Source organism: Musa acuminata, chromosome BXJ1-11, assembly GCF_036884655.1.
Source record: "Musa acuminata AAA Group cultivar baxijiao chromosome BXJ1-11, Cavendish_Baxijiao_AAA, whole genome shotgun sequence".
Lineage (NCBI taxonomy): Eukaryota > Viridiplantae > Streptophyta > Magnoliopsida > Zingiberales > Musaceae > Musa > Musa acuminata.
The window spans coordinates 22,794,701-22,934,223 of NC_088337.1; the positions used below are offsets into that span (position 1 = coordinate 22,794,701).

Genomic DNA, 139,523 nt, shown 5'->3' on the forward strand with positions numbered 1-139,523 from the left:
TTATGAATTCTTAGTCAATAGAACAATAGTATTGAGATGTATTACAGATACATCCACAACTTGTAGCCTATTGTGACACAAATAACAAGCTGCAACTTGCTCCATTTCTTTCTTTGTCCCACTGGATCTTTGATTAATAAATAGTTTGTCAATGATCTATATTCATTTAGATGATACAAACATAACTATGCATTGTTACTTTTTTATTTTTTTTTGGAGGTTCATGTGCAAAAAAAAAAGAAAAATTCATTAAAATTGAATAAATTAAAATAATAAATATAATACTTATCAAACCTGATTTTTCCATGGTAACCCTCTTCTTACTCTAACTGACTCTTATGATGATACCACGTCTTGCCTTAAATGATAGATACATTTATATGTATATTGATCGTACTATCCATCGACTCGGTACGACATCATCGCACCTTATATGATAGATATATTTATATGTATATCTATGAATGACTTAACATAACATTAAAATGCTAATTGATGCATAATATCGAGTAGAGAAATACTTAATTCCCTATGAAAGGTTGTAGGCAAGTAGGTTTTCCCTAGATATTTTTGAGACGTCTAAGGATCAATCGAGCATCAGATATTATAGTGATTTTTGATGTTTTGCTCGAGATAGGAGTAAGGATATCAATGGAGCAAGACGGATGAGGAGTGCCCTCCCCGTCCTTACCTCCATTCCCATTTCACCTCTCATCCCTACTTCATTTCCCATTTAAATAGAACGAGTAAGAAACTCACGAATTTTTTTATATTTTCTTAATTAATTTATTTATTTAAAAAAATATATATATTATTAAGATTAATTAATAATATCAAAACTTACGAATAAAAATCCAATTAATTGAATAGAAATTCTAGCAATATCATATCTGTTATTACATCACGTCAATTGACGACCATTAAAACTCGAATTAATCAGACCCAAATTAATTGAGGAGAAATTCTAGCAATTCTGGTTCCGATGCTTCGTCCGATTTCCATGACCCCAGTCCTCTGGAGTATTATCACTTCCCTTCTTATGATTCCTCTCCCCTACGTCGTTGGGAGTTCTGGATCTACATGGTCAGGAGGTAGAGGCACCATGTCCTTCTCCACTGCCGGAGGAGCGCTGACCGCCAACCAAAGCAGGAACGAACGTTCTCGGAGAAAGAAGACGGTATCGGAGCACCCATCGCGTCCTATAGCCGGCATGGGCTTTTGCTCATCCCGTTCCTTCATGTGCGTCTGTCTTCGTGGGAGTCCAATGGTTTTCCCGCGGAAATCCGATGAAGCATCATGGCCGTCCGTCTGATCCGCCGTATGGTATCATCGTCATGAAGAACAACTGTTGGATAATACCGTCTGATCGGGAGCGCTTTGTTGGAAGACGGAAAGGCTACGCATCACAGGACCCGATCTTGATCGAACCCAACCTAGCTCGATCCATGTGTGGACGGCCAGACCTTACCTCCCACCGCAGGGAGCCCACCGCCGGGTCCCACGTGTGCGTCGTCGTCGCCGAGCTGCCGTAAGTGATTAGGAATAAAGACGAGAGAGAGAGAGAGAGAAGCATGTGATGGGTAGGAGGAGGAGGAGAAGAAGCAGATGCTGCTGCCGCCGTCGTCGATGGCGGGTGAGTGAAGCCAGGCTAGCATTGGCGGCCATGATTGAAGGCGCGACCCCGCCACCTCCCCTGGCAACCCACATGGGTCGCGCAGACCCATGCATAATCTCTCTACCCCACAGCCTCTCTCTCTCTCTCTCTCTCTCTCTCTCTGTAGTGTTAATCGGTGGCTTTTAGGATTGCATATATAACATTTTCCATGTTGAAAAGCACAGGAATTTCCCCGAAAACTTCATCCATCTCAATCTTCCCACAATCTACGATTGGTTCTTCTTATTTTCTCATCTTCCTATTTCTAATTCATCGCAGCGGACGATCATATATTCATATCTGTATACATTTGATATTATATTGACTGGATCTTGAAGCAAGAAAGGAAGAGTAGGTCCCTCGATCGAATACAAGCTGTCCTCGCCATGTATTGTCTCTTACACACACAATGTAGGTAGTAATGTGTGTCAGCTTGATCCTGGAGCTGTCACCTAAAGAAATGCCCACACTTGATGATTAGGAGGCAAATATTTATTAGAAGATTATTTTGCTTCTTGGCATGGTTTAATTTAAATGTCCTCTTCCTCTTTCTTTACTTCTTCCTCTTCTTCTTCAGACTAAATTGTCTGAGCATCCAAGGCAAGAAGTTGGAAGGCGATTTAAGGAGTCCAACCCAGAAGCCACCCTCTGCTCCTCGTTGGTTCTCGTCACCAGATGATCACATGTACTCTCGGGAGAAGCCGGCGGTGGGTCTGCATCTGGGTGATTAAAAAGATTAACTTGGTCATATACAGTAACTTAAAATAGTATTGTGTACTCCCGGCGTAAACAGGGGAGCTTGTGGTCTTTGTGCCCGCTTGGTTTCCTCTTCTTCTTCTTCTTCTGCTTCTTCTTCTTGCCTCTTCCTCCATCGTTTTTCTGCCCCGTCTTCCTCTTCCTGCTTCGTCTTCGCCTTCTCTGTCTCGTAGAGACATCCCCTGGCAACCCACATGGGTCTCATGAAGAGGCTCGTAAGTACGTTTTTCCCTTTTTCTTTTTTCCTTCCTTCCTTCCTCCTCCTTCTGTTTCCCTTTGTCTTTGTTGAAGGAACGCATTTGCTTGTCTGTAAGGAAGGTATGGTTATTGGACTTATGCGAAGATGTGATCTTTCTTGCTTGGTGTCGTTTGCTATGCGTTCCTCGGTTGTTCGATGGTGCGGTGATCCGGGTGTTTTTGGATCGAACACGATTCAAGTGTTTTCTTAAGATGCTTTTCTTTGAAGCGATCGCTTGAACTTTGATTTGGTTCCTCCACTTGTGCTTCTCTCCATTGTTTCAGTTAAGAAGAAGCCATTTTGATCATTTGGGCCTTTTACTTGGTTTTCTATTTGCTGGGCATCGCTAGTTTTGCATCATGTGATTCGGAAAAATGGGAATCGGAAGTGTGTTTGACGAACTGGACAAGTGTGACATGAACTATGGCCTGTGTCTTCGATACTTGCATCTACTGACATCAGTCAACGAGATTTTGCTTTTTATCTGCAGTAAATCCAGCGGCGGAGATTTTGTAATGCATACCCACCAATGTACCAATTGGATTGTCCTCGATTCATTGTCAGATGGGCTTCCCTTCATAGTAATCCATCTGATTGTCATGAGATAGCATAACTTCACCTGATTATGCTTTGGCCTCAGAATGATTGTTGAAATTACTTGATGGTTTAGGGGCTCAGGGAAGAACAAGTGCCACTTTCTGGTGCTAATTTTGTGGTTTTATAATACTGCTTGTCTTTCTGCAGGAAGTAGTGCTTTTACTTCTGGCAATTGCCGTTGTCGTCCAAGGCAATGGAAGGGGTGGTGATGGCTATTGCAATCACAAGCGCGGTCCAACGCCAAGACCACACAGTGTCACCATTACAGAGTTTGGGGCAGTGGGAGATGGAGTGACCTCCAACACTCTGGCCTTTCAGAATGCAGTTTTCTATTTGCGATCATTTGCCGACAAGGGTGGTGCTCAGCTGTATGTTCCTAAAGGGAGATGGCTGACAGGAAGTTTCAACCTAACCAGTCACCTCACCTTGTTCCTGGACAAAGATGCTGTTATAATTGGCAGTCAGGTCTTAGCCGTGCTGCATAAACATCTATATCTTCGTTCATGTGCATCCTTCATTTCTGATTGTGAACGATCAATCCCCCATCATAATTTGCTTCTTGTCAACATTGCTAACTTTATGCCTGTACTTTCTTAGCTTTCTAAGAAAAATTTCCAGCTATATCATGCAAAGTAGTGTACTATTTGCTACATTAAAATCAAAATTTCTGTGTCTTATGTTCATTTTAGGATGCATCTCACTGGCCTGTTGTTGAGCCTTTGCCGTCTTATGGACAAGGGATAGACCTTCCTGGTCCGAGGCATCGCAGCTTGATAAATGGATACAACTTGACGGACATAGTGATAACAGGCATGTTTCTTTCCGATTTTGGTAGACCGATGCTGTTGTTCCTTTTTTTATGAGTTGTGTAGCCTTGGCTTCTTTGCATGCTTTGCTCAATTTGATTTGTGGAACAGGTGATAATGGGACTATTGATGGACAGGGTTCTGTCTGGTGGGAGTGGTTCCACTCCCAGACCTTGAATTACAGTCGTCCTCATCTTCTTGAACTTGTGAGTTCCAGTGACATTGTGATCTCAAATTTAACTTTCTTGAATCCCCCTGCCTGGAGTATCCATCCAGTCTATTCTAGGTATGTTCTAAAACTAGTTGTTTATTATTCATTTGATTTTGTCAAGAAACTTTGAACACAACTACAAATAACTTTCTTCTGTCTGTGATGCATGCAGCAATGTGGAGATCCAGAACGTCAAAATCCATTGTTCATCTGCTTCTTCATATACTAATGGTATAGTACCAGGTAAGGAAACTCAAATTTCAGCATACATGAAGCTATATTTTGATGATTTTCTTCCTTTTTGTATCTATGCTTGTAATGTACAAAACATCTACAAGATTTATTTTCAAGTTCATATGTAATGATTTATATGTTACTATTTTTTTTATTCAAGTCATGCTATGGTGTTCTACATTTTTTATCTGTGCTGCTCTACAGCAAAAATTCATCATCTTGGTCTTGGTCCATTATAATGACACAAATATATGGGAAAGTAGACTTTGAATTGCATGTTTACTGATATGACAATGGCTGAAACAGTGCATGATTTGCTTTGGTGTATGATCTGTAAGACCCTTATAATTCTAAAGCTCAAGGCAATATCACCTTGGAAGTGAGCAGCTACTGTTATCAAATCGGAACGCGACTAATGTGACTTCATTCTACCTAATGTGACTCATCCAACATAGACTGCAAACTACCGTGCAGTAGATGCTCTGCTCAAATATTAATCTTTCTGAAAAAAGTTCATTTCCTAGAATCTGAGATTTCGCCTCTTCCTATATCTTTGTACATGTTGTCCAGTCAATTTTTTCCTGTATCATGAGTGAAGTTCTAAGATAAGATATTATACACTATACCGTTGTTTCATTTTGAAGAACATAGAATTTATAGAGCATTGTTGGTCGGTCGGTCGGTCGGTCGGTCTAAATTCCAGTATCTATGCCCACAATGCTATTTCATCTCTGACTATACTCTGAACTTGCTACATGCACATGCCCTTGAATCGTTCTTTTGGATTGTAAAGGTCTGCTACTATACTGCTACAAGCTGCAAACTGATCCTGCATCTATCTTACCTGCTTGCTTCAGATTCATGCTCGAATTGCTGCATCCTAGATTGCAGCATCAGTGTTGGACATGATGCCATTGCTCTGAAGAGTGGTTGGGACAACTATGGTATCTCTTTCAACAGACCTTCCTCAAACATTCACATCAACAATGTCCATCTGCAGACGTCCCTCGGTTCAGCACTTGCTTTCGGCAGTGAGATGTCGGGCGGGATCTCAGACATACAAGTCGAGCAACTCCATATCCATGATTCTTTCACTGGTATAAAATTCAAGACCACCCGTGGACGAGGTGGCTACATCGAAGATATTATCATATCAGATGTGGAAATGGAAAATGTTCACGAAGCATTTCAAATCACGGGCCATTGTGGTGCACATCCTGATGACCAATATGATCCAGATGCTCTCCCGATGATCAAGCAGATCACCATAAAAGATGTGGTCGGCACCAATATCTCGATCGCTGGATCTCTTTCAGGAATGGATCATGGTCCCTTCAGTGCCATCTGCCTTGCAAACATCAGTTTGTCTGTCACCTCAGGTGCTTCCAATTCTTGGATTTGTTCCAATGTTTCTGGATTCTCTGAATCAGTCGTTCCACAACCATGCTCTGATCTGAGTTCGAATTCTTCTCTCTCCTGCTTTTCCCTCGAAAACTTCAATGCTCTTGTGGATTTCCAATAAGATATTTTTGCATGCAATTATCATTTGTTTATTCTCTTTCAGCTCATCATTGTCTTTGCCAATTCTTTCCAATAAATCCCGAGAAATTCAAGTTTCGGTACCCCTCCCTCCATCACCCGTCCAATGTGCTTGTTTGTACAGCTAGATTTCTTCATTCAGTGTCTGTAAGAAAAAATTTTTGGTAGTAGTTGGAATTCAGATGTTTGATTGTGCTGTCATTGGCTGTTGCTTTGTTCAATCATCATCAGTAGTTTGTATATTCTATCCTGTGTACTGGAATTCAGGAAGGAGATTGTAGTGGCCATGGAATGAGATGGCTTATGTGTGCCACATGGCTTCTTGATATCAATATAAAATAAGGTGGTCTGCACAGGAGTTCATCTATGGCTGCGGTTGTCGCCTCTTTTTGGTTCTTTCTTGTGTTGCTCACATTATGCTGGCAACTCATGTAGCAGCTTTAGACAATGGATTCCAGCAAAGGAATTGACAGGGTGTGTGCTTCCGACATCATATTTACTGATGAAGGTGACCTAAAATTCTTAATAATGCAAGCTTCCTAATGATGCAGTATGATTACAATCAAGGACATTGCAGCAAGTTTATACATGAGAAAATGCAAGCTTCCTAAGTGTATCTTCTTGTTTGGTTAAACCTAAGATCTTGTCATGCAGCTAAGAATATTCATCTTATTAATGGCAGCTCAGTGCCTGGGTTTATGTGTATACAGTGACAGAAAAACCTCTTCTTTTCTTAAAGCTATGATTACCTATAATCATATTTCTTGAAGCTCCTCTTTTTTATGAAGAGGAAGAAATAGTACTTGTTCTTCCAACCTCTCAAAGCAAGTTCCATGAATGCATCCTTTTTTCTATGATGGTGCTCCCAGGTACTAGCAATCATAACATCATAATGATTGTTTCCAGCTTTTCTCTTACACCCACACAGCACCCAACCTTGGCATCATCCCCCCCTCTCTCTCTCTCTTAAGATAAATGTTGAAGATGAGATTCAGTGACAAACTATTTAGGTCACTGGTCTTCACCTTGGCATCATTCTCGATCACTACCACATGCATGTGTTTCTCGAAGAGCAAACACAGATCTGTTGTACACTATTGAAGTACATTCTAAAACTCAGATTTGCATCAACCATTTCTTAGAAGTTGAGTCATAACAATGACCTAATGATCTCTATACGATCCTCATGTATAAAATTCATCTTGTTCTTGTTGGATATTTTTTGCTCCATGGAAATGGAAGCTCATAATTCCACCTTATTCAGTGTTATTAGACCCAACTTCTAACTCGATTGATGGATTATTTGATGGTCTAGTGTTGATCTGGATGCTCCCATTTGACTCAATTACCTTAATAATTTTTTTTATATTTTTCTAGGACATTTATGCTACATTCGATATAGAAAATATATAAGAATCGTATAGTACAATTATAGGAAAAAATATATTTATAATCATATAAGATAATTCATGTTCCATTAGATAGAAAGTTGGTCGGTTGTCATTATAACGAGCTGTTAATGAAATAGCCAATTCATTGCTTTTGTTTGGAATGATTTCAAGTCGAGCGAATAAGAGACGTGACACAACCAACCATTTTGCTCTCTCATGAATGGGCTCTCACGCAATCACATAACACAGCGCGCCGCTCGGAAGTAGAGTTAGGCCGCGGCCTGGTTGCTGCCACCGGAGGACTCCTGACGCTGAAGCCTCATCTGCTCGTAGAACCGGGCGATGAACTCCTCGGCCTTCATGTCGATCGCGTTCGGAGCCCCGGCGTCCGCCTCGGTGCTGTCGTCGGCATCGTCCAGCAACTGGAGATCCTCCGCGGACGCGTAGCGGCTCATGCCGTCGCTGGAGGAGCACGAGGGCGAGGGCGAGGGCGAGGGCAGAAGGTACGCATCGTGAAAGGACTCGTGCCCGGCGGGCGGCGGCGGCGGTAGCAGAGGAAGCGGAGGGCGGTACTCGAGCGGGAGACCGAGAGGGCGCATGCTGCCCACGAGGGTCTTCAGCATCCCGTCGGCGCCCGTCGGGGAACCCAGGGTAGCATCCTTCTTGCTGGCGGAGCAGCCGCTGAGCGCGACGATAGCGGCACGGAAGATGCTCAGGGTGCTCCGCTTCTTCGCCGGCAGCGTGTGGCGGGGAGTTTGGGCCATGATGGTGACATCTTTCACCGGTTCCCCCTCCTCCATGAAGGAAGAACCAACAAGGGAGAGGAGGGGGGCTTGTGTTCTTTTAGCTCTAAAGGCTACGGCGAGAGCAGACGCAAGTTTATATCTGCCATGGCGGTTGGGTTGGAGGAACGTATTTGTGGTTTCAAGTTGTTTATCTTGTCAAAATGACAGAAATGGGCTCTTCTTGATGTCTATTTCTCATGGAGTGATTGCAGGTGGAGGTGGTAAATATGCGTGGGGAAGGGGGTCAAACTTGGAATGCTGACGTCAACGCGTCCTATTTTATTGGTTGTGGACGGTGGAGGCGATGGCAACTGTCGCTGTAGGTGGCAGAGGAATAGGTGGGACGTGTGGTCACGGTTGAGAGTTTAATTCTGGGAATGCTGCCTCAGTTTTAATGGGTCTCCTCCATCTCTCTCTCTCTCTCTTATATATATATATATATATATATATATAAAAGAGGGGAAGCTCAACAGCACTGTCAAAGAACACTTTTACGCTTTGACAGAGATGTATATCTCATGTTGGTTTGCTAAAGTTATTCTTTAATATTTATTAACCATAGATTTTTTTATAAAAAAATAAAAAAAAATATTTTTTAAAAATTTTATTAATCAAATGATATACATGATGTTTACAACGTAGATTCAAACATCATTTATATAGTAACACACTGACCAATGATGGAGTCGTTTGAGATTGATCATTTACGTTGCATGTGATATAAATAATGATAGCCATGGAGTTCTTCCAAGACCCCATTGAACCTAGTGGATGCCAACCAATCAATTACCAAGCACACTCGCGTAACTAACACACAGCTCATTTTAATGTCCTTATGCTACGAGGCCAAAACAGTCCACGCCACCCCATGTGAAGCACAACCGCGTTCCTTGCGGTAAACCGTGGAGGCTCCCGCCGCCCCCACATAGTCCACGGCCTCTACAAGAACCAGCTCATCATTCCAACAACTTGCTGCCTATATACTCCTTCCCTTCCCTGATCACTTCTCGTCCATCTCTTGCTTCTGCCATGGGGAAGAAGAAAGCCTGCTTGGCTCGGCGTGCGTGGAACCTGCTGCGGATGGCCCTGATGTGGACCGCCGAGGGCGGTGCCTTGACGCGGAGGCTGACGGCCGACCTCGTCAGCCGTCTTAAGAGGCTTGGAGAAGCCGAGACGCCCTACAAGATGCAGCTCCGCCATGGGGAGCGGGAGCTGTCGTTCGACGAGACTCCCACCTTCAAGTTCAGGATGCGCCGGCCTCGCTTCCTGTGCATCACTCCGCAGGCCGACGACGGCGACGACGAGGATAGCAACATGGCGAGCTACTTCGCGCGGCAGGAGACGAGAGGCAATGGCGACGAGGAAGAAGAGGCTGCGTGCGGTCGAGAGCAGGAAGGCATCGACACCAAGGCGGAGGAGTTCATAAAGAGGTTCCATCAGCAGATGCAGCTGCAACGGCAGATGTCGTTGCTGCAGTACCATGAGATGCTTCTTCGAGGCATCAGCTAAAGGGAGCAATTAAAGATGACGGAACCAAAAAAAGTTTTCGCTCTCATCATATAGTTGAATCAGAGAACATTTAAGATTGTGCCGATGTGAATAAATAGCCTCTCAGGCTTCCAAACCGTTGTGGGCATAACTGGATATCGAACTCTATTTGTTTTTGTTTTTTCCCATGAGCTGGATATATATAGAACAATCAAATCATGCTTTACAAACTGATATCAGGCTGTGCCTTGAATTAAGGAATCCGAAGACAAAGTTCCAGCTATGCGAGCTACCAAGGCAACAGAAGCATTGCTTCCCAACTTTTTTTTTTTTGTTGTTCTAAAAACAGGTCATTTGAGTAACAGTTCAACCATGACAAACAAGATCAGTTGAATTGTAATGATATCAATAACAAGATCGGATGCTAAGTCAAAAAGATAAGTTCATTAACAAGTGGAGTCTGTAACATGAAGAACCCTATTCCCCATAGTAAAAGTATCCCCTCTCGTTGACACAGAAAAATCTTAGATGCCTCCATCAGCTTAAGCTGCAAAAGTGGACAGGATGTTCTTCTTAATGATGAACTCGTCCGCCTTGGAAGCACTAATTGACTGTTGCAGTAAATAAATCATATCCATGTTAGTATTTTCAAAGGACTAGATGCAAGAGATTCACTTTCGATCACAAAAAACACAAATTTCTTTTTTTTTTTCACCTTTTCCAACATGCGTTGCAGCCTCTCGATTTCCTTCTTAGCATAGTCAGAACCTTTTTCGATACAGCTTTTTGCAGCCTTCAAGTAAGTCTTGCCATACCTGAATTTTACAACCAGAATATAACCGGAGGACCTTAAATCCCAGCACAATTCTTGAAGCCAAAGTATTGTATTGGTAATAGCATACGATAATAATTGTTGTCATTTGATATGTTTTAAGTACATGTGTATTAGCCTTTTCATCTTTTATGGTGTCCTAGGTGGGTTGGCTGGGCTCGTTTGGTTGTCCACTGTTACTTCTCTCTCTCTCTCTCTCTCTCTCTCTCTCTTCCTTTTGGGAGCTGATGGAGGGTGAATAATGGACTGTAAAAGATGCAAATACAGTAATCATAAAAGGAGACATTGCTGATAAGTGCAGCATCACAGAAAGTCAACAAAAGCATATGCATGAAAAGAGGCTTAAGGGAGAATGTTTGGGTATGTGACAAGCAGATACTGTTAAAAGAGTAGAAATATTGGAGCAAGTTGGTAATGCATTTCAGTGGCTACCATACAAAGGACGAAATCTTGTTTTGACATACGGTTACCATAGCAGCGATCAAGTAGTCCGAAAGAGCTATGAGATGCAGCAAATGGCTGTAAAAAAGGTCAGATTTGTAAAGTTGATGGTTTATAATCTTCAGATGTGCATCGTAAGTTTCTTGAAAGAACCATATTATGGAACAAAGTTAATACAAGAAATCTTACCACTTCAATCACAAACAACAGATGGAATACTATATTGACAGACAAAGTTAACAGTCATTTCTTATTAATCAAAATAATAGAACATAAGTATATTAGTAATAGAAATAGAGAAGATAGATAGTAAATGAAGTACAACACTAGCATTACCGTAGAACAAAAGAAAAACAGCTGACAACACATTTTCTAAGTCACAATCAACAGTACTGCTATAGTTATTACTAGAAAAAATGCATTACCTTGCAGAAGAACCTGTTAGTTTTCCAACCTCCTCTTCCATCTGAGATAGAATCGCTTTTCGTGCATCATTTGAAGCAGTCGCAAATTCCTTCACCAAAGCATCTAAGCTTGCTACAATGCCAGCCTACATTAGTTAAACTGCACTTGTTAAAACAGATTGTAACAAGATTTGTAAATTCCATCCTATGTAATGTATGACCCACACCTGTGAAGTAAGTTGGCCATTCGCATCACGACTGGTGCCACACTTCTCATTCAGAAATTTAACAAAGTCATCTAAATCGCGGCCACCCTCATAGTCTTCACCACCTTTGTTGCTTTTAGGGAAAAACTTCAATGTAGGATAACCACTTACTCCGTATCTGAAAGACAGCAGGTTACCAATTACAATTTAGCCTTAACATGGTAAAGATTAAAATTATTGTCCTACTGCATATAAGATCTGAGATGCTTAAATAATTTCTATTACATGGTGAAATTTCATTTAGAATCAGTCAGGAAACTATTAATTATACTAAATCTAAAAATCCAACATTATGTCATAGTCATTGAAGGATCATACAGCAAAAAATCCACATCTTATTTTGATAATGATCACACAAAAATTCATAAAAACCTTAAACATGACAGTTAGCAAAGGCATCACAAACATTTTTTCACAAAAAAACATTAATCATAGTTGAGACTGCACAGAATTTCATTTCAATAATCAGAAGCTTAAAACTTATTGTAGTCCACTGGCATTGACGGAACTTGGTGTAAGATTTCCACAAGATAAATATGGAGGTTAAAAAAGAGAGGATATCCACGTAAATATGGATGTTAAAAAGAGAGGTTACAATAAGCAGCATGAAGGAAAAGACACAGGAAAAGACACACCAGGAGAACCAAACCAAGCCCATGTTGTCAACAGAACTGATCACAATGAGTACCATCACATAATGTATGAATAATTTTTCATAATGAGTACCATCAACATCAACTATGTGCTAAAAGCGACCAAAACAACATGGTGAATGCAGAATTCAGTAACAAATTTATTGCTCACTTTTAAGTAGAAATTGCTGGTTCTCGTATAAAGATAACATTATGGGCGAAATTCAAAACAACTACACTAAAAATTTAAAACTATGATCCAAATACTAGAGATAGGGAAGTCTTAACCAGCTAGCATTTTCACACATGAATTGATACACCCGATACAACCCAAGGCTCCTCAAAATAGAATCCAATCTCTAGGTATATTTTCAGAATATAACCACTGTTATTGCTGAAACATGTCTAAAACACCTGAAACCCCATAAGAATCAGTCCACCCTATGTTTCCCCTTTGATCCCCTAGAATCAGTTCCAGGAAGCCATCAGATTAAAAACAATCGAATGAAGCACACAATATGGCACTATATTCTTGCTCTCAAATAACTTATTCAAGAATAAGGTCGAAATGATAATTATATAGCTAGGGCAGATGATAAACATTGAAAGCTCCAACCTAACTGTCTTGAACTATGAACAGACTAAACGGTTTCTGGCAACTTCCTGCTAATTCTAAGCAGATGACATAGATTGAAATGTCATATTGGATTGGATTAACTGAATTAATTGCATACTTCAAACTTACTTTTCTGCTAAATCCTTGTATTTGTCAGCATCCAAGTTAGCTATGATAACTTCCTCTTCCAATTTATATGCATTGGCTACCTTCTCATAAGTCTGCATTGAATAAAACATACCAGGTTTAATAAGCTACATATATGACGGATGTGATTTAAGCAATCTGCTCTAGCATAAGCAATTTTGTTCAATTTAATATACTCACAGGAGCAAGATGCTTGCAGTGACCACACCTGTTGACATATTAAAATTTTGACTTCAATTGATAATGTATAAGAAAAGCTACTTCATGCAATTTATCATCCACAAAAGAGGAGCACTGAAATTTAAACTAACCATGGTGCATAGAATTCCACAAGAACATCTTTCGTTTCATCAAGGACGATTTGGTCAAATGTCTCCGAAGTTAAAACAACTACATTGGAGGGAACAGTCGCCAACTTCACATTTGTTCCTGAAGTAAAATAATTTAAAAAATCAATCCAAGTTATCGAAGACTAGTGATGATCTTTGAAAGTGATGATCTATGCAAAGGTTGGCATGTATTTGAAACAAACCAGAACTAGAGCAATCTCTAAGAGTTATAATTTATACTAACAGCATATCAGATCTAAGTTGTACCTCCTTCAGTATTCACAAACTCAACAAGTGCTTCTGCAGTTCGTGGGCCTTCATATCTACATAATTTCAAGTAATTAGGGTAATTAGTATCATATCCCAGAAAAGCATATGCAGAAGTGTCATGCTGGATGACTAAGAAAGCAATACAAACACTCACTTTTTTGGTTCAAGGGAACCTTTGGGAAACCACTGAATTGTTGGGTATCCTGAAACCCCATACTTGCTGCATAAACTCTTGTGTTCATCGCAGTCGACCTAAATAGAACAAATGGAAGCTAAATTAAGATCAGAGGCATGGTAACAAGTTCTAGAACAGTTTAATCATGAAACGTCCTGCCTGTATGGCCAAGGGGATGTTTTTTCTTATTATCATTTAACAGGCCACATCATAGACAAAAAATAATTAGCAAGGTCAGGGATAAAGAAACATGGAACCATGAGCATGAATTATCTAACAAATATCCTAAATTCATTAACAAGACAATTAACATAAGACTAACCTTTCCAATCACAACAGATTTAGCCTTCTTAAAGCTTGAGCCAAGCTTTTCATATTCAGGGGCAAGCTTCTTACAGTGCCCACACCTGCAAACAAGAGAATACTTAATAAGCAGAGACTACAGTTATATAATTGAAAAAGTAAAAAACTGAAACTTTTAAGTTATACAAAAAAAAGATGTCTTTGCCTACGATGTTTTAGTTCCCAAACAGAACCTCATCTCGGTTATCTTCTTGGCTACTTTTCATCATCTTAGTGAATTTTATCACCATAATGGGACACTTAAAGAAACTCCAAAGATCAAATAAGAAACCAATTAATCTTGGCCAAGGTTTGACATACCGAAACGTATCACTTGGTATGAGCTGTATATATCGGTCTGACAGAAGATTAGTATGAGCAGTACGTCAGTATATGTACCATATGTCAGTAAACTCGGTACATACACAACTGATGAATACATCAGACCGGACAGTAAATGCAAACTATGATCTTGGCAACGTAGTGTATCCGAAAATAGCAATTTCACACCAAATAAGTCAATAATTAACCCATATTCTGTCATTTTTTTGGTCAAACCTGAACATTTCCGTTTATAATACTAAAGCGCCCAATTAAGCAGTGTTTTCCAAGGCGTAAGGGCCACAAATCGGATAGTGATGAAAGATCACTTCTTCCTAAAATTAAATTATAGAAGGAAAACTGAAGAAAACAATTCAATGGATAGAACGCTGAAAAAAAGAGAAAAGAAAGACTAATCATGCGCTTTGTCAAAATCAAGTCAACGCCCGATCTAACATGAAACCGACGAGATCCACCCATTAGAAGTGCTAAAAAAACGCACGAAAAATAGAATTATTGTAAATTTCACGATCCGATCAAATACTCTTCAGAAAGAATTGAATGGCTGCGAAAACTCAAGCAGATTCACCGATCAAGGAGAAACAAGAAGAAAAACAGCACTCATCGAGAAGTGAAGGCTTCGGAGGTACCAAGGCGCGTAGAACTCGACGAGGGCGCCGCGATCCTGGCCAACCTCCTTCTCGAAGTTGGCCTCAGTGAGGACGACGACGTCGCCGTCGGCGAGGGCGGAGGCAAAGAGCAGACCTATGGTTAGGGTTCCGACAGCAAACCAGATCTGAGATCTCTCCATCTCTCTCTCCTCTGTTCTCTGTTCCAAGAACGCAGTGTCCTCTTCTTCCTCCGATTGCTCGTCGTGGTTATAAGAAAGCAAGAGGCGGCGAGGGCTTTGCCGAGATCCAAGTACTAACTGCGAGATGCGACGGACTGGTAGATCCAACGGCCATAATATTTGAGGCTCGTCACTGGATGCCGATATGACCGTCCGATCTGATTTGTGGTGAAAAATGATCGTTAATAATAAAGAAACATTTTTTACGCAAAAAATGAACCAAAAAATTAGAGAGAAATCATCAAAATTTGGATAATACCAACACCAATGGTTTGGATTTCCCGTCATGAGCTCGTCAGATTCGATTTCGGATCCTTTCTTGTGTCGGCTCCGATATGACCCGATAACGCCCATAAAAGCTGTGCGGTAGTGTGGAATACTTAAATCCCGTAGTACCTACCGAACACGAAACACGCTTTCGATTGAATGAATAGTGACCACCTCTCGCCTACCTTGCCCCGCGGAGAACGTAACGGAAGGTTGAATAATAACACGTGTTCCTTTTCTATTCGTTCGAACACCAAATCCCTCCCATCGCATTGGCCCGCTTCGGTCGAACCACGTTTCCGAAGACCGTCACGTTGACACTCCCACTTAAAATGTGGAGGAAAAGGAGCGGAAAAGAAAGCCGTTCCCACGCAGAGGTAGACGATCCGGTCCCACCGGCAGACTCGATTCCACCTCCGAACCCTAAATTTCACCCCTCATCTGTCGATTCACAATCCAAAATCCTCGATTCGGTCCTGCTTCTGAGGACTCCAGATGCTAATCCCAGGTGCCTCAGATCCCATGGCGCCTTCTGTGAGGCGGGGGCTCCTCCTTTTCGTCTTCCTTCTGTCCCACGTTCTCTGCGTTCTCGGAGGGTACGATTTGGTCCTTGTAGAGTGGGCTTCCTCGAATGATTGGCACTTTAAGCTTTCTAAATGATTTTACTGAGTTTTCTTGGTTTTTCGGATGGGTGGCTTCGTTTAGGAAGAGCTATTACGATGTATTGCAAGTTTCAAAGGGTGCTTCCGATGAGCAGATCAAGAGGGCTTACCGGAAGCTGGCTCTGAAGTACCATCCGGATAAGAACCAGGGAAATGAGGAGGCCAACAAGAGATTTGCAGAGATCAACAATGGTAGCGATTTCGATCAGTTTTCTTTACTGAAACTGGACATGATTAACTCTTTTCTTTACGCTAGAGCACGAATTATACTCTATTATACTCAAATTTTTGTTTTGCGTTCGTTTCTTTCTTTTTTGATACGTCGTTATCAGCATATGAAGTGCTCTCGGATTCGGAGAAGAGGAATATATATGATCGGTATGGAGAAGAGGGCCTTAAGCAGCATGCTGCTGGCGGTGGAAGAGGCCCAGGGATGAACATCCAAGACGTATTTAATGAGTAAGAGATTTTTCTTGTCCTTTTTTTCTGCAATAGATCCTTTTTCTCATTCTATATAATTTCTGTAGTCATTCTATGCAAACACAAATGACTATGACCTTTAAAGTCATATTTGGGCTTCAGATGTCTGTTACTTCTTTGGTTGCTCATCTGCTAGATAATATGAACTCCCCTTTTCAACTTGATCAAATCGACCAATCTTGTCCATGGCATTAAGAGCTTTCTGAATGGACCAGCAGGACCTTTTGATCAAATCAAGAATTTATCTGTTCTTGCTCCAGCCTTCTGTAGCAACATGATCAAGAATACTTAAGTTGCAAACTCCATTGGAGTTATGATAAAAAATTGGTTATGTTATGAATTCTAAATAAGCAATAAAGTGCAATAATTTGAAATGTCTTAATCAGCCTTGTGAAAACAAGAGTGAGCACTTTGATACATATCATCTATCCATATAGTGTGCACAATTTGCCTATGAAGTAACAAGCTAACGGCATAATTATGTAACATTTTTCCCGTATCATTCTTCATAGTGCATATTTAAGAACTATTAGAAGGATGAATAAGGAGCTCCGATATGAATCTACTATATATAATGTTTTTAAGTTCTCTGCTAGTATTAATTTTGTGCGTGTTTGGAGGGTAAGCATTATGAGCCACAGATCTGATGGGATGAATGACAAGTATGTTAGATTCTTGATCATTCATAGTTTCAGGTGTCTTCAACTTCACTGTGGATATTTTATGTTTTCTCATGTTAATTGGCATTGTTTCTTGCTCAAGCAAGACAAAAAACTGTCGCTGCATTTTCAATTCCACAAACTTTTACTTGAAATGACTTAACAACAAGGTGTTGTATCTTGGTTTCAAGGTACAAATTATTGCTACTGGTCCTCGTGACTTTGGTTTTCTGTTTGGCAAATGACTGTGTCTGTCAAATTTGCTTTTTATAGTTTACACTACCAAATGATAACTTGTAGGTTGGTTTACATCTGGAACTATTGAAATTGGCAAAACTGACTGCAACGTGCAGAAAGCTAAAAGATTTTCAGTTCACTACTGGCAATATCAATTGGCAACTTAAAAGCATATGATCCATGTTTGTTTCTTCTGTTAGTTTCTACTTGCTTTCTTACCAATTGTTGGTTTGCAGCTGTTCCTGTGCTGATTTTAGCCTGCTATTTTTCTGTTTTGTGCTTTGAGCCATCTCGTTTACTGTATGCAGTGTCCTGGGAAACAAGTTAATGTTTTTCTCTGTTGGTTTATTTGGGTGCATTTTTCTTCTTGAAGCTTTTGTATTGGACTAAAATTCGAGTCTCAAGTTCCGCTCACATCTTTGTCTTGCTAGATTCTTTGGAACTGGTCACCAAGAAGACCAGGAGGAATCAATACCGAAAGGTGATGATGTAATCATTGAATTGGACGCAACACTAGAAGATTTATACATGGGAGGTTCATTGAAGGTAATGGGATTGGGTTTTCCTTTGGGTTTCTACTTTGCCAACTCTATGAACCATTGATAACTTTCTGGTTGACTAAATACTTCAAACACTATTTAATAGGTAACAACCTGTAGTAACTAGTTTTGCATGATGTTCTTTGGTTTTTTAGCTTTCCTTCCCTGTTTCCTTGTATTGGAGATCTGCAATGAACTATTTCAGCTTATTGACTTTGGATCATCTAGGATAGCTTGTAGGAGAATAGATTCTTGAGGCAATCTTGTGGTGCAACTTTCCTGATTTTATGTTATTTTTCTCCTTTGGTGTGATATTAATCAGGTTTGGAGGGAAAAAAATGTCATAAAGCCAGCCCCAGGAAAAAGACGCTGTAACTGCAGAAACGAAGTATATCACAGGCAAATTGCTCCAGGAATGTTTCAGCAGATGACAGAGCAAGTAATTGTTCCATGTCAATAAGAATACCCTGAAATATTTACTATCTTTAGATTTCTCAACATGGGGATGAGTATTTCTTACTTGCATTACTGAGAACTTGCTGATTGAGCATTCCTGTCTTTGTGTAAGAAATTACAGAAATTTTGGTATCTTGTATTAAGATTATATCTTCTTGTCTCAGGTTTGTGAGCAATGCCCAAATGTGAAGTACGAGCGAGAAGGTTATTTCATTACAGTCGATATCGAGAAGGGGATGCAAGATGGGCAAGTAAGCTGCCAAATTTGATATTGGCTTTGGTATTATGGATACTATTAGCTGAGCAATTCTTAGTAGCTGCACTATTTTGGGCTTGCTATTCTTGTTACTGTAAGACTTCCTAAAGCTGGCCTTTCTCTGATTTAACTGTAGTATTTATTATAGTTAGAATACATCAAGTGCAGAGTTTTTCGTGCTTATCTTTGTTTAGAACTCTACTTGTTTCTGGATTGAATTGTATTAAAATTCAATACAAAATGTTCAGCATTTGCTAGATTTTTCTGGAGTCTTCGAGTTTGTTTCCCTATTTTGGTTATGGTTGATAGAACTTTTCTGTTCAACCACCTTTGTGTTGAATCTCTAAAATTCATGTAGCTTCCTAACTCATTCCTAAATTCTGGATCCTACGACAGGATGTGCTATTTTATGAGGATGGGGAACCTAAGATCGATGGAGAAGCTGGAGATTTGAAGGTTTTTCATATATTTCATTGAAAATTATGTCAATAGTTTTAGTTAACTTCTTTCTGAACCCAGTCATTGTTCTGAGCAGTTTAGAATTCGAACAGCACCCCATGAGCGCTTTAGAAGGGAAGGCAATGATTTGCATACTACTGTGACCATTTCACTGGTAATTCCTCTCGTTTAGTTTCTTCATATCAGTGTCGCATGAGTTTACCACCATGACCACTGTGGTTTATGGCTGTACTTCAAAGTTCCTACTTTCTGATTCGGCATAAGTTGTCGCCATTTAGATTATTGCATAAGCTGTTGCCATTTAGATTTCTGCCACAGGCAAGAGGCTTAATCTGGCTTGTCGTCCTTCATCTGATGATGACTAAGAGCACTCTTCTTTTCCTGCATACTATTGAGAACCTTCAGCACAATAAATTGCAAAGCCTTAACTCATTTTCGAGTCTTCCATATTTTTATTCATCTTGAAGCTCCTTTTATTGATCAAATCCATCTCTGGCAGTTAGCATTCTTGTATCTTGTAATAGTTAAGGCTTCTGTTGAGCCTTGTCAGTGTTTTAAATTTGTTTGTTACTAGAAATTTTAATGCTGTCATCAATTTTATCCTTTAAAGCTTTCCTGGAGCAGTACACGACCCACAAATTGTTAGTAGCCGCCATCATCGTTGCCTTTAATATTCTCAAACAACATGCCTTTAGCTGTTATGTTGCGACTAGACACTGAGGACATGTAGAGTTGCCATTCAAAATTATTCAATATATCAAAAAAGAAACATTAAGTTGATACTCCCTAAATTTACTTGTTCATACAAGTTGCAATCCTGGGTGCTGTCGTGCGTGTTAAATCAGAATTTATTTTTGTTCTCTTTTTTTAATGTTTAAATTCACTAACAACTCCAGCTTCTCTTTCAGCTTCAAGCACTTGTGGGTTTTGAGAAAACTATCGAACATCTTGATGAGCATCCATTGGAAATAGGCACCAAGGTGAGTTAAACAGTCATGTCATCATCGTCAATTTGAAAGTTTGTTCATTCCCAAGTACTTTTCGTCATTTCAAATGGATTTGGTGATTCCTTTTTCAGGGAATTACTAAGCCTAAAGAGGTGAGGAAGTTTAAAGGCGAAGGAATGCCACTGCACCTAAGTACAAAGAGGGGGGATTTGTTAGTCACTTTCGAAGTTTTGTTCCCCAAGTCTCTGACTGAAGACCAGAAGAACAAGATAAAGTCTGTTCTTTCTTAAAGTCAACATTCTTGGCATGATAGAAACATTACAATACCCTTGTATCACGAAGAACCCATCCAAATGGTTCTTGGAAGGGCTATCATTTGTAATTTTGTTCGGTTCCCTGCTTCTCCTCGACTATTTTTTCGACAGTGAGATGTAAGCTTAGAGAGGAAGACGATCATTTGAAATGCTATTTAATCTCTCTGGTTCCTTGGCAACAAGGAAAACTATCAATCGGATGAAGTGATAGTTGATGTAATCTTCTATTACTTGCAGGAAATGAGATTGGCTTTTATTTTGCAGCTTTAGTCAAAGAATCAATTCTTTCATTTGCCCTCGATGCCATTCTAATTGTATAATAATGTTGAATTCTTTCATTTGCTAGTTATCCTTTGCATCAAACCAATATTTAAAATTTAATTTGAAAGTTCATCTAACATATGTGAGTCAGGTTTGAACTCCTCGAGATAGTATTTGACAAAAGCTCTTCTGTTCTACTTCCCTTAAAAAGGTATTAACTTGAGCAATTTACGGCTCATTTTTTTTAGATAGGAGAAGATCCTAAGGTCTTTAATATGATCTCTTAGAAGATTATATGCTATCTATCCTAAGGAGGAAGGAGTATCATTGCTTCTAAGGACTTTGTACGAATCGAGTGAATTTTTTATTGATATTTGTGCAGACATTTTATACGGTCCCTTTATATGCATGCTTATTAAGTGAATCTTGAAATTTAAAAGTAATCTCTTTCAAGTGCTTGCTGTTTTTATATGGTTAGACCTTTAGCACCTTAAAGAAATTCTACACCTTTCTCTTGTAGAAGATATTTTCTTTGAATTTAGGTCATGTCTGATGGCTAGTGTTTATGAAATTCAATATAATAAGCAATTTCACTCGTCCTTTTTGAGTGGCATCGGTTGGTATTGTTGAAAATTATTGTTTTTAGAAATATGCTATGCGTAGGTTAGTATGGTTCAAAAATATATTTTTTTTAGTTCAAAAATATTAAATATTTTTGCTTTATATATATTATATATGAGTAAATTCTAAAAACAACCTTTTATTTTCATAAATTTTTAATACCGTATCTTTGGAAAAGATACATTGCTTTTTGCCTCCACGTTACTTACTATGAGGTCCTTGCCTCTTCTCTTTTGTTTCTTCCACCTCTTCTCTATCATCATTTTCATCTTTCCTCCCTCATTTCTTCTATTGCCATTAGTAAGATCCTATCTTTTATTAATAACATCGGTATCACCCAGCAATGAATCAATGTCATTGTCATTGATACATCCAGACCTTTGTTGTTGGGCCTTCGTCGAGGTTAACAATGAAAACAATCGTCGATGTTAACCATGAAAATGATAGGGATGATAAGGCGAAGGAGGCCTTAACGACCTCCCTTCACTCATCTTTGTATGTTGCACTCTCGTCTCTTATCCGTTTATAGTGAGAAAGAAAATATTTTTGAGATATGTCTTTTTGAGAGATCGTTTGTCTTGATCGGAAAAGACGAGGCAATGGTGGATAGGAATTTATTAAAGAAAAGATTTTTTTTATTTATATAAAGTAAAATAATATTTTAAAGATAAATAAAAAAAATAAATTTAAAATTTAAAATATAAACTATCACGTCTTTGCCAGCAACACGTTCCAAATAGCTGTGACGCAGGTTGAAAGAGGAATGAGCTGCTTGCTTAACCGCAAGTGATGACCCGTAGAGAGACCCGTGCGGCGAAGCGGCGCGTGCTCCGCCTCCTGCATTCTACACGCCCTCACCCTGTCCTCGGGATTCGCTTCTCACCCTCCCGTCGCTGTCGGGGTCATTGAACTTGACGCTGCCTCTGGTCACAGGTTCGACGCCCAAAAGTTTTTCGACGAAATGCCACGCAGAGATATTATCGCGTGGAATCTAATGTTCAATGGCTTCTGCCGAAGAGGCGACGTGGAAAGCGCGATTGGCCTCTTTAGATGGATGAGCGAGAGGAGCGTGGTCACTTGGAATTCCATGATTGCCGGCTTCGCCCGTCGTGGCAGAGACGCCGACGCATTGCAGTTTTTCCAGGAGATGTGGGACTACTCCGGGTTTGAACCCGACGACGCCACATTGGCCGCAGTGTTGCCGGTCTGCGCTCGGTCGGGTAACTGCGATGTCGGGAGTAAAATACATCGCTATGCCGAAAGAAAAGGATTGTTGAAGGACGCCGTCCACGTCGGGAACTCAATCATCGACATGTACTGCAAATGCGGGGATTTAGCCAGCGCTAAATCGGTTTTCGACCAGATGCCCAGGAAGAGTTCGGTCAATCGGCCTTGATTTGTTCGATGAAGTGATGAGGAGAGTCGAGAAGCCCAACGCCGGAACGTTCATGGGAGCTCTCGGCTGCTGCACTCATGGTGGCTGGGTAGACAAGGGTCGAGAGTTGTTCCGCTCGATGCTTGCTGAGCGTGGAATCCAGCCGTGGCACGAGCATTACGGCAGCATGGTGGACCTCTTGGGGAGGTGCGGCCATGTCGAAGAGGCTCATGACTTGATCAGGAGTATGTCTATGAGGCCGAACGCCGCCATTTAGGGCGCGTTGCTTTAGTGCGTGCAGAAACCACCTGGAGGTTCGCGTTGCAGAGGTGGCCGCGAAGGAGCTTATTGAGCTTGAGCCATGGAATTCGGGGAACTACGTGCTGTTGGTCAATCTTTATGCGGAGATGGGACGATGGGAGGCTGCGGAGGAAGTGAGGAGGTTGATGAAGGGGAATAGCGTGCAGAAGGCGCCAGGGCGGAATCTTGTAGGCTCAGAATGCGGCTGAGGAAGAACTCAAACTGGAGAAGACGAAGTTCTTCGTTCAATTGGTGGAGCTTGCGATTGCCCCACTGCCTATCTTGTGGACAAAACCAGGCGGCAAACGAGTTACAATCAATCAGAAGCAGCGGAAGAAGAGGATTTTTCGGTCCGAACTCTTCTGGTAAACATATATTTATTGAGATTAATCGACTTACAACAAGAAACCTTTCGTCGAACACCACTAGCACGTTATCTTGTGCGAACTCTTATTCTTCAATCCGCATGAATAATCAGAACATCCGTCATCTGATCTTTGCCCTCCATCTTTGAGAGCATTGGTCAGTACAGAGATCCCACAAATTCAAAGGGCGCTACTACTGTCTATACGAGCTTTGTTGACGAAGCAATCCTACGTCTTATTCTTACTTTTTTATTGCAGCTCCTATCGACTCAGAGATTCGGCCTGCAACGAGATGGTGTGCGTCAGATCGCCTACATGGAGGCTGTGCTCGCCCAGTGGAATCCGCCGGATGCCGTCACCGTCAGCCACGGTGAGATCCCTGCACACGTCCACGCCCAGGAGGACCCTCACCTGCTCCCCGGCGGCGAGGTGTACCTTCTCGAAGGCCACCAGTTGCTTACTGGGGGCACCGTCCGCGGCCGGCGGCCTCCAGTACACGAGCACCGTGTGGGACCCGTCGCGATCGCCAGCGTTCGTCACGTCTACGTGAACGGGGACGGAGAGGCCGTCGCACCGTGCGTGGGTGACCGGGACCGTTCGGCCTGGCTCGCTCGCGTTGAATAATGGTTCCGCTCGTAGCCCATCAAGCTGGACCGAGACTTGGGCCGGTGTGTCGGCCAGGGCGTGGGTGAATTTGGTGTAGCTCAGGCCGTGGCCGAAGGAGTACACGACCGGTCCATCGTAGAACCGATACGTCCTGCCCGGGTAGCCTGTCGACGGGTCGGCTCGCATGGCCATGTTGGTCATCGTCACTTTCTCCACGTACTCCTGGGGGTACCACGTCACCGGCAATTTACCACCTAGTAAAACAGTGCCACAAAAAATTACACGCCGAAAATAAGAGATTAGCACATAAAGATGGAATATTTAAGTGTAGTGTTGGTGGTTAGTACCTGGATTGTGTGCGCCAAAAATCACTTCGGCGATGGCCGTTCCGCCGGCTTGGCCAGGGTACCCCGCCCATAGAATGACTGCGATGTTTGGGTCGTCCTTGGCGAACGACACGTCGACCGGCCCGCCGCACATGAGCACCAGCACCGTCGGCCCCCGGCAGGCTTTCGCCACCTCCGACACCAGCTCCTGTTGCCGGCCAGGGAGGAGGAGCCCCACCCTGTCCCGCCCCTCGGACTCGATGGATTGATCCAGACCCACCACCACAATTGCGGCGTCCGCCCGGCGGGCGGCTTCCACTGCTGCTCCGATGGGCTGCTCTCCGCTGCAAGCCACGTTATTGCAGCCGACCTGGTGTACGGTGTCCACGTACCCACCGATCCCTTGAAGAGGGCTCGTGTAGGCACAAGGAACACCGGCATAGTTTCCGATCATGGTGACCGTGGCATCCGAGTTGGGACCGACGACGGCAACGGTTCGAAGGTGAGACGGCGACAGCGGCAAGGTGCCGGCATCGTTCTTGAGCAACACCATGGCTTGCCGGGCTGCCTCGAGGGCGAGGTTCCGATGGGCCTGGGTGCACACGTGTTGTGGACCGAGGTTGCCGAACGGCTGCTGCGACGGCTCGCCGTCGAACATCCCCAGCCGCATCTGCACGGCGACCGTGTGGGTCAACGCGGCGTCGACGTCGGCTTCACTTACCTTGCCTTGCTTCAAGGCACTTTCAGTATGCTGTGCCAAGAATTGCCCACAATCCAGATCCAATCCTGAAACATAAGAACATCAGGTAATTAACATAACATAGCTGACAATAAAATGGGCTAATCTAACTCTAGTAGCATATCTACCTGCTTTGAGTGCATATGCAACTGCATCCTCAGGGGTGGAGGTGTAATGCTGTGCGCTATAGAAGACACCAACGGAGTCACAGTCGGAGACGATGTACCTATACAACCAGATGAAGAAGAGTGTTCCCATTAGCTTTCTATGTAACAGGCAGTTGATTTGATTTGCTTCTGCTGCTGCTGCTGCTGCTGATGATGATAGATGATGATGATGATGATGATGATGATGCTGACTGACCCATTGAGCCTCCATTGGCCACGAACCGTGTGGCGAAGAAGGTTCGAATCAGCACAACTGGGGACTCCGTTGACTTGGTTGTAGGAGCACATCACACTCGCCACCTTCCCTTCCACCACACAAGCCTTGAAGGGAACATCGTACGTGTCCTCCAAGTCTTGCTTGCTCACCTGTCAAACCCACACGGTCGGTCAGATGAAGAAGAAAGCAGTGGAGGAAGGTACGACACAGCAACAGCAATATTAGCAACAAGAGCGTGCCTTGGCATTGAAGTGGAAGCGGTCGACCCCCTTCCAGTTGTCGAGGTCGTAGGCGGTGTAGTGCTTGCAGCAGGCGGCGACCTTGAGGCGGGCATGGCTGCCGCCGCCGTTTGCTTGTTGGAGGCCGCGGACGTAGGCGGCAGCGTAGCGGGCGGACACGGCGGGGTCTTCGCCGGGGGTCTCCTGGCCGCGGCCCCACCGTGGGTCCCTGTATATGTTCACGTTGGGGCTCCAAAACGTCAGCCCGGCTTGGCCTCCGTTGTACATGGCCCGAGCCTCGTCCGACACAACCTGCCTCAGATTAGTAGTAGTAGTAGCAGTCATCACATTAGATTGCTGTGGGCAACGTATACAGCGACCAAAGAGAGTGAAGAGGAGAATGGAGAGCAACACATCAGCCACCGACAACAAAGGATAGGGACAGTTAAAAGGCAGTTAATGGACTTGGATCGAGAGTTGAAGCGTGAGTTAAATTTGCTGTGGTGGTTACTAAATCCACCGCAAAAGTCAGGAAGGAAAACTGGAGCTCCACCTAACGCTCATCCCTCTCCAATCATGTCTTTACAACACCCAACTCACATGGCCTTCTCCTCAGTGGCCAACCCTACAATGGGACAGTGGTTTGTGAGGAAGAATTGGAAGATAGCTGCGACTTGAATGCATCACATCACCACGTCCGATCTGTATCTGTGACATATCAAGTTTGCAGTAGGAAACACATATAGGCCTGCCCATGAACCGATGCTTCCTCCAGCTTTCATCCTATTATTGTCTTCGTCCACGGGGGTAACTTGGATGGCCAGATTCCACAAACAATAATTGAGCTTTGGACAAATAGAGGAAGAGGAAGCTGACAGCGTAAGTTGGCAGCTCAGCTTCTCAAGTTTAACTCGGGTGTTCCTCCTATTCATAAAGGAAACTATGGAGTGACATAGACTTGCATGTTAAGCTACAATATTCTTGAGAAAAGCCTTTGGGGTAAAGACAATGTTCACTGGCTTTACCAAGGCAAAGAGAAAGAAGAAAAGGTTGGAATGACAAGTCGGTGGTTAATGGCATTGTTGCCATTGCACGGGTGTCGGTGCCGTTACCGGCCAGGTGAGAGAGTATGGAAGTAGAAGAACGAGGGGAGGGGGAGGGAGTACGGACCTGACCCATGAGCTCCCAGAGAGTGGCATTGAAGGAGGCGGCGGAGGAGATGACCTGGGGAAAGCTGGTGGCGCCAGGGAAGGCGCCGCCGAAGCGGACGCCGGGCCCGGCGTTGGACACCCCGTGCAGCGCCTCCGACCACCACTGGTACCCGGGGATGCCCAGCCGCGGCACCCCCGCCGCGGTGTTCACCAGCAGCGCCACCTTCTCCGCCACCGTCAACCGGCCGACCAGGTCCCGCGCCCTGGCCCGGATCGGCTGACCCCGCTGGCAGAACGGCAGCCCCGCCGCAGGGCTCCCCGCCCCGCAGGCGAACGCTGCATTGGTAGCGGCACCTCCGGCCCGTACGAGGGCGGCGGCGACGACAATGGCGAGGTGGAGGAGGATGTAAGAGGAGCTACGAGGTTCGCCCATAAGTGACATTAGTCGAGCGTGAAGGCGATCGGAGAGGATTGGAGGTATAAATAGAGTGCGAGACGCTCTAATAATAGCGGGCCACAATATGTTTTGGAAGAGATGGGATCCAATAACAAAAGAGGAGAAAAAAAAAAAAAGAGTAAATAATAATAAAAAAATAGTAAAATACTTCCATCTTGGGTCCTCTCACAAATTAATTACATACATCATCCATATGCTATTTAGGCACATCATATGGAGGTTATTGCTACTATAAACTAAACTCCAATAAATTATCGATGGGTTAATATTTGGATCATCTACTAAATGTTTGATGGATAAAACTTTCTAGATACTTTTTCTTAAATGAAACACCTAACTCTTGACTTACTCTTTATTTCAAGATGCATAGATATTTGGTATTTCTTAGATGAATCGTCAATGTAGAGACGTCGATATCTATCTTTCAGACTGAAATATAGAATCTTAGGAAGGAACATGAGAATCATACGTCAACATTCTGACTGATATGGAATATTATCCCTCATTAATTATTATATTCTACCATCCAATATCGTTGTGGAGATATGGATATCCCACCAAACTAAGAACTTTTGATGTTAATTTATAGCAACGTTATCTTCATAGAGCGTGTCCAAACAGAAAGTGTATGTAGCATGAGAAGAGTGTCCAAGTAGAACATGTATGTGGCATGAGAACGAACAGCAATCATGACATGGTTCCTTGGTGGCTGTAGCATGCAAGAAAAGAAAAGAAAGAGCTTGGGAATCCATGACACGCCCACCACAGTAAAGGAATCAAGCTCACCTCTGTCGTCCTAACGCTTACTTTGCCACTATAAGCAAGGGTGATGAGATCTAGTTGTATATTCTGCAACAGGAGGAGAAGCAACCAAACAAGTGTGTGAGTTCAGATTCATCTTCTTCCTTTTTTTTCTTCAGACTAAGCTGGGTGTCATAGGTCTGATAACGATTCGAATCGAATCGGACCGAAATCGACTTAGTTTGATGATTCGTCCGTTTTAAACTGAATTCCATAATTTTAAAAATAATTTTTTTATATATATATTTTAAATTTTAATTTCAAAATTGGCACTTGCCAATTCGATTCTGATTTTTAATTTTAAAAAATCGAAATTATCAATATGCTGTCGAACCCCCGTAGCTGTCACATTAACCTCCAATTATTTGGAGTACTGCTCATTTATTCTTCCTTCTACCGAGAGAGAGAGAGAGAGAGAGAGAGAGAGAGAGAGGAAAAGCAGAACAAGTTTGAGTAAGAAGCATTTAAGAAAAAGGACGATAGCACAGAAAGTACACGAGTCCTTTTCATCCTCTCTGTTATCTCGACATATAATGACAGGGCAGCAGCTGTCGGCAGACAGAAATATATTATCATGTATCTCCTTTTAGGTCCAAGAAATCGAGAGGCGGATGGTTCATCGTTTAGAGTGCCTTCCACTGGTTTCCCAGGAATAATTGAGCACGAAGACAGATCTCTCTCTTGGGTTCATCTTTCGACCTTGTGACATCAAACATCCAGTAGCAAGTATTCTCGGACAACTTCTAGGAGGTGAAGTTTGAGAGGCAATGAGTGGTGAAAGAAAGAATACTTTTACATCGCTAATAATCTAAAGAATGGGATGATTTATTTGATCTAATAGTAACATGACTTGGAGGCAAAGTTTTGAATCAGAAAACGATCGGATGACATACATTAGATTTAACATGCAACGTAATGTTCAATTTCATATATGTTAATCTTAATCCAAACGTTTGCTTTGCTCGAAAGGCTCCTTTATCTCCACTCCCATCCATCGCTATTCTTCAAAGTAATACATTGGCTTTCCAGGCATGGATGGGCTCTCTTTGTTCTTTTGCCACTCTCACACAGATTATTTATACTCAAAGGTAAGAATGGGAGTTTGAGTAAACTAATAAGAATATATTATTTATATATATATATATGTATGTATAGTTTGGAAGGGCTTTTGGACCCATCCTAACCACTTAATATAGGTAGAACTAACTTAACCCCACATCTGTTGTCCAAAAAGTAAGCTCTTACAGTCTTTTAGGCCCCCTACGCACATCACCAATCCCTTTCTTCTCCTTTGCCATGAACATGATTGACCCACATTGCTTCTCAACATGACCTACATTTTGCAGCACTCTTATAGTAGAGGATCACAAGCTAGTTTTACCAATGCCATTTTCCTAACATGCATGTGATGCTGCTCTTCCTCCAACTTTTAACTTCCCAGCTTTTATGGGATATAATGTGTTATTCCTGATATGATCCAAGACAAAAGAGAAGCCAGAGAGCACAAGGGTCAAGATGTTTAATGAATCCACCAAACTTTCCTTGCTTATGTGAGAGCAAACAGCTTGGCAATCACAATCACATTTAATTTCTATGAAGAAAAGCCTCTGACAAGAAGTAAAAGGTGTAATAGAAAAAGAAAAGAAAATTCTTATGAGCTTCCACTAGCTTGGTTGTTCTGACAAGAATCTTTGTTGGGGTCTATCAAGCATATTATTACTGACCCTTCGGCTGTGACATGCAAATCCCCGGGTTACCTAACAATGAAGACTCATAAATTTTGAGTGGTCTCATCATGGTTGTTAGTGTGGCTGCATGGAGCTGTCGCATATTGGTAAAATATCACATCACACCCTCAGACTAGTATTACACCATTGGAATGATGATTTCTTCATGACAAACAGTGACATGAAAATAATAAATGTGTTTGATTGCAAGTATGAGGAACAGTTGTTGATGAGACACACGTTATCTTGTGATAATCCAACCCCACACTCTATCGTATGTGTTTGTCTATGCCTTGTGCATCTATGGGCATGCAATATTAGTTACATAGTATTCAGTATTCGATGTGGGTCATTCCTTCCTTTGATGCTATTATATGGGTAAGAAGGGTTTTGATTCCATGTATTAAAAAAATTGATCTGATATCATAAAGAATAATCAAGAGAGTCAACAAAAAAAAATTTGAAAAATAAATTCAATAGTAGTGCATATCAGATTTACATAGTTCAACATTCATATTTTGCCTATCCCAAGTGATATTTGAAAAAAAAAAAAAAAAAAAAGAAATTACCAGCCTCCGATTAGCCATCTGTCCCATCCTAAGTGATATTAAAAAAAAAATACATTACCAACCTCCAATTAGCTACTTATGCATTATTTCTATTTATGGTAAAATTGCTTTTGATCAGGGGAGACATCCCATAAATAATCCAACCATGACAGTCTGGTTGTGCACCCTATCCTCCCTGTCAAAGGTCTCTTTTGCAGGAGATGATATTTCTGGGTGGATCAACACACACACACAAGAGAGAGAGAGAGAGAGAGAGAGAGGATATTCTGCAGAAGAAATATCAGAAATTAGGATCATTGCATTGCTAACCATTTATCAGGTTTCATTCTTTCATGACTTGTTGTCACTTGGTCGCCTCACTTCAAGTTTTTTTTTTCCCCCTCAAGCAATGTGATTGAGACAAATGAATCAGACTTGATGAAGGATTTCCATAAACCTTTCTATTCCTTTTAATTTAATTTTTTTTTTTTTTGGGTCAAAACAATCTTAATATGACTAGCTTGTCTCAACTCCACAGTTTACCAAAATTACATCTATTGAAAATGAGAAAAAGATAATTCTGCCTAATTAACATCCTATCATTTCAGTTTCATACATAAAACTCAGTTTGATAAAAAAATATTTATAACGTTCATGTAAAATTAGATTAAAAATTTAAAATTTTCTATACCTCCACACATTGGTTGGTAATGTCGATCACCCCCTCTCTTCCATTGGCCGCATGTACTTTCGAATGAGGATCGTGATAATTCACGATAAGACCTGATGGGTCGAACAAAGACGCATAATTAGAACTAAGACTATAACATACTTTTTTTTTTTTTAATTATGAGAGTAAAATAATTGTTTTATATAGCTAAGGTTGCCCTATGGGAAGAAAAAAAAAACTTAAAACTTTCCATAATCTTCTTTATTTTTTTCTGCTAATTTTGTACTATGTGATACTATATCAATCTTGCTATGCTTGCGCCTACAATAGAATCGTTCCTTAAGATAGTCTAAAGCTTAATTTTTTATTTTTATTAATCGAATCTAATTTAATTTTATTATTGAGTTTTTAGCCAACAAAATATACATCCTTAATACATTGTCACACACAAACTGCATTATCATTACAGGATAAAGAAGATACAAACAAAGGTTAGACATCTACGTTTCAACATATGTATTAGGCCAACCAAGAAGTAGTTGGCATGGCTTGAGAATCAGATCCGGTGTCACAGTTTGAATGTCCATCGTCGTGCGGCTGAACACCTCCACGAAGCGGAGCAAAGAGTTCATAGATTTCAACTTCTTTGTCGACTCCCTCACTAGTTCTTGAGGTTGGTATTCTAGGCATCCAGCCATAGATACTATTGTTGCTATAGTGTATGGAGCTAGATCTGTTAGAAATTTTGATATCAAAATGTGTTTCTAAAGCATTATAATAGAAACACAAGAAAACTAATGCAGAAGCGAAATAGTGTACCTCCAGCCATTATTGTCAAGAATTTCATCAACGGTTTTTTCTTGAACTTTGACACTTCTCGACTCAGAACCGTCGCTTTAGATGATGTAGGAAATCCTTTAGACTTCAAAGAGATGTTGAGCCCAGAGATCAAAATCCTCGTTTATATAGATGTTCTCTCATCAAAAATATTTATTATTACCAAATCATAATGTTCAAGAATTAATTCAAATTTATAACATTTGGACCATAATGAAGAATTTTAATGATATTAAATAAATTATTTAATAATAATAGTTTTATTTATAATGAATAAAAAATTAAAATATTTAAACCATAATAAATGAAGAAATTCATGATAATGAATTATGAATCTTAATAAGAACGATTACATTCTCCCATTTTGATCCATATGTTTAGCTTAATAATTTAAATTAATCTTTATTGAATAACTTTCTTAAGAAACAAATACATAAATCATAGCGATAAGTCCTTTAAAAGCGAGTATTATCATGTATCATGATGTATTTAATTTCTTAATCTTAATATGGTAATATTACTTAATGAATAAACCTTATGTTTATTCTTGATCCAGTAACAATATATTTTCTCAAAATAATGTGCACATGAATGGAAAAAATAGCATAATATATATAAGAGTTTCAATATCATTACAAAGTGGAACCAAGTCTCATTTTCTCTACATGATCCTTGAATTTCAGAGGTGGTATGCCTTTAGTCAAAGGATTAGCAATAATCAATTTAGTGCTAATATGCTCAATGACCACTTTCTTTTTTTTACATGTTCTCTTATGGCTAAATACTTAATGTCGATATATTTAACTTCTACTTTTATTGTTTTTAGCCATAAAGACAATAGCTAAATTATCACAAAAAATTCTTAATGACCTAGAAATAGAATCTATGGTTTTAAGCCTAGAAATAAAACTATTAAACCATATGCCATGTGAAGTAGCCTCAAAACAAAAGACAAACTCAACTTCTATGGTAGAAGTAGCAGTCAAGGTCTGCTTAGAACTTTTTCAAGAAATAGCTCCACCAGCCATTATAAAAATATATACTGATATTGATTTACGAGAATCAACACAACCGACGAAGTCTGAATCTGAGTAACCAATCACATCTAGATTGTCTGTATGTCTATATATAGGCATGTAATCTTTTGTTTCTTGTAGATACCTCATCACTTTCTTTGCACCTCTCAAATGGTCCATACCTGGATTACTCTAATATCGACTTAGCATCCCCACAACAAATACAATATCATATCTAGCACAGACCTAAACATACATAAGGCTTTCTACGATAGAAGCATATGAGATGTTCTTCATTGATTCCCTTTCAAGGTTGTTCTTTAGGCATTGGTTCAAATTAAACCTATCACCTTTCACAATGGGAGCAACACTTGGTGAACAATCCTTTATCTGAAATCTTTCTAAAAGTTTATCAATATAGGTTTCTTATGATAGACCTAAAATGCCTCGATGCCTATTTCTATAGATCTTAATGCTAATGACATAAGATGCTTCACCCATATGCTTCATGTCAAAATTTTTAGAAAGGAATTGTTTCACCTCATGTAGTAAACCCTTATCATTAGTTGCAAGCAAAATATTATCTACGTATAAAATAAGAAAACATATTTTACTCCCACTGACCTTCTAGTATTTGCATTGATCCATGAGATTTTTAACAAATCCGAATGAAGAAATCACTTCGTAGAATTTAAAATATCATTAGCGGGAGGCTTGTTTTAAACCTGTATGTAAAATTCTTAAGCTTACAAACCATGATATGAATGAGCAAGTTGATTATAATTCTGCAAAAGACCCTTTAACTATTCATTGAGGACCAATAACAAGAGCGAAAACTAAAAGGATGAAAGAAGTCTTAACTTGTTTATTAGAAGACATTTGAAAGGAGCAAGCTAGTCAAAACTTGGTCAAGGTTCTATGGATACAAGAAGAGCCTAAAATAATCAACCTGATTCAAATAAGTCAACATCATGAAGAGAAAGTCCAACATTGAGAGAATGATGAATTTTAGTCATCTTTGAAGAATAAAGGTAATTCAACCATATTGGACCATATTAGGAATTGTGGGCTTATTCATAAATAATTATTCAAAACAATTTAATGTAGATTCATGAGTAATCTACGTTCATGCATTAGGAATATGAATGTCATTTAATATATTCATTCCCTTTGTACTTGGCCTTTGTACTATATAAACAAGGCTGACTCTCTTTGTAAGAGCACATTGAGAAGTATATTCAACTTACAAACATCGGTGAGTGTTTTGTTTTTAAGTTCTTGCATGAACTTTGGACTTATCAAGCATTTCTGTTTGTGGCGTTCAAAACCCAAGAAAAATCTTTGTTTTTTCCTTTCTAACTTATCAAGCTTCTTAGTTTGTGGCATTTTAAGAGAATCAAAGTACTATTCTAATTACTTCATCAAATTTTCATTGATTATGTGATTAGAATAGTTTTCCTAACTTCAATCTTGAACGATCCATCTTGTTTTAAATCGTTGGAGGGGGTCAATTTGCATTTCATATGTATCATAGCTCTTTAGCTATCAGGGTATATGGTTGCTAAGTTGAAGATTTCCATCATTTGGTATCAGAGCTCGGCTCAAGTTTGAGGTTTGCGTATCTATTTATTTGCTATCTTTTAGATTTTTTTCTTTTCTCTTCTTCTTCTTTTTGGCCAATATCTATAATTATTGTTCTTCTTTCATCTTCATTGTTGTGCTTCTTGTGTTATTACTATTCTTATTTGTAATTCCGCACTTTATGGTATAAAAAAAAGATCAAAAATTCAAAAAAAAAGAGAGAAAATAAAAGGCTAAAAAAAGAGAGAGGGAAAATCAAAGGTCAAAAAAAAAAAAAAAAGAGAGATCAGAATTAGAAAAAAAAATTACGAATTCAAAGAATACTTGCAAGTTACATAATTTGATCTTTGTTCATTTGAATTTCTATTTTGATTTGAAAATCTTTCTTCATTCCTAAAAAAAAAAAAAATCTAGTCTTTGCTTATGATTAAAGTACATTACACACACATTTAAATTGGTCTATCTTTTGTTTGCTTTTAAAGCTGTCCAATTTCACTATTTTTTTTTAATTACCATAATCTGAATTGTTTGTTTAGGTACCTTAGTTAATCTAAGAACTCAAATAACAAAACAAGAGAGGTAAAAGACAAGAGTGGTAAGATCAGTATAGAGAAAAGCCAAAAAAATTGTGTGAAACACGAGTGGAGTGAATCAAATCTAGAGTGAAAAAAAAAAAAGAAAAATGTGAGGGAGTGTTGGTGAGGTTGTTCTAACTTTGGTTTTCATATTGTATACATGTCTAAAGATAAAGAAGCGAGTTCTTCATCCAATGATCTTTTAGTTCAAGCAATGCAGCAACAATTTGAGCGTATGTTCAAAGTGATGGGAGTTGTAAGAGATCATCTAGAAAGGCATAATGATGTAATTAATAGATTGCAAGGTGAAACACGACGTGGGAGACAACCAACCTTTGTTAATGATGAATATGATGGTGGCGATGACGTGGATGATGACCAAGTTACTCTAATTGGTCAAGATATTAATCCTAGGAGACAAACTAGGAGAGGATGTTTTGATGGTGTGGACAGAAACATAGGCAGCATCAAAATGAAAATTCCTTCTTTTCAAGGGAAGAATAATCCAGATGCCTATTTGGAGTGGGAACGAAAAGTGAAGATGATCTTTGAATGTCACAACTACTCTGAAGAGAAAAAGGTAAAATTAGCCGCTGTTGAATTTTTTGATTATGCTATTGTTTGGTGGGATCAATTGTGTAAAGACAGGCGTAAAAATGGTGAAAGGCCCGTGGAGACTTGGTTGGAGATGAAACAAATCATGAGGAGGAGATTTGTCCCTAGCTATTACTATAGGGATTTGCATCAATGGCTGCAAACCTTGACACAAGGTTCTATGAGTGTTGATGAGTATCACAAGGAGATGGAGATAATCATGATAAGGGCTAATGTGGATAAAGATCGTGAGGCCACCATGGCTCGATTCCTGAGTGGATTAAATAAGAACCTTACTGATCTTGTAGAATTGCAACATTATGTGGAGATTGAAGACATGGTGAATGTGGCCATGAAGATTGAGAGGCAACTCAAAAGAAAAGGCACAAGGTATGATTCAAAACCTTATTCGGGTTCTTCTTCTTCTTGGAAACCGAATTGGAGTAAAAAGGATGATAAACCCATTGTTAAGCCTAAAATTGATGAGACTAAAGGTAGAAATGAATTAGGCAACAAGGGTAAAGGTGAGAATCTACCTAATCAAACTAGAGGTATTAAGTGTTTTAAGTGCCTTAGGCATGGACATGTGGCACGCGAATGTCCTAATAAAAGAGTTATGATCATGAGGGATGGAATTATAGAATTTGAAAGTGAGAAAGAGGATGATGAAGACATTCTAGAGGATACTAGTGATGTAGAGTATGCTAAAGGTGAAAATCTAGTTGTTCAACGCATACTTAGTTTGCAAAATGAAAATGATGAACATGGTGAACAACGTGAAAATCTGTTTCATACTTATTGTCTGATTGCTAACAAGTTGTGTAATGTGATTGTTGATAGTGGAAGTTGCACAAATGTGGCAAGCACCTTGCTTGTGGAGAAACTGAAATTACCTACTATCAAGCATTCAAAACCTTACAAGTTACAATGGTTGAATGATAGTGGTGTAGTAAAGGTAAATCGATAAGTGTTAATTTCCTTTTCAATTGGTAGATATAAGGATGAAGTTTGGTGTGATGTGGTACCTATGTATGCTAGTCATATGTTATTGGGGAGACCATGGCAATACGATCGAAGGGTAATACATAATGGATTCAAGAACCGTTATTCTTTGATCATAGATGGACAGAAATATCAGCTTGGACCTTTGCCTCCAAAGATAATTTTTGAGGACCAAATGCGCATAAAACAACAATATGAGGAGCTTGAGTCTTCATTAACCAAAACTTTGGGGAGGGAAAAAGAAAGAGAGAAAAAAGAAAATGGTGAGTTGAGTGATAAAAATGAGAGTATTGGGAAATACAAGGGGAGAGAAAACAAAGAAAGTTTGAGTGAAAGAAAAATGAGTGTTTATGCCAAAATGAGTGATGTGAAGAAAGCCTTAACCATGAGGCAGCCCTTACTTGTACTTATGTATAAGGATGTTCTAATTGTTTCTAACAAAATTGACAAGAGTTTGCCTAGTGTTATTGTTGATCTTTTGCAGGAAAATGAGGATCTCTTTCCCGAAGAAGTTCCTAATGGTTTGCCACCAATTAGAGGAATTGAGCATCAAATTAATTTCATTCCAGGTGCAAGCATACCAAATAAGCCAGCATATAGATGCAACCCCGAAGAGACCAAGGAAACCCAAAAACAAGTAAGTGAGCTTATGAAAAAGGGGTATGTGCGAGAAAGCATGAGTCCATGTGCAGTTTTTGTTATGTTGGTGCCTAAAACGGATGGATCATGGAGAATGTGTGTTGATTGCCGAGCCATCAACAAAATTACGGTAAAGTATAAACATCCTATTCCTAGGCTAGATGATATGTTGGATGAATTGCATGGTTCTTGTGTGTTTTCAAAAATTGATTTAAAATCTGGATATCATTAAATAAGAATGCATGAAGGTGATGAATGGAAAATCACTTTCAAAACTAAACATGGTTTATATGAATGGTTGGTTATGCCTTTTGGCCTAACTAATGCACCTAGTACTTTCATGAGATTGATGAATCATATTTTACGTGCTTACATTGGAAAATGTGTAGTGGTTTATTTTGATGATATACTTATGTATAGCAAAAGTTTAGATAAGCATGTAACACATTTAAAAGCTATTTTTGACGTGCTTAGAAAAGAAAAGTTATATGCTAATATAAAGAAATACATTTTTTGCACTAATAAAATTACTTTTCTTGGATATGTTGTTAATGATAAAGGAATACATGTTGATCAAGAAAAAGTGAAAGTAATTACGGAGTGGCCAAAAACTACTAGTGTTAGTGATGTTAGAAGTTTTCATGGTCTTGCTAACTTCTATAGAAGATTCATTAAGGATTTTTCTACAATTGCTGCACCATTAACTGAATGCATCAAAAAGAATATGGGATTTAGATGGGGTGAAAAACAAGATAATGCTTTTAACTTGCTTAAAGATAAACTCAATTCGGCACCTTTGCTTGCTTTACCGAACTTTGCTAAAACATTTGAGATTGAGTGTGATGTGAGTGGAATAGGAATTGGCGGAGTCTTAATGCAAGAAGGCAAACCCATTGCATTCTTTAGTGAGAAGCTAAGTGGAGCAAGTCTTAACTACCCAACATATGACAAGGAGTTTTACACTTTGGTAAGAGTGTTAGAGACATGGCAGCACTATCTTTGGTATAAGGAATTCATTATACACACTGATAGTCCTTGAAATATCTCAAAGGACAAGGAAAACTAAACCATAGGCATGCAAAATGGGTGGAGTTTATTAAATCCTTTCCATACATCATCAAGTATAAACAAGGTAAGGAAATTGTGGTTGCCGACGCTCTTTCTAGGTATGCTCTAATTTCTCAACTTGATGCAAAATTATTGGGTTTTGAGTATATTAAAAATTTATATAATTCTGATCATGATTTTGCTAATGTTTATGGGGTATGTGAGAAAGGGGGTTTTGATAAGTTCTTCAGGCATGATGATTTTCTTTTCAAAGAAAATAAGTTGTGTATTCCTCAATGTTCAATGAGAGAATTACTTGTGAGAGAGGCACATAGTGGAGGTTTAATGGGGCATTTCGGGATTAGAAAAACTTTAGATGTGTTAAGTGATCATTTCTTTTGGCCGCACATGAAACGAGATGTTGAGAGATTATGTGAGAAATGCATTACTTGTAAACAAGCTAAATCTAAAGTAATGCCTCATGGATTATATACTCCTCTTCTTATAACTAGTGAGCCTTGGGTTGATATATCCATGGACTTTGTCTTGGGTTTACCAAGGTCAAAAGGAGGGAGAGATTCTATTTTTGTTGTTGTTGACAGGTTTAGCAAGATGACACATTTCATTCCTTGCCACAAAACAGATGATGCAACACATGTTGCGAGGCTGTTCTTCAAAGAAATTGTAAGATTACATGGCATTCCAAAGACAATTGTGAGTGATAGAGATGTGAAGTTCCTTAGCCACTTTTGGAAAACACTTTGGAGCAAGTTGGGTACAAGGCTATTGTATTCAACCACTTGTCACCCACAAACAGATGGACAAACGGAGGTGGTAAATCGAACTTTATCAATACTTTTGAGGGCCATAATTCAAAAGAATTTAAAAAATTAGGAGGAATGTTTGCCACATGTGGAGTTTGCTTATAACAGAAGTGTGCATGCTACAACAAACCATTCCCCATTTGAAGTTGTGTACGGGTTCAATCCATTAACTCCTATGGATTTGCTACCTTTACCTCTGGAAAAGGCCAATTTGGATGGTAAGCAAAAAGCTGATTTTGTCAAAGCATTGCATGAAAGTGTCCAGACACAAATTGAAAATAAAACTCTACAATATGAGAAACAACACAACAAAGGCAGAAAGCAAGTAGTATTTGAACCTAGTGATTGGGTTTGGGTACACTTGAGGAAGGAAAGATTTCCTAACCAAAGGAAGTATAAACTAATGCCAAGAGGAGATGGTCCATTTTGAGTCTCTCAAAAAATCAATGACAATGCATACAAGTTGGAACTACCGGGTGAGTATTGTAATGTTAGTGCAACCTTCAATGTTTCTGATTTATCTTTGTTTGATGCAGGTGATGAAGATACTAATTCGAGGACGAATCCTTTCAAGGAAAGGGGGAATGATATGAATGAGCAAGTTGATTATAATTCTACCAAAGACCCTTTAACTATTCATCGAGGACCAATGACAAGAGCGAAAACTAAAAGGATGAAAGAAGCCTTAACTTGTTTATTAGAAGACATTTGGAAGGAGCAAGCTAGTCAAAACTTGGTCAAGGTTCTATGGATACAAGAAGAGCCTAAAATAATCAACCTGATTCAAATAAGTCTACATTATGAAGAGAAAGTCCAACCTTGAGAGAAGGATGAATTTTAGCCATCTTTGAAGAATAAAGGTCATTCAGCCATATTGGACCATATTAAGAATTGTGGACTTATTCATGAATAATTATTCAAAACAATTTAATGTAGATTCATGAGTAATCTACATTTATGCATTAGGAATATGAATGTCATTTAATATATTTATTCTCTTTGTACTTGACCTTTGTACTATATAAACAATGTTGACTCTCTTTGTAAGGGCACATTGAGAAGTATATTCAACTTACAACATCGGTGAGTGTTTTGTTTTTAAGTTCTTGCATGAACTTTGGACTTACCAAGCATTTCTGTTTGTGGCGTTCAAAACCCAAGAAAAATCTTTGTTTTTTCCTTTCAACTTATCAAGCTTCTTAGTTGTGGCGTTTTAAGGGAATCAAAGTACTATTCTAATTACTTCATCAAATTTTCATTGATTATGTGATTAGAACAGTTTTCCTAACTTCAATCTTGAACGATCCATCTTATTTCAAATCGTTGGAGGGGGTCAATTTGCATTCCATATGTATCATAGCTCTTTAGCTATCGGGGTATATGATTGCTAAGTTGAAGATTTTCATCAAACCAAGTGTTCACCAACACTAGAGGAGAAACCTTCAGGTTGTTTCATATAAACTTCTTCCTCTAGATCTCAATTAAAAAATGTTGTTTTCACATCTATTTATTGCAACTCAAGATCAAAATGAGCAACCAATGCCAAAATGATATGAAGAGAATCTTTCTTAGATACAGAAGAAAACGTCTCTGTATAATCGATTCCCTCTTTTTGAGTAAATCCCTTTGTAACAAGTCTTGCCTTGTATCCCTCAATGTTGCCTAACGAATCTTTCTTAGTTTTAAAGACTCATTTGCAGCTAATAGCCTTTGCTTCATTAGGCAACTCTACAAGATCCCAAACTCCGTTGCTCTTCATGGAATTCATCTCTTTTTTCATGGCATCGTGCCATAAATTTGATTCTTTGCAACTCATGGCTTGTGAAAAAGGTTTCAGAATCATTTTTTGCTCCAATATTATAGTCAGATTTTTATAGATATATAACATAATCACTAGGAATTGCTGACCTTTTATTTCTAGTAGATCTTCTTAATGTTGTACTAATGTTTCCCTAAGGAACTTGTGGTTCAACTAGTTGTTCAGGAGCTTGTTGTAATTCTTGAATTACTTGATCTATTATAATAATATCAACAACTTATGGAATTTCAATGATTGGTTGTTCAACACTAGTTTGTACTTGAGGAGTGCTATGAACTATAACCAATCTATCATTTGATGTGGAAGCTTGAGATTCTATATGATCATGTGCAAAAACTATGTTCATGAAATGATCGCTCCTACTAATCATGTCATCATCAAGAAATTTAGCGTTTCTTGATTCTACAATCATAGTAGTGTGAGATGGATAATAGAACTTGTAACCTTTGAACTTTTCGATATATGCAATGAAATACCCACTAATAGTCCTCGGGTCTAGTTTCTTTTCTTGTGGATTATATATCTGACCTCAGACGGACATCCCCAAATGCGCATATGTCGTAAACTTGGTTTCCAATCTTTCTATAATTCAAATGGTGTCTTTTGGATAGCCTTGGTTGGAACTCGGTTTAATATATACATAGTCGTCTTTAGTGCTTCAGTCCACAAGAACTTAGGAAGATTGTAGTTGCTAAGCATACTCCGCACCATGTATAATAATGTTTGGTTTCTTCTTTCTGCAACACCATTCTGGTCTGGAGAACCAGGCATGGTATATTGGATAACAATCTCATGTTCTTGAAGAAACTTAGCAAAAGGACCAGGTGCTTGTCCATTTTTAGTATACCTACCATAATATTCTCCACCTCTATCTGATTTCACAATTTTAATTTACTTACTACATTGGTTCTCAACTTCAGCCTTAAAGACTTTGAAGACATCCAATGCTTTATTTTTATTATGAAGCAAATAGATATATATATATCGTGAGTAATCATCTATAAAGGAGATAAAGTATTTCTGACCATGTGTATCCATGTCTGGACAATATATATCAGTATAAATGATCTCTAATATGTTTGAACTTCTATTAGTACCTTTTTGGACTTATTGGTCTGCTTTCCCTTAATATAGTCTACATAAGTCTTAAAATTAGTAAAATCAAGAGTACTAAGTACCCCAGCATTAACTAATCTGTTAATTCTCTCTATAGAGATATGTCTTAATCTCCAATGCCATAACATAGAGTCCTCATTAATATTACACCTTTTAGTGCTAGTATGAACATGCATTGAACTTTGAGTATCATTATTTTGTAATAAAATACGATAAAGACCATCAAACAAAATACCTTTCCCAACATAATCAGATTTATATAATAAATGAAATGATGTGTCTTTAAAATTAAAGGAACACCTAACTAGTACGAGTCTGGAAACAGAAATTAAGTTTCGTAAGAAACTTGATATATAAAAGGTCCTTTCCAATTTTAAAACAAAACTACTACTTAAAGTTAAAATGCATGTTTCAATTGCCTCCATATGTGAGCCCATCTTATTTCCTGATAAGATGCTTTGCTCACTTCTCACTGACTTTCTTAGGTTTTATATACCCTGCAAAAAGTTTACAATATGGATTGTTGATCGAGAGTCAATCCACCAGGTGTTAATATTAACATTAACCATATTAGATTTATAACACACAAACAAGGTTGGCTTACCTTTCTTTTTACGTCATTGTTGAAATTTCGTACATTCTTTCTTCATATGTCCATTTCTTTTACAAAAGAAACACTTTGGTTTTTTCTTGATATCAGCTTGGGGTGATATTTTACATTTTCCCTACTGATGAGCTTTCTGATTGGCTTGATTTTTGTCAGTTTTATTCTTCCCGCGAGTGGTTACCTCCAATGCACTCTCATCCAATTCCATCATTAGCCTCTCTTCTTCTTGAACACATATGGTGATTAATTCATTAATTGACCATTTGTCCTTATGTGTATTGTATGAAATCTTAAAAGGCTCGTATTGATGTGGAAGGGTGTTCAGAATATAGTGCACTAGAAAAGATTCTGACATATTAACCTTGAGTTTCTTAAGTTAAACCGTAATATCTCACATTTGCATTATATGCTCACACACACCCTTTATGTTGGTGAGTCTAAGGGATGAGAATTTCATTATTAAGGTACTTGCTAGTGCATTTTCCGAAGTAACGAATTGCTCATCAAAAGCTTATAGCAAGTCTCGGACTTTTTCATGCTAGTCAATAGAACCACGTATACCGGCAGTTATCTTAGTTTTGATAAACATCACGTTGAGCCGATTGGATCGCTCCCATCGCTCATATAATGTAATCTCAGTTAGAGTGCTGGTATTAGTGATTATAGATAATTCGTCTTTCCTAACAGCATAATCAATATCCATCCACCCTAAATGGAAGAGAACCCTCTCCTTCCATATTTTATAGTTATCACCCCTCGGGAATGTCATATCGAATATCAGAAATTTGAGAAACTACATAAAATCAAACATGTTCATGTCAAAACTTGAAACTTAATAGTTTAAATTGTATATTTTACCAATGTGAAACATACCAAAAATATGAATCTCATGATATAAAAATTACATGTGGACTAAAATTTTAATTCAAATATATTCAAATAAACTATCAAATTATATTCCAATTCATAATTCGATAAATTATAAAAATAATTTGATATTTTATCTTGATTAATTATATTAAATATAATAAACAATTCTTAGGATAATAATTATTATATTGAATATAATCAGTCACAATACGATGTTTAATTACTTATGTGATCTTTCTTTTAATTTTATATATAATTTTAATTAATTAAGAATACTGTGGCTAATCCCTAATTAATTAAGATTATTGAATCACTAGACTTTTTGAACATATAAAATGAATCATAAGCATGAATTAATATAACCAAATATTCATACATGAGTATTTTACTAACTAAAAATATTGAAAATGTTATATCGTCATAATTTTTAATATGGCATATATCAAGAAGTTTCAAAAAGAAACCAAAATAAAGTCATATTCATGGTATAAAAATGAAAATTCTTTCATATAAAGACAACAGAGGTCAGAGGGCTTTGATACCATATGTTAGAAATTTTGATACTAAAATATATTTCTAAATCATTATAATAGAAACACAAGAAAACTAATGCGAAAACGAAATAGTGTACCTCTAACCATTGTTTTCAAGAATTTTAGCAATGGTTTCTTTTTGAACTTCGGCACTTCTCAACTCATAACTCTCGTTTTAGATTGTGTAGGAAATCTTTTAGACTTCAAAGAGATATTGAGCTCAGAGACCAAAATCCTCGTTTATATAGATGTTCTCCCATCAAGAACGTTTATTATTACTAACTTATAACATCAAGAATTAATTCAAATTTATAACGTTTGAACCATAATGAAGAATTTTGATGATATTAAATAAAATATTTAATAATAATAATTTCATTTATAATGAATGAAAAACTAAAATATTTAAACCATAATAAATGAAGAAATTCATGATAATAAATTATGAATCTTAACGTGAATGGTTATAAGATCAACCATCTGGTTCCTCTCGTTTGCAGCAGAACTGCTTGGGTTGTCAAGTCTTCCAAGTGCTACTGTTTCTTCCTCTGTGACCTCCGCGCCGACTCCTTTTTGGAGTGCATCCTCTTTTTTGCTTCCTCTCATCCATTATCAGCTGTGGATTCTCTTCAAGTATTTGATGTGTTGGTGATTGGTTTGATGGAAAGATATCATTAATTCTAATCAGATGGATACAGATGAGGGGTTTATCTGATGAGAACACGTAAAACAAGTAAAGGAACACCACAGATAAGGAATAGAGGAAGCAGATGTGGCCCAGATGAGCGGCTAAGTTCATGAAGACTGGAGAGAGGCTTCTGATGGACTTCAAAGGAAGACCATGGACAAGCTCTTACAGTGCAATCATAGGGGTAGCTTTTTCCTATAGAAACTAGAGGGAAATGCTCTACTCAAAGTCAAATCAAGCAACAAACATAGGACCTCAAACTTGGATCTCTGAAACTGGATTGTGTACTTAGAATCTACCTAAGAAAGATAGGATTTTTCCAAAGAAAGAAGGACAAGTGTGAGTGTTGAAATGAGGATGGAACATGGCTGAAGAAATGTACTATTTATAGATATGTAGGAAGTCATGGGATAAAGAGGAGGCAGCTTCAAGTATTCAATTTATACGGTTTCACACCCCTCATACATAAAGAAAATTGACAGCAGTCGCTCCTCACCGAGCTCTACCACCTCTCGAGGAAGAACCTTAGTTGCTTTGCAATGCCTCTGCTCCAATTGCTCATCCGTCCCTAGTAACCCCATCGTCATTCCTGCAAAAGCACGACAGCTCCTCACCGTGGTCGATTTCTCGCTTGAAGACGCAGCAGTTCATATCTATTCCAGATGGCTGAGTACAGCGGTAGAAGCGCTTAGTGAGTCATGCACGCATCTCTCTGGGCTTCCTCTTCATTGGTGAGAAACCCTTCTTGGTAGATCTACACCTTCTTCCTTCAGCAGCTATGATCTATTGATCGTGGGCAGTGATAAGACCCTAAAGTCTTATTGTTGCTCTGATACCAAATGATAAGACCCTAAAGATCTTATCGTCACTCTGATACCAAATGATAAGATCCTAAAGTCTTATCGTAGAAGAAAAGGGAGAAATGGGGATGATAATGATCACTTCGAGGGGATCGGCCTCCTAGGGTTTATCCAAAGATAGAATAATATTTTTCATAGATTACTGAAAACAAGCAATTACATCCTTATTTATAGAGTTCTACCCAGAGTCCATCAGGACTTGAACTCTAATAATAAATAAATATTAGATAAACCTCTACTTGACTCTAACTGAACCAAACCGACTCAATAAACAAATGGACTAAACAGACTCAATAAACATTATTCAAAAGCTCAGAAAAAGGGTCCTAACAGTTCCTCCCTCTTCAAATTAGCCTTGAACTCAAGGCTGAGCAGCATTAATCTCGGGGAGCTTATCTTTTAGCACTTCAGCCATAGGCTATCTGCAACGCATTATAACCCGTTGATCAATTAAGTATGGTCTCCACTTTTTGACAGTGTAAGCAATAGGTTGATCTTTTAGTGTAGTAATCGTTGCAAGAAATTCCTGGCCTTTGCTATCATAAGTTAAAATCCATCCATTAGCTTCGAATATATCATAGCCTTTAATGTGGTGGGCTAATTGGGCTGCAACTTTCCTATCCATAAAATTATTAGTGCTATCTGTATCAATCAAAATAGTGACAGGTTGATGCTTCAAAGTTCCTCCGATTTTCATAGTTTGTGGGTTAGCATAACTAGCCAATGCATGCACTGTATGTGTGATGTCTTTAATATCTTCATCAGTTTTCATACCTTTATGATCGGAGTCCAACTCTTTTACTTTCGGTTCCTCTCTAATTAGCTCAATCATCAGAAGCTGCCCTTGTTTACATCGATGCTCCATACTCCACTTTTCATCATAGTACAAACCCTTTGCTGATCTTTCCTTAAGTTCTTCTTGGGTTAGTCTTCGGGTGTCAAGGCTTTGATTAGGAATAGATAGGGCTGGTGGCTTACTGATCATTTGGTTATTGTCACTTCTGTTTCCATAATTTTCCCTGTTGATTTTTTTCTCATGTAGATGTGTGAATGAGATCGCAGCTGACGAGTCTTAACTTCACACCGGATCTCTGGAATAAGACCTTCAATAAATGTATTCAGAAGTTATCGTTCCGACCAATCTCTAGCTTGATTTAATAATCTTTCAAACCTACTCTGATATTCCAACACTGTAGAAGTTTGACAAATTTTTGAGAGTTGTCTATCCACCTTCATGTACGAGTAGATTATGTCACAATCTTGGGGCCCTTTTCTAGTATTTCTAGATCTGTGAAATGTAGAACTTGAGCTCCCACCTTGTTGAAATTTACTAAAGCTCCCCAGTAAGTCCTTTTTGAAATCATTAAGTAATTCTTGTAACCGGTTCTCAATTCTAATTTCCAATGCTTCTATTTGTGCTTTCACTGAGTTATCGATGGCCATTTCGTAAGACTGCAAATTTGTAATCTCAACTCCTATTTTTGGTGTTGGTCAAGGGCATCAATCACTGCCCTATTCGGTGTTGCTGTTGTGATGCAGTCGGTGGCAACACTATGAGAATGAAGGGTTGCTGCGAGGATGTAGGGATGTAGCTGTGATCGCCGCGTGGGAAGCAGCGATGCTTGTTGCGGTCGCTGCGTAGAGGGATCGCTGTTGCTGAGGGCTTGGAGGCAGCGATGGTGGTGCGGCTAGGGCAGCACCGCAAGGGCTCACTGCTGCGATGGCTGCGACGACACGGATGGAAGGCAGCGTTACTCTGTTTCTGTCACACTGCGGAAGGAGGCGCTGGTGAGAGGCAACGTTGCTTGTTGCAGTCGCTGCGTGGAGGGATCGCTACTGCTGAGGGCTGGGAGGTAGCGATGGTGATGTGGTTGGGGGCAGCACCGGCAAGGACTCGCCGCTGCGGTAGCTGCGAGGGAGGAAGAGTTGCTGCCCTGTGTTTTTGTCACTGTGTGAGATAAGAGCGCCGAGGCTGAAAGGCGATGGTTGTGACTACTGTGACCCAAGGAAGCAATCGCCGAGCAGCCAGGTTGAGGCTGTGGTGATGCCAACCAACAACTACAGCAGCGGAGGCAGAACAAGAGGGAGGTGGCGTTGAAGCAGCCGGGGTTGAGGCTGCAGTGGTGGCAACCGACGGCTGCGACAAAGATGCAGAGCAAGGGGGCTACAGCAACGGTGCAGATCGAGGGGGTTGAGGTGAAGGCTGCGGTGGCTGGCAGCAGCAGTCGTGGCAGGCTGGGCAGCGAGCGGCGTCGTCGCTGGCTGGGCAGCAGTGGCGACGGTGGTGGCAACCGGCGTTCGCCGCAGCAAGAGGATTGCCCTGTTTCTCGGTCACAAGGGGGCAGAGCAAGGGGGAGTGGCGGCGGTCGTTCTCGCCCGAGCCAAGGGGAGCGGCGGCTGGGAGGCGAGCAGCGGTCGCCGCACGGTGGTTGGCAGTGGTGGTAGGTCGGCTGGAAGGCGACGGCGCTCGAGGCGTGGCTGCGATCGACGAGGGGCTGTGGCAACCGGCGGCTACGGCTACGGTGCTGGCGGTCCTTCTCGCTCGAGCGAGATGGGGACGCAAGGAGAAGAGGTCGCTGGCCGAGTGATCTAGTGGCGGCGATGTGGCTGGGAAAAGTGGTGGTGACGCGGCTGGGAACAAGGGCAATCCGTGAGTTGCCCTATTTCGGTCGCCGCGAGGAGGGCAACAATCGGCGGCTGCGGCTGCGACCCAAGGGCAGGCGGGCGGCGGTGGAGAGGCAGCGGTGGTGGCGCGGCTGGGAGCAGCGTCACCAACGATCGCCGAGGAGGAGAGGTCGAGCGGCTGCGCTGCGACGCAAGGGGATAGAATAATATTTTTCATAGATTACTGAAAAGAAGCAGTTACATCCCTATTTATAGAGTTCCATCCAGAGTCCATCAACTCTAATAATAAATAAATATTAGATAAATCTCTACTTGACTCTAACTGAACCAAACCGACTCAATAAACAAATGGACTAAACAGACTCAATAAACATTATTCAAAAGCTCAGAAAAATGGTCCTAACAGGCAGCTCTCTGCTTCTTGCTCGTCACTACTGATTCCCGATCACTATCATGCTTCCAAGAGGTAGCCATCCTTACCAAACGTTTGTTAGGCTCTGCACTGCAATAGCGCCCTAGGCATGGCCTTTGGCGAAGTTGCACCGAGGCAAGTGTAGCTTCGTCGCGTCCTGCTCCATCTCGCACAATACCCTTTGGAAGAGCTTGACACCGCAGGGGAGCTTGAGCAGCCCAACGACGGTGTACTTGAACTCCTTCTCTGCCTCGTCGAGCAGCATCCTGAACAGCGAGTGGTTGACGCACTTGGTGTGGACCATGAACCGCTCTTAGACCTATAAATCTTTCACAGATCTACGACAAGAACTACAAATCTCTCACAGATCTATGGCAAGTATTGTAGATCTCTCATAGATCTATGACAAGAACTATAAATCTCTCACAGATCTACGACAAGAACTACAGCATCTCTCTTTCCTCTCTCTCTTCCTAGCGGACGATACTCCTAAGGGAAGCACAGGTGTTGCAAGCACTGCATCATCTTCCTTGCCATGGCAGAATCAAATGGAACTTCTGGTCCCGCCTAGATTCGTCATCTCCAGTAACGTTGATCAGATCAACACTTTCCTCCTTGGCAAACGATGACTATCTTCTTCTACTACTACTCTACATTGCTATGGCGCCTCTAGTGTTGCATCCACAAGTGCTATTTCTCCTCCTCCGACATATGTGATTCTCTGATCGTAGGCCACACCTTCAACCCATTAACAACTGCTCGCCCGAACCCCTTCTTCAACAAAGATCATTCACTGCAAAATTTGCAAGAAAGAGAGTTACAACTTTGCTCCATACCCCTTCTATTGCACAATCAAATCAAGCTAGTACAGGAGCCAATTCCTTACTGTTATGTCACAAACTCCCATCTTGAGCCCTTAGATCAATATACATCCTCGGAATGTCTTCATCATCTACTTCTGACGTTCTAGTTACTGTTTCTACAGGAAATCATAGTACTTCTCCATATACAGAACTTATCTTCATCAATGCGCCATGCTAATATTTTTTAAGTTATCAAAAGGCAGCAACTATACATCTTGGTGAGCCCAACTTTCTAAACCTATTTGGATACGACTTACTAGGCTACGTAAACGGCTCTCTCATTGTCCACCAGTAATGATCAACATCCCTAGAGTGTAGGAAAATCTAGAGGTGACATCACAAGTGCAGCAGAAGAATATAAAATAAAAATTCTAAATTTCCCAAAAGGTGTTCATCATCGTGCGAAGATTGGTGTACAAAACTCGTGACACAGAAAATCACGTGTGAGATAGTTGTGTTACCTAGGGGGATCTTATATCATTGAATCCCTATAAATCTGTTGGAGATAATGAAAGAGATCAAGCGTCCTCCTCTCTAGTGTTGATCCACACAGCAAGGCTGTAACGATACTCCTCAAATCTCCACACCTGTTATCTAAGGAGGAAAAGAGGAGAGGAGAATAGAAGGTGACAACCAAGGAGCTATAGTCAATGAGCCTTTAGTTCCCTCCTATTTATAGAGACTCCAGTTAACCATAATGGATCCTGTCTTATTGGGTACTAGATCTCCATCTAATTACCCACCATAGTAGAAAAGAGTGAGAAGGAGAAAGATCTAAGCTATCGAAGAAGACTGTCGAAGGTAAATGCACCGAGAAAAGAGACTATATATTGTCAAAAAGAGTGCCTTTATCTAGGAAAAACATCAGCACAAACACCTGAGAAATACTTGTTATAACTGGATTAATTTGAACTTGTGTAAGGCCTTCATGATCTCTAGATCACAGTAGATACAGGAAGAATTCTTCTTAGGTTCAAAGCTTATTGTGCCTTTAAAACTTTTACCGAACATCTCAGGGTGTTTGTTCTGGAACAGAAACTAATTGAATGAACATCTGAGGGTGTTGATCCAATGAAAAAAACAAGCCAATATCTTGAAAGATAATGTTTCTGGAAGCAGTGGTATAGTGATCAACTGAATCAAGGTTGAATTGATGATATATTCCCAGAATTCAACATGTTATTAGGTAAGGCCTCAATGGAAGACCGAGAAAAGGAGACCTACGTGGGGATGTATCTGCAATTCCACCTGTCTCCTTTGGAGTGAATGCTCCAGTAGTCCTGCCGACAAGCCCAGGGATTCCAGGAGTCTCGGTGGACTGTCAAACCCACCTTAGCTACTCCAACAAGAAGAAAGAAGATGAATCGTCGAGAGCCCTCGTCATTCTGGCACTCAACTACAGTGGCTACCATACGTAGGATCCTTATCCAGACCCGTCTAAGATATTTCAGATATTTCAGATATTTCATGTAATCCATCTGTCTTCCTGCGACCGCTTTTGAAGAACTTGCTCATGTCTCGCACGTTGGTGCAGTATTTGATGACACATCACCAGCTCTCTCTTTCGCTTTCTCTCTGTCGTTATTCAAAGAGTGGATATGTCGATACCTGAAGAGCCGTTCATCTTCCCTGCACAGAGGAAAAGGAGTGCTTCCCGTGGACGTTAAGCATTATTTAGATATCATGTCAGTCCATGGTCGGTTAACTGGATCTTTCTTTGGTCGATTTCACGTTAGTTAGATCATGGTCGGTTAACTGACAGTCTCCCCGGGATTCCAGGTGGTGAAATCTGGTTGGCCAGATATATTTTGACCTTTCAAACCAAACACTTCATCCTTCTTCCCATAGTAAGAGCAACTTGACCATCAGCTCACGGGTCAATGGGTCCAAGGAGTTGTTTTTCTTGATCACCTTGCCTCCTATATATACTGATAGAAGATCATAATATCCTCAATATGATCAACGATAGATTTGTATATACTGATAAAAGATCATAATATCGTCCATCAATCTATGATCTGATTCGAGAATCAATCATAAATTTTTTAGAATTGATCTGATTGAGGATACTACGATCTTCTATCATATAAACCAGCCATGGCCCTTGATGGCTATCCTGTTCTCCAGTTACCTTCTCTGAAGCCCAAGTTGTCTGCTTCTTGTTCTGCCTCTTGGCTCTGAAGCAACTTTACGTGTCACTTTGGAGGGTCTGACCTTGAAGCACAGCTTTGATTTCTGCAACTCTCCAATATTACGGCTCCAATTCTCATCTGAAGAAGGTCCCCATCTCATCTCCTGTTTTGCCTCTTGACTGTAAGCACTCTTCTTTGTTGTTTGTGGAGGATTTGAATTCTTAGATATAGCTTTGCTTACAGTTCTCTGCATCTCCACTTCCACCAGTGAATTGAATCATCCCTCTTCTCCACTTGTTTCAGCTTTGATTTCCATCATAGTTCACACCATCACTTCCTCCCCTGTTTTCTCTTTCCCCTGCTTATGGCTCCTCCTGATGTTGTGTGCAACAACAGTGAAGCTATTGGCTTCACTAATCTCTTCTCACTTTGTGATGGAACGTTCGCCATCAATGGCGTCACATTACTCTCGAAAGTTCCGGGAAATGTTACCTTCAGTAGCTTTTCCACCATATGTCCCGCTTCCGATGCTCCCCCATCGCTCATCAAGCAAGTCAAGTCTCGATCCTATAGAGGCGGCTTCCTCGGATTCTCGCAACCGGCGGTGGCCGATCGGCTGGTGAACTCGCTAGGCAAGTTCAGCAGCAGAAACTTCCTCAGCATCTTTAGGTTCAAGACATGGTGGTCGACCATGTGGGTGGGAAGCTGCGGCTCAGACTTGCAGATGGAGACGCAGTGGGTGCTCTTCCAAGTCCCCGAGCTGAGCTCCTACGTTCTCCTCCTTCCCTTGATCGAAGGGAGATTTCGGTCCGCCATCCACCCAGGCAATGACGACCACGTCCTCATCTGTGCGGAGAGTGGATCCTCTCAAGTGCAGGCTGATTCCTTCAAAGCCATAGCTTACATCCATGTCTGTGACAACCCCTACACCTTGATGAAAGAAGCTTACAGTGCCGCAAGGGTCCATCTCAACACGTTTAGGCTGAGAGAAGAGAAGGCAGTCCCTCCCATAGTAGACAAGTTTGGTTGGTGCACTTGGGATGCTTTCTACTTGACCGTCGACCCTGTCGGAGTGTGGCATGGCGTGAAGGACTTCGTCGACGGCGGTCTTCCACCGAGGTTTCTTATAATCGACGATGGCTGGCAAAGCGTCAACTTGGATGGAGACAACCCCGTGGAGGACGCAAAGAACCTCGTGTTTGGAGGAGAACAGATGACTGCTAGGCTCTACAGGTTCGAGGAGTGCGAAAGATTCAGGAGGTACAGGGAAGGCACTCTCCTGAGTCCTGAAGCTTGTTCTTACGACAAGAACAGGCCTAAGATGATTCTATGCAAAGCTAAAGAACTAGAGAATGCTAAGAAGGCCAGGGATAAGGCAATCCGTGGCGGGACAACTGAATTATCTGGTTTCGATCGCAGAATCGTCGAGCTCAAGAAAGAGATCGACCAAATGCTTGCAGACAGGGAAGAGCTGCCGGTGGATCGCAGTGGGAGTTCCAGCAGTACTGGCTTGAGAGCTTTCATCGAGGATCTGAAGACAAAGTTCAAAGGACTGGATGATGTCTACGTGTGGCAAGCTCTCTGTGGAGCGTGGGGTGGAGTGAGACCTGGCAGCACCCATCTTGACTCCAAGCTGGTGCCCGTCAACCTCTCTCCAGGATTAGCTGGGACGATGGACGATCTCGCGGTCGACAAGATCATCGAAGGCGGCATTGGCCTGGTTCGGCCGGACCAGGCGGCCGATCTGTATGATTCCATGCACTCCTATCTCGCCAGCACCGGAGTGACCGGCGTCAAAGTGGATGTCATTCATGTGAGTTTCTACATGTTTGATGTAATGTTTCTGTGTTTTGATAGCAGAATAGAGGATTTCCCTCAACAGAGTAGAGAGATTTCCTCAACTATCATGTTTATATTGCTAATAGATTCGTGTTACTGATTCAGACACTGGAATACGTGTGTGAAGAACATGGAGGCAGAGTCGAGCTCGCAAAGGCTTACTACGATGGCCTGTCGAGGTCCCTCGTCAAGAACTTCAATGGAACAGGGATCATATCCAGCATGCAGCAGAGCAACGACTTCTTCTTCCTCGGAACTCGGCAAGTGGCCATGGGCAGAACAGGTGAGAACCCAAACTGATTCAACCTGATGGGGATTCCAAGGACGAAGGGTCATCGGTTTGATCGTTGATCTTCTTGATAGGTGACGATTTCTGGTTTGAGGATCCTCATGGAGATCCCATGGGGATCTACTGGCTGCAAGGAGCGCACATGATCAATAACTCTTACAACAGCCTGTGGATGGGCGAGTTCATGCAGCCGGATTGGGACATGTTCCAGACCGACCACGCCTGCGCCGAATTCCACGCGGCTTCGAGGGCCATCTGCGGCGGACCCGTCTACGTGAGCGACTCGCTCGGCTGCCATGACTTCAATCTCCTCAAGAAGCTCGTCTTCCCCGACGGCACCATTCCCAGGTGCCAGCATCATGCTCTGCCAACCAGAGACTGCTTGTTTAAGAACCCCCTCTTTGACGAGAAGACCATCCTCAAGATCTGGAACTTAAACAAGGTAAGCAACACTCACCACATCCAATCTCTTTTCATCGAACAACCAGCTTTGCCAGCTCCCTGAATACACACTATCTGTAGTTTGGAGGTGTCGTTGGAGCTTTCAATTGTCAAGGTGCAGGGTGGGATCCGAAGGAGAAGCGAGTGAAAGGTTACCCGCACTGCTACAAGCCGATGGCAGGAGCTGTTCATGTGACCGACGTCGAATGGGCTCAGAAGAAGGAATGCGGTGGGATGGGCGACGCTGACGAGTACGCTGTCTACCTGCACCAGGCGAAGGAGTTGTTGCTGATGACTCCGAGCTCCGACGCCATCCACTTCGGGTTGCAGCCATCTTCCTTGGAGCTCTTCAGCTTCGTGCCGGCGAGAATGATCGGTGGCGACTGCAAGTTCGCGGCGATCGGGCTGGTGAACATGTTCAACAGCGTGGGAACGTTACTGGAAGTCGAAGCAGGTGAGGGTGAGGGTGGGATTGCTGTGAGGATGAAGGTGAAGGGTGGAGGTGAGCTGATGGCTTACTCCGACAGGAAGCCGGAGAGAAGCTATGTGAATGGAGTTGAGGTTGGATTTGAGTGGGGAGAAGATGGAAAGCTGAGAGTGGATCTCGCTTGGGAGGAAAACAATGGTGGTGTCTCTGAGGTCACATTTGCCTACCGATTCATTGGGGAGAGCTAGTAGGAGCTTCCATGTCTGCTCTATCTTCTTCTCTCTTTGGCTTGTGTGCGGTTTCATCCATTGTAAATTTATGGTAATAACTCCTTCAAGGTTTTGCAATAAATTATATATTTGTTAGGGTCTTGATAATTAGTTGCCATAATTAGTTGGTTTTCACCATACTAATAATATTAAGGACATGGAACTGTAAACATTTATATGATCAGATCTGTTGTCATCTCAATCGTCTGTCTGTCCCTCCCATAACAAAATAAATATAGAAAAATTACGATGAAAATAAACATTCGGTAGAAAGAAGAGATGAAATGAAATTAACATTTTTTGGTGAAAGAATAAAATTAAGACATTTGACCAATAACATCATGCAAGAACGTAAAGATGAGCCATAGCATATTACCACATAACATGAAATAACAGTCAACTGCACCAGCTAAAAGTACCAAGTCGGTGCTCTCGGTCAAGCATGTGGGTCCCGCCTGTCCATTGCTCTCTTCCATCACGTCCCGGGTTCTGGGTTGGCTACGTCGGTGTCGGAAGGGCGGCCCTAAAACCACGGGCCACGGTCCATGATTAGACCGACTAGGATTGACGTGGCGTATTGTTCTTCTACCCAAGAAAGCCCGCTCTTGGAGGCAGACCAAACCCCGAATCTGATCTCGCGCTGGGGCCCGCCATCATCAGCAAGCACCACACACCAATCCGGGCACCCAGGCCATGTTGCGGGTTAGGTCCTCGTTGGTATAAATTATTATATCATCGTCCGCACAAGACTCATGCTGTAATATCGCACATCGTCGCGCTTGCCGGACACTCACCCAATAACTTCTGCCACTGATCCTTCGGACATGATGTGGGTTCCATGGATAAAGGCAAACATGGCGTCTGATAAGTTGTGGGTGCCTTCGCGAGTCGTGTTTTGCGATGTGGGGAACAAGCGACGAAAGGTCCTCACAGCGGACCATATTCCCCTCTCAAAGGCCGCTCTGTCGCCTCCGCCGCCGGCCGCTCTAGACTGCGCGCTTCCCCCGCCATCCTGCGCACCTCTCCCTCTTCTTCTTATTTCCTTTCTCCTCTCTTCTCTTCTCGCCGTATCTTCATATCTTTTCATCTCTATCGCCGGAGGGGAGGAGATCCCCTCTGGGGTTGTCGCGGTAGGGGGGTGAGGTAGAGCTAGGGTTTTGGCGAGAGATGTGGGATGCTGCGACAGTTGATGAGGCTGCTGACGTCGCTGTGGAGGCCGTTTGGCGGGAGAGGAGGAGACGCCGCAGGCGGGGGCGGTGGTGGTGACGGGGCCACGGGACGGGAGGGGCGGGATGGGCTCCTCTGGTACCGCGACCTCGGCCGCTGCGCGGGTGGCGAGTTTTCCATGGCCGTGGTCCAGGCCAACCAGGTTCTCGAGGACCAGAGCCAGATCGAGTCCGGCCCCTTCGGCACCTTTATCGGCGTCTACGATGGCCACGGTGGCCCCGACGCCGCGCGATACGTCTGCGACCATCTCTTCTCCCGCTTCAGAGGTGGCCTCCCGACTCCTCCTCTTGTGAACTCTACGCTTCTTTTGGTATTTGACCATCTGACGCCTGTCGCCCAATTTCAATGATTTACCTCCAAAAAAAGTTGCTTTTTTTTTTTCCTAGCAGAGCATCTTAGAAACATTAATTTCATTGTAGTAGAATCTCTGTTCTTAGTGCATTCATTTATAATTCCTTTCTGAAATTTGTTGTTTGTTTGCATACGATTTTCTATTTTCATGATTATTTTATATTGACCATGGTTCAGATTCAAGGTTGAATTGGAATGCTTGGATCCATCCCCAGGCGATGATCCATCTGCTGCTTCCTTCATGCATGCACCTGTCTCTTGATGTCAAGTCGGTGTACATTGCATTTGACTACTTTGTTGTCGCTTGCCAAACCTTGATGTATTCTTGGTCTCTGTGCTTTCCATTATCATTTTAGGGCCTCCAGCCTGATGGTAAGAGTGGAGTGAGCAAAATTAGTGTCATGACACTACTCAATAGGGTAACTGACTCATTAACTTGATAGATGTTAAATCATATGGTCTGGAATGCTTAAGCTTTAGTTAATGAGTTACCCATGTAACTTTAGACCTCCATTTCTGATACGCGAACTAGGGTGCTACAATTTTTTCCACTTATGGGTTCGGCCTGGTGATTTCGTCGATGACCAACATCATCCAGAATCATGGTTTTTCTATATCATGACATGTTTTCAGTCACATTTATTGATAGTTATTTCTTACTCAGGGACTCTCATCATGTTCTGATCTGATTTCATTTTGTTATGGACCATAATTGACCCATGTTATCAAACTACTTAAGCCTAAATTGATAGTACACTCATTTAACCCTTGTAGATCAACTTAAATCTTGTCCCACTTACAATGTGAGACTAAAGTGGAGTGTTACAATTAGGCTGACATTTTCACTTTAATTAGGACATGTTACATTCTCATAAATTCATTGGTTGATGAATCTGTGAAACTTCATAATTTTAGGGTCACATCTTCCACAAACTCTCATCTAGGAATGTCAAGTCGCAGGTATGTCTCAGCATTCACAAATTCGATTTTTTCTTGATAATTTTTCTGAACAATTGATCTCATTTTAAACTGCAGTTTAGGTGTTATCATTAGTTGTGATACAAGATTTTCATTACATAAATGAGTTTCCTTTTCTCTTAAGCTAGAATTACTTACATAGTATAAAAGTTTGGTTTTAAATGAACTTTTATTGTACCACACCATATGGGTTTTCAGCTTCCATGGATGGGAACTTTCCTAAATCACAATTGGTAGACAAATTCTTACCTATTTAGCTCCTTTTGTTGCTTGCAATGCTTATCATATAGTATAAAAATTTCCTTTCCTATGTTTTCATACTTGTAAATATTAATAAGCTTTCAAACTTCTACTATATTACTTCCTTTTTATATTTTTCCAAGTCATTAGGTGCCGTCTTTATGCAGAAATTTCATCTGGACCACAGGGCGTGACATCTGATGGCATCCGAAGAGCTTTCTTAGCAACAGAAGAAAGTTTTATTACACTGGTTTCTCAACTATGGAACACTCAACCAGATATAGCAACTACAGGTTGCTGCTGCCTTGTCGGTGTTATCTGCCAGAGGACCCTCTACGTAGCGAATCTTGGTGATTCTCGTGCTGTTCTCGGAAAGAAGGTTGGCAACACCGGTGAGATTGCAGCAATATCATTGTCAAGTGATCACAATGCTAATGTGGAGGCTGTAAGGCAGGAGCTTAAGGCACAGCACCCAAATGATCCAGAAATTGTTGTTCTTAAACATGGAGTTTGGAGAATCAAAGGCATCATACAGGTCAATGTGTTGGAACATTTCCAAACATGTTATTAGTCATTTTATCTATCTTGCTAGTGGTTATTCTTTGGTTTGGTTACTTGAATGTTCTCTGTGTTTTGGGAAAGTTATTCTGAAATTTTTCTTCATCCAGCTACTTCTATCATATGGTAATTAGTAAATAAATGTTTAGATAAAATTGCTCATTGCACATGATAGATACTGGTTTTCACCTAACCCATCTAGGACTTGATTTACGACATTTTGTCTGCCTGACATATCTCCATTTGCCCACATTATATGTTCCCTTGCCACCCTGAGGTCTATTGACGAGGAAAAAATAAGCCTATCTTTTATAGTGAGAAAATGTCTTATAATGGGTAATTCTTCCATCATCCTCCAATTCTCCCAGCTACTAACATCAGCATTGTGATTCAGAGAGGCAATGATATGGTGGTGCTGGTCGATGTTAGGGAGAGTGTCTTGTAGAGGATGGCGATGGAGTGGGGAGAGGCATTGATGAGTGGTAAGGTACAAGGAAAGAAGAAGAAAACTTGCATTTATGTTTTATCAATACTCAAGAAATGCCTATGATATAGTTCTTAAAGAGATCATATGAGATTGATAGAAAAAGTGGTACTTACTGATAAATAATTTATATGATAGAGATGCCACTAAAGTTAGGATTTTCAAAAAAGTATCCCATAAGATTCCTTTTTATATAAAGGATCAATTTGGAGTTCTTATATTTTTGTACAATTGGTGGATTTCTTTTGTTACATATTCAGAACAATCTTCCATAACACATGTTATTTCCTGATGATATTGTTTTGGCTGATAAGAGTGTAGTTGGAATAAGTTTTATAAATGAGTTATGCAAACAAACATTAGAAAGTAAAGGTTTTAAACTACGTAGAAACAAGATCAAATTTATGTATATTTACGTCAGCACTACCAAGAGAACCTAGAGAAGAGTCATTGCTCTAATCAAGATAGATGGACATTAAGTAAAATTGTCTAGATGCCTTCTATCTATAATTTATTAAGAGCAATAGAATAATAAAAATAGTGTTCATAGAGTTGAAGGTGAAATAATAAAATGGAGAAAGCCATTAAAAGTTTTGTGTGATCAATGAATGTATATCCTTTAGATTAGAGGAAAGATCTTGTTAGACAATTGTAAGGCCAATTATATATTATCGATTAGAAACTGACACTCTTAGACCCTGTGTTATGGATTATATTATAATTTCCTATGAGTTTATTAAGTTGGTATTGTTACACAGTGTATAAATATGATGTGTGTTAGACCTTGCCTTATCATAGGGTATATCTTATAGGGGTTACGACTGTGGTATTATGTCTGGTTTCTCGATAAGGTGTAGGTGTTACAAACTTATTTACCAGTTTTCATGTTAATCCTATATCTTCCATAAATCATATTCAGTTAGTGTCATCAGATTACATACTTTTGCTGTACCTCTTTTTCTGTTGTGTATGTTCTCTCTGCTGGTCTCAAAAAGATTTTATAACTCATAGCTTTATTTGAGATGTTCATGAGTTATAATCCCAGAGGTGTTTTGATAATTAATATAGCCATGTCAAACTATCAAGTAGTACCGAGCAGTTAATTTATGATTTGTATCCATGGGATATGTATTCTTGTTAATTTATGGTGCATGAAATTTAACTAATTTACATGAAAAACAATCACAGACTTTTCCCATTGACTATTGTTTTATTTCAAACTACAAAATTGCCTTTTTGATCTTGCAATGTTCTCTAAGCTTTAATTTGTATGATCAATTGCAGGTTTCTAGATCTATAGGTGATGCATACATGAAATATGCTCAGTATAACCGAGAACCAATCAATTCAAAGTTCAGAATACCCGAACCCATGAACATGCCTATCTTGACTGCCAATCCATCTATCACGACTCATCATCTTCAACCAAGTGACTCTTTCCTCATATTTGCTTCAGATGGTCTGTGGGAACACCTAAGTGACCAAAAGGCAGTTGAAATTGTTCACAGTCATCCACGTGCAGTAAGCATTTTTAATTTATTCTTGTTGCTTGTATTGTCTTATGCTATTTACTTCTGCATCTTCTTTTTAATTTCTTATAAACAGTAATGCATCTCTTAAAGCTACTACTTGTGCTTGGCACATGCGTAACTCTTTTTGGAGCCTCATCGATGTCCTTATCGAAGTGCTTATATACTTCTAGAAGTTGCTTACACATGAAACTAATCTTCATGATGGCCATCCTAAAAATAACTGAAATGCAACATGTTTAAAGTAATTTTGCTGATTCAGAAAGCAACGATGAACCCAGTGAAGATGGTCAATTGTAACTGCCTATTTGTTTGATGTGATTGATGAATTCAAATTCATTGCTTCTGTTTGTATACAATGCATTAACAGGGAGGGTTTAAAGTTAAAGACTCTTGTTGAAAAAAATAATTGTTTATCTTTGTTTTTTCCCTATTGAAGTGATATATTATTATCATTCTGTTGAAATTTTGTTATAGAATTTAAAAATAATGGAAAAGGGAGATTTGATGGAGCAAGAGTATGGCAACCGATTATTTTGGAATATAAGATTGACTAGGAGGAAGAAACAATAGCGGTTGGAAAAACTAAACAAAACTTATTTCTCCATCGAAATCGTACCCTTTAAAAGCTATTTGATGGAGGCATGATTTTCAGTGCTTTATTTTCTTAGTATTATTAACTTTTAAGTACTTCTATTATCAAGGCTATTCTAATTTTTCATTTTGTAAATAATATTTGTTATCTTCTACTAACTTTAATGCACATGATACACCAATCTGACCAATGACCCAATAACCCAATAACTCGATATTGGACCAGCTTATGGCCCAGTTCAGTTTCGGTAACCATGCTCTTTATTTGGCATCTCAACTTTTTTGGATAAACCTATAGAATAATACTAACATTAGTTTGGCAGATACAATTCATTTGGTGAAATGTAAGATTATACAATTTGAGACATATTGCAAATGTGATGATGTTTATTTTATAACATGTTGCAATGTGACGATGCTTAATTGTAATTCTCACATTTTTAAAGTAAGAACAAGGTCTAATTTGTATATGACAGTCATGTACTTTGATTCTCAAAAAATATTTTTCATCCTATTATGTTTCACTAGAGCTAAAATAAATCCATTTCAATGTATTGCAACATAACACTTAGAACCCCTTTCAGAAATACCAAATGACTGCTAAGCTATACTGTATTATGCTAACTCCACTATAGTTTGATGCCAAAAACTCTCTCGGCTTTCTATTTATAGTAAGAATTTAGAATAAAGTTAAGTATACTGCTCCCCTTGGAGGAGATATAATATTTGCCCAAATAAAATAGCATACTAATTTTTAGCATGAATAGCCTAAGAATAACCTTGGTAATCAAGTCAATGATCCATTTACTTCAAGTAAAATAAAATATTTGCAACATGTTATAAAATAAGCATCGTCACCGAAACTGTGATGATGCTTATTTTATAACATGTTCCAAATGTTTTATTTTGCTTGAAATAAATGGATTGTTGACTTTTTCTCATGATGATGATCGTCTTTGTCTTAAAAAAAGGGAAAAATTTGTCTTTTCCAGGGCTTGATTGCCAAGGTTGTTCTTGGGTTATTCATGCTAAAAGTTAGCATGCTATTTTGTTTGGGTAGATATTATATCTTCTCTAAGGGGAGATGCATCCTTATCTTTATTCTAAATTCTTGCTATAAATAGAGAGCCTGGAGAATTTTTGGCATCAAACTAGCAGCGGAATTAGCATAATACGGTATTGCTTAATGGTCATTTGGTATTTCTAAGAGGGGTTCTAGGTGTTATGTTGCTATACATTGAAATGGATTCATTTTAGCTCTAGTGAAACCCAATAGGGTGGAAAATATTTTTTGAAAATCGAAGTCCATGACTGTCATATACAAATTAGACCTTGTTCTTACTTTAAAAATGTGAGAATTACAATTAGGCCTTTCACGTTGACCTTAACCAAATTCATTCTACTTGCTAAATCCCAGGAATGGTTTAAAATATGGACTATCTGAGTTTAACTCACACATTCTGTAATTGTGCTGTGTCCTTATCGGTCTAAACTATCATCTGTCTTTTTGTGCCGTAGGGAAGTGCAAAACGACTCATCAAAGCTGCTCTCCATGAAGCGGCTAGAAAACGAGAAATGCGATACTCAGATCTCAAAAGGATTGACAAGAAGGTCCGTCGACATTTTCATGATGATATAACTGTCATTGTTATATTCCTAAATCATGATCTTATGGTCAAAGGTTCCACACAAGGGCCTCAGTTATCAGTTAGAAGTGCTTTGGACCATTGAAGCATATGAAGAGTTCTTTGAGAATTGTTGGACTCTCTCTAGCCGACAATTAACACAACATGTGTTGAAGGTTGTGTTGTTTGAAATATTGACTACTTAGTGGAAAGCCTTTAAACTTATTAACAAGGCCCAGACTGATACAATCACATAGGTCATCAGTCTGGACCAACTGTTTGTGGGGTTTCAATGACTACAGAAAGATTATCATTTTTCTTCCATTTTAAAGTCGATGTTTATCTTGTATCCTAAATTATTGTGCCACCGGGTGTTGTAATTTGACAACTATGGATAGCAATTACGAATAAATCTGTCCTCGATGTTCTTTAGTTCTATGCACTGTGCTGTATCATAATATCTCATTCTCTCTCTTTTTTTCTGTTTTGTTGGTAATGGAAAAAATGGAACCTGGTGATGCTTGACAGTTGAGATTATTGGATCTGTTTGCAAGGGTAAGGCTAATCTCTCTTTAGTTTTACAGTTGTCTTGAGTTATATCCAGCATCCTATAAGAATGGCAATGTGATACTTGGTTGAGGCAGGGATTAACGTGTTGTGTGAAAGGATATTTGCAGTCAATCCACCTGGTGTATTGTTTGCTGAAGAAAATTCCCTATGATTGCATTACTTCTCTCATCAGTTCAAGTGGTCAGTGGAGTATGGGAAGTAGAAAAACTGTTGTTTCCAGCACCAAGGCAACCATGCAAAGCTTTGAAAACTGAGCTTGCTACCGTTATGAATCAAATTCTGATGAACAAAACATGTGGAACATTCATTGTCTTGTTCTGTTAAATATGAGGATGCAGTGAACATGGAAGCTAACCAGACTAAAGATTGTTTATGGGATACCCACCAAACCACAATGAAAAAAGAAGAGTGTGCGCCAAGCTAGCTGGGTTTTGTGACTCTTATCTCCGCCACACAAGCTTAAGCATCCATTTTGGTGGACAATCAAGCAGTTCGAAAGGAGCTTTTAGTGTTTAGTTATATGCAGAGTTCATTGCACTCCCATGATTCTTTTGCAGCAGCAGCAACAACAACAAGATCAATAATTCATCAGATGGATGAACATGGTCTCTTCTAGCTGTGATAGTGGCCAAAATTGCTGCAGTTTGTCATGGTGATCAGAAGCTGCACATGGTTGCTGTCCCAAGCAAATAATAATGTGATGGGTGGTTCAGCCATGCCCATAAGGGAAAGCCAAGTGCCAACTACTTGTAAGCTGATTGGTACTGCACAAACTTCTGCCTCTGCTTGTGGAAGCATTTGTGGTTGGTGTTCTCTTGATGGGATGTTTGCTTGTTCTACTTACTAATAGTTTTTGTTGTATTTGACTTGTCATTGTTCCCCACAAAAAAGGGGAAGAGATCCTCAAGTAAATTGTTCAAATTTAGATACTCAAGGAAATAAATCAAATTGATTCTTGGCATTCATCCTATGTCAACAATATGCAGATAATAAATACTAGGAAATCTGATTATACACAATTAAGTGTAATCGATGTTTTGTATTTATATATTTTTCTTTAGTCTTTTAAAATGATATTATAATCATCAGGGTGTGTTCAAGAGTTTGGATGATAAAATATTATTAGATGCTGGGTGAAGCTTATGGAATTGCATGGGGATGGGTGTTTCACCCTCTTTTCCTTCAAAGATGAGGAAAAAGATCATCAGATGTTGACTTAGCAGGACAATCATCAAAGAAAGACAAATTCCTGGGGTGTTTCATTCTTTTAATTGCTTCTCAACCACACATTTCTGGGATTGCTGTTTGATTTTGTGTTCAAGCTTGCAAATAAATGTCTTCTCATTTCCACAATGCACTCACCAATCAACTTTGTTGACTGTGTATCAGAGTTCTCAGTTTCACTGACCTACCTACTTGTGAAAGGCCAAAATCATTACTTATATGTTGAAAACTTGAAGCTTTAAGGCATTAAAGTTTTCGGCCATGTGGTTTAACATGGTGAGATAAAGTTTGGCAAATCCATATCCATATTCAGTGAATTGGGTTTCTCGTGATGAGGTTCGATGACAAATGTGAATTCAGTGACCTTTAGCAGCATAATACCTTTCGGTGCTCCATGATGATGCTCAGTGATTGAGAAGAAGCAAGCTCAATCTCAGGAGCATGCATAGTAATCAAGTTTAGTCTTCGCACATGTATACCCCTTGTTGCCACATGCAATGACAAGCATGCGTCCCAAAGAATCTTACGTCTGCATTAAAGATTATGCGGGTTCCCCGGAGAGGAAACACAAGGCTAAGTTTGTAGCCACCATGCAATCTACCTTTGGCAACACCGAGCATAAAAGAATCCTTTGTAACATCTAATTGAGCTGGACAGTCGGTGTGGTAGCTGAAGCCGCCTACATCAGAATTCAGTGAACCATAAAAGGGGTAGAAGAATCATCCAGGGTGTTCTCATGAGGAGATCATAGAAGAAACCGTGGAGGATGATGTGAGGATCACAGAGAGAGAGAGAGCGCGAGAGAGAGAGAGAGAGAGAGAGAGGTTTCGTGCCAAGGAATCATTTGGGTGCATGTTCATTGATATGGGAAAACGTGGCCTTTGCCACAAGCAAATCCCATCTCACTTCTTCTTCTCCCCTCTCTATGTATCATCTCCTGTTACCTAATATATTGCGTATATATATATATACACACACACACACAAAACCCTATGTGCAATTGGCTCCTCTCTCTCTCTCTCTCTCTCTCTCTCTCTCTCTCTGTACATTCCTTTCCTTGCCCGAGTTCATGCCCAAGGCCTTACAAGTTCATCTTCTAAACAAGGAAGAAGTGGCCTTGAAAGGAAAATAAATCCCTAGCCATGGAAGCAGCTACTACTCCACAGGCCCTTAACCTCATCGCCACAACCCGAAGACCAGCGGAAGCACATCGACCTCGAGCCAGGCAAAGGCATGCACCGAGAAGAAGGCAGCAAGCGGGCATGAGCAAGAGGGTTGGAGGTAGCATCGGTGCATGGAATAGGAGGAGGCCAAGAACCACCGCGAGCTACGTGGCGAAGAAGATGAGAACGTTGCGACTGCTCGTCCCCCACGGCGAGTCGATGGAGCTCGACGGACTCCTCCGCGGAGCAGCCGACCACATCCTGCACCTGCAACTACAGGTGAAGGTGATGCAGACGATGGCTACTGCACTCTCACCAACCGAAGCTGATGAACGATCTATGGCCTGGTGAAGCACTTGATCCTCTCGGCAGCAAGCAGCCATCAAGTCTTTCTTGTACTCGTTTTCTTCTTCTTCTTCTTATCTTCTCTCTTGTGTTCTTTGGGACTGTTGATATGGACGTATCCCACGAGGACACGCGTGCATGCAGTAAGCGAGATACGAGTAATATCTTACAATGCCTCGTTTACCCGTCGTCACAGTCGAGCATTCATGTGGATTTGATGTAATCGGCAATTGCGAGCCTTTCGATCCTCTTATGAAACTTAAGCAATTCCTCCATCCAAATTGTAGCCATATCCAAACTTAAGAAATCAAATAAAACATAGATCAAACGAAAGTTTTAATTTTAAGAAAAATTAAAATGACCGCAAATGCATATCAATCGAAAAGGTTTAGACAGCAGCAATTCCTAATTCTTGTTGTTATTTACGGAGCAGTTGTATTCGTTCAATTCTAATTACCGCAAATGCATGTTCCGAAGGTTCTCTTCCCTTCGCTTCTTGCTGGTGTTGAGCTCTACGTTGAATTGAAAGAAGATAATGGACAGGTTATCAAGATTGTCTAACCCTTGATCGAGTTGAGCTCCTTACGAGCTATCATCTGCCTCCGCACTCGAGCAATGGTTTGAGGGGCTGTTATACGATGGGAGGATTGTGTGAAGCTCGTCGTCGTGGCTTCAGGGAAGGGATGATGTTTATGTTCTTCGTGAGGACACCATCTTCTCGGGTTTGAACGGTTCGACAGCCGCCATCTTCCGCTTCTGTCTTATCTCTCTCTCGCTCTCTGACACCACCCGCTGATCAACCGTAATCCAATACGCGTTGCCGCTGGCCCTCCGTCTTATTATGCATCCAGACCCTACATTCTCCATCGGACGGCCGATGACTTTTCTAAAAATGTCCCACATCCGTTTATCCAACGGTCCTGCTTCTCCCTCAGTCCCAAATCTCTTCCCGTTATATACATGTGTGTGTGTGTGTGTGTTAAAAATATAATTTATGGAATAGATAGTATGCACTGACTCTTTGCCCTATTTCTGCTGTCTCCAACTGCCTGCGCGAGAAGAAGAGGAAGAAAGAGGAAGAGGAGAAGGCGGCGGCGATGGCGGCGATGGCGAGCTTGGCGAGGCGGAGGGCTGGAGATGTTTTCCGGCCGGAGGCGGTGCGGCGAGCTGCCGTGTTCTGCCGGGGATTCGCGGCGGCGGCGGACGAGAACGACGTGGTAGTGATCGGCGGCGGGCCCGGTGGGTACGTGGCGGCTATCAAGGCCGCGCAGTTGGGGCTCAAGACGACCTGCATCGAGAAGCGGGGGACGCTCGGTGGCACCTGCCTTAACGTCGGATGCATCCCCTCCAAGGTGAAAGATCGCCTCATCCCTCCTTTTCCCTTTCCGATCCCTTTAGCGTGTAGCATCTGTCTTCTTGGTCTTTGTTTCCGATTCATGTTTCTGATGCTTGATTGTGGTGATCGGTGTGAATCTCTGTGTTCGGTGAACCAGATAGATCTGATCTGTTGTTTATGGGCTAGATAATTGAATTCATGTTTTCTGTTTGTTTAGTGGTTTTCATAGATTGTGGTGTTCCTCAGTTCTGATTTTTGACTAAGTATTTCTAACAAGTAGATCGAAAGATGCCTCGACTCTGCTCCCCAACTCCATCCGTGTTCTTGTGGTCTTCTTATGGTAAACTGGAATCCTTTGATTGATTTGGGTTTCTTGAGGTAACGGTAATTAGTTGGAAAGGTGGTGGAAACGGTGAGGCTTGAAAGCGGCATAGCATTGTTTTGTTTCGTCCTTTTTGTTCACTATTTGAAGCACTGCATTACATGTATAGTATTTGCATATCCATTCTACAAATCTACTCTGGACACATGCTGATTTTATCTTCTTCAGATAGAAATTGAGTCTAAGCTACCCTATTTTATCATTTTTGGAGGCTTTAGGTATCATTTACTAGTCAGATGAGATGCATTTGCAATTGATTGCAAAATGTGGATTATTCATATATATGAGAGTTGGTCTTTATCAAAATTTAGTGCTTTGACAGAAGGGTCTCAGACTCACTGACAATGCAAGGGAGGGATCAAATTTTCTAGGGTTTTGTTTAGGTTTATTCAGTGCACTTTGGTTCAAGGGTGAGCTTGGAACTGAACAGATGGGTTGAAGTCAAACTTGAAGGCAAGGAGGAACCAGACTTGAACCAGATTGGAATTTTTGGTTTTGCTCAGTTCTATTATGGTTTTCAATTAGAGAAAAGAAGACTTTTTATCTCCTTGTAAGCATTTTTTCTGGCAGCATTCCGCCTATTCTAGCATCACACGACCCCTGGCCCCTCCAATCGCTTATGACCTTCCCTTTTTGAGTGATCCTTTGTTTCATCAGGCGACACTCCACCAGTGGTGCTAAGATAATAATGGCCTTTTCGAGATCATGAAGAGCAAAACCACTCCTTGATTCATCTTTGTCGGAGCAGAAGTGGAGTTTAACCAATGGATGCAGATGGGAGTCCAAGGAGATCGAGTAATAGTACGTGACTGCATTGTTTGCTGAATCGTCTGATTTTGGTTGGCAACAATTCTGCCTGATGTTTGACCTGCAGTAAGGAAATGCCAAGTCTGGAAGGAGTTTAGCTGATTCAGCGAGTTGAACTGTCAGTTTTGATTGGACTTGGTGGATAAAACTATTCAATTAGGAATATAAGAAGTCGTGAACAAAGTATTGAACAATTCATGGTGATTAATTATCTTGGCATTAAAGGAGAACCACTTCAATAATGTGTTTTAAGTTGTTTCTTTTCCTACTTGTAATTGGGATAACTATATAATTTGATGGTCATAGACTTGGGAATTACGAATGAAGATAATTATTTTTTCTTGTTCAACCAATGTATTAGTGATTCTGTTATATTTATCCATTTGGTGTGACTCATGATAATCTGCAGTGAGTTCATATCTCTCTCAAGGATTTTAATTTCGAATGATACCGTCCGTATCGGGCGGTATGTACCGGTCCGCTAGTAGACCGATACGCGAACAGCCCGTTACCGGACGATATTAGCTTGGCTGCGGCCTAGCTGCAACGAGGGAAGAAGAAGCGTCAAGGGAGAAGGCGCTCGAAGAAGAGGCAGAAGAAGAGGAAGAATCGGGAGAACCTCAACGCTTTCTGATCCGACGCCGCCCTCCCTTGACGATCTTGATCCAGAAGGTAACGCCTGTACCGTACCGTACCATACCGAGCAAAGCTCAAAACACCGGTACGATACGAAATTACGAACCTTGATCTCTCTTGCTCTCTTTCTCCCACCTTTTGTCCACCCTTTCCTATCCTTTAGAAGCCTCCCTTTGTAAAGCAGTTTCGTGTCTCAGTTCACCATATATCCTTATGCAATTCCAATTCTCAATGCTTATCATATGATGTTACCAAGCATGACCTTCATGCGAAAGGCATGGGTCCTCTAGCTGCCTGTGGCTGCAATCCCCATGTGATTTTCACCATTCAGATCACAGCAATCCTCCCACATGGGTTCCCTATCTTGGAACAATTGAGGAGTTAGTGGTTGGTTCCTATAGCTATGGCAAGCAGCAAATACCCTAGTTTACGTGTATTTTATATTCTAAAAATAACTAGCCCTAGTCTTGTACTAGGATTTAAGGGCATTGGTAAACCCATATATACGACTAATTATGGGGATTGATGCCATTCTTGTTTCACTGTCATGTTTGCTCTAAAGTTAATCTATCTAGTATATTGTACTAAGTTGCCATTCTTGTTTCACTTTCTTTTTCATGTCAAAGTTAACCTATCTAGTATATTGTACTAAGTTTTAGTTCCTGCTTGGGAGGATTTTTCATTACCTTGAATCAAGGAAGCGCTTGTTAGTCATGTTACTTCTAACATATAAAGGGAACTATAATGCTGAAAGCATTTTTGTGGACATGTTTTGACAGAAATAGGATCCTTAGAGCTGGAAGACCTCTTTAATGTATGGAGATAAGCATAAAATAAGGTTTCCGATTCAATTTCCCTTTTTTTGTTTAGGGTCTTTGATTCTTTCATATACTGTGTTCTGGTGTATTTCCAATGGCATTCCTTTCTCTTTCTCATGTGTATCTTTTGGTTGCCAACTTCTTCAAGGAACCTATGAACGGAATTGAAGCTGTAATTTCTGGTTTGGTTTAATATCTGCATTCCTTTTAGCATGGTTCAATTTTAATTTAGTAGCCAAAGGGATTCAGTTGGTTTAAAATTCTTGAGGAGCCAGAGTAAAAAAAAACAAACACACCTCTGAATAAGGTGCTGAACAGTCACTGTCAAGAGATTGCATCAATTTCTTTATGTTCCCTGCTTGCAGGCTCTCCTTCACTCCTCTCACATGTACCATGAAGCCAAACATGCATTCCCAAGTCATGGTGTAAAGTTTTCTCAGCTTGAAATTGACCTACCAGCCATGATGGCACAGAAAGACAAAGCTGTATCTGGTCTGACACGAGGTATCGAAGGTTTGTTCAAGAAGAACAAGGTAACCTATGTCAAAGGCTTTGGCAAATTTGTGTCACCCTCTGAAGTATCTGTCGACACCCTTGAAGGAGGGAACACTGTTGTTAAAGGAAAAAATATCATAATTGCGACTGGTTCTGATGTTAAATCCCTCCCTGGAGTTACTATTGATGAGAAAAAGATTGTTTCATCTACTGGAGCTCTGGCTTTACCTGAAGTCCCAAAGAAATTGGTGGTGATTGGTGCAGGCTACATCGGCTTGGAAATGGGATCAGTTTGGGGAAGGCTTGGTTCTGAAGTGACTGTTGTTGAGTTTGCACCAGATATTGTGCCCTCGATGGATGGCGAAGTGAGGAAGCAATTTCAGCGGATGCTTGAGAAGCAGAAAATGAAGTTCATGCTCAAGACAAAGGTTGTCGGGGTTGACACATCAGGGGATGGTGTGAAACTGACACTAGAACCTGCAGCTGGTGGTGAACAGAGCATACTTGAAGCTGATGTTGTTCTTGTGTCGGCTGGCAGAGTTCCATACACAGCAGGGCTCGGGCTGGAGACCATTGGTGTACAGACCGATAAGGCAGGAAGGATTGAAGTTGATAAACATTTCATGACCAATGTGTCAGGAGTATATGCTATAGGTGATGCGATACCAGGACCCATGCTTGCTCACAAGGCAGAGGAAGATGGAGTTGCATGCGTTGAGTTCATTGCGGGCAAGGAAGGCCATGTGGACTATGATATGGTTCCCGGAGTGGTGTACACACATCCTGAGGTGGCTTCAGTTGGCAAGACAGAGGAGCAGGTGAAGGCCTTGGGAGTGTCATACCGGGTTGGCAAGTTCCCCTTCATGGCTAACAGCCGTGCAAAGGCTATCGATGATGCTGATGGGCTGGTGAAGATTCTGGCTGAGAAGGAGACGGACAAGATTCTTGGGGTCCATATAATGGCACCAAATGCAGGGGAACTCATCCATGAAGCTGTGTTAGCCCTCCAGTACGGAGCCTCAAGCGAAGACATAGCTCGCACATGCCATGCCCACCCTACAATGAGTGAGGCCGTGAAGGAAGCCGCTATGGCTACATACGACAAACCCATTCACATATAAGGGGAACTTGCTAGATCATAACCCTGGCAAGTTTCCGAAAAATAATTTTGGAGCAGGTAATGAAAAAACTCTTTGATCTTTACCTCGTCTATTATCGCTCGGGGCACTTGACCGTGATTTGTTCATGCTTCGTAGCTTGTATTATCCGATTTTGCATGTTCTCTTTCTGAATTTGGAATAACATGTTCCTGAAGATTTTATCTTGAATGAAATCTTTTTCCTGCATCGCTTGTCCATGCAACTAGCACAATACGGAAGCACTTACAGACTCATGTGGCCCAACCTCTTCCCACTTGCAGTTGAGCTTAGATTTGTGGGTCTGTCTCTTGCTTTGCCATTGGACTAGAGAGCAGAAAGAAGTCAATGTTTTATTCATGTGTACCATAGAATCGTGTCTAAATTTCTTTTGCAGGCATAGTTTGTATGCACATCAGTTTCCTATTTAGAGTTCAACTGATATATTGCACCTTTTCATCATCTACATTAATTGATTTCTTCAGCATTCATGTCTTTGTAGTTTTAGTAACATCTAAGACTGATGAAGTTGTCAAGTGTCTTAGTACGACAACGACTTTTTTGAGAAAGCATCAGAAGAGTGAACACGATAAGCTTCCTCATCTCTTCTTCAAAGTGACATACAAGAATGACCAGTTTGTGAAAACCATGGTTAGTCCTTTTGTCTAAATCTTGATGCTATGTCCTTTTTCTGAAATTAATAACTATTTCTGGATTCTTGTTGAATAAGTTGTAGTAATCAGATTTTGATTTATTGGTTGCTAAAGTTAAAATGCAGAAAAAAGTGATTTAGATGCTTGACAAAGAGCTTCGCACAATCGGTCCTCTCTTGACCGTGCACATTGTGATATCTCTGTAGCTATGGAGATAATCACAAGCTTTGTTTGATACCTAAAGAGACCAATAATTGTGATTGTGCAGGGCGAATATGATGTGATGATATCAATAAATATATAACGATATATCTAACGTAGCTATGGAGATAATCACAAGCTTTGCTTGATACCTAAAGAGAGCAATAATTGTGATTGTGCAGGGCGAATATGATGTGATGATATCAATAAATGTATAACGATATCTAACGGATGATTAAGTGAAAAGTATAATAAATAAATAAATAAAAACAAGATTTTCATGTAGTTTTAATCAATAATGGCATCCTAAAATACAATGAAGATCGTTCATTTGTGATGCATGCGATGGTGGAGGAGGAAGATGATAATATATAATATTGCGGTTGGGTTCGAGTATTGGTCAATCAACTTGAGGTTGCCAAGAAGAAGTTGGGTGATACACTCAGATTGGGGCCAGTGTGGCGGTACTGACCGATGACCAGGATTGAATAATCTTAGCATTTAGTAGTGTGGCATCTTCTACTTTGGAATCCCAGCAGCTCTCACCTATTCCTTGAGCATGGAAAGGTGCAGAACATGACACCAGCAAGAGGTGGAGTTATGGATCTGTCTTTATGCATCATGATCATGGAAAGCCACCAAAGACAACATTTTGTTTTGATTGATTGGCCAACTCTTTGTTATGTTTCTTTCTAATAATTATGTTAGAAAATATTCATGCGCGCCTTATATTACTAAAAATATTCCGACATTATATGTTAAAAAAATTTATGCATGATCTTAATAGTTTAAACTTTTGGATCATATTTAGTGTATGTTCAATTTTGTTCATGACTTTGGAAACATTGTGATAGAACTATATGTTTAAACTATATGCATGAACTTTCGAATCCCTAAAGATTATTCCGAATTTGAATAATTGATGCTAAAAGAATCACTAATATGTGATGAATTTTCTTGCTAAAAATTCACAAGGGAAGACATAGACCAAACAAAACAGGAGAAGCTGCAAAGAAAAATCCTGGTGCAGCGTTTACCTACACCACCAGTTTTGCTGTGGACTTTTTCTCACAAGCTGACAATTCTGTGACCGGTCAGCTAAGTGGATTTTTTCTGCTGCTCTCTCTCTCTCTCTCTCTCTCTCTCTCTTATATTTCTATCTGATCATCCCCTGTCTCACCTTGAATCGCATTAAATGAAACAAGCCTTCCTTTTGCTCAATAAGAACAACAATATCAAAATCTGGAAGAAACACAGATTTTAATGTTACTGTGAAGAACTTGCAGCGATTTAATCTTCTTTGTTTCACTTTTAACTCAACTTGCAGCTCTTCAGGTTTATTTTGTCAGCAAATTCTTTACAAACTTTAATCTGTGCAGGAATTTTGTCCAACAAACAGATCTCAGCTCAGATGATGAGTTGATGGGATGGAAGAAGCTCAAAATTGGTCCTTTTTACCACACAATCAATCAATCATCCATGCATGTAAAAGAAGAAGCTCATGGTTTATGGTCAAGATGGACTGTCATTGTAAGCGACAGCAACTCGTGCGTCGAATTCCTTCCTCGGTCGTCATTGCAATGGAAAGCACGTGGTGGTGTGCACAGCAAAATGAGCCAACCATCCTCAGCAATTGTTTCCGAGGCCAACCACACAGTCCAAACTACCAGGCTTCCCACAAGAAGCCGCGGCCTTATCCCAAGCTCTTTAAGCTTGACTCGGAACGCGCAGGGATGAGCTGAGAAGACAGAGAGAGCGAGCGAGCGAGCGAGAGAGGAAGGGAGAGGGAGCGCCACCGTATCCTCTCCATCCAAGGCCGTCCATGGCCTTCTTCACCCACTGGTACGACCTCCTCTGCCTCACCATGCTAGCCGGCGCTGTCCTTGTCTCCCTGTGGGGGATCCTCCGCGGGGAAGACCGCAGCAAAAGCGGGGACGACGAGGAGGCCGACCGAGCCAAGTACGGCGGCCTGTTGGCCAACGGCGACGGCGACGAAAGGGCATCAAGCACGGTGCGTAGCGAGCAGCTATGGATGAGTCGGTGGCGCGCGCTGCATCCCGCCTGCCTCCTCGCGCTCAGGCTGGTCGCTGCCCTCACCATGGCCGGCGTCCTCCTGTGGGACCTGCGGACGTATGATTGGAGCATCATGCTGTATTATACCGAGTAGGTAACTGTAAGCCTCCAATTCTTCTGTCGATCCATCGTCATGCTTTCCAAGATTACCTGCTCGGTCTGCTATCATGCAGATCTATAAGAAGAACAAACTTGAGCGCAGTAACTAATAGAAATAGAGAGTATTGGATCAGCTCAGCTTTCTTGGCTGAGGATACAATCCAAGCCTTCAGGTTACAATGGTCAGTAGGAGTACTTCATCGAAGAAACATCAGTGATCAGTTGCAGAACGCATCTCGTCGATCCCTGTGGCCTTGTGATGAGTGTTCAGCCGCCTACGAATCCTTCGCCTTCATTCAATGCTGATGAAGACTGATGTAGCTGATAGATGATGATGAGGATGATTGACGAGAGAGGAGGACGCGGGGGAGGAGGTAGATGCGAAACATTAATTAGACTTGATGATATTGATGCTGAGTCACGCGTCTTCTCTCGACCAATAGGCAATAGCTTTGTTGTTCGTTTTCATTGTTATTTCTCCAATTGCCCGCCTCACTGGTAATTTTAGGTATAACATACAGAAAAAAGAAGAAGAAGACGAAGAAAATGATAGTTGCAAGTAATCATATCGAACTCGACGAATAGATTTTTTGACTGTCGAGCGCTGTGTATCCCATGGCGATTGCCTGAGCCTTTCGCCCGCGGGTACCTGAACGGGGTTGATAGATGATTGGCAAGAAGTGATGGGGCCCGCAGTAAAGCCCGGACTGTGGGAGGGTTTCGTGGCGGGTTCGCTTGCCTGTTCGCTTGCTTCCAGTAGAAACATTAGCGCAAGAGGGGGACCACCTTTTTGTGCCGACTCGGACCGCCCCTGTCATCGCTTGTGGCGGTGGGGTTCGGCTGCTGGCTGGCGGTGGCAATGGGCCCACCTTTTTGTGCCGACTCGGACCGCCCCTGTCATCGCTTGTGGCGGTGGGGTTCGGTTGCTGGCTGGCGGTGGCAATGCCACCGCCAGCCTGTGGCATGACCGTCGCCGTCCCCGCCGGGGCGTCAGCGGCCTTGATCTCGAGCCTTGGATCCCCTCTGATCCGCGGATCCGTGAGACTAGCGCTGGAAGAAGGACAACCCGTTCTGGCTCCTCGGCCTCCGAGCTCTCGCCCTCTCGATCTAATGCTGGGTTGTTCTTCTCGACGGCGCCTTCGCGTTCTAGTCCTACACTCGGTTAGCGCTTCAAAACGGATTCTTGGCATCGAAATGTTCGGATCGCTCCTGGTATACTTCCTTGTAATCTCGTGTGCTCGATTAAAATTTCCGAAGATTAGTTTTTACTTGCTGAATCTAGAGTGGATTGGACATAGGAGGTTTTAGTTCTTAGCGAATCTGTGGCTTCAGACACATGTTCGGATTAATTAGAAAGGTAAAGGTTCTATCATCCTGGAGCAGCAGATGGAATTCCTTGGTGGAGGTTCTTAGTCATACGGCAGCTTAGGGGAAAATATCTCTGATAGAAGATCACCATGATTGCTTGTGTTGGAAATGCCTCTTCTTAGTTAGTCTGCTCTATATGTCCAATGGTATTTCAAGAACACTGTAATCAAGATGGTGATATATTAATGGGTCAAGTTCGGTTTTCAACTAGCCATAGATGAGGCTTTTCTTATTGCCGAGTTATTACTTTCTTGATATAAACATTAATTATTTCACATGCAATTAGATGATCAGGGTCCATAATCCGACTCCCCATCAAGTAAAAGGTATTTTCTTCAAGTTCCATAGACAGAGAACAGAAGACACAGCAAACCTATTGATTCGTCTGTTAGTTCTTGAGTGCATCCATCGAAGGAGTCTTGTATGTGCATTCAGCAAACACTTGTTCTTGAACAACTATGACCTGAGATAAATTTATTCCACCATGTATTCGATACATGAACTTGTTTGGTTACCTCTGGTTTATTTTAGGTTCAGCTTGTTAGTCATGAGCTAATCAGGTGTATAGATAGATCTAATGGTTCTATTGTTTTCTCTGTTCTATGAACCTATAGATATATCTTTTTAATATTACCTGTTCTTATTTTTATACCTAATAAATGCTGCAGTTAAGCTAAAATAACCTGTTTTACTTATGTATTAATTACATTATAAGGAGTGAGAAAGTGAAATATGAAGAGGGGCCATTCAGTTTCTCGTTGAATTTACATTTAAATGGTCAATAAATCTATGTGTTGTCAGAGAACCAGAAAAACACTATCTTATATGCTTGTCCTCTAAATCAGTCACTGACTGTATGTAGTTTCTGTGATTGATCTGCAGGTGGACCTTTTCATTAGTGATCATTTATTTTCTGGTATGTTCCAATGCTCTACTTTTGTGATCTTTGTAGCATTTGTTTTTCCTTTTCTTTTTTTTTTTCTCTAGAAGTTTGGTGAAAACCCCCCTATTTGTTAGTCTCTTTCTTGGAATACCCAGATACTTACAACTCATCATGATCAGATATCTCTGACAATTTATTTAATCTCGTGACTTACTCATTTATTATAAAACTTGCCTCCATACAGATTGCTACCTGTATGTCTGCTCATGGTTGCTGGATTTATGCAAAGCACGCCAAGGAAAATGATGAGGCAAATGCATTCTTTAAAAGAGATTTTGGAGAAGATTTACATGCAACTTTGACTGGAACTAACAGAAACAGAAAAGCTAGCAAATCACACAGCTTCTGTGAGCATGATGACAAGGAACAAAAGTTTGGATTTTGGGGTTACCTTATGCAAATTGCTTATCAGGTGAGCTTCTCCAGCTTCAAGCTATCACTTTGTATCATAAGGAACCAGAGCACTGTCTTCTCTTGTTTTGATGATTTTCCTATTTTCTTACAAATTATATTCTTGTGTTCATTTTGAAGGAACTTGTTTGCTTCTTTCTCTTAAGCCTTGCCAATATACAAAAACATTTGATAACTTTTAATCTTGTTGAATTTTATTAGTGAAGCTCTTCCATTCACTTGAACAGACTAGTGCAGGTGCTGTTGCATTGACGGACATTGTCTTTTGGGGCCTTCTAGTACCATTTCTTTCGGTTGAGCATTTCAAACTAGACTTGGTGCGTGCTCTCTACTTGTATAATATTTCCAAGGAAAATCTTCTTCCAGGTCTTGTTTCTTTTTAAAATGTATTAGTTTTGTGTAGCTTTTGAAATATGTAGAAATAAGTTTTCACTGAAAGTTACATGCTTTTTATTTATGTGTAGCTATAGCAATTTCTTTAGTTATCAGTCTTTTTGTACTCGGAGATAATAATGTGATGGATAATAAATTTTGTGTCATCATATACAGACGAGTGCCACGATCTTTATGTTCACAATCATTGCCTGTTCGAAGGGATATATCACTCGCAAATCTCTTATTTATGTTTACATTAATCTCTTCGTAGATAGTAAACCGGTGACATGTGGGTAGTACTAAGGGAAAAGCCTTTTAGTGAATATAGGTGTTAGAATCAGGTTCTAGCTTTCGGTGTTAGCTACAAAATGTGGGATAAGACTTGAATAAATAAGTGAAAGAGAAGAAAAGAACTTGAGAAAAATATTTTTTGATAATTATGCAGAATCAAGACCATTTATCTGTATGTTATCAACAAATATCAATACCCCAAAGTATGGCATGTTTGAATATAGGAGTTGATTGTAGCTACTAGCTAGAGCAAAGAGGAGTTAAATCGGAGGTCAGTTTATGAAGCCTCAAGGTATTGTGTTTCTTCCTAAAAAAAACGATGTTGTAAGCTGTGCCAAGTCTAATATCATTGGATTGCACAAAATGAAAATAAAGCAAGAGTTTCGTGAAGGACAGGCAGTTGAAATACCACGATAATTACTTTTATTATATTGGTGGATGCAATGATACTTTTTCTTCCATTATTTGGTTTCTTTAGTTTCTAGAAAGATTTCATTGATTCCCAGACTTTTTTATAAGCTATTCAATGCTAACCTTTTCTCTGTTTATCTTGCTTCGGCAGCTCATGGGGTGCATGCACTCCCTTAACTTTGTATTTCTTCTCCTCGATACTGCTCTAAACAGTCTGGTATGTTGCATACTCATAAGATGCTGATCACGTAAATCCAACTTTCTGTATTCAGAGTTAAAACAAAATGATTTATGCTTCTTCCAGCCTTTCCCGTGGTTCCGGATGGCATATTTTGTCCTTTGGAGCTGTATCTATGTAATTTTTCAGTGGATCCTGCATGCACGTGGTTTTTCATGGTGAGCTTGTTATTTTGTGAATGTGTTTTATTACATAAGAGTATAAAGCCAACAAATAATCAATAATGATGGTATTTCTAATGTATCTGTAGTCATTGTATAATTTCATAATGGTGAATGTTTCTTCAGGTGGCCCTACCGTTTTCTCGAGCTCTCAACTCCTTGGGCTCCACTTTGGTTAGTGTTATATTTTCTCAGTTTTCTTCCATCTATTAGTACTATTGTGATGACTAAACCAACTTGCAGGTACTTCTGCCTGGCATTGCTCCATGTCCCATGCTATGGTGTGTATAGTCTACTTGTGACAGCCAAAAACACATTGTTTCCAAAAATTTTTCATACGAGGCCCTGAGACTCACAGTTATACATGTAAATTCTGATTCTTCTTGAAGTAATCGATTGAAGAAGATGTTAATAATGATGCCATTAGTTATTTGATCACTCAGCTTCTATGTTGTTGAGACTTGAGAAGCAGCACTAGGGCAGGTTTTAACAGCGCCGTATATATAAGCTATCTTGTTGTGGCTGAACTTTCATACTGTGATATGACGAGCATGTGGAAATTCTCATGTGACATCAAAGGCTCCTCATTCATAACTAGTTCATTGACTTTTTGTAAAGCTTTCACCTGATGCTTTTATTGGTTGAGCTGGATGCTTAATGCTACTATGGATTATCATGTGATCAGCTCATCTTGACCAGTATGATAGGAAAAGAGCAAGAAAAATGTTTATCCAATCATGCAGGATTGTTTTCTGATTGTGTTCATGAGAAGCATGTTTTATGTTTTTGAGTCTGGAATTGAGCTCCTCAGTTGCTTGCTGACCTTAGTTTTCTGTGTTTTTCTTCTTTTTCACGTTGGTTGGCCTTTAAAAGAGCTGAAAAACTAAGTCAACCTAAATATCTCAAGTGTTGGAGATTGCCTGAACCACACATGTATGAGCTTGTAAATTTTGCATTGTGTGTTTGTGTTTTTTCCGTATAAACACACATTAAGGAGCCAATTATCTGTTTAACAACAAAAATTATCAGATTTATCATCTTGTGTTGATCATTAGGACACTTGAAGCAGGGGGGCATTGGTGACGATACAGACAGTTCATCCTCCCCTTGCATGATTTAGATTATTACGATTCTGATATAATGAGCAAATTTTTTCTTTTGGCTGATACAAATAAGTTTGCATATATGAGTCATCCTCAGATCTTATATTAAGGAGACATTATGAATTAAATCTTTTTTTCATACATCTTGGAATCTTGAAAAAAAAGAATTGCCATTCACCGGATATTAAACACCAATTTGGGAAGGGAAGTTGGAAAATTATAATGCTTTTACTATTTGTAAGTTCATTCTGATAGTGAAATAATATATTTTTATATACTAAAAATAATATTTATCAGATCCATTTACACAAGATTAAGGACTTAAAATTTCATCAGACATTTTTCTTTAGAAAAAAAAAACAGTATTTATTTGTGCCACACCGTAGGCTAATTAGGGAGTATCGTATGTAGTTAAATCTCATTCTAATCTCTAAGACTTAAAAAATTTATATTAAAATTTCTATAAGTATAGGTTAATTATGGATTATCCCATGTAGTTAAACCTTTTTAGCATCCTGATGAAGACTTAAAAAATTTATATTGAAATTTCTATAACTATGAAAGTGAAATATAGGTTCATTCACAGGGGCCGTGGGTGGCTATCGTGGATGAATTGCATTTGCGTCGACATCAACGCAACAACCAAGTGGTGACGAGTGATCCTTTCGCTATTCTACATTTACGTCGATGTCGACATAGTTGTCGAGCGATGATGGGCCACACGACATTTGCATTGACATCAATATAAATGTAGAGCGACATCGCTTTACATCGTGCCACTCGATGCAGTGAGTGGTTCTTTCGTCACTCGATAAATGCATCGACGCCAACGTAGTGATAACCCTTTCACTGCTCTGCATCTACGTCGGCATCAACATAGTTATTGTGCAACGAAATGACCACTCACTATGTCGACGTCAATGCAATTGCCAAGCAATGAAAGGACCATCACTACGTTGACGTTGACACAATTATCGAGCGATGAAAGGGCCACTCGACATATGCATCGGTGTCGACACGGATACAGAGCAACACTACTCTACATCTGTGTCGACACCGATGCAGATGCTAAGCAACCCTTTCGCCACTCAACAACTGCGTCGATGAGTGGCCCTTTCGTTGCTCAACAATTACGTCGATGCCAATGCAGTGAGCGACCCTTTCTCCGCTCTGTATATACGTTAACATCGACGCAGTTATCGAGTGACGAAAGGGTTGCTCAACATCTACATTGATGACCCTTTCGCGCACTTGATAACTGCATTGACACCAACGTAAATGCAGAGCAATGAAAGAGTCACTCACTACATTAGCATTGACGCAGTTGCCAAGCGACGAAAGGGTCGCTTAACATCTGTATTGACGTCACTCTACATCTATGTCGGTGTTGATGCAAATGCCGAGCGTCGACAATTGTGTTAACGTCGACATAGTGACTCTCACCTCTCGTCATTGATCTCCTCGTCCATAATAGTCATCCGCGGCTTTCAATAACGTTGTCATCCGTCACCACCAACGACAATGATTAAAATTATCTTTTTACTTATTATTTTTATGTTTTCGTCACCGGATAAATGGATATAGATATTTTACTTACACAACTATAAAATTTTCAATATAAATTTTAATATTATTTTTATGCAAGGAGGTCTAATTATAAAGTATATAATCTATAATTAGCCCGCATCACACACTGTAAGTCTAAAGAATTCGGGTTCGATCTGACTCTATCACTCACCTGATCCAACCATCCAACTTGTTGAACCATCTTGGGCGCCCAACCACGGAAATAAGACCTAATAATGCCCGTGACTTCAAACACCATGACAAGAAAATGACTAATGTTCTTCCAACAAAGAAAACGACAACAAAACACAAACAAGAAAAAGACTAGTGTTTTTCAAACAAAGAAAACAACGACAACAAAACATTAAAAAATATATATATCAGATAGTTAAAATCTGTAAAAACTTTGATAATTTATCACAACTAATTAACATCAAAAACCTTAATTCTGTAAAAGAGATAACCTCCCAAAAGTTGCCATTTTTCCTACCATATTCACCACAACTGGTAAAAGAGAAAACCTAAAGCAAAACATGTTCTTAGTCACAGGCACAGACAACAAATACCACATAACAGATTGGGAACTTTATAAAAGTCCGACAGAGAGAGACATACAGCACTGAGCCATAGAAGTGTAGAACTGACTGAAAAGTTCCATTATATATAGTATGTAGAAGTAACACAAACAGTTACTGAATCTCACCCTCGAAATTGCAAGGCATCTCAAGTTTTCAGTGAGCAATGCATTCTTGGTTGGTTAATCAATGCTTGAAGATTCTGTTCAGCTAAACAAATCTTGTATTTCCTTTTGACACCTCCAATCGGAATACAGAAATGGCAAAAAGAAAGATACACTGCTAATTTTCCTCGAGCAGCACTCTGGAAAACATATTCTAGGCTCTAGTGTGTTAATGATTTTAAGGCCATCTGAAAAAGAATTGCCATATCCAAATAGCAGTGACCTTCATAAGCAAACCGTCGATGATAATAGCAAAACGATTTGTGGTTGCAGAGAAAGATTAAAGTAAGCCACCAGAACACAAACAATGCCCGATTCGAATTCAAAGATCAAATTTTTCTTAGTTACCTATGTCCCAGCTATAACAAAATACTATGAAAGATTGAGGCCAGGAAATGAGCGGAAACCAATGTCAAAACACTGCACAAAACCAATATGTGCTACTAAATTCTTCATCCCAAAAAAGAGACATTTTTACTAGCATTTATCCATCTAAACATCCAAGTTTCGAAGATCTCACCATCTTCATCATCCGCGGCAATAGGAAGGATCTTCTTTGGAGATACTAATCAGTCGGCTTGGGCCTTAGTGTAGACATATGTGAGGCCGCACTTGCCGCAGTAGTGGCGGTCGAAGTGGTTGGCCATGAATGTGCCCGCGCCACACTCGGCGTTGGGGCACTCCTTGCGGAGGCGGCTGACCTTGCCGGTGGCGTCGTCGACCTTGTAGAACTGGAGGACGGCGAGCTTGACCTTCTTTTTCTTGTGCTTGATCTTCTTGGGCTTGGTGTAGGTCTTCTTCTTGCGCTTCTTGGCGCCGCCGCGGAGGCGGAGCACCAGGTGGAGGGTAGACTCCTTCTGGATGTTATAGTCGGCGAGGGTGCGGCCGTCCTCCAGCTGCTTCCCGGCGAAGATGAGGCGCTGCTGGTCCGGCGGGATGCCCTCCTTGTCCTGGATCTTCGCCTTCACGTTGTCGATCGTGTCCGACGACTCCACCTCAAGGGTGATCGTCTTCCCCGTCAAAGTCTTCACGAAGATCTGCATACTCACGGCGGCCCCGCTGCTTCTAGGGTTAGGGTTCCGTATCGAGAGAGGCGGCGACGAGGGTCGTGGTCGGCTTCGTCGTGAGAGACGATATTTATAGGGTCTAGGCGTCGAAGCGGTGTCCTGTTTCGCAGAAAGATTCCCGCTTAGACTCGTCCACCTAATCACGCTCCCGCATCTTGCCACGGTGTCGGCATAAAATGGTCCGGTTCGGTTTCTCGGTCGGTCCGAACGGGGTTTAATAGCTACGCGTAATATGATGACCCACCGCTTCGAGGAGTCGCTGCCAAACAACACAGGCAGATGATTAATATGTTCCATGGATACTTAGTTAAGAAGGATAAATGAGAATCCATATTTGACATTCGTTTGGAACGAGTTTAAGTTAACATCTACATTAATCCCCTTTATAAGTGGAGGTAGAGCATTGATATATAATAAAGTTATTGTCTATATATAACCAATTGATATACGTTAATCATCATTATTATTGAAATTAATCTTCTCTTTCCAATGTATAAGATATAACAGATGAGAATCCCCATAGGCTAATTTCTTGGGTAACAAATTAACCTCATGCATCTTATCTCCATCAAGCAAGCTGTTTCGTGTCGTCTTCGTAACTGCGCCATCGCTACCTCATCCAACCGATGCCATCATATACTCCATCTTCTCGTTCATAAGCCTCTTTAACCAAGCGAGAAGACACAACATGGATTCCTACCACTTCTCTTCCTTCTTTCTGTGCATGATAACTGGTTTCCTCGTCCTCATCCCTCCTTATTTCTCCACAACCCTTGCTTCTGCGGCTGCCGCCACACCACAGCATGCCTCCGAGCCCGGCGCGATCGAGACCGGCGGCAAGAACTACAGCAAAGTGTGCGACGCCGCGAGGTTCGAGGCGCTAGGCCTGCGGAAGGACGACTTCGCCTACTGCGACTCCTCGCTTCCCTACCCTGCCAGGGTAAAGGATCTCGTTGGCAGGATGACACTGGCCGAGAAGATACTCCAGCTCGGAGACCGGGCCCAGGGCGTCGGCCGCATCGGGCTGCCCAAGTACGGCTGGTGGTCAGAAGCGCTTCATGGCATCGCCGTCACCGGCCACGCTACCTACTTCGGCGATGTGGTTCCCGCAGCGACCAGCTTTCCCAACGTCATCCTCGCCGCTGCATCCTTTAACGAGTCGCTGTGGAAGAAGATCGGACAGGTAGCTGTGCATCTCACCTTTTGCATGCTCTACTTCTGCACCATCGCCGCTAAGATCGATTTCATTGGTTGCAGGCTGTTTCCACAGAAGGAAGAGCCATGTACAACTTAGGCCATACCGGGCTGAACTTTTGGAGCCCAAACGTAAACGTCGTAAGGGATCCACGGTGGGGAAGAGTTCTGGAGACACCAGGAGAGGATCCTTTTGTCGTCGGCCGCTACGCTGTAAATTTCGTGAGGGGCATGCAGGATGTCGAGGGGACTGAGAACGTACAGGACTTGGACTCGAGGCCTTTGAAGGTTTCCACATGCTGCAAGCACTACGCTGCCTATGATCTCGACAACTGGTTTGGTGTCTCTCGCCTCCACTTTGATGCCAGGGTAGGGTATCTATCATCTTGCACTAGATTAGCAACGTTCTGAGTGATCTCTGTGATGTCTGGTTCTAATGATCTCACCTGTTTAAGGTGACTGAGCAAGACATGGTGGAGACGTTCGTTCGGCCATTTGAGATGTGCGTCAAGGAAGGTGATGCGAGCAGCATCATGTGTTCCTACAATCGCGTTAATGGCGTTCCAGCATGTGCAGATGCCAAGCTCCTTTCTCAGACATTAAGAAATGATTGGCAACTTCATGGGTAAGAACGAATAAGATAGATACTTGTTTTTGTTGCCTTCTCGAGTGAATCTAATGTATCTCTATATATCCCTGTAAACTCTTCAGCTACATTGTCTCCGACTGTGACTCAGTTGAGGTGATGCATGAGCGACTCAAATGGCTCGGTGATACTGCAGAGGATGCTGTCGGTCAAGCCATGAAAGCCGGCAAGTTCAAACCCCTCCCTCTCTCTTTCTCTCTATGTATATACATAATATATGTTCTCTGAACAAAAGCTATTGTATTGTAGGACTGGATTTGGATTGTGGGCTTGGGAATCTGAACTACTACGAGAACTACACCTTGTCGGCAGTTGCTCAAGGCAAAGTGAGGGAGAGCGACATCGACAATGCTCTGAAGAACCTCTACATGGTCCTGATGAGGGCTGGATTTTTCGATAACATAGAGGCTTATGAGAACCTAGGACTGAATGATATTTGCACAAAAGAACACATCCATTTGGCTGCAGATGCCGCAAGGCAAGCCATCGTCCTCCTGAAGAACAATCTAACACTACCTCTGGACCCCAAGAAGCACAAAGATGTCGTTTTGGTTGGCCCTCATGCCAAAGCCACCAAAGCCATGATCGGCAACTACGAAGGTAAATTCATCAAACACTTTAGCCATCCACCACGGTCAACGAGATCTCAGGTGTTTGATCTGGTTCACCGTTGCAGGTATACCGTGTCGATACGTCTCGCCATTGGATTCCATTGCCAAGGATGTCAGAGTGGACTACCATGAGGGCTGTGACGTCCATTGCCGAAGCAGCCGCTCCATCCGCCCTGCCGTGGAAGCTGCAAAGAAGGCCGAGGCGACCATCATAGTCGCAGGGTTGGGCCTCGAGGTGGAGAGGGAGGAACTGGATCGGAATGATCTCCTCCTCCCTGGTTTCCAGACTGAGCTCATCAACCGAGTGGCGGAGGCCTCTGCAGGTCCTGTCGTTTTGGTGATCATGGCGGGCGGCTGCGTCGATGTATCCTTTGCCCAGAACAATCCCAAGATTGGCGCCATTCTCTGGGCTGGATACCCTGGTCAAGAAGGAGGTCAAGCCATTGCTGATGTGATATTTGGGCGTCACAATCCCGGTATCTCTGTCTCTGTGTGTGTGATGACAAGCTTCATCCAATTTTAAGCTTCATGCAATTTGGTTTTACAGGAGGAAGACTGCCATTGACATGGTACAAGAATGAGTACGTAGATGCACTGCCCATGACATCCATGCAACTGCGACCAAATGATCAGTTGGGCTACCCTGGTAGAACCTACAAGTTCTTTAATGGCACTTCCCTCTACCCATTCGGCCATGGAATGAGCTACACCCAGTTTAGCTACAGCAGGAAGAACGATTCCGGTATCTTCCTCCCCATCAAGGTGGACAACCATCACCTGTGCAAGCTGCCCTCCGACAAGGCTAATGCCACAGTGGATTCTCATTGTCCATCGATAAGCGTCGACGCGTTGGGGTGCAAGGAAGAGATGAGCTTCGAGGTGGACGTGACCAACGTCGGCAAGGTCGACGGAGACGATGTCGTGCTGGTCTACTCGAAGCCCCCGAAAGGAGTTGCAGACGCGCCACTGAAGCAACTGGTGGCGTTCCAGAGAGTGTATGTCGAGTCCGGGAAGACGAGCAGTGTGAAGTTTAGCCTAAATGCCTGCAAGGCGTTGAACTTGGTGGAGAAGACGGCATATGTTGTTCTGCACTCCGGCGAGCATGCCATCGTGGTAGGAGATGGTGACTCAGCTGTCTCCTTCCCGGTCGAGATTGAGCTCCAGCTTTAGCTAACATTTGAGCGTGTTTGATTAGATTGTGGTTTGGATTTGTTTGATGGGAGGCTCAGAGATTTAGATTTCTCTTATGAGGATATTATCAACCTATTGTTGAATGGGATGACTTCGATTATTCTACCTTTGTGCGTGCTTTAATTGAACAGATCGAATGCCGAGAATGATTATTGTCTGCTTAGAATGCAGAATGCAAACGCATCTTAAGTAGCTAAAATTGAACTGAAATTTGTTTATATGCAGAATTTGATATGAATCAAATCTCTCATTCTTCGTCATCTTTTTCTGTAAAGGCTTCAATCCATCGTCATCTGGAGAAATGGCATGCCTTTCTTCCCCTATAAATCTCATCTTTTCCGTAAAGACTTCAGTCCATCGTCATCCTGAGCGGAAAGGGGTTACCTTTACTACCTCGTTCTTATCACTGACGCAGCCCTTTTCCTCTTGTCGTGTCATCTGCAAATCTTTCAGAGGTTTATGCATACTTCTTCGCAATTGCTAATGCATAACCAAATCGCACTCGTTAGATTTTCATCTAATGCGGATCTGATGAGCTCATTCTAAAGTGAAATGGATATGGATGGAGATAAATAGCGGCTTGGGAGCAAAAGGACATGAGCACAAGAAATAGTCAATCCAAGCATCTTTTGGATGAACAAAATTTTGACTTCCTGTTGACTGCATCATAGAAAGTGTTTGTAAAAGAAAGAAAGAAGCACCGAATTGGATGCTTCCTTTGGACAATAATATAACAAGGCAAAAGAAGCCTTAGTACAATGATGAAAATTTTCATTTGTGATTTATATCATTCTATTTATATGAGTAAAAATTATGAATATTGACCTTTTATTGTTTAAAAGTCAACTTACAAAACAAACTATTGTTACCTCCCACAAATAAATAAGAAAATTGTGATGATGTATGGTGAGAAGTACTTGAAAGAATATTGTGATTAGCCATATTGCATGGCTTCTTTTAATGGAAGACATAAAAAGGAAAAAAAAGAAAAGAAAAGCAAGAGAGGAGTACCAGTGGGCAGAAGAAATGACAGAGAAATAAAAAGAGATCTGATAGATTCCTTGGGAGGTGGAGAACAGTGTCACCATTCTTTTCCTGCCCCACTCTTGTCACATCCTGGTTTTTGAGTTATTATATGCTATGGTTTTCCCAGTGGTTTCACCTTTGCTCTGGTTTGGTCTGTGTATGCTTTAAGCTTTATGACACCCTTTCTTTTCTTTTCCTCCATCTCCAGCCTTCTCCTCCTCTACAAAACACTCTCCCCACCTCAGTTTGGCCCTCCCTCATCTCCCTTTCCATAATGCCCTCTTCAACCCCATTTTCTTGTAGAGATCAGCTAGAAAAAGAGAAAAGAATAATTCTGCTCTTCCAAATACCCTAATGGCTGGAGGTGTTTTAGCTAAGAGCTGCTTCTTCACCATCCTTCTTGGACTCCACACTGTTTGCTCTTCAGGTCAGTGCCCCTCCTCTCTTCCATCATCTTCAAATTCCAGTGCTTTAGTACAAGGCATCATATGCAGCCAGTTGAGCTGCTCATTAGCCATAGCTGACAGTCTCTAACAATTTCAAGTGTAGATGAGACTGAAAAATATTAATTGGTATACAGATTTTTCCCTCTTGGTTGCAAGAATGTGTGTGCCCTAGTAAGGAAGGAGAAGAAAGGTACCATTTGTAAGATTGCTAGCATAAGCGGCTCATCATTAGCCATAGTTGAGAGTCTCTGAGAGTTTAAAGTGCAGATTAACACTGAAAATTAACTAATGTTGCATAGATTATTCCCCTTTTGGATCCAGGAATATATGTGGACAGTTTGGAAGGAGAAGAAAGGTGCCATTTTTAAGATTGATTGCATAAGCTGCTCATTAGCCATAGCTGACTGTGTGTGAGAATTTCATGTGTAGATGAACACTGAAAAACAACTGTCATCGAACAGATTCTTATTCTTTATGGGCCCAAGAATATATGTGTGTGGACTGGTTAGAAAGGGGAAGAAAGGCATCATTTGTAAGGTTACATGCACATCTATTTCCATTATTTAGACCATTGTCCTTGTCATTGATTGGTTCTTCTTTTTCCTTTTGATTTGTGAAGAAATGTTTGATCCTGATGAACCATACGTTGTCCCTGTTCTTGTCCTTCAGGAACCTTGGTGGGGTTCTCCTATGATGCAAGGGAAGAGAGCACTGCCCCTTGGTCGACCAAAGGGGCACTGTTTAAGATACTCGTGGCAAACAAGGGAGACTACATCTCCATGCATCTTTGTGTAAACCAATTCGAAGAGAAGAAACTACTCAAATTGAAAGTCACAGCAAGCTCATGGCTTAAAACTCATATCTTAGGGGCTCTCCCAAAGCTGAACATCGATAGCATTATGGTAAGCATCAGTGGACACCATTCACTCCTTTCCACCTTGGCCTCAATCAATGCTTCTCGCAAGACCTTTGGTGTTGAGAGTAGTATGAGGATCTCAGTCATGTTCTCCCTCTCAAACCTCAAGACCTTGCACAGGACACATCCTAAGACCCTTCACAGGCTGATGCATATTTTGAAGAATTTGGAGTCTCCTATAGTAGTAGAAGCTCTCGTAGATGGAGAGCAGAGCTCAGGAGAGGACTTTGTTCAATCGACTATCGAGAGGGCTTTCTCTGCTTGCACTGATTTGGCTTACCTTGATGTCCCTATCATTCTAATTGTGAGAAGCTCTGTAACCCCTAGTGAAGTTGAAATAGGTAAATTTTTTGATACAGTGATGAAGATCTTCAAGAATGATTCTGTGCGAAGAAGGATTGTCGGGCTATTCATTGGCATATCGCATCTTAGGCAACATGGACAGAAGACATTAGATTGGCAAGAGCAACTGTTCCCTCCCTTGCATAGAGAACTCCTGAACCATGGCCGAGAACTTGTCACTGCACCCAAAGTGACACTCCATGATACCTTAAATCCCATAACAAATCCTTTCACATCACCGATTACAATCCCTTCCACAAACCCAACACCTGCAGTAGTCACTGTACCTTCCACCAATCCGATCACAGTTTTCCCCACAAATCCAACCATGCCACCGGTCACCATTCCACCTATGAATCCAGTAAGCACACCAATCACAGTCCCTGCAACAAATCCTTTCCTAACTCCAGCAACGACACCGGTAGTGCCTGTGACAAATCCTACTACAACACCAGTAACATACCCTATGAACCCTCCTATGACCAACCCTGTAAGTACCTATCCATTTACACCACCGGTGAGTACACCTTCTATAACACCACCAGTCACTGTGCCAAGCACAGTCCCCATCACACCAGCAGTAACAGGGCAGACATGGTGTGTGGCCAAGACCGGAACCACGGATGCCGCACTCCAGCTTGCACTGGATTATGCTTGTGGAATTGGAGGTGCGGACTGCACAGCAATTCAGTCAACAGGAAGCTGCTTCAATCCAGATAGCCTTCAGGCTCATGCTTCATATGCCTTTAACAGCTACTATCAGAAGAATCCTGTGGGAACAAGCTGTGATTTTGGAGGAACAGCCATGCTGGTCACTGTTAATCCAAGTAAGACTTATTTTCGATTTCATTATAGTATCATAGAGATGTAGTTGAAAAACTATGACATGTAAAAGGTCAGCTAACTTGATAGAACAGTAATTACTGGTTTAAGGTAATTAAAGTAGTGTAAATTGATAGAAAGATCAGCCAACCTTATTTCTTATGGAAGTGGCTAATGCAGTCATATAAATATCTTGGCAGGCTCAGCAACTTGCATTTATCCATCATCATCATCATCGTCATCAAGGTATAGACTCAACTTTTAGATTATGTTCTTCATCTTTAGAGTTACGAATCCTGGCTCACCATGATCGATGCATCTTCATTTAATGTGCAGTTCTATTCCTAGTTACAATCCTGCATCCAGCAGCTCAGGTTCAACCCCAGGTTCAGGTTCAGGTTCATCTGTGCTGAATGCGAACAACCCCGCTGGCTCCAATTCCGTATTTGGTTCAAACAACCCAACAGGCACTGTCAGCAGTGCACTCTGTCTAACTGTTACTTGGACCTTCTTACTGGTTTTGCTTACGGTAACCTGTATCAGTCACACCATCGTGTAGATTTCTAGTTTCAGCCCTTCAGTAGCTGCTGTATGCATATGTCTGATCGAAGCTTAGAGATCAGTTAGGAAGTTCATTGTGCATAGGAACTGAGTAGTTCATTATGACTTAAAAATAGTACTTGTTGATTTGTTTGGATTCTGTATAGCATTTCACTTCCAAGTAAGCCTGGAGAACATGTCCAATCTCAAAATGGTAAGGAATTGCAGTGGTGGAGCATGGCATGGAACCTACAGATTCAAATCCAAGTTTAGTGTATTGCATTATCTCTCTGATCACCGAATGGGAGAGACAAAACAAGTTTAATTTAGTTCTCTAATTTCGTGGGCCTTTTCACCGGTGGAAACATATCAAGGTTTAGCTGAGCTATTACCAGATGCTTCTCCATGTAGGGCAAGGAGTATCTAAAACCACAAACCCGAGCTTTCTCTGAGAATGTAAAATGAAGGGAAAGAGAAAAAGAAAAAGATTCAGAAAACAGGGGATTTAGGAACTGAGATGACTGCATGAATGCAACCAAAAATGTTAATATGCTAACTTTCTTAGAAAATTCTCCATCCATCAAAAATCCAATGCATTTCAGTTTAATAGAACCTGCGGCATGTTTCCAGGTGTTCTTATAGCCTAAAGCATAAGAGCCTTCTTAATGCATCCAAAGCACAAAGAAGAAGTAGCAACTGCAGCAAAAGTTCCAGCAGCTTTGTGTCAATAAATTGGATGAAGACCTATGACTATGGCGAGGCGATTTAACACCATGAGTCTTACTTTTTGGAAGAACTTTGAGAGAGTTATCGAGTTTTGTACAAATGACGAGCCATAAATCTCATCTTCTTTTTTTTTTTTCGTTATTGAGTTTTGTACAAAACAATGTTTTTAAACGAGCCAGAAACATACAACTAACTGTTTATTTATAATTTTTAATAAGATAGTTTTAAGTTTCATTTTACCTTTCACATTGTCAACGTCACTTGTCTCATCTCGTCTAATTACATTAGAGATCTCTTCAATTTCAGAAGCCGCTTGACCACCATAAGAAATGGAACAAAGTTAGAACACTCGTATGTCTCAGCTGTACCAGTCCAGAAAGAGAATGGAGAACGTGAGGACAAATAAGAAAAGAAGAAGAAAAGTTCGGCTGCTGCTGTTGCGCTTGATGGCCTGAGACAGTTCCTTGTTACCTTGCTCCACATTGTTTGTAGCTTCAACTGCCTAAGAACCACAGACAAAAAGGGTCAGAGTTGACTTTGAATGGATGGAACAACAGAATCAAAAAACAAGATATACACGTATGCAAGAACAGTTGACTATGATGATGACAAGGTTGCAGTGTGTATCTCTATCATCGGGAAAAAACTCTGCTTGTATGTATGTATGTCATCATATTGTACTCATGTTGCTAAAAAGCACTGGCAATTTTAAGATTTTGTCCAAGATTTTGCCAGTTTTATGGGTTAAAAAAACAAGCCAGTGATCTCTCTCCAAGTCCTCCCCTCGATTGCATAAAGTTACTTGTTTCTCTAAACACTATTCCTCAAAAAGATGAGCTGCTCATCCTCTCTCATATGGTCATTCCTAGGTGAATGATGCCGGTGGCATTAAACATCTAGCAACCTTTTGATATCGACAACCACGAGACATAATTCAGTGTGAATCAGTTTGTCTCCAAGAACCCACTATCCAATTCATCCAATTGGCTCCAATCCCATAATTAGTTGGCCAATCTGAGAAATTGCTTCCAGTTTTCTACAACTTGCACCAAGAAGCTCCACAAAGCTTCAGTGCTATACAATTCCCCATGAAATAGGTTATCTGACCATCCGCATGAGGTTGATCAGCTGAAGTGAATATTCAGCATAGCTACCCAAAGGTTACCTTCAGCATGGCTACCCCAACAATGCTATTTTACATTGCTTATATGGCTGACAGACAGTAGTGCATTTATATTTACTCCAGCTTTCGAAATAACAAACTTATGGCCGGCGTTCAACAAAATTTTGTCATGCTACATGCTAAATGACATGTGTCTTGACAACCAAACAAAATCAGGAAATATACACAGCAGTTATTATGCGAAAACATGATAAAATTTAAAAATAAGAAGCTCACAGGAAGCAGTTTTTTTTTATTTCCAGGATCAACACATGTAAAACACACATCCAGTTGAAACAAGTACCAGAACTGATAAAAGTATATAGGCAGTCATCCTAATTGTTAGCTAACCATCAGAGTCAAAAGCATATTGAAAAGTCTAACCATATATAAAATGTATACAGACCTGTTCATACAGATGTTCAATCTGTTCCGCCTGTTGTAGAACATGAGTTGACATGAGATGACTCAATACTGATATCTCTACCGTCTTAGTCTCTGCTTCTTGTACAGCATCAAGGAGGCTGCTCAATTCCACCTGATCAATGAAGATTAAAAATAGAATTAACATATACCAAAACATGTTTCAGGGCACCCCCAGAGCTATTGGTACAGTAAAATTAGTGTTGCTTCTGCATATAGATTGGTTACTTGAAGAGCTCGTGTTTCGTCATCCAAAAGTTGATCTTGCACTCTCAAGGCCGTTGAGGTTGGCTCCTGTCCTCCAAGCTCAGGAAGAGAGGATGCAGAGGGTTCAGACAGTTGTTCTGAAGAAGTTGAGTGGATAACTCTGTTAATCTTCCTTCTTGGCATAGCTCTGTTGAGAGCCTCCTGAGAACGTATAGATCTGAGCCGGTCAAACTGAACACTGACAGAATGGAGCCGCTCACTGAGAATTAAAACCTGCAGCAAGGATGATGATTAGGGAAAGATTATCATGATTTAGAGAATATGACAAAAGAACATAACGAATGTTAAGATAGCCCTGCCTTACAGAAAAGAAATCAGAATCTGGTACAAAAAAGTTTCTCAAAATAAATTGAAATGAAAGCTTTGGATCGTAAAGTCATACTATATCATTATGAGTTGCTCAAGTTTTTCAGAAATAAAAATAAAATATAAGTACCTTAAAGATCCTTAATAAAATAACCTTTGAGTCAGTTGTCAGTAACAAATCAAGAGATATTTAGCTACAATAGCTCAATAAGACATTAATAAAGATTAGATACTCTCACATATTTTTAAGAGCAATTTTATAGCTTCATTTTCTTCATTGTTCTATCATTTCAGATAATGTAAGAGAGAGACCACACTAATGTGGGAAAGTTCAGAAAATCAAAGTGTTGGATGAAAATAAATGGTGGACCTAGATGATAAAGCCTATGGAACCAAGATGAGCTTTTCTGCATTATTACACAAGATCAGGTTACATAAGTGTCGGCAACAACAATAATTTTAACCATAAAAAGTGAGCACATGGATAACAGAAATAGCACAGAATTGGGATGCAAATAGGTAAAATTGAGTACTAGATTAGAAAATAGAGGAACCGAAGAATAGAGACAATAAGCCACAATCCTAGACACTCTTTTCATATCACACCACTACATAAGTATTCTATCCAAACAACAGTAAGTTCATAGTTCATACCACACCATGCTTGTGAGCCACTACATCTGCATTGATATTATCATCCCTTCTGTGAAGCCACGATTTTGTGTTTGTACTCTTCTCTTCAGTGCATATCATATTCTGAAGGATATTTATCTGGTCCCTGCAAGATTTTACAAAAATAACAACCTGAAAAGGAAAAACTTATCAAGAAAAAGAAAATGTTACAATAAGCACAAAACATAGTGCATGCACCACAAATACACAGAGAATAGAAAATAATAAAAGAGAAATGAGCTGATTTAACAGTGGCCTTGAGAAGACTGTTCCGATGAGAAAAAACCTATTCAGCAAAGCGGTCCACAATTCAAGAAGAATTATTTTCCAGACTCATGAGCATTAACAACAAATTGTGATGCATCCTTCTCAGTTTATTTCTCCCTTACGCCCTTCTTTTATAGATAATATATGTCATTTTAATTACGAAGAAAGCTAAAATGGTCATAGTTAGTAAAAATGGATAGAAAATGAAGTCACGATAACTCACTTCATGTTCAATGTTGTCTCTCTCTTGTTCAGTGATTCGGTGCATATCCACATAATCTTTCCGATGCTTAATGATAAAGCATTCCAGTTCTGAAATACTTTCAAGCTAAAAACAAGAAAAATGTCAAAGTTTCCATCGATCATAAAGGTTTCATATAATAAAGGTTTCAGAGCAGAAACCAAACAAGGAAAGAGACTCAGCAGTTTCACATACCGTCTTGAGTGCCGCTTTTGTGAAAGGAGATTTCTCTACGGGCTTATGCAAGATGAAAGATGCCAAGACTGCAGCCAATTTAGACTGCCAAATACAATAAGCAATCAAAAGCAGATTTGTCAAAAATGAGGTGCTTCCTAAATCTCATGTGATTATATAAGCACCTAATATTATTATAACAGCTATTGATTTATCTAAAATTATTCCAAATGCAACAAAGTATAAAACTCTGAAACAGAATCACTTGAAAAAACAGTGTTGCTGAAACAGTATTTGAGTCTAAGATGATGTGTGCATAATTACCAAGAAGCAACCATTTCCAACGTGTTATAAGGAGAAAATCTTCCATTAATATTTAAACTAAAGCTGTGAACTCCAATGCATTAACAGAAAGCATGAACCCGAGATGTTTTGGAACTATTGACCTACCTCATTATACCCAAGAGATGGAGCAGTAGCACGGATAGCATCCTTGAAATCTTCTGTTCTATCCCTACTTTTGGCCATTGCATAACCATCTAATGGCCGATGTAAAGAACGATGCTTTTCCTAACCAGTGTTTTAAACTTTCTTTGCATTTGCTGCAAGAAATAAAAGGACTCTTTAAGAGTCAATCACGAATGAAGACTTAGGTAACGCACAAAAACTCCACATAATATTATATATAGTATACTCAACAACAGTATTGTGGTGCTAGGCGCCAAGGTTCCAAAAGCCTGAGGCACTAGGCGCTTACTTGCCCAAGTGCAATGAGACCCTTGTCAATATACAAATTATTAAAAAAAACATAATTAAAGAGAGAGAGAGAGAGAGAGAGAGATTAAGATAAAAATTAGACAAAATACATGAACTTCATATCATTTTATATTCAATATATCACCGCTAAAATTTCCAATTTCATTCATTCAACCATTTATAAGGCATGAAAGTAGTGCATCGTTCAAATCTAACAACAAAAATAACAAAGCCGAAGAATATCAACATAAGGATTGTCCAAGAATAATTAACAAAAGTTGACTATTATTAACAATAATTAATATTATTATTAAAGGAAGCGAGATGGGGGCGGTCGGTGATTGAAAGAAGCAGACAAAGGAACGCCATCGGGGGCAGATGGAGGGAGGGCTGTCGGAGGAAGAGCAGAGAGAGAGAGGGGGGTGGGGCGGGGTGGAGGGGGAGGGGGAGGGTAGCTGTCGGGAGGCGGCGGCTCTGCCGGAAGAAGCAAAGGGCGGCGACAGGGGACGACGTCCCTGCTGGGAAGAAGCATAGAGCAGCGCCTGAGAGGAAGGAGATGGGGGAGGAGGAGGAGGATACGGGGGACGGGGGCTGGCTGCATCTTACTCTAGCCTTGAATCCACTGCTTTAAGAGAGAGAGAGAGAGAGAGAGAGAGAGAGAGAGAGAGAGAGAGAGGCACCGTCGGGAGGCGCAGCACCGACCGTCTTTGCACGCGCAGGAGGAGGATCGCCGATCGATCCGCTCGGAGTAGGGTTCGGCGGCGTTGAGGGGGAGAGAGAGAGATATAGGGGGAGTGGGGGACAAGTCATCTGGCTGGGTTGAACCGGATCAATCAATTAATTCGATCCATCTCGAGCTCGATGAAAGTCGATTTCGGCCAATCGACCGCCTCGGCCACCCAGCGTCTGGGCTCGCCCACGTGACGGCCGCATGATTACTCTATATTGAATAAGTGATTTCACCGTGATGTACAATTAACAGGTAAATTAAATTAATTCGACTCGGACCGGTTTAGATACGTCGTGTTGTCCATCTCGATCCAATCGAGCCAGGTTTGACTTTAAGCCGAACCGAGCCAGAAAGAGCGGAGAGGGGGCAATTAGCAAATAGACGTGTGCTTTCAACCCAAGAAATTGATTTACCCAACCATTAATATGATGATGGTATGTATGGATACATCTGATTTGATCCGTCACGGTAGCATTTGATTCATGAAACTTATATCGTCATTTTTTCGATCTACCGTATAATCTCGATTGCTTAAAAATGTTCGTCACATTAATTATATATATATATATATATATATCTTCGTATTATCTTTCTTTTGTATATATATATATATGTACAAAAATCTAATTTTGACTCAAATAATTAATAAGTAAAAGATTAAAAAAAGAAAAAACCCAAAAGCACTTTGTACGCTATCCTAAACTGATAAGATCCTAAAGTCTTATCGTAGGCTCTGATACCAAATGATAAGACCCTAAAGTCTTATCGTAGGCTCTGATACTAATTGATAAGACCATAAAGTCTTATCGTCGAAGAAAGAGGAGAAATGAGGAAGTCTTATCGTTGAAGAAAGGGGAGAAATGAGGATGATAATGATCACTTCGAGGGGATCGACCTCCTTGATCACTTCGAGGGGATCGACCCTCCTTGATCACTTCGAGGGGATCGGCCTCCTAGGGTTTGTCAAGAGACAGAATAGTATTTTTCATAGATTACTGAAAAGAAGCAGTTACATCCCTATTTATAGAGTTCCACCCGGAGTCCATCAGGACTTGAACTCTAATAATAAATAAATATTAAATAAACCTCTACTTGATTATAACTGAACCAAACCGACTCAATAAACAACTAGACTAAACAAACTCAATAAACATTATTCAAAAGCTCAGAAAAAGGGTCCTAACAGTTCCTCCCTCTTCAAATCAGCCTTGTCCTCAAGGCTGAGCAGCATTAATCTCGGGGAGGTTCTCTTTCAGCACTTTAGCCATAGACTATCTGCAACGCATCACAACCCGTTGATCAAGTAAGTATGGTCTCCACTTTTTGACAGTGTAAGCAATAGGTCGATCTTTCAATGTAGTAATCGTTGCAAGAAATTCCTAGCCTTTGCTATCATAAGTTAAAATCCATCCATTAGCTTCGAATATATCACAACCTTCAATGTGGTGGGCTAATTGGGCTGTAACTTTCCTGTCCATAAAATTATTAGTGCTATCTGTATCAATCAAAATAGTGACAGGTTGATGCTTCAAAGTTCCTCTAATTTTTATAGTTTCTGGGTTAGCATAACTAGCCAATGCATGCACTGTATGTGTGATGTCTTCAATATCTTCATCAGTTTTCATACCTTTATGATTGGAGTCCAACTCTTTTACTTATGGTTCTTCTCTAATTGGCTCAATCATCAGAAGTTGCCCTTGTTTACATCGGTGCTTCATACTCCACTTTTCATCATAGTATAAACCCTTTGCTGATCTTTCCTTAAGTTCTTCTTGGGTTAGTCTTCGGGTGTCAAGGCTTTGGTTGGGAATTGATAGGGCTGGTGGCTTACTGATCATCTGGTTATTGTCACTTATGTTTCCATGATTTTCCCTATTGATTTTTTTCTCATGTAGATGTGCGAATGAGATCGCAACTATCATAGTGTGAGGTTGACGAGCCTTAACTTCATACCGGATCTCTGGAATGAGACCTTCAATAAATGTATCCAGAAGTTGTCGTTCCGACCAATCTCTAGCTTGATTTGATAATCTTTCAAACCTACTCTGATATTCCAACACTATAGAAGTCTGACAAATTTTTGAGAGCTGTCCATCCACCTTCATGTATGAGTAGATTGTGTCACAATCTTGGAGCCCTTTTCTAGTATTTCCAGATCTGTGCAATGTAGAACTTGAGCTCCCACCTTGTTGAAATTTACTAAGGCTCCCCAGTAAATCCTTTTTGAAATTATTAAGTACTTCTTGTAACCGGTTCTCAATTCTAATTTCTAATGTTTCCATTTGTGCTTTCATTGAGTTATCGATGGCCATTTTGTAAGACTGCAAATCTGTAATCTCAACTCCTATTTTTGATGTTGGTCAAAAGCATCAATCACTGTCCTATTTGGTGCTATTGTTGTGACGCAGTCGGTGGCAACACTATGGGAATGAAGGGTTGCTACGAGGATGCGAGAATGTAGCTGCGGTCGTCGCGTGGGAAGCAGCGATGCTTGTTGCGGTCGCTGCGTAGAGGGATCGCTGTTGCTGAGGGCTTGGAGGCAGCGATGGTGGTGCGGCTAGGGCAGCACCGCCAAGGGCTCATCGCTGCGATGGCGACGGCGCAGATGGAAGGCAGCGTTGCTCTGTTTCTGTCACACTGCGGAAGGAGGCGCTGGTGAGAGGCAACGATGCTTGTTGCAGTCGCTGCGTGGAGGGATCGCTGCTGCTGAGGGCTGGGAGGCAGCGATGGTGATGTGGTTGGGGGCAGCACCGGCCCTTGCGGTGGCTGCGATGGAGGAAGAGTTATTGTCGTGTGTTTTTGTCACTGTGTGAGATGAGAGTGCCGAGGCTGAAAGGCGACGGTTGTGACTGCTGTGACCCAAGGAAGCAATCGCCGAGCAGCCGGGTTGAGGCTGCCGTGATGCCAACCAACAACTGCAGCAGCGGAGGCAGAACAAGAGGGAGGTGGCGTTGAAGCGGCCGGGGTTGAGGCTGCAGTGGTGGCAACCGGCGGCTGCGGCAAAGATGCAGAGCAAGGGAACTGCAGCAACGGTGCAGATCGAGGGGGTTGAGGTGAAGGCTGCAGTGGCTGGCAGCAGCAGTCGTGGCAGGCTGGGCGGCGAGCGGCGTCGTCGCTGGCTGGGCAGCAGTGGCGACGGTGGTGGCAACCGGCGTTCGCAGCAGCACGAGGATTGCCCTGTTTCTCGGTCACAAGGGGGCAGAGCAAGGGGGAGTGGCGGCGGTCGTTCTCGCCCGAGCCAGGGGGAGCGGCGGCTGGGAGGCGAGCAGCGGTCGCCGCACGGTGGCTGGCAGTGGTGGTGGGTCGGCTGGAAGGCGACGGCGCTCGAGGCGTGGCTGCGATCGACGAGGGGCTGCGGCAACAGAGGAAGCTCTGTTTCTGCAACCGCTGCAAGGAGGGGCTGCGGCAACCGGCGGCTACGGCTGCGGTGCCGGCGGTCCTTCTCGCTCGAGCGAGATGGAGACGCAAGGAGAAGAGGTCGCTGGCCGGGTGATCGAGCGGCGGCGATGCGGCTGGGAAAAGTGGTGGTGACGCGGCTGGGAACAAGGGCAATCCGTGAGTTGCCCTGTTTCGGTCGCCGCGAGGAGGGCGACAATCGGCGGCTGCGGCTGCGACCCAAGGGGAGGCGGGCGGCGGTGGAGAGGCAGCGGTGGTGGCGCGGCTGGGAGCAGCGTCACCAACGATCGCCGAGGAGGAGAGGTCGAGCGGCTGCGCTGCGACGCAAGGGGAGGCGGGCGGCGGCAGTAGGGCTGGGATGGACGCTGGCAGCGTCGTCTCCTGGCCGGGGAACAGCGGCGGCGGTGGTCGCCGGCCGGGAAGCGGGGCGATGGTGGGCGCTGGCCGGAGAGCAGCAGCGGCGGGTGGGCTGGCCGGAAGCAGGGGACGCAGGGGTGGCTGCGGCTTTTCTTCCTCTCGTGTTTTTTTTTTTTTTGAACGAGATGGGGCAGCGAGGAGGTCGAGCGGTGGTCGAAGGCGCTGGCCGGGGAGCAACATCGACGGTGGAGGAGAAGGGAAGCAGGGGTGGTCGGCGCCGGGAAGCAAACGTTCCTTCTTGGTTGAGAAGAATTTTATTGAAGAAAGGGGAGAAATGAGGATGATAATAGGCTCTGATACTCGGCCTCCTTGATCGGTTCGAGGGGATCCTTGATCGCTTCGATCCCGGGATCGGCCTCCTAGGGTTTGTCAAGAGACAGAATAATATTTTTCATAGATTACTGAAAAGAAGCAATTACATTTATATTTATAGAGTTCCACCCAAAGTCTATTAGGACTTGAACTCTAATAATAAATAAATATTAAATAAACTTCTACTTGATTATAACTGAATCAAACCGACTTAATAAACAACTGGACTAAACAGACTCAATAAACATTATTCAAAAGCTCAGAAAAAGGATCCTAACATAAACCTACAAGTCGTCTTTGTGGTCTTCACAATAATTATATATTTTGTGTGTCTTCTATTATTTTCTTTTCTTTTTCTTTCTTTTCTCGAGTAATAAAAAATTAATTTTGATTAAAACAATTAGTAAATAAAAGACTAAAATTTTTTTTAAGCAATAAACCCAGAAACTCATGATTGGCTACCCTAAAAAATTGAACTATCAATAAAATTTAAATGGTAAAGAAAAAAAAAATCAAATTCTCTTCACTCATTAGATACCATTTATTTATTTACTTTTCAAAAGAATATCTCCATTCAAGTAATAAGAAAAAAAAATGGCAAGTAGATCATGACACCTATTTTTGGACAAATTATAGAATATTTCATTGTGATAGAAATTAAGTAATAATAAATATATCAATCCATTTATTCACAAAATTTTTAGAGCATTCTTTGAGCTTGGATATAAAATAGGAGCTGAATGATTTGAAGGCATATAATCTAATAGTTCATCGTCGACAGCCTTGTAAACTTAGGAGAATATTTGGTTAATAGAAATTTTATTTACATAAAACATATTCTCTAGCATTCAACGTATCGGTAAATCATTTCTTAGTTCCTACTCTCTAACCAAGTAGCTGACGAAGAAACCTTAGATGCATATTCCAATAGATTATTACAAGAACATAAGAGACTATTTAAATGTTTTAGAAAAAGGTTGTGTTTGATAAACTTAAATTATGTTTATGTTGATAAGTCTATAATTACAGAATAAGTACATTAGATAGAAAAAACAAATTGTAAGCTAGTTGATCGATGGCTTGGTATGTCTTTCTAATTAATTTTATTATAATAGGGTAATAATTTTTAACCTCTAATTAGAATGGAGATAAGTAAAGTATTATAAAATGAAATATGATCACTGTCTTAAGTGTATTTTCTTCGTATTGTGTATTGTGTTAGCGCTTGTGGACAAAATTATTCAAGATATAATTAAAATATAAATTCTTCGAGTTGTGGGTAATTAAAAAGATACTCAAAAACTAATAGAACAAATAAAAGGAAAATGTGAGCAATCGAGAGGTGTAGCTTAAAAGAAAGGTTAGAAAGCAATATAGATCAGTATTATAATGTTTTGAAAAAAATAAGTATTCATAGGTATTATGATCAATCAAAGGTTGTTGTAAGATAATAAAAAAACAAAAGAGTTGAAACACTTATGGATACACTTATGAGATATAAAGAAAAATAAATTTTGTATATAAATAAATACAACATAACGAAATTAAATAAAAATCATAATAAAATAGGACACCAAGATTTACGTGGAAAACCTCTCTAATGTGAAAAATAAAAATCACAGGGTAAACCAGAGATAATCCACTATAGGAATAATGAATATATAAATCTAAAAGTCTTTTATCCAAAACCCAAGCAACAATCTCAAGAGAATTACTAGGATATAAAGATTACGCCACTGTGCACAATATCCAAATTCTCTCCAAGTAATCACATTAAAAATCTATCGTAGATCTGATCTAACATGAGATGAGAACATTGTCTAGATGATCGAGAATAGTCTCTCTACGTTGTTCTTATCTTTTTCCCTTTCATTCTATTATTTTACTACCCTTTTCTCCTCTTTTTTGAATCAAGTTACTCCTGTAGTTTTCTGCTTTGTTACTGTAGTATTTCTCCTAATTTTTCGCAATCACCACACCGCCCTTATTAGATCTAGGGTTAGAATAAAAAGAAGGTGAGCTATGGGTTGAACTCATGGGTTGTCAGCCCAACAACCTCTCCTTTTAGCCCATAAGGGAGGTTGTTTTATGACTCCTCAACATGAAACCATGCTGATCAACTGTCGGCACATATCCTGTATTTCTTTTGGTAATGTCTTTGTTAATATGTCAACTCCATTATCATCTGTATGAATTTTCTGAAGTTACAACTGCTTCTTTTCAGGTATATTTCGAATCCAGTAATATCTGACATCTATATGCTTTGACTTGGAATGAAAAGTTGGGTTCTTACACAAATGGATGATACTTTATCTATCACAATTCACCACATAGTTTTCCTGTTTCAGCTCCAATTCTTATCAGAATTCTTTTATCTATAATATTTCTTTGTAAACCTCTATAACAACAATATATTCTACCTCTATGGTGGAGAGAGCAATATACCTTTGTAATATGGATTGTCATGACACAACTCCCTCCGTAAAAGTAAGTATAAAACTTGATGTAGATTTTCTTGTATCTATATCTCTTACCATATCTGCATCTGTGTAACCTGTCAACACAGGTGATCTACCTCCAAAGTTTAAACAAACCTTAGAGCCCCCTTTAAGATATCTAAAGATTCACTTTATTGATGCCCGCACTTTGCTTGGATTTGCAAGAAATATACTAGTAACACTCACTGCATATGCGATGTTCGGCTTCGTATATACCATCACATATATTAAACTTCCAACTGTTGAAGCATAAGGAATCTTTTGTATTTTCTCCTTCTCTTCATCACTTGATGGACTTTGTTCTAAGCACAATTTGAAATGACCTACAAGAGGAGAACCAACTAGCTTTGCATTGCTCATAATGAACCTTTTTAATACATTCTTAATGTATTTCTCCTATGACAACCAAATCTTCTTGCTTTTTCTATCACGAAAAATTTGCATGCTAGTATTTGCTTTGCTGGCCCCATATCCTTCATCACTTAGTTCCTTCTTTAACTTGTCAATTGTAGACATATCTTTCCCAAAGATAAGTATATCATCAACATAAAGTAAGAGAATAATAAAATCATCACCAAACCGTTTGATGTATACATAATAATTCGAAATTGTTCTTTTATATCCATTTTCAATCATAAATGAATTAAACTTTTTGTACCATTGTCTTGGAGCTTGCTTTAGCCCATACAAGCTCTTCTTCAACTTGCAGACAAAGTTTTCTTTACCTTTGACTTTGAAGCTTTAGGGTTGCTTCATATAAATTTCCTTCTCCATGTCCAGACTAGTAGCAATACCAAAAGCAACACGAATAGAAGATATTTTAGTAATAGGAGAAAAAAACTCTTCAAAGTTAATATATTATTTCCTTTGACCAAAGCCTTTCACAACCAATCTAGCTTTATACTTTGGTTGAGAACAATATTCTTGAGTCTTCAATCTAAAGACCCACTTGTCCTTCAAGGCTTTTATTTCCTTTGATAGTTGCACCAAATCATATGTGTGGTTCTTCTGCAGAGCATATATATCTTCCTGCATAATAATTAACTTCTTTTTTTGCATATTTTCAATTACTTCATGGTAACTCTCTAGTTCACCTGCATTAGTAAGCATCATATACTCATCTATAGAATATCTTCTGAAAGATTGATGTTATCTAAAAGAACTTCTCAATTGAGGTTCTGCAGGAAGTTGCTTCCCAACTTTTTCTTGCTCAACATATCCTACAAATAGATCAACATCGGGCTCTATGTCATCTTCCTGCATATCTCCCCTATCACCCTAAATCTTTCTACAGAAGTCTTGGCTGGTGCCTTATTCTTCAAATCCTCAAAGGTTTGATCATCAAAGTAGACCACATCACTGCTTCTAAACACCTTCTGCTTTTCTGGATCCTAAAGCCTGTAACCAAACTGATCATATGAGTAGCCAAGAAAAATATATTTTTTTATCTTACCATCTAACTTGGACCTCTCATTGTCAGGAACATGTGCAAATGCATAACCAAATACTCTTAAATGCATATAGGAAATATTTTTTTCTGACCATATATGCTCTACAACATCATCATCTAAGATTGTGCATGGTGACAAGTTAATCACATCAACTATAGTCCTTAAAGTCTCATCCAAAGACTTTTTGGGTAGCTTGGCATGTGAAAGCATATATATGATCTTTTCTATGATGGTACAGTTCATCCTATCTGTAATAGCATTTTGTTGAGGTGTACCAGAAACTGTCATCTCATGTTGGTTGTCATGTGACTTGCAATAATTATTAAACAATCCTATATACTTACTATCATTATATGATCTTATGCATTTCAATTGTCTTTTTGTCTCTCTTTCAACTATGACATGAAACTCTTTGAAGACAGTAATAACCTGATCTTTGGTCTTTATAGCATAGGCCCAAACTTTCCATAAAAAAATCATATATAAAAGTGACAAAATAAAGCGCACCATTGATATTAGGAACATTAACAAATCCACCATGAGTTTTTGTCCTTAAAGGACCACATACATTTGTATAAACACGGTATAAGGCATGCATTTTTCTAGATAAAATAGAACTAGCAAATGAAATTATATGTTGTTTACCAGCCAAACAATAAATATAAGGGTTCAAATATGTACCTTTAAGGTCTGGTAATACCTTGGACAGAGCTTGCAGCCCCTTCTCGCTCATATATCCCAGTCGCATATGTCACAACTCCATCATGAAGTCTTTCTTTATAGTATTCAGCTGCTCACATAAGCTTTAGCCTGCAACCTATATAAGGTGTGACATTTCTTTCCACTAGCTATAACAAGAGAATCCTTATTGAGCTTTCATTGCCCTTTGTGAAATCTGCTATCATAGTCTTCATCATCTAGTCTTCTAATTGAAATTAAATTTAGCCTTAAGTCAATCACATGCCTCACATCTTTAAGCGCTAACTTGCAGCCAAGGTTGATCTTTATGTGGATATCACCCATGCTAATGATGTATACCGTGCCATAGTTGCCTACAACACCAAAATTTCCAGACCTGTAGATAGCAAAAAACTCCCTCTATAGTGTAGCATGATAAGAAGCACTTGTATTAATCACCCACTTAAGATCCTAACATTAAAAAAAATATATATATCATTAAAATAAAATAAAATCAAATAATCACCACCATGCATTGTTGTTGTAGTATTATCTTTTGACTCTTTAGACTCTACTTCTTTTTCTTTTTCTTACTCTTCTTAGGGTACTTGCATTAGTTCTTATAATGCCCTTTCTCACCATAGTTATAGCAAACAATATTTTTTCTTGATCTTGACTTACTTCTACCCATGCGTGAATTGTTTCTATCCTTGGACTTTGACATTCCTCTGTTCTCTGAGATAAGTGCTTGTGAATCATTCTGGGATGTTACTGAATTCTTTCTTCTCAACTCCTCATTCAACAAATTGCTTGTTACTTGACTCATAGTGACAACACCATTGATGCAGAATTACTTAAGGAAACCACTATTGTCTCCCAACTTTCTAACAAAGAACTGAGAAATAACAATACCTATAACTCATCATCAAGAGACATTTTCATAAAGAATAACTGGTTAGTGATACTTTTAATTTCATCCAAATACTTAACAATATAAGCACATTTTTTATATTTTAGGTTTACAAGTTTTCTGATCAAGAAAGTTTTGTTGCTAGTTGTTTTTTGTTTAATAGAGACTTTTCAACTTTTTCTAAAAAGAATATGCAGAACTTTCAGTAGAGGTGAAAGACACTATCATCAAGCCATTATCGAATAAACCTGACTGTTTTTCAGTCCAATATCTTCTACTCATCATTTGTCATAGTTGTGAGCTTTGCACTATTCCCCTGTAAAGGTTTATACAAATCTTTGTAATATAACAGATCTTTCATTCTTGATTTTCATATCATCCAATTATTTTCATTCAAGCTAATCATGCGAGAAATATTACTGGCCTCCACGTTCAAATATAAAAAATTAAATCATCAAAACCTTGCTATGATACCAATTAATGTGATATAAAGAAAAACAAACTTTGCATATGAACAAATACAAGCATGTCATAACACACATCGGAATTAAATGGAAATCACAATAAAATAGGATACTAAGATTTACATGAAAAATCCCTCCAACGTGAAGAGTAAAAACCAAGGGGCAAACAAAAAATAATCCACTATAAGAATAATGAATATACAAATCTCAAAGTCTTTTGCCAAAAACCCAATCAACAATTTCAAGAGAATAACTGAGATACAAGGATTACGTCACTGCACACAATATCTAAATTCTCCTCAAGTAATCACAGTAAAAATCTACTGTAGATCTAATCTAACTTGAGATGAAAATACTGCTTGGATGATTGAGAACATCATAATTGAGAACAGTCTTGTGGTATTATCTTTTGACTCTTTAGACTCTACTTCTTTTTCTTTTTCTTACTCTTCTTAGGGTGCTTGTATTGGTTCGTATAATGCCCTTTCTCACCATAGTTATAGTAAACAATATTTTTTTATTGATCTTGACTTACTTCTACCCATACGTGAACTGTTTCTATTTTTGGACTTTGACATTCCTCTGTTCTCTAAGATAAGTGCTTATGAATCATTCAACAAATTATTGCTGAATTATTTCTTCTCAACTCTTCATTCAACAAATTATTTGTTACTTAACTCATGGTGACAACACCACTGACATAGAATTACTAAGGGAAACCACTAATGTCTCACAACTTTCTGACAAAGAACTGAGAAGTAATAATACCTACAACTCATCATCAAGAGACATTTTCATAAAGGATAACCGGTAAGTGATACTCTATATTTTATTCAAATGCTCAATAATATAGGCACCCTCTTTATATTTTAGGTTTATAAGTTTTTTGATCAAGAAAGTTTTGTTGCTAGTTGCTTTTCTTTCATAGAGACTTTTTAACTTTTTCTAAAGAGAATATGTAGAACTTTTAGTAGAAACATAGTGAAAGACACTATCATCGAGCCATTGTCGAATAAACCCGACTGTTTTTCGGTCCAACATCTTCTACTCATCATTTGTCATAGTTGTGGGTTTTGTACTATCCCCCTGTAAAGGTTCATACAAATCTTTGTAATATAATAGATCTTCTATTCTTGATTTTCATATCATCCAATTATTTTCATTCAAGCTAATTATGTGAGAAATACTACTAGCCTCTACATTCAAATATAAAAAATTAAATCATCAAAACCTTGCTCTAATACCAATTAATGGGATATAAAGAACAAACTTTGTATATGAACAAATACAAGCAAGTCATAACACACAACGAAATTAAATGGGAATCACAATCAAATATGACACTAAGATTTATATGGAAAACCCCTCCAACGTGAAGAGTAAAAACTACGGGGCAAACTAAAGATAATCCACTATAAGAATAATGAATATACAAATCTCAAAGTCTTTTGCCCAAAACCCAAGCAATAATTTCAAAAGAATAACTGAGATACAATGATTACGTCACTATACACAATATCCAAATTCTCCTCAAGTAATCATAGCAAAAATCTATTGTAGATCTGATCTAACATGAGATGAGAATACTGCTTGGATGATTGAGAACAGTCTCTTTGCATTGTCCTTATCTTCTTCCTTTTCCTTCTCTTATTTTTTTTATCATTTTCTCCTCTTTTTTAAATCCTGCTATAGTTTTCTACCTTTATTGTTATAGTTTTCAGTTTTCTACCTCTATTGTTATAGTTTTATGCTTTATTGTTATAGTATTTCTCTCAATTATTTGTAGCCATCACACACCCTTATTAGATCTAGGTTTAAAGTAAAAGGGAGGAGTTATGGGCCGTTAAAGTCCACTATGAACTGAACTCTTAGGTTGTTAGAGTCCAACATACCCGAGGGGTAACACACCAGAACAATAAATGCAAGGGTAGATTTATAATTAAAAAAATAAAAAAACAAAGATAAGATCATAATTTTGAAGTCTAAATAGTAAAAAAAAGGACAAAGGTAAACCTATACTTTGTGGTTTTCCCTATTAAATGCTCCCACAATCCTAAAAAATATATATAATTATTAAATAATATACTTGATTATGATTTAAATTTATTAAAAAGATAAAAGTCTTTTTTTCTTCGATAAATCCCAATATCCTCTATATTTTGTAAATCTGTATTTGATAAAAGATGACATTCATGCTCCTTGTGGTGTTTCAATCATTTCTAAAGCTATGATAAAACCTTTGTTATTTTTGAAAATTTATGACACAAATATTTTAAAAAAGAGAAATAAGGCCATTGTTTGACTTTTAGCGTTGAAGAAGTTTTTCTTTTGTATGGGCAAATTATCACCGTCACTCATGTGCTGAAGTATACACTAAGGAGTTACACATATAAACACTATACCAATACTATAAAATATAAAAAAATAAATTTTTGTAAACACTAAATGATCTCATAACAAACGATAAATTTTTTTTATTTTATGAATATATATTAAATAAAAAAATATTAATGTTTCTTGTGGTGTTCTCGAGAGACTACGACACAAATATTTAAAAAGTGGAAAGAGGTGAAGAGAAAAAGAATGTTCCCAAGAGCTTGTGGTATTCTAAAACTCTCATGTTCGCAAGAGCTTGTGATAGAGTTATTTAAGTTCATAAAATATATGTTAGATGCATCTTTAAGTAAACATTATTATTATTTTTATTTAATTAAAATTATTTATTTTTATTATCTTATTTATATTTATATGTATGTATATTATAGTTGAATATGATAATAAAATTTTATTAATAATATAAATTATATAAATTATTATGAAATATATTATGAATGACTAACAATATTGTGATACAAAGAAGGAAGTATGACATTGACAATGTATAACCACTAACTCGGATTAATAATCGAACTTAATAGAGTATTATTATACTTATTAGATTTATTAGCTTATTTTAAATTATGGTTATGTATAATTTTTTTAATTTTTTAAAATCTGATTAGATAAAAAAATATAATAAATTTTTATTTTTTATATTTTTATATCTTATTAATTAATAAATCAAGAATGTTAAATTATGTGATCTTATTTAATTAGATACGATATTGATTATAGTTATCGATTAATAAAAAAAAGTCTATTATGATAAGATTTTTTATAAGATGACCAAGGGACTCTCCTAACTACTTATCTTAGATCCTTTACTCTCACTTATAAACTCAATAATATATAATATATATGATAACATAATAAGATATACAATTATAGATTTATTTACATCTCCCTCGAGTCTATAGTATGTTTTACGAATCATATATAGTATGTTCTACGAATCATATTTACTTATCTTAGATCCTTTACTCTCAATTATAGTATGTTCTACGAATCATATAAAGATATTTTTAGTGACATCCAAAGGTATGCACAACTATTCTTTGATTTATGAATATTTGATTTCAAATTATGATATTAAATTTATTATGCATAATAACTTACAATTTTATGTTAATAGTTTTTGTATTGACAAGCTATGATCGGCTCTCGTATATATTCGTGGGTCACATATATAATATAAACATTATATCAACATTATAAAAATATAAAGTATATATTCATGATATCGTATAACATGAGGATATAATTTTTTTTTATTTTATAAAATCTATATTAAAAAAATATAATATTAGTGTTGCTAGTGGTGTTGCTGAGAGACTACGACTTAGATATTCAAGAAGAGGAAAAAGGGAGATGTTCCCAAGAGCTCGTGGTATTATGAAATCCCCGATGTTCCAAAGAACTTTTGCGATAGAGTTATTCAAGAAGAGAGAAAAAAAAAAAAAAACAAAGGTGAAATAGAAAAGTTATGTTTCCAAGAGTTCGCGACATGAACTATTATGTTGGATAGACGATCAAAAGTTGACCTCATCACTCGATGAGATGGATCGAACTTTAACATTTAGGTGAAGGAGACCTCTCACCGACCGCTGTCTCCTCCTGCCCTAAAACTGTGGGGACGAAGACGAGGGACCCCGTGTGTTGCATGCACCTGCTCGACCTATTCCTTGTTTCATGGATGGGCTTCCCTTTCCTCTCTCCCATGGCCTGCAGTAATAATATAATGAATGGCACAGCTTGGGTACAGCTCAAAAGCCAGAGGTGAGGGATGGGTGGGGAAGAAGAGGGTCGGAATCCACACCACCAACCCACCTGCAGCTGAGCGGAGCTGAAGCAAGCAGGCATCGACAGCGAGGAGTGACAACGATGCCCACGCATGCATTGGCGCGAAGAAGTACTGCCGCTTTGCATTCATCACTTGCTTGCCTGTCTCAATTATTATCTCCACCCCCTTGTGTGTGTATTTAATTAGGATGTGATGCGTGCTGCAGATCCCGTCTTCTCCTCGTAATATATATCAATTCTTAAATCTATTTACCTTTACTGTATAATAAATTCAGATTAAAGGGAAAAGAAAAGTTTTGTTGGTGCCTCCCACATCACCACCGTTCGCTCCGCCTCACGTTGGAGGCGGATGATGCGATGTCGATATACGGACGGTACGTAGACAGCTCATCGTTGACTCCGTGGCCCAATGGGTGGGTCCCTCGGCCACCTTCACTTAAAGTGAGTAGCAATGATTACTGTAATAAATAAATTAATGAATTATGACATAATTAATAATAACTACCGGCATGGACCAGCCAACCATGACACGCGGCGTCGGTGGGAGATGGTGATCTTTTTCTTTTTATTTTGGGGATGGAATTGATATGTTATCGAGCAGAATTATATTATATGTGCATCCCTCCAACATCTGATATGTTCAAACTAAATTTGACACTAATTTCCCTTCAAAACATAGAAAATGTAAAAGATCAACTAATTAATGAAATTAATAGAGTATTTTAGATATTCAATTCTATAATTTATAATAATACTATTTAAAGGATAAATATATTATTTCTGAAATTTGAAGGATAGATATGTAAAACCTTTATTATTATTATTATTATTAAATATTATTAGGATTATTATATAATTATATTATTAGAAAAAAGATACACTCAAAACTGACACTCTCTTCAATCAATTCGATTCCCTTCCGCTGCTCCGCTTCTTCTTCTTCTTCGTCTCAGGGGGGACGAACCCATTTGTGTCGGTTACGGCATAGCCATAGAATAGATCGAAGCATCCATTCGCTGGCGCCGGTTAATTGGTAGTCCTTCCTCCTCTATCTTATTCTGATTCTGTCATCCGTTCCAATTCCGGCCGGATCGCCCACCACGCCAATTCCGAATCATGGGGGAGACCGGCGGCGAAGAGGATTGTGGTGTGGCGGCAGGGTTGGCGTGTGGATCGTCGGAGGACGCCGTGGACTCCTCCCCTTCGCATATGGCGTTGGGTCTGCCGGCCGAGATGATGAGGTCGGCGGCCAAGAAGAAGCCCTCCAAAAAATCCAGCCTTGACGAAGACGATTTCCTCAGTCTGTTGCATGGTTCCGATCCCGTCAAGATCGAACTCAATCGCCTTCACAACATGGTCAAAGGTGTGATTGTTGTTTCTAGGACATCATCCTCTTTCTCTGCAACTCATGCTCTTCTTTTCTTTCTTCCCACTACTCCATGCCACAGATGAAAAGAGGGTGAATCTTCCACCTTTCCTTACGAAAAGAAAACAAAAGGCACATTCATATATATGAATATTGGCTGCATGCATTAGGTCTGACAAAATAGAGACCAATTCATAATGCCATCTTTGCCTTCATAAAACTGGATTTTCTTTTTCTTTTTTTACTTGATTAGCTAATACAAAACTCTACTAGTAAATTATCAAATGTCATGAGCAACGGTGTTAGAAGGATTCCTTCAAGGATAAAGGACAATGATATTTAAGCAATGCCTAAATCTAGTGCCATTGCTGGTGTGAAGAGACAAATAGAATTCTGAGGATGAAGACCAAAAGTTATAGCCTTGATCACCTGTACTGGTATTGCTGGAGAAGAAAGAAAACTGCTCTCATGATCCGCTGAACCAGTTTTAAGTCTTCTGCACCAAAATATAGCGTTGGTCACCTTGAATTGTATTCTCATGTCTGATAAGAAGGATCTGGCTTTTCACAAACCACTGCACAAATGTCAGTCCTATAACGATCAAGCAAAGATTCAACTATTATGTTCATTTGATTGTATTTTATTTTAGTTATTTGTGCTGCTCAAAATGAAGACATATTTTTCTTCTTCCATTACAGACAAGGATCGTGCGCTATTCGAAACTTATAGTGAGATCAAAGGCCTAAGACTGATGGAACGTGCAAAGGACAAGGCTCTCACTGAGGTAGTATCACAGACTGCAAATTGCAGTATCTGTCATATGTTGCTAATGACTGCAGAATTAAATTATTTTACTTACTATCAATAATAGGTTTCTGAAGAGCTTCAGAAGATGGTGGAGAAGTTCCAAGCATCAGAAGTTGCTCTTGAAAACAAGGTCTGCTCGATGTAGTATTTCACTAATAAGCTCCCAATTTTCTTGCCTTTTTTGCTTTCATCCTAATCCAGATGATGTGACCAAAAAGGTTGTAGATTTCATCTAATTATCTAATTTCAACCCCCAGAATTTAGAGATCAAAAGGATCACAGAAGAGAAGAAAGAAGCATTAGCAGCACAATTTGCTGCCGAAGCCACTCTTCGACGAGTTCATGCTGCTCAGAAGGATGAAGAGCTACCTACTTTAGAGGATATACTTTTCCCACTCGAAGCTGAAATTAAGCTCCTGAGGCAAGAGGTGTGCTTTTCAGCATGGAGCATTAGTTGTATCTTGAAAAATGTTCTCCCCTTTCTGTTACGGTATCAAATTAGCTTGTGACTTTTACTATGAAAATTTTTAGATCTCCAAGCTGCAGGATGATAGTAGGGCCTTAGAGAGACTTACAAAAACCAAGGAAGCCGCTCTGTTAGATGCAGAAAGAGAGGTCCAGATTGCCAAGATCAAGGCTGCTCTCGTCGATGACCTACAGAACAAGAACCAGGAGCTCATGAAACAGAATGAAATAAATCAGGTGAATGCTTTCTTTCTTCTTTTTCTGCTGCCCCGCTTCTCTTTCAATTATGGAAATGAAGAGGGAAAATCTATAATTTATTCTTTCACGTTATAAAACCTGACAGTCATGACATGCCAGGAAGAGTATAAGATATTGGATAGAATGCACCGTCAGAAGGTTGCAGAGGTTGAGAAGCTGGGGCAGACTGTTCGTGAACTGGAAGAGGCTCTTCTTTCTGGGGCTGCAGCTGCAAATGCTGTGCGTGATTATCAGCGCCAAGTTAATGAGTTGAAGGTTGGGATGCAATTTATCATTCTTAAATTAACTCATTCATGTTGTTAACATCAAAGGAACTCAAGGTTCCATTGCCTGGCAAACAAAATGAACTAAACCTAAGGATGTCATGCTGTTTCTTCTATTTCCAGGGGGAGAAAAAAACTCTTGAGAGGACTTTATCTCGTGCGATGGTTGCAGAAAATCGAGCTGCTCTTGTAATGGCAAATGAGTGGAAGGATGCCAATGACAAAGTTATACCAGTCAAACAGTGGATTGAGGAGCGACGTGTCCTTATGGTATTAAGCAAATCTTGATTATGTGAACTAGCTTGGTCTTTGACATGTTAAATTATCAGTTTTATTTAGTGGTTTCCTTTAGGGAGAGATGCAACAACTCCGTGACAAGCTGTCCATAGCAGAACGTGCTGCCAAGGCTGAGGCTCAACTTAAAGTATGCTTCCATCCCAAGTCACTCTGGTGTCTTTTGTCGTGAAGGGATATGTATATGATTGATGAGTAACATTTTTCTTATATCTGTGTTAATTTTCAGGAAAGGCTGCAGCTCCGATTGAAGGTTGTAGAGGATGGACTAAGATCATCACTTCGATCAGGGATTCGATATGACATACGAAGCAGTCCAATCGGTTTGGGTCGAAGCCGTTCAATTAATGGGTCTGAGACTTCTTCAGGTTCCCTATCAGGTGGAACAGGATCACGAAAACCATTTGCTCCAATTGGGAAATCTTCAACAATTTCTAGTCCTTCCAGCACACTGCTAAAGCATGCCAAGGGAGCATCTAAATCTTTTGATGGAGGCAGGGTGATTGATGTAGATGATTACAGATCAAAGTCATCTGAAGACACTTATGTCCATGATTCTTTGGAAAAGGATATCGAACAGCTTTCTGCTACTGGTGCATTGATGGAGGAGCTCAGCAGTGGCAAGCCATCACATGCCATGGATGATGTTAGGGATGATTATGTTTCAGTCTTATTTTATGATATTCTGCAGAAAGAGGTACTCACTTTAAGGAAATCATTGCATGAGAAGGATCAATGTTTGAAGGACAAGGATAATTCTACAGAGGTATGCCCTTCTTGAGGTTTGCTATATTTCTTTGGCAGACTATTTTCTATTGAACTTGTTTTACCTGAATCTGCATCAGAAATTACTGAAAGAGGAAATTGATGCAGATGCTCTCAAGGAAAATTGATACGTTGACAAAAGCAATGGAGGTAGAAACAAAGAAACTGCGTAGAGAAAAGGCTGCACTTGAGAAAGAGGTAGCAACCTTGCAGATTGACAAACAGCAGGAACAGAAAGCTAGGCGCTTGAAGGGAATGATCAACAACCTGCATAGTTAGAAGGTGCACATGAAAGATGTTCTTTTTTTTTTTGGATTTTATACCTAGTTAGGCAGCAAACTTTGTTCTGTCTTATGTTCCAATCTAGGTGATCCGTAATAATCAAAATTGGTTCTCAAACAAGATGTCATTACATCAAAACTAAACTTTCATAATTAGCAGTATATAAGTGTTTTTTCAGAAGCTACCACAAAGAGCTAGTTTGGTGTATGTACCAATGTAACCATGAGATCTTCTAGGCATGTGTTCTTAATATTTTTGGTTGTTTGCCTAAGTTTGCACAACAGTACATTTGATAATCCTTTTTTATTATTATGGTGGTCCTATATGTCATGGTCGCTTTTGAATTCCCATAATCATTTGTATTTCATAATCCATTAGTAGAATTACTCATGAGAAGTGAATTTTAACACTTCTGTGATACTTAATCTTGCAGATCTCTAAGGGACTGAGAGTTTCCGGATTGATCATCTAACCCTTGTGTATTGATACTCATAGGTGTTTCCATAAAAGTTACAGCACAAGTAGCCTCTGGTATAGGATGTATATCTCAACAAAACAGAAGTCCTCGTAAGAAAATCTAGCATGAAGCTGTTTGCTGTTATCTCCTATCCAGCTATCTTTATTACATGAAAAGGAGATCAGGCCTAGCTGGCAAGCGAGGTATGGTTTGTTTGATTAACTATGTAGAGGTTTGGTTTCAGAAGTTCAGCACAGCTAAGGTTGGTAAATTGCTTGGAGTAGTAATATCAAGATGATGAATATGAAGGGATTCTTCTACATAGAAGGATTCTCTGGCTAAATGGCTTTGGGTTTTCAAAGGACGAGCCAATCTAATCTCAGGTTCATTTGCTTGATAAACTCTGTTCCGTATCGTCTCTATTATTCAATATGGATGCTGGATTTCAACATATATAAAAATTAATCCCTTATTTAAATGTACAACCACAGATTGAGAGAGCTGTTTATACTGTGATGAGGGTCCATTGTTGGTTTTAATTTTTCACTACTGTTTTTTTCCAGTCAGAATGATACAGAATTACGTGCAGTCAGTGCTTAAATCTAATTTTATCTACTGTTTGAATGTACTTATCAAGTTTATGGAAAGCTGTGTAATTTACAAGGATGGCTCAAAATAAGATGTTTGTTCTATTGCCAAACAGGACTTATGCATTGCATCATCAAATGTGGAGATTTCTTGTTTGAACGAAACAGAATTACATGCTTAATCAAATTTCATCTGCTGTTTGGTTGTACTTATTTTTGTACAGAGCTGTTTACGAGGATGACTCAGACAAAAAAGTGTGTATGTTCTATTGCCATCAAAGAACATACACACTTTCTTCAAGTCATGTGTGAACATGCATTGCATCATGTGTGGACATTTCTTCAAGTCATATCAGGCTTGAAAACTTTGAACTACATTTTGATTCATTTCTTTCTTTCTGATCTTACTCTTTCGTGTTCGTGCTATATCTTAGAACTCATCATCATAGTATTTTGATGAAACGGGGGGTTGCTTCTCCCTGGCTCATTTACTCCCCTTCTAAAACATGGACGAAGACTATTGCTATTATATGGTCTTCTTTTGGAGAATATGTATGGAGATCCAAGAAGACACCAGACGCCCTTGTGCAAAGCCCCCTCAGTTGCTCATATCGGAGCTACCTCAATAAGATTTTTCATTATCGATCTATTACAGATTTAGCTAATTTTGCCCCCGTCATGCATCACTTTTGCATGTTCGTTCGTAAAAGGTTAACCTCCCCGAGACTTTTTATGGTATCTTAAGGATCTATAAAAGAAAAACGGGTTAGAAAAAACATTTAACTCAGAATCCACATGACACTAAACGATCATGCTACAAAGGGTCTAAGATAATCCATCGTGACAAAAAATTACAATAAGTGCCCACATGACACTACTGTGGAATAAGATAGTAAACTGACCCTAGACACTACCCCCAAAGGCTCATCTAGCCATATGCCACGCGGGTAGCTCTTAGATGCTATACTAGTTGACACTCTACACCACTCCGTGGACCTAGAAAACCTTGAAAATGGTTACTTGAATAATTTATTTTTGGATAGTTTTGCCTCTACACAATAATTGCACACAACATGTGTTTACAAGTCTAAAACGACTATAAAAGCCAATTAAAATAGGGCTGTCAAACCTATTGTAAGCCCTCTACATGCTATACAAAGCATGAACAAAATAAAAAAAACATGGAGGTACACGAGCATTATATCGAACACCTTGTCTATAGCTTTATCTATGACATTCTCTCTCACTTATTTCTTCGATATCCTCGTCAAAGCCTTTATGAAAGCTACATCTCCTAATTGAATCTTCAATCTTTTACTCAAATTGGAATGTGCCTCTTGGCTCCCAACTGCACTTTGTTGCTATTGTTGAGCAGTCAAACTTTGATCCACCACGCTGGTTCAACTCGCAAATGACTCTAACTCTAGTGTGGGGTCGACTGAGTTATGTTAATCTTTGTTGATTCTTGTAAATCCTTTAATTGAAGGAAATGATATTTCTTATTATGTATCATTCTATTAAACGTCTCATGTTGCTTGAATTGGGTGGATGCTTATTAGAGCTTTAATAAGCATTATCTCGTAGGCTTTTAAGTATTTAGGCTCTTTCCTCCGTAAAATTTATCCATCAATTCCTCTTCTACTTAGTTATCACCTCCAAGTAAGTTTGAATTACTTAGGCTTTCGATTGGCATTCTATTGGGAAATGAAGCAAATAGTCTACTCTCAATAGTAACAATCACCATTGGTAAGGATTTGACAACCGTTGTTTTCTACTAAATTTCTTCAAAGGGTATTTGATAACCTATATAGAGCTCCTCTATTAGATAAATAAGATAATTGAGATACTTAGTTTCACTCATTCTCTTAAGAGTTAAAAGGCAAAGGTTACTCAACTTTGTCTACCTCTTCGAGGGTTATGCTTCGTGCATCGAACTAGTTACTAACCTTCACCTGCTCTTTGCTCATACTTCTAAGTCACTATAAGTGTTTACACTCCTTGCATTGAGTTAGCTACTACGATTCACATTCTTATTATCATCAAACTTCTGGAATGTAATAAGTGTTACTCAAAACTAGCAAAATTTCATCCTAACTTGGAGCAAGTGTCTAATAGTTTTGGTCGCATTTGGAATTGTATCATCTTCTCTATTATCTCTTCCACCTACTTCATTTCTTGGTCAAGCACTATTGCATCGACCCGAAGTCCTCCACTTTTAGCTATTTTGATAAGAAGCTCGTTGACAGTGGTCTTACGAAGTTCTCTAGCCTTTGTCCTTCAACCTTGTTTAAATACTTGAAGCTTGTCTCTGTATTCTTCACCTCCTCAATCCATTTTCTGACCAAGTACTCTCCCTCCATAAGAGCAAAGGATTGATGACTCTATGGAAGTCTCGCCTCTACAATACCATAGCACAACTATGCTCATGGCTCTATTATCTATCGCCTCACATCCGTGTCTCTTTTTTTACGATCAATAGATGCTGCTAGTCATAGGTGCCCTGTAAGCTAATTACATGAGTGATGGTACGTGTGACATGGTATGCATTATTTTTATTTATTATTATTATAATAATATTTTCTTACTTTATATTGCTTGATGTATATATATATATATATATATATATATATATATATATATATATATATATATATATATATATAGTGATGTACATAGATCTGTGCAATAAGAATTGGATCGTGATGAGATCACAATAATGAAACCGATTCACCTTTAAACACAAATCCTAAATAATCCTGATCATAGATCACTCAAGAGAGACATCAAGATGATCGAATAGACTAGTGCGTTTATTGTATACCCATCCATATGATGGAGGCGGTTGGTCTCATAGTTGCTCAAGTGGGGACACTAGGGATACAATGCAAGTGCTCATTGGAGAAGTATACTGATCGATCCACTCATGGGATGTTGGATGATTGATAATATCTTATTGTCAAACAATGATTCTGTTATCTTAATGATGTATCTGGTCCTTAGACTTAAGACACAAAAGATGTCCTATATGAGTACTCTAGTCTTTGATACCAAACTTATATGTTTGAAAGTTTCAGATATAGTATAACTGGTTATCGGGAGTGGCAGCCAACTTTACGAGGGCTATTAAGTATCGATAGATGATTATCTACTCTCGGTGTCATAAGAGAAATATCCCATGTGTTTTCAATCAGATAAATCCCTAACCAGGGTCATTCAAATTGAGAGAGATAGTTCTCTAGGTGAATCTGATTAGAGTAAGACTCGAGTAAAAACTGTTAGGATCGGAGTGGCAATAAGAGGAGGGGAGGGGGGGGGGGGGGAGGGGCGGGGTGAATTAGTGCAGCGGATTAAAACTTGTAAGTTTAAAAACGAATTCGTAAATATGAGGAGATTTCGTTTCGATAGTAACTTGAGTAGATGAAAACCGAAAGCTAGCAGTAGTATAAATAACAATTTCAGGAAAGTAAGAACTCACACATTCAAGGAACACACCAATTTAAAATGGTTCGGTCAAAATGACCAACATCCACTTGCGAAGCCTTCTCCGAAGAGGCTCCCAACTTCCACTAGCAAATCATTTTAAAGGGGAAGGACAAATACTCCTCTTACAACCTTTTACAGTGGTTCACACTCTTACAAATTTTCAATGAGAAAGAAGGAGGTGAACACTCAAGCAATTGAAAACAAGACTTGCTAAAGGCTTTGTTAAAGTTTTTATCTTAATCTATTGCTTCTCAAAAGGTTGTATTCTCTATTAAGAATTGAGGGGTATTTATAGGCCCCAAGAGGATTCAAATTTAGACTCCAAATTTTGAATTCTCTTGGGTTCCCAATGCTGGCGGTGCCACCGCCTGTCAATGTCTGACACTGACAGTGTATTGGTGGTGCCACCACCTGTCAGTGTCTGACATTGGCAGTGTACTGGCGATGCCACCGCCCAATCCGACGGTACCACCGCTGGACCTCTCGGGTGCTAGGCGGTGCCACTGCCTAGTTCGACGGTACCACCGCCCGATCCTTGGGTTTTGGGCAGTGCTACCGCCCAGTCCAGCGGTTCCACTGCCCGGTCCTACGGGTCACTAGATGGACTTCAAATCTGGCCCAAACTAGGTAATATCGGGCCTAGTTGGCCCCTAACTAGGATATAGGATTATCCCTTAATCCTAACCCTAATTACATGCAAACTACATAATTAAAAACATAGTCCTAAGCAAGTTTTCAACCGGCAAACGTCGAGTCTCCTTCCGGCGAGCTTTCCGGTGATCTTTCGGCGGACTTCCGATACACCCTCGGATTTCTTCCGGTAGACTCCTAGTAGGCTCCCGATCTTGTGGCGAGTTCAGCGAGTAATAGAGCCTTCTCGGTGATCTCCGCAAACCTCCAATGATCTCTTTGGCGGACTTCCGAAAACTCTGACAAGTCCCCGATTTCTTCTCGGTTGGTTCCGGCAGTAGCTCCGACGAATCTTCGGACTCTTGAACACCCATCGAACTTGACTCCGATAGACTTGCTTTATGTCTTCAAGCTATCGTAGTTAATCCTGCACATGTAAAACAAAAGTTTGATCTAGACATTACTCCTAAGCAATTAATCAAGTTGTCCGGCATGTCATTGGTCCCTCGACCCTTCGTCCAATTCTTCGGTGCATCGTCCTCTCTTGCGGCCTATTGCCCAATCGGCTAGTTGATTCTGCAACTCCGATATCCTTGGCGCAATACCCGCTCTTCTTGGCCTGATGCCCGAATCCATGGCCCGAAGCCTTCTATCGATATGTCGACCGATCCACCGGCCCGACGTCCAATCTTCTGACATGTTCCTCCGGCACAACATGATTTTCCTGCTATAATTGTCTCATCCTGATCGAAGCATCCTACGTCATGCAGATTAAAACATAAACACATATTGATTGGTTTCATCATCAAAATCCGAGATTCAACAATCTCCCCCTTTTTGATGATGACAACCAATCGACGACGGAGTTAACCTTAACTCCCGGAGTTTAAACAAACTCCCCCTATCAATATACCATATTGATAGAACCTTGAATTCAAGCCGAATTTAAGTCATTACAAATATTCATCATGCATAACATGATCATACTTCTCCCCTTTTGTCATCAACAAAAAGGAGAAGTGTCACTTTCTATGTGTTTGAGAGATATGAATTCAACTTATTGCATGAAAAACATAGTATCAAAATTTATCATCATGCAATCTAGCAATTAAAGATGTGCAAGTTTAGCATGTTTGTGTTTGCTTCTCTTTAGACTACAAGTTAGCAATTTTTATGATATGCAAGTTTTGCTACATGAAAGCTAGCAAAAATTTCGAAAGCAAATACAAGATAGCTTTCTTGTGTAAGCTCATGATTCTTGCTTCCTATTGCAATGTGCAAGTTGCAAGTTTTTGAAATATCCAAGTTCAACACATTGCATAATTAATATAATCTCCTAGTTTTATCATCATGCAATTTTGCTATTATCATCGATATGCAAGATAGTATGATAGCAATTACTACAACATACAAGCTAGCAAATTTTATAACACTTTTAGAACATGCAAGCTAGCAGTTTTGAGATGTTCAAGAAAGCATCCCTTACTTCTTGAAATACGCAAGTTTGCTAGATGTGCAAGTTAGCATGTTTTGCTTCTTGAGATAGGCAAGATTGCACATTTGGTATGCAAATTTATAGTATGCAAGTTATCAACTTTTACACATAAAAAGTTAGCAAAAAGATGTGCAAGATAAACTATTTTGCCTATTTTCAAAATATGTAATTTGACACATATTACTTCTTTGAGATTTGCAAGATAGCACTTTTGCTTAAGATTACAAGATAGCATTTCTTGCTTTTGAGTTGAGCAAACTAATAAGTTTTGCCCCTTTTTGCGATATGTACATTTGTAATTTTCACTTCTCTTGTCTTGTGCAAGCTAGCAAGCTAGCTATCTCCCCCTTTGTCATTGTCAAAAAGAAGGGAAGACCCTTTACATCAATTTCTAAATCATGACAAAGGTAAGTATCAATCTTATTTGTGTATCATTATGTTTTCAAATTAAAATATGCACAACTTCAAAACTTTACATTTGTATCCTTAGTTCATGCATTATACAAATAAATTAATCACTATGGGCATATCATATATGATACATCATTTTGGTAATAAATCATAGCATTTATTAATATTTTGATCATGATACCAAGCATTCATCATTTAGAGCATTCATAATACACATTATATGCATATATCATTACAATAAAAAGCAATTGCATGCATCATTGCAAATCATAAATGTTTGATGGTATCAATTTAATCAAATTATATCCTACCATGCATGTTCATAACTTTTCATTTGTATGCATCAAAATAATATCAAGAGTATTTTATGTATAATACCAAATCATCATTTATAATTACATCAATATTCTAATCATTATTTCAATCTACACATCATGATAACAATAAATTTGCACTATAGACAATCTCATATTTTATCATTCAAGTTAGCGTATATTTTTGCAATTAGCAAGCTAACAATTTACTTTTTCTTTTATAACAGTGATTCAATCATATCAAGGCATTTGTATCATAGATACAAAGAAATCATATCATCAAAGATAAGACCATTTGAATACCAAAAGATATGATTTATTTCAACAGATCTCCTTTATTTTTATAAATATCAAAAAGAAATGTAGGAGATCAAATATTATAGTACCTTGATTCTTAGATAAGAAGTCTTAAGTTATAAATTTCGAAAAATCAAGATGAGTCTTATTCAAATTCAAATCATCAAATCAAAATCATTTTCAAGAGATTCATAAAAAGAAAAACATAGATAATTTTTTAATCTCTCAATTCTTTATGAATCATGATTTTTGAAATTCTTTATGATGATTTATAATTATCATAAAAATTATAATTCCAAAAAAAATCATGATTCATTTCGAAAATTTTCTTCTTTAGTAAACAATAAGAAAAAATATGGGAGTTCAAATAACAAGATCTTGATTCACAATAAAATTTCATGTATCGAATATCGAGAAATCAAGATATGATGATTCATAAAGAATATCACAAGTTACATTCAAGAAAAAATATCATTCATTTTCAAATCATTCAATTTGTTAAATCAATATTTCTTGGGTATGCATGATATCAAAACATGATTTTAAATCTTCAACATATAACATGCATGAATTCAAAAATTGAAAGGAGAATGGAAGAATTCAAAGGTACAAAGATTTCAACCGTCTTATAAACAAATGAAGGATCAAGTCATGAATCTAAAATTCCATGAATCATTTCGATAAATCTCCTTTTAAATAAGCAAAATGATCATAAAAGGAAATCTCATGTTATTCCAAAAAATCAAGATCATGATTTTGATAAAACTCATTTCAAATTCAAATTATCAAAATCATTTTTATGGTTCACAAAATTCATAACATAAGTATATTCATGATTTTATTGATAATAGATTTTCTCCCTTTTTTTTAAGTGTTTCATTTTAAGTGATTGATTTCATGTTAACATGCTTTTCAAACATGCATCATCGTTTAGGATCAAAAAATGAATTTTATCATAAAACCATCAAGACTAATAAATTACAAAAATCATTATGTATTACTTTAAAATCTCATGCATAAAGTCATCAAATCATGGTATAAAAATTTTAATATTTTCATTATAACTTTATGCATCATTAAGTATACAATCGTCAAGCATAACACTATTTCATTTATGTGTAATAGCCACTCTTATTATCGTGAATCGTGAATCGTCAATTGTCAATCATCAATCGTCAAGCATGCCTGTTTCATTTATCTCAAATCAAAATATGCATTATTTTTAAAGCCACTTTATCATGGTATAAATCGATAATCCATAAATCATAATAGATCATTATGGAAATCATCAAAATCAATAAACTATAAATTACCCAAAACTCAACATCATCATGCATAGTTTCAAAAAAAATAAATTTATTAGGCATGATATAATATTTCATAAGGCATTTTTAATCAAAATTATTTTATTTATCATAAACATATAATTTTCATGATTATTTTCAAAAATACTAGAATGATAAGCATGATTTCATTTATTTTCAAAATATTCATCATGATAGGACATACAAGGCAAAGAAATAATTAAACATAAAGAATATTTATCAATCATGGTTTCATTGAGCGTAAGGTATTTTCAACCAAAATCATTTTGTTATTTGTTGTAGTCATGCATTTTTCTTTTTAGGTGAATCTATCTTTTCATACTTAGTTTTCCATACAAAAGCCATGCATCATCATTAAGCATGATATTAAACTTCTTAATATTTTCATTAAGACATCAGTCAAAATCAGAAATCATCAAGATACACATTTCTTTCTTCTTAAGAAAAACATACATATGATCATTAGATTTAAATCTAACATTTTATTCCATTAACATAAAACATAAAATTTTCAAGAAAAATAATTATTTTAAAAAAATAAAATACATCATGGAAGACATCAAGTAATTTCAAAATAAATTAAGGGGGTTTCGATTATCTCATCATTGAATGCTGTTGAGGCGTAGTTTGCCACCTTGCCTTTCTTGATTTTCTCCTCGTCTTCGGAGGAGCTCAATTCATCTAAATTTTTATTCTTCTTACGTTCAAAGCAAATAGTTCCATTCTTTTTGCTTTTTAATTTTTGTTTCATTTGTAGTTTAAGTTCACCGTCACTTGAGCTTATGCTCGAGTGGTCTTCAGGCGTTCTATGTCCCAAATCCTTCCTGTCCTTTGGAAGGTTGTTCTCGAGTTCCTTTTTTGTCACATTGTTCATTTCGTAGGTCATTAAAGACCCAATTAGTTCTTCGAGTGGAAATATTTTAAGGTCCTTGGCCTCTTGAATGGTCATAATTTTTTGATCCCAACTTTTTAGAAGGGATCTTAAGATTTTAGTTATTAGTTCAAAGTTAGAAAAACTTTTACCAAGAATTTTGAGTCCATTGATGACATCCGTGAAACGGGTGTACATGTCTCCGATGGACTCACTTGGTTTCATTCGAAAAAGTTCATAAGAGTGCACAAGAATGTTAATTTTGGACTCTTTCACTCGGCTAGTGCCTTCATGAGTGACCTCAAGAGTTCTCCAAATATCAAAAGCCGAATCACAAATCGAAACGTGATTAAATTCATTTTTGTCAAGTGTACAATATAAGGCATTCATGGCCTTTGCGTTTAAAGCAAAAACTTTCTTCTCCGATGCATCCTATTCGCTAATCGGAAGAGAAGATTTTTGAAATCCATTTTCAACAATATTCCAAAGCTCGAGATTCAACGAAAGTAAGAAAACTCTCATTCGAGTTTTCCAATAAGTGTAGTCCGTTCCATTGAAAAAAGGAGGACGACCCTCTTGAAAGCCGTAAAGAGCCATTTCTATTTGGGTGTTAAACCAAAGTAGAAAACCATGGCTCTAATACCAATTGTTAGGATCGGAGTGGCACTAAGAGAGGCGGGGTGAATTAGTGTAGCGGATTAAAACTTGTAAGTTTAAAAATGAATTCGTAAATACGAGGAGATTTCGTTTCGATAGTAACTTGAGTAGATAAAAATCGAAAGCTAGCAGTAGTGTAAATAACAATTTTAGGAAAGTAAGAACTTACACATTCAAGGAACACACAAATTTAAAGTAGTTCGGTCAAAATGACCTACATCCACTTGCGAAGCCTTCTTCGAAGAGGCTCCCAACTTCCACTAGCAAATCACTTTGAAGGGGAAGGACAAATACCTCTCTTACAACCTTTTATAGTGGTTCACACTCTTATAAATTTTCAACGAGAAAGAAGGAGGTGAACACTCAAGCAATTGAAAACAAGACTTGCTAAAGGCTTTGCTAATGCTTTTATCTCAATCTATTGCTTCTCAAAAGGTTGTATTCTCTACTAAGAATTGAGGGGTATTTATAGGCCCCAAGAGGATTTAAATTTGGGCTCCAAATTTTGAATTCTCTTGGGTTCCCAATGCTAGCGATGCCACCACCTGTCAGTGTCTGACACTGACAGTGTACTGGCGATACCACCGCCTATCAGTGTCTGACACTGACAGTGTACTGGCGGTGCCACCGCCTGTCAATGTCTGACACTGATAGTGTACTGGCATTGCCATTGCCCAGTCCGACGGTGCCACTGCCAGACCTCTCGGGTGCTGGGTGGTGCCACCGCCCAGTCCTGTGGTACCACCGCCCGATCCTTGGGTTTTGGGCGGTGCCACCGCCCGGTCCTACGGGTCACTAGATAAGCTTCAAATCTAGCCCAAATTAGGTAATATCGGGCCCAATTGGCCCCTAACCAAGATATAAATTATCCCTTAATCCTAACCATAATTACATGCAAACTACATAATTGAAAACATAGTCCTAAGCAAGTTTTCAACCGGCAAACGTCGAGTCTCCTTCCGGCGAGCTTTCCGGTGATCTTCCAGCGGACTTCTGATACACCCTTGGATTTCTTTCATTGGACTCCCGATCTTGGGGCGAGTTCAGCGAGTAGTCGAGCCTTCTCAGTGATCTCCGCGAACCTCCGATGATCTCTTCGGTGGACTTCCGAAAACTCCGACAAGTCCCCGATTTCTTCTCGGTTAGTTCTGGCAGCATCTCCGACGAATCTTCGGACTCTCGAACACCCATCAAACTTGACTCCGGTAGACTTGCTTTATGTCTTCAAGCTATCGTAATTAATCTTGCACATGTAAAACAAAAGTTTGATCTAGACAATTACTCCTAAGCAATTAATAAAGTTATCCGGCATGTCATTGGTCCCTCGATGCTTCGTCCAATTCTTTGGCACATCGTCCTCTCTTGCGACCTATTGTCTAATCGGCTAGTTGACTCCGCAACTCCGATATCCTTGGCGCAATACCCGCTCTTCTTGGCCCGAAGCCTTCTGTCGATACGTCGACCGATCCACCGGCCCGACGTCCAATCTTCTGACATGTTCCTCCGACACAACATGATTTTCCTACTATAATTATCTCATCCTGATCGAAGCATCCTGCGTCACGTAGATTAAAGCATAAACACATATTAATTGGTTTCATCATCAAAATCCTAGATTCAACAAAAACCATATGGGCTTGATAGCACTATGCCTAGTATACAGTCTTTGAGATATTAGATAAATGAGGGACTATAGGTACATGGTAACTAATGACATATAGGTCTAAAGGATTAGATTCCCCTGTATCATTTGGGGGCTATGGCATAATGGACTAGTACGTTTGTAGTCGATAAGTCTAGTGAATTATTATGGAGATAATAATTCATTGAGCCAAAAGGAGTTCTAATATATATGACTCACAGCCAGCTAAATATTGGGCCTAGAGGATCACACACATATGGTAAGCATTGTAATGAGGAGAGGTTCGAATATAAAATATTTGTTGGAACCCTTATCTTATTGGATATACAATAAGCCCCTAAATTATTGGATCCTATAAATGAGATCCAATAAGAGTTAGTGAGAAATTATTGAGTAGAGATCTACTAATCCAAGAGGCTTGGGTAGTTGAATGGTGATTCAATACCCAATAAGGCAGGATCCATTAGGATTAAATTGATAGATGACTTCTATAAATATGAGGGAACCAAAGGGCCATAGGCTAGGCCTTTTTGGCTGTCACCTCCTATTCTCCTCTCCCTTTCTCCTCCTTGGCAAACATCCCCTATTTGGGGCATGTGGAGATTTGGGTAGTGATTTGAGAAGTGTCTTCGCAGCTCCTGTCGTGTGGATCACCGCTAAAGATGAGGATAGTTAACCTCCTTCATCCTCTCTCACAGATCTGTAGGATTTCAAGGATATACGATCTCCCTAGGTAACACAACTATCTCATACGTGGTTTTCATTTTCACGGGTTTTTCCATACCAATCTTCGCATGACGATGATACCTTTTTATGAAAATCTGGGATTTTTCTTTTTATTCCTCCGCTATGTGTGTGATGTTGCCCCTAGATTTCCCTACAGTAGTATTAGAGCTAGGTTGTTCATGCGGAAATTGAATCTTAAATTGTGTGTGTTGTGTTTTAGAAAGGCTTTTAGACGTAAAAATCATTGACACAAAGGCGAGAAAGGGTAGTAACTATTGCTGCCCTTGTTGCCCTTGCGGTATGGCCAAAGGCTGCTTGCAGCCTTGGCCATCTGAGAAAGGGCAGCAATAATGGCGATGCTTGCGGGTGAGTTGCCCACACCGATGCTCGCCCGTAGGTGTGGTGTCGCCCGCAGGGGCACACCTACGAGGGCAACGTCGCCCACGGGCAGAGAAGCGAATTAGGTTTTTGGACAAAAAATAGTTTTGCCCTTCTGAATTTTAGAAATTTTGAGGTCTATCCTTTCTATCTAAATTACCTAAATACCCTTCATAATTCAGAAAATTCCCTATATATCTCAAATTTTTAAAAAATATTATTAGTTAATTAAAAAGTTTAATTAACTATTATTATTTATCTAGTAGTCCTATAATGTGATATGTACATGTGATGTATGATGTGGACAGATGATAATGGACCATGTGATGCAATATATGTATGTGATGTGATGTGATTATTATTATTATTATTATTATTATTATTATTAAAGGCCTACAAGTCTATTTTTTTTAATTATTGTCAGGCCTGCGTGCTTGTGATTATGTTATAATTACATGAGGAGGCACAACAGGAGCGTGGAGGCGATAGTGGGACCCACGAGGCTAAGATGGACGATCGCGATGCATGGAGATTCGTCAAGATGTTGATGAAACTGACAAGAACGAGATGGATGATCATAGGGCATGAAGATGTGTCGATGTACATATAGATCGTGATGTGAGTGATTGGGCCCACTAGCTCAGGCTTGATCACATTAGGCTATGGTCCATGATCACTAAATATGTATATGTATGACACGTTATAGGAGATCGAATCAAAATTCTCTCTCTCGATAACATTAAGTCAATAAACGTAAGGCAATTAGATTGACTCACGTGGCCTTCCATAGTTATAGGGAGAAATTGATTCTCGATGTAGGTTGAGTTGGTTGAGTCCCTCGAGGCTCACCTATATCACGATTTGATATCTTGCTTACAACATAGAGATGTCACCGGTGACTTGAGGACGTGGTATACTTGGTCGAGTCCCTCGAGGGCATCATCGAATTAGACTCATCTTGTAACGACGGTGATGACTTAACCGAACCTTATGGTTAGTCGAGTCCCTTGAGGCCATGGTGGTTCGGAGGCCGAACAGGAGGAGAATCATAAGGAGTTATGATCAGCAAAAGTTATCTACCTTTTTGGGCTTAGTGTGATTGGTTGAGTCTCTCGAGATTGCACTAAGACGTCGATTGGATCCCGATCCCCACTAGAAGTCTACCGGAGACTTCCGTTTCACGTACTGAGAGTGTCACATGACTCGCTAGAAAAATAGTGGGAGCACGTCAAGATAGAAGTTCATATATTGATTATTATTATTTTTATAAAATCTACATATTATTTATTTATGCTACATCTCCTGTTTGTTAGAAACATGTCGTTTTCAAATCCCTTATGTGGCATACTTGATGTTACTAATCATAGGTGCCCTGCAAGCCAATCACGTGAGTGATGACATGTGTGACTTGACATAGTCTTTTTTCTTATTATTATTATTTGGTATTTTATCACTTTATAATACATGTTGCTTGAATATATTGTGATATCCATGAATCTATAAAATGAGAATCGGATCGTGGTGTGATCACAATAATGAGATCGATTCGCTTTTAAACACAAATCATAAATAATCTCGGTTATAGGTTACTCGAGAGGGATATTGAGATAACCGGACAGACTAATGTATTGTATACCTATTCATATGATGGATGTAGCTGGTTTTATAGCAGCTCGTGTGGGGATACTAGGGATACAATATAGGTGCTTATTGGAGAATGAGTTCACTGATTGATCTACTTATGGAATGTTGGATGATTGATGATATTTTATTGTCAGACAACGATTCTATAGTCCTAGTGGTGTATCTGATCCTTAGACTTGAGACATCAATAATGTCTTGTATGAGTACTCCACTCTTTGATACCGGACTTGTACGAGGGCTAACACAGCCGATCATCAAGAGTGGTAGCCAACCTTACGAGGGCTATTGAGTGTTAATAGAGGATTATCCACTATCAGTGTCATGAGAGGAATATCTCATGTATTCTTGCTCAGATAAATCTTTAGCCATGATCATTCGGATTGAGAGAGAAAGAGTTCTCTGGAAGAATCCAATTATAGCGAGACTTGAGTGGAAACCGTATGGGTCTAACAGCACCATGCCCGATATACGATCTCTGGGATATTAGATAGATGAGAGACTATAGGTATACGGTAACTGAAGACAGACATATCCAATGGATTGGATTCTCCTGTATCATTTGGGGATTGCTGTGTAGTTGCTTAGTACGTCCGTAGTCGATGAGTCGAGTGAATTATTATAGAAATAATAATTCACCGAGCCAGAAGGAATTCTGACAGGTATGACTTACAACCAGCTCAATATTGGGCCTAGAGGGTCACACACATATGGTAGGCATTACGATGAGTAGAGGTTCGGATATGAGATATCCGTTAGAGCCTCTATCTTATTGGATATCCAATAAGCCCCTGAATTATTGAATCCTATGGATGAGATCTAATAAGAGCCAATGAGAGATTATTAGATAGAGATCCACTAATCTAAGAGGTTTGGGTAGTTGAATGAAGATCCAATACCCAATAGGGCAGGATCCATTAGGGTTAAGTTGACAAGAAACCTCTATAAATAAGAGGGAACCAATGGTTCATAGGCTAGAGCCTTTTGGGGTTACCTCTCCTATTCTCCTCCTCAAATAGCAGGCTTGGAGTTTTGAGGAGCATCGTCGCAGCCCTATTGTGTGGATCACCGCTAGAGAGGAGGACACTTGATCTCCTTCACCTTCTCTTAGAGATCTATAGGGATTCAAAGATATACGATCTCCTTAGGTAACACAATCTTTCATATACGCAGTTTTAAGTTTCGTAAATTTTGCACACCAATCTTCGCACGACGACGAACACATCTTTTGGGAAACTTAGGATTTTATTTTTAATGTTCTTCCGTTGTGCATATGATGTCGCCCCCCTAGATTTCCCAATAGATGTCAACCGCCTCACTAGTCCAAATTATACGGATTAGCTCCACAACCAAGAATCATTCTCATAGCAGAGAAAAATTGTGTACGTCATTGATATAGTAATGCCTATGCCCAAGGAAGGGGCAAGTGAGGATGAGATCGCTTGCTACGTGAAGTACATAAATGACTCCATTCTTACTCAATGTTATATCTTGGGCTCCATGACTCCTAAATTATAGAGAGCGCGTGAAAAGTGGAAGCCAGATTCATTCTCCTACATGTCTGCAAATTTTTTGAGGAATAGGAAATGACTCAATGATATGAGATATCCAAGAGTCTCTTCCGCACTAGGATGATTGAGGGGACACCAGTTCAGAATCATATCCTAAATATGATTGAGTGTATAGAGAAACTCATAGGCCCAAGAATTGTCCTAGAGGATAACTTATGTATAAGTCTTATGCTTTAGTCTATACTAGATTCCTTTTGATAGTTGATCATAAATTTTAATATGAACAAACTTGTGGTGACTCTCCCTGAGCTCCTCAATATGTTGAGGGAGATTGAGAGCACCATCAAGAAAGAGAAGTTTATTCTCTATGATGAGACCAGAAAGAAATGGAAGGCAAAGAAGTCCCTTAAGAAGGGTAAGGGCAAGGACAAACAGGGTAAGGCAAAGGTTACCAAGAATGACACAAATGGACATTGGAAGAGAAACTACAAAGAATACCTTACAAAAAAAGCGAAATAGAAGCTTGGAGAAGCTTCAGGTATATTCATGATCAATCTCCAATTGTTAGATTTTTGTGATAATGCATGAGTATTGGATAGTGATGGTGCTTATCATATTTGTAATTCATTGTAGATTCTAACAAAGCCTAGGAGATTGACAAGAGGCGAGATAGATCTCAAGATGGGCAATGTGTAATATCCCTCACTTTTAAAAATTTATTAATAAAGATTTATATGTAAATTGGAGGACCTATATGTAAATATAGAAACTTCGAGGACTAAACTGTTAAGTTGCAAAAAGAAAAAAAAAAGAAAACCGAAAATTTCGGTTTTATCCCACCGCCTCCCACACTCTTTGTTAAACAGAGAGAGGAGCGGTGGGGCGTGGGGAGAAGAAGAGAGGAAGAAGAGGGAGAAGAGAAGAAGAAGAGAGGAGGATAGCTGCGGCAAGGCTGCAGCGAGGAGGTGTGTGGCGTTGGGGAGGAAAAAGGAAGAGGGGAAGAAGAGAAGGAGAAGAAGAGGGAAGAGGGAGAGGAGCGAGAGGTGGCAACAGCACCTCTGTTTCCTGCAGGTGGAAATAGAGGAGAGGTGTGGGGCGTTCGAAAAGGAGAAGAAGAAGAAGAGGAAGAGAAGAAGAAGAGGTTGTGATACCTCTGTTTCCTGCAGAGGAAACAGAGGAGAGGGTGTGTGTGACGTCGGGGAGGAGGAGGGAAGAAGAAGAGGAGAAGAAGAGAAGGGAAAGGAGGAGCTGCGGCTACGGCGGTGGCAACTGCAGCTGGAAGAGAAGGAGAGGAAGAGAAGGTGAGGAAGAAGAGAAGAAGAAGAAAGGAAGGAGAAGGAAGAAGGAGAAGAAGAGGGAAAAGAGAGGGAAGAGGGAGAGGAGCGAGAGGTGGCTGCAGCTAGGGTTGCAGCACCTCTGTTTCCTGCAGGTGGAAACAGAGGAGAGGTGTGGGGCGTTCGAAGAGGAGAAGAAGAAGAAGAGGAAGCAGGAGAAGAGGTTGTGATACCTCTGTTTCCTGCAGAGGAAACAGAGGAGAGGGTGTGTGTGACGCCGGGGAGGAGGAGGGAAGAAGAAGAGGAGGAGAAGAAGAGAAGGGAAAGGAGGAGCTGCGGCTGCGGCGGTGGCAGTTGCAGCTGGAAGAGAAGGAGAGGAAGAGAAGGTGAGGAAGAAGAGAAGAAGAAGAAAGGAAGGAGAAGGAAGAGGAGAAGGGAAAGAAGCAGCTGTGGCTGCGGCTGTGGCAGCTGCAGCTGTGGCAGGGAAAGAGGAAGAGGAAGGAAGAAGGGAAGGAGAGGAAGAAGAGAAGGGGAAGAAGGGGCTGCGGCTGCGGCGATGGCAGCTGCAGCTGGAAGAGAAGAAGGAGAGGAAGATGAGCAGGGGAGGAAGAAGAGGTTGCGGCCGTGGCTGCGGCCGCGACTGCAGCAGTTGCAGCTGGGAAAGAAGAGAAGGAAAGGAAGAAGAAGAGAAAGGGAAGGAGAGGAAGAAGAGAGGAAGAGGAGAAGGGGTGGCAGCTGCAGCTGGAAGAGAAGGAGAGGAAATAGAGGAGGGGAGGAAGAAGAGGCTGCGGTTGTGGTGGCTGCGGCCATGGCTGCGACTGCGACTGCGGCAGTTGCAGCTGGGAAAGAAAAGAAAGGAAAGGGGGAAAAAAGATGCTGCGGACGGGATTGCGGGCGCAGCGGCAGCGACTGCTTATGCAGCAGCTGTGTCTTCGAAAGAAGGGGAGGAAGAAGGCAGTGCGGTGGAAGGGCCTGCGACTATGGCAACGACAGCGACGGTGGTTGTGGCAGTTGCGTTTGGGAAAAGAAAAAAAGAATGAGAGTAAGAGAGAGCAGGTGACTATGTCTCTATGTTCTGCATGAGCTGCAGTTGTGGAGGAAAAAGAGAAGACATATGTAGAACACGGAACAGGGAGAGGACACGGAGGAAAAGTAGAAAGATTTGGACTGACACCTTCTTTGGATCTTCGGATCAAAATCTTTGAAAGGCAAGTTTACCGATCGTTCTCCTGTAATTGTTCTAATTTTTCTTATTGCAAGTATTATGATCTTCCTCGTGCAAGTGTTCTTATCTTTCCTATTGCATTTCCTTTTGCAAGTGTTCCGATCCTTCCTATTGCAAGCTTTCAATTCTTTCCTATTGCAAGTGTCCTGATCTTTCGTTACTGTAATTTTATCTCTACATTTGCTTTGATTATGAGGAACTTTGAATTGTTCTAGCCTTGCATTTGATATATCTCCTATTTAGACGTAACGATTCGAATCTGTGCAACGTCTGAGATTCTGACCTTTTGATACTGAACTGCCTATAAGTCCTGTTGAAAACTTGATTTATTCAAATCTTATTACATTGGAAACTTCGATTCATATGAGACTTGTTTTATCTGAAAATAGATTGAAATATCTTTCCATAATATATTTCTGAGTAAATTGTAGCACGATTGATAGTTTGAATCATTTGTTCAATGTGCCTCTTGAATTATGCCAGAAATCGAGCTTTGGTCGATTTTGCATATTCTGGTTTCATTCCGTTGGAAATTGATATCCTTTGACTTGCTTATTCAATTGAGCTTTATATTATATTACTGCTTTGAATTCTTCTATGCTCTTGTCCTACATGTATTTGGATACCAAAATATGTTATGTAAACTTCATGTTTGTATCGTAATGTTTCATATAGACACATGCATTCCGTTGTTCCGCATGTGTTTCCAATATGTCCCAATTTATTGTTCACAATACCTTTTTGTACTCTGGTGTTTATGGGATTATTTGGACCTTTGCCAGAAATGGTAAAGGGTATGTGCTTAGAGCCCGCGATGCTCTAGATTATGTTTGGTGGTCATTCAGAAATGGATGGACCATATTATGTTTGGAATCCCACTTCACAATCTATCTGTTTGATATGAAATTCAGAGCCGACCTAGCACTTGGGCAGGGTGAGAGGGCTCGAGTAGGAAAGGGCTACCCGTGGATGGAGTCGAGAACTCATCACGGCATGGAGCCACCACTGAGTTAAACCTCACATGCACTATGCTAGGGTACAACGTCTGAGCTTCTGTTTCGTATTTTGTATTGATATGCTCCAAAATGTTTCCTATGCCATTGATATACTTCAAAATGCTTCACATACCATTGATATGTTCCGAAATGTTCCATTTGTCATTGATATGCTCCGGAACATCTCGTACGCTATTGATATGCTCTAATTACTCTATGCTCCATTTGTTATGAACTGATATGTTCTGAAATGTCCTATTTGCCATTGATATGCTCCGGAACATCTCGTACGTTATTGATATGCTCCAATTACTCTATGCTCCATTTGTTATGAACCAAATATGTTATGAATGAAATGACATTTGCGATTCTGTATCTAATGAGATGATATCCTTGAATCTCTTGGATTCTGTCTTGCATTGTGATATCTTGTTTGTTTGAAACTGTCCCTTCTCATGCTATATATGCTTTGTCACTTGCTGAGCTATTTTTAGCTCACTCCTTTGTTATATAAAATCTTTCAGGTCCGCTTGTCATTCTTTGAGATGTTTGAATTGGGCTGAGGCAGTGGAGAGCTATTCAAAATTATGGGCAAGTCTTGTTGGTTATTATGTTATTGTTGTATAAGTATATTTTGTATGTAATGAAATGTTGTCGATGAACCGAAATTGATATACCTTATAAAAGTGTTAGACGATCTCTCTTATTTGGAATTTCGAAATGTCAAGTCTAGTTTACGATGATATGAACTTGTGGTGAATAGTTGGAGTTATGATTGTATAAATTACATAGCTTGTGGATTTATAAATGTTGTTCATGTTTGTTAAGTTGGCTTGGATTGCCATAAATATGAATTATCGAGTGATGTGATATATGATTATAAACTGCACAGGTTTTATAGATGTGAATTTGATAGAATGTTTTTTTCAGTGTCCTTAAATGTTAGTTTGGATCCTGGATTGGTTTGTGATGAAAATTTTAAAATCATCGATATTATTTGAGGGGCGTGACACAATGGAGCAAGTGTTGCTGCTGTTGCTATCGGCGATGTCACTTTATATCTACTTGGTGGAGCTACTATTGTATTATATTTATATTATTTTATTTCTTATATTATAAAAATTTTTCATTTTATGTTTGACATGGATAGTTATAAAGTAGTTTTTAAGAACAATAGTTGTTCAATTATTAAGGATGATAAGATCATCACTAGAGGGACATTGCATAATAGTTTGTTGATGCTAAACAATACTCTATATCTCATGAATGTAAGCATGTCCAAGAGGAAGCGAGGTGAGGTGAACAATACATACCTATGACATTGTAGACTAGGTCATATCCATGAGGGAATGATTCAAAAGTTGTTGAAGAATGTATACTTAGATCTATTCGACTTTGAGTCATATGCAACTTACGAGCCTTGCCTTCATGGAAAACTAACCAACTCTTCATTTAGTAGAATTGGAGAGAGAACCACTGAGTTGTTAGAACTATTACATAATGATGTATGTGGTCCCATGTCAACTCAGGCCATAGATGGTTACTCCTACTTCATTAAAGGTGAACTTATCAGTAACCACCCTACCGGCGGTGGCCCTCTACTACGGGCACTGTCACCTCCGCGGGTGATTGCCCCTTGTCGGGGTAGTGCCCATAGGCGTTGCTAACCCCGTAGGCAGTGCCAACATCCGCCGGGCTGGCGCCCCTTGTGGGGGTAGTGCCCATAGGTACCGTTGCCCCAGCGGTGCCTCTACATGTGGGCGCAATGCCAGTGGGCTACCGACCGTCAACCGCAAGCTTACTGCACGCAGATGGCAATGCTGCCATCTACGAGGGCAGCAATAGTTGCTGACCTTTCTCGCTTTTGCGTTAATAATTTTGACATCAAAAGCTTCTTAAAAATATAATACACGTAGTTCAAAACTAATCTATCGCATGAACAACCTGACTCTGATATCACTGTTGGGAAATCTAGGGGGTGATATCACATATGCAACGGAAGAACATAAAATAAAATCCTCAAATTTCCTAATTATGTGTTTATCATCGTGCGAAGATTGATGCGCAAAAACACATGGGATATTCCGAACTCTTTCTCTCTCAATCCGAATGACCCTAACTAGGGATTTGTCTGAGCAAGAACACATGGGATATTCCTCTCATGACACTGAGAGCGGATGATCGTCTATCGACACTAAATAGTCCTCATAAGGTTGTCTACCATTCCCGATGACCGACTGTGCTAGATCTGGAACCTCCAGACCTATAAGTCTGGTATCAAAGAGTTGAGTACTCATATAGGACATCCTTGGTATCTCAAGTCTAAGGACCAGATACACCACTAGGACTATGAAATCGCTGTCTGATAATAAGGCATCATCAACCATCCAACATTTCATAAGTGGATCAATCAATGAACTCATTCTCCAATGAGCACCTGTACTGTATCCCTAGTGTCCCCACACGAGCAACTATAAGACCAACTACATCCATCATATTAACGGGCATATAACACACCAGTATATCTGGTTATCTCGATGTCCTTCTCGAGTAACCTATGATCAGGATTATTTATGGTCTATGTTTAAAGGTGAATCGGTTTTATTATCGTGATCTCATCACGATTTGATTCTCATTGCACAGATCCAAGGACATCACAATATATATATATATATATATATATATATATATATATATATATATATATATATATATATATATATATATATATATATATATATATATATATATATATATATATATATATATATGCAACAATCAATATAAAGTGATAAAATATCAAAATATAATAAGCAGTTTTGATAGTATCGACTCACAGTCAGCTTGGTATCGAGCCTAGAGGGTCACACATATATGGTGGATATTGCGATGAGTAGAGGTGCGGGTATGAGATATTCGCGCAGCCTAAGTTTGGATCATGTAGATAAGATACAATTGGATAATTGAATAAGATCCAATTGGATAAGTGGATGAGATCCAACTAGATAGTTGGATAGAGATCCAATTGGATAATTGAATAGAGATCTAAAGAGGATAGGATTCATTAAGGGTTAAGCTGCTTGTACCTCTATAAATAAGAGGAACTTCATGATTCATAAGCTAAAGCATTGTCTCTCCTATTCTCCTGAGCCTCCTCTCCTCCTTGGCTCCGGTAGCCTTGTGGTGTGTATGGATGGGAGATCCCGCAATGATCTGAGAAGCCTCATCGTCGCATCCGTCATGTGGATCACCGCTAGAGAGGAATACGCAAGTGCTTCTTCATATATTCCATCGGATTTAGAAATTTCAAGGTTATGCGATCTCTCTAGGTAACAGTTCTAACATGATACATGTAGTTTTTTGTGTTAGGATCGAGAGTACTAAGAGGGGGGGGGGGGGGGGGGGGGGTGAATTAGTGCAGCGGAAATCTTTCAGCGATTAAAAACGAAAGCTGTGTTCGTTTGATAAAAACTATTTTGATGCAAAAGCCGATTCTAAGAATACTTATGATTAAGTGCAGTTTATGTCTAAACACAGTTTGCGTCTAAGCGCAGTTTACGCAGTTTGCATCCAAATGCAGTTTGCGTCTAAATGCAGATTGCGTCTAAGATCAGATTGCGTCTAAGCGCAGTGCAGTTTGCGTCTAAACGCAGTTTTACGTCTAAACACAGTTTTACGTCTAAACGTAGTTTTACGTCTAAACGCAGTTTGCGTCTAAACGCAGTTTTACGTCTAAACGTAGTTTTACGTCTAAACGCTGTTTTACAGGGATCTGAACTTAGAAACTTCGTTCGTAAAAGCGCAGAAGACAGTTTTGCAGAATCAAAACGTAAACGTAAGCTGTAATGTATGAAAACACCGATTTACGTCTGAATGCAGATTCGGAAAGATCAGCACTTAGAAACTTGTTCGTAAAGGCGCAGAGAGCAGTAGCTATGTAGGAGGTTTGCAGTAATGATAAAGTGCTCAAAATAAACGCAAACCAGAGATTTAGAGTGGTTCGGTCAGTCTTGACCTACTCCACTTTTGGCTTCCTCCACCGATGAGGTCACCGACGTCAACTAGAGGCCTTCCTTCAATAGGCGAAGGC

General features: G+C 39.9%; 14 protein-coding genes and 1 long non-coding RNA gene across 24 annotated transcripts; 10 read left to right on the plus strand and 5 right to left on the minus strand.

The window, feature by feature from the left end:
- Nucleotides 1-2,088: 2,088 nt before the first annotated feature.
- On the plus strand, nucleotides 2,089-6,402 carry LOC103971442 (probable polygalacturonase). 4 transcript variants are annotated; one of them, XM_065090038.1, is made up of 6 exons: nucleotides 2,089-2,377; nucleotides 3,393-3,710; nucleotides 3,935-4,055; nucleotides 4,163-4,337; nucleotides 4,435-4,505; nucleotides 5,354-6,402. In XM_065090038.1, the coding sequence occupies exons 1-6, from the start codon at nucleotides 2,330-2,332 to the stop codon at nucleotides 6,016-6,018; spliced, it is 1,398 nt and encodes a 465-aa protein (XP_064946110.1). In that variant the 5' UTR covers nucleotides 2,089-2,329; the 3' UTR covers nucleotides 6,019-6,402. The 4 variants fall into 4 exon arrangements, with proteins under 4 accessions (XP_064946110.1, XP_018675819.2, XP_009383737.2 ...); XM_018820274.2 differs by having other exon boundaries at nucleotides 2,091-2,361; XM_009385462.3 differs by lacking the exon at nucleotides 2,089-2,377 and adding an exon at nucleotides 2,384-2,625.
- Nucleotides 6,403-9,206: 2,804 nt separating this feature from the next.
- LOC103971440 (uncharacterized) lies at nucleotides 9,207-9,933 on the plus strand. Its single transcript, XM_009385459.3, has one exon. It carries the CDS (start codon nucleotides 9,241-9,243, stop codon nucleotides 9,718-9,720), a length of 480 nt encoding a protein of 159 aa, XP_009383734.2. The 5' UTR covers nucleotides 9,207-9,240; the 3' UTR covers nucleotides 9,721-9,933.
- A 155-nt stretch (nucleotides 9,934-10,088) lies between these two features.
- LOC103971439 (protein disulfide isomerase-like 2-2) lies at nucleotides 10,089-15,374 on the minus strand. The gene is made up of 11 exons (XM_009385458.3): nucleotides 15,125-15,374; nucleotides 14,134-14,218; nucleotides 13,791-13,888; nucleotides 13,634-13,689; nucleotides 13,349-13,466; nucleotides 13,218-13,245; nucleotides 13,020-13,111; nucleotides 11,604-11,760; nucleotides 11,398-11,522; nucleotides 10,415-10,514; nucleotides 10,089-10,310 (listed from the first exon to the last, which is right to left on the minus strand). Exons 1-11 carry the CDS (start codon nucleotides 15,283-15,285, stop codon nucleotides 10,242-10,244), a joined length of 1,089 nt encoding a protein of 362 aa, XP_009383733.2. The 5' UTR covers nucleotides 15,286-15,374; the 3' UTR covers nucleotides 10,089-10,241.
- A 567-nt stretch (nucleotides 15,375-15,941) lies between these two features.
- On the plus strand, nucleotides 15,942-20,869 carry LOC103971438 (dnaJ protein ERDJ3B). The gene is made up of 10 exons (XM_009385457.3): nucleotides 15,942-16,187; nucleotides 16,297-16,445; nucleotides 16,586-16,712; nucleotides 18,061-18,175; nucleotides 18,491-18,607; nucleotides 18,789-18,875; nucleotides 19,277-19,336; nucleotides 19,416-19,493; nucleotides 20,248-20,319; nucleotides 20,418-20,869. The coding sequence occupies exons 1-10, from the start codon at nucleotides 16,087-16,089 to the stop codon at nucleotides 20,574-20,576; spliced, it is 1,065 nt and encodes a 354-aa protein (XP_009383732.2). The 5' UTR covers nucleotides 15,942-16,086; the 3' UTR covers nucleotides 20,577-20,869.
- A 2,648-nt stretch (nucleotides 20,870-23,517) lies between these two features.
- Nucleotides 23,518-27,405, minus strand: LOC103971437 (probable beta-D-xylosidase 2). The gene is made up of 6 exons (XM_009385456.3): nucleotides 26,966-27,405; nucleotides 25,817-26,107; nucleotides 25,557-25,726; nucleotides 25,322-25,419; nucleotides 24,476-25,240; nucleotides 23,518-24,382 (listed from the first exon to the last, which is right to left on the minus strand). The coding sequence occupies exons 1-6, from the start codon at nucleotides 27,386-27,388 to the stop codon at nucleotides 23,784-23,786; spliced, it is 2,346 nt and encodes a 781-aa protein (XP_009383731.2). The 5' UTR covers nucleotides 27,389-27,405; the 3' UTR covers nucleotides 23,518-23,783.
- A 21,242-nt stretch (nucleotides 27,406-48,647) lies between these two features.
- LOC135597285 (uncharacterized) lies at nucleotides 48,648-51,406 on the minus strand. Its single transcript, XR_010481176.1, has 2 exons — nucleotides 50,882-51,406; nucleotides 48,648-49,587 (listed from the first exon to the last, which is right to left on the minus strand). It is a non-coding gene; the product is annotated as an uncharacterized LOC135597285 (long non-coding RNA).
- A 196-nt stretch (nucleotides 51,407-51,602) lies between these two features.
- Nucleotides 51,603-55,150, plus strand: LOC135597284 (stachyose synthase-like). 2 transcript variants are annotated; one of them, XM_065090040.1, is made up of 5 exons: nucleotides 51,603-51,970; nucleotides 52,093-53,602; nucleotides 53,734-53,911; nucleotides 53,992-54,359; nucleotides 54,440-55,150. In XM_065090040.1, exons 2-5 carry the CDS (start codon nucleotides 52,154-52,156, stop codon nucleotides 55,031-55,033), a joined length of 2,589 nt encoding a protein of 862 aa, XP_064946112.1. In that variant the 5' UTR covers nucleotides 51,603-51,970; nucleotides 52,093-52,153; the 3' UTR covers nucleotides 55,034-55,150. The 2 variants fall into 2 exon arrangements, with proteins under 2 accessions (XP_064946112.1, XP_064946111.1); XM_065090039.1 differs by having other exon boundaries at nucleotides 51,603-53,602.
- A 686-nt stretch (nucleotides 55,151-55,836) lies between these two features.
- Nucleotides 55,837-63,078, plus strand: LOC103971436 (probable protein phosphatase 2C 42). The gene is made up of 4 exons (XM_009385455.3): nucleotides 55,837-56,547; nucleotides 58,018-58,385; nucleotides 60,177-60,413; nucleotides 62,534-63,078. The coding sequence occupies exons 1-4, from the start codon at nucleotides 56,229-56,231 to the stop codon at nucleotides 62,744-62,746; spliced, it is 1,137 nt and encodes a 378-aa protein (XP_009383730.2). The 5' UTR covers nucleotides 55,837-56,228; the 3' UTR covers nucleotides 62,747-63,078.
- Nucleotides 63,079-66,928: 3,850 nt separating this feature from the next.
- Nucleotides 66,929-71,762, plus strand: LOC103971435 (dihydrolipoyl dehydrogenase, mitochondrial-like). Its single transcript, XM_009385453.3, has 2 exons — nucleotides 66,929-67,294; nucleotides 70,287-71,762. The coding sequence occupies exons 1-2, from the start codon at nucleotides 67,040-67,042 to the stop codon at nucleotides 71,535-71,537; spliced, it is 1,506 nt and encodes a 501-aa protein (XP_009383728.1). The 5' UTR covers nucleotides 66,929-67,039; the 3' UTR covers nucleotides 71,538-71,762.
- A 2,071-nt stretch (nucleotides 71,763-73,833) lies between these two features.
- Nucleotides 73,834-79,400, plus strand: LOC135597286 (uncharacterized). The gene is made up of 8 exons (XM_065090041.1): nucleotides 73,834-74,569; nucleotides 76,829-76,862; nucleotides 77,074-77,301; nucleotides 77,528-77,617; nucleotides 78,529-78,594; nucleotides 78,682-78,773; nucleotides 78,903-78,950; nucleotides 79,020-79,400. Exons 1-8 carry the CDS (start codon nucleotides 74,229-74,231, stop codon nucleotides 79,123-79,125), a joined length of 1,005 nt encoding a protein of 334 aa, XP_064946113.1. The 5' UTR covers nucleotides 73,834-74,228; the 3' UTR covers nucleotides 79,126-79,400.
- Nucleotides 79,401-82,632: 3,232 nt separating this feature from the next.
- Nucleotides 82,633-83,282, minus strand: LOC135597287 (ubiquitin-ribosomal protein eS31 fusion protein-like). The gene has a single exon (XM_065090042.1). The coding sequence runs from the start codon at nucleotides 83,225-83,227 to the stop codon at nucleotides 82,754-82,756; it is 474 nt and encodes a 157-aa protein (XP_064946114.1). The 5' UTR covers nucleotides 83,228-83,282; the 3' UTR covers nucleotides 82,633-82,753.
- Nucleotides 83,283-83,961: 679 nt separating this feature from the next.
- Nucleotides 83,962-86,923, plus strand: LOC103971487 (probable beta-D-xylosidase 2). Its single transcript, XM_009385512.3, has 7 exons — nucleotides 83,962-84,434; nucleotides 84,509-84,814; nucleotides 84,901-85,070; nucleotides 85,157-85,257; nucleotides 85,341-85,691; nucleotides 85,768-86,178; nucleotides 86,250-86,923. The coding sequence occupies exons 1-7, from the start codon at nucleotides 83,976-83,978 to the stop codon at nucleotides 86,870-86,872; spliced, it is 2,421 nt and encodes an 806-aa protein (XP_009383787.3). The 5' UTR covers nucleotides 83,962-83,975; the 3' UTR covers nucleotides 86,873-86,923.
- Nucleotides 86,924-88,069: 1,146 nt separating this feature from the next.
- On the plus strand, nucleotides 88,070-91,145 carry LOC135583458 (uncharacterized). Of its 5 annotated transcripts, none has more exons than XM_065090046.1 (7): nucleotides 88,071-88,346; nucleotides 88,500-88,555; nucleotides 88,687-88,720; nucleotides 88,795-88,902; nucleotides 89,035-90,450; nucleotides 90,646-90,691; nucleotides 90,782-91,145. In XM_065090046.1, the coding sequence occupies exons 5-7, from the start codon at nucleotides 89,145-89,147 to the stop codon at nucleotides 91,002-91,004; spliced, it is 1,575 nt and encodes a 524-aa protein (XP_064946118.1). In that variant the 5' UTR covers nucleotides 88,071-88,346; nucleotides 88,500-88,555; nucleotides 88,687-88,720; nucleotides 88,795-88,902; nucleotides 89,035-89,144; the 3' UTR covers nucleotides 91,005-91,145. The 5 variants fall into 5 exon arrangements, with proteins under 5 accessions (XP_064946116.1, XP_064946120.1, XP_064946118.1 ...); XM_065090047.1 differs by having other exon boundaries at nucleotides 88,795-88,897; XM_065090045.1 differs by having other exon boundaries at nucleotides 88,687-88,897.
- A 750-nt stretch (nucleotides 91,146-91,895) lies between these two features.
- LOC135597289 (syntaxin-81-like) lies at nucleotides 91,896-96,806 on the minus strand. The gene is made up of 8 exons (XM_065090050.1): nucleotides 96,660-96,806; nucleotides 95,674-95,825; nucleotides 95,245-95,328; nucleotides 95,032-95,136; nucleotides 94,524-94,673; nucleotides 93,525-93,776; nucleotides 93,280-93,411; nucleotides 91,896-92,213 (listed from the first exon to the last, which is right to left on the minus strand). Exons 2-8 carry the CDS (start codon nucleotides 95,749-95,751, stop codon nucleotides 92,070-92,072), a joined length of 945 nt encoding a protein of 314 aa, XP_064946122.1. The 5' UTR covers nucleotides 95,752-95,825; nucleotides 96,660-96,806; the 3' UTR covers nucleotides 91,896-92,069.
- A 15,112-nt stretch (nucleotides 96,807-111,918) lies between these two features.
- LOC103971429 (microtubule-associated protein 70-1) lies at nucleotides 111,919-116,767 on the plus strand. Of its 2 annotated transcripts, none has more exons than XM_009385445.2 (11): nucleotides 111,919-112,377; nucleotides 113,079-113,164; nucleotides 113,252-113,317; nucleotides 113,445-113,615; nucleotides 113,719-113,889; nucleotides 114,010-114,165; nucleotides 114,297-114,443; nucleotides 114,526-114,597; nucleotides 114,697-115,233; nucleotides 115,341-115,514; nucleotides 115,948-116,767. In XM_009385445.2, the coding sequence occupies exons 1-10, from the start codon at nucleotides 112,131-112,133 to the stop codon at nucleotides 115,509-115,511; spliced, it is 1,824 nt and encodes a 607-aa protein (XP_009383720.2). In that variant the 5' UTR covers nucleotides 111,919-112,130; the 3' UTR covers nucleotides 115,512-115,514; nucleotides 115,948-116,767. The 2 variants fall into 2 exon arrangements, with proteins under 2 accessions (XP_009383720.2, XP_009383721.2); XM_009385446.2 differs by having other exon boundaries at nucleotides 116,010-116,767.
- The last annotated feature ends 22,756 nt before the right edge of the window (nucleotides 116,768-139,523 follow it).

What these genes read in the sequence shown, in the direction of transcription:
- LOC103971442 (XM_018820274.2), top strand. Translation starts at nt 2,128, where the DNA reads ATGATTAGGAGGCAAATATTTATTAGAAGATTATTTTGCTTCTTGGCA. An exon ending in GACGGACATAGTGATAACAG is followed by an intron (nt 4,056 to 4,162) that starts GCATGTTTCTTT and finishes TTTGTGGAACAG; the next exon opens with GTGATAATGGGACTATTGAT. An exon ending in ATCCATCCAGTCTATTCTAG is followed by an intron (nt 4,338 to 4,434) that starts GTATGTTCTAAA and finishes TGATGCATGCAG; the next exon opens with CAATGTGGAGATCCAGAACG.
- LOC103971440 (XM_009385459.3), top strand. Translation starts at nt 9,241, where the DNA reads ATGGGGAAGAAGAAAGCCTGCTTGGCTCGGCGTGCGTGGAACCTGCTG.
- LOC103971439 (XM_009385458.3), bottom strand. Translation starts at nt 15,285, where the DNA reads ATGGAGAGATCTCAGATCTGGTTTGCTGTCGGAACCCTAACCATAGGT. An exon ending in CTAACAGGTTCTTCTGCAAG is followed by an intron (nt 10,515 to 11,397) that starts GTAATGCATTTT and finishes TGTAAAATTCAG; the next exon opens with GTATGGCAAGACTTACTTGA. An exon ending in TGCAACGCATGTTGGAAAAG is followed by an intron (nt 10,311 to 10,414) that starts GTGAAAAAAAAA and finishes TTACTGCAACAG; the next exon opens with TCAATTAGTGCTTCCAAGGC.
- LOC103971438 (XM_009385457.3), top strand. Translation starts at nt 16,087, where the DNA reads ATGCTAATCCCAGGTGCCTCAGATCCCATGGCGCCTTCTGTGAGGCGG. An exon ending in ACATGGGAGGTTCATTGAAG is followed by an intron (nt 18,176 to 18,490) that starts GTAATGGGATTG and finishes GATATTAATCAG; the next exon opens with GTTTGGAGGGAAAAAAATGT. An exon ending in AGGGGATGCAAGATGGGCAA is followed by an intron (nt 18,876 to 19,276) that starts GTAAGCTGCCAA and finishes ATCCTACGACAG; the next exon opens with GATGTGCTATTTTATGAGGA.
- LOC103971437 (XM_009385456.3), bottom strand. Translation starts at nt 27,388, where the DNA reads ATGTCACTTATGGGCGAACCTCGTAGCTCCTCTTACATCCTCCTCCAC. An exon ending in GGCCAATGGAGGCTCAATGG is followed by an intron (nt 25,420 to 25,556) that starts GTCAGTCAGCAT and finishes CTGGTTGTATAG; the next exon opens with GTACATCGTCTCCGACTGTG. An exon ending in TTTTGGCGCACACAATCCAG is followed by an intron (nt 24,383 to 24,475) that starts GTACTAACCACC and finishes CTGTTTTACTAG; the next exon opens with GTGGTAAATTGCCGGTGACG.
- LOC135597284 (XM_065090039.1), top strand. Translation starts at nt 52,154, where the DNA reads ATGGCTCCTCCTGATGTTGTGTGCAACAACAGTGAAGCTATTGGCTTC. An exon ending in TCAAAGTGGATGTCATTCAT is followed by an intron (nt 53,603 to 53,733) that starts GTGAGTTTCTAC and finishes TTACTGATTCAG; the next exon opens with ACACTGGAATACGTGTGTGA. An exon ending in AGTGGCCATGGGCAGAACAG is followed by an intron (nt 53,912 to 53,991) that starts GTGAGAACCCAA and finishes TCTTCTTGATAG; the next exon opens with GTGACGATTTCTGGTTTGAG.
- LOC103971436 (XM_009385455.3), top strand. Translation starts at nt 56,229, where the DNA reads ATGCTGCGACAGTTGATGAGGCTGCTGACGTCGCTGTGGAGGCCGTTT. An exon ending in TCTCTTCTCCCGCTTCAGAG is followed by an intron (nt 56,548 to 58,017) that starts GTGGCCTCCCGA and finishes GTCTTTATGCAG; the next exon opens with AAATTTCATCTGGACCACAG. An exon ending in TTCACAGTCATCCACGTGCA is followed by an intron (nt 60,414 to 62,533) that starts GTAAGCATTTTT and finishes TTTGTGCCGTAG; the next exon opens with GGAAGTGCAAAACGACTCAT.
- LOC103971435 (XM_009385453.3), top strand. Translation starts at nt 67,040, where the DNA reads ATGGCGGCGATGGCGAGCTTGGCGAGGCGGAGGGCTGGAGATGTTTTC. An exon ending in TCGGATGCATCCCCTCCAAG is followed by an intron (nt 67,295 to 70,286) that starts GTGAAAGATCGC and finishes CCCTGCTTGCAG; the next exon opens with GCTCTCCTTCACTCCTCTCA.
- LOC135597286 (XM_065090041.1), top strand. Translation starts at nt 74,229, where the DNA reads ATGGCCTTCTTCACCCACTGGTACGACCTCCTCTGCCTCACCATGCTA. An exon ending in TAGTGATCATTTATTTTCTG is followed by an intron (nt 76,863 to 77,073) that starts GTATGTTCCAAT and finishes GCCTCCATACAG; the next exon opens with ATTGCTACCTGTATGTCTGC. An exon ending in CATGCACGTGGTTTTTCATG is followed by an intron (nt 78,774 to 78,902) that starts GTGAGCTTGTTA and finishes ATGTTTCTTCAG; the next exon opens with GTGGCCCTACCGTTTTCTCG.
- LOC135597287 (XM_065090042.1), bottom strand. Translation starts at nt 83,227, where the DNA reads ATGCAGATCTTCGTGAAGACTTTGACGGGGAAGACGATCACCCTTGAG.
- LOC103971487 (XM_009385512.3), top strand. Translation starts at nt 83,976, where the DNA reads ATGATAACTGGTTTCCTCGTCCTCATCCCTCCTTATTTCTCCACAACC. An exon ending in GCCTCCACTTTGATGCCAGG is followed by an intron (nt 84,815 to 84,900) that starts GTAGGGTATCTA and finishes CACCTGTTTAAG; the next exon opens with GTGACTGAGCAAGACATGGT. An exon ending in CATGATCGGCAACTACGAAG is followed by an intron (nt 85,692 to 85,767) that starts GTAAATTCATCA and finishes TCACCGTTGCAG; the next exon opens with GTATACCGTGTCGATACGTC.
- LOC135583458 (XM_065090044.1), top strand. Translation starts at nt 88,274, where the DNA reads ATGGCTGGAGGTGTTTTAGCTAAGAGCTGCTTCTTCACCATCCTTCTT. An exon ending in CCACACTGTTTGCTCTTCAG is followed by an intron (nt 88,347 to 89,034) that starts GTCAGTGCCCCT and finishes CTTGTCCTTCAG; the next exon opens with GAACCTTGGTGGGGTTCTCC. An exon ending in GCTGGTCACTGTTAATCCAA is followed by an intron (nt 90,451 to 90,645) that starts GTAAGACTTATT and finishes ATATCTTGGCAG; the next exon opens with GCTCAGCAACTTGCATTTAT.
- LOC135597289 (XM_065090050.1), bottom strand. Translation starts at nt 95,751, where the DNA reads ATGGCCAAAAGTAGGGATAGAACAGAAGATTTCAAGGATGCTATCCGT. An exon ending in GAGACAACATTGAACATGAA is followed by an intron (nt 94,674 to 95,031) that starts GTGAGTTATCGT and finishes TTTCCTTTTCAG; the next exon opens with GTTGTTATTTTTGTAAAATC. An exon ending in TGGCTCACAAGCATGGTGTG is followed by an intron (nt 93,777 to 94,523) that starts GTATGAACTATG and finishes TCCTTGCTGCAG; the next exon opens with GTTTTAATTCTCAGTGAGCG.
- LOC103971429 (XM_009385445.2), top strand. Translation starts at nt 112,131, where the DNA reads ATGGGGGAGACCGGCGGCGAAGAGGATTGTGGTGTGGCGGCAGGGTTG. An exon ending in TTAAGCTCCTGAGGCAAGAG is followed by an intron (nt 113,616 to 113,718) that starts GTGTGCTTTTCA and finishes GAAAATTTTTAG; the next exon opens with ATCTCCAAGCTGCAGGATGA. An exon ending in GCCAAGTTAATGAGTTGAAG is followed by an intron (nt 114,166 to 114,296) that starts GTTGGGATGCAA and finishes TTCTATTTCCAG; the next exon opens with GGGGAGAAAAAAACTCTTGA.